The sequence below is a fragment of the Carassius auratus genome, chromosome 32, assembly GCF_003368295.1.
Source record: "Carassius auratus strain Wakin chromosome 32, ASM336829v1, whole genome shotgun sequence".
NCBI classification, from domain to species: domain Eukaryota; kingdom Metazoa; phylum Chordata; class Actinopteri; order Cypriniformes; family Cyprinidae; genus Carassius; species Carassius auratus.
Genome location: NC_039274.1, coordinates 25,792,602 through 25,920,061, shown reverse-complemented (window position 1 = coordinate 25,920,061; position 127,460 = coordinate 25,792,602). Strand labels below are relative to the sequence as shown.

Below are 127,460 nucleotides of genomic sequence, written 5' to 3'. Positions count from 1 at the left end.
ATTCTTTTTACATTTAATTTAATGTGCTACTTGCTGTTTCTTTGTATCAGTTATAAAATTATACCAGGAATTTCTAAATTTCTTTTTGAATGATATATCAACATTGCCTCATAACAGTTGCTTTATTTAATGCTTGTGGTGTCTGCTGAGGCACAAATGATGATTGCGTCCCAGTAGAATAACTGGAGAATTAATGATTGAACAGAGCGGGATTTAAAAGACAACATCTGCCAAATACATTTCAATCTCAAACAGTTTCCAGTTTTAATTCATGAACTGTGTCCAAGTAGGTGGTAATGTTAGTGTGGATGTGTCTGTACGGATGAGGCCCAGGAGAAATGGAAAGTCACTTAAGAGAAGGACAGAGGGACTCCAGCGCCTGTTGCCTGGTCTGCGGTCTGGTCTGACACATTTAATCGGATTTTGAGTGAGTGTGGGTACTTATGTCAGTCTGTGTTTTGTCAGAGCCGGTTGCAGAGCCGCAGAGTGCTGGCTGGTCACAGTGCCCTAATCTCCCCTGCTTTACCTTCCAGAGGGAAAAAACCCAGAAAGCCTCATTTAATTCAAATATAATTCTCACTGAGGTGCTCTGAGGCATTAGCATAACAGCAGGAAAGCATTGCCTTTTCAGTGCTTTTTGTGAATGTGTGCTTGACCATCCTTTCTAGTAATGCCAGGTGAATGTAAGTTTTACTTACTTAATAGTATAGAATTTTGCATGTACTGAGGAAAAAGTTAGTGGTTGTTGGGGTGTTGCTAGGGTGATCTGGGTGGTTGCTAAGTTGTTGCTTATTGACCCAAATCAAAAAGCCCACCTCTTAAAGACATTTTCATTTTAGGGTGGAGTATCCCTTTAAGTCATATATATATCTATCCTTGTCAGCTGAAACATGCAAGTATTTATCTAGATTTTAATTGTGGCTTTGTGTAGTGAAAGCCGCTCTATCTAAAAGCAGGTGATGGTGATTTACTACTAATCACGTGACTGGCTTTACCGACGAGATGCACATGACAATCAGGCCTTTCTGCCTGTATCCATCCATCCATCCATCCATATGTTTGTCTGCTGTCTCTCCGTCCGTTTGTTTGAATTCACTGAAAAATATTTGGTGTAGGATTTGCATCTTTTCACTCAGAAATATCTTGCAAATTTCACAAATAAGTTCAAAGAATCAGCAAGTAACATTTTTACATACAGTTTTTCTCAGTCACTGGTGCATTTCTCAAATCAGAAATTAAATTCTCAAAGTACTTGTACAACCTCCACATCATCTAGTTATTTATACACATCATAAATCCAGTTTCTCATTCTTTTGAAGATGTTGTGATGGCTAGTTGTCATAAATGGCATTTTTTTTTTTTGCACATTATTATTAGACTTTTTGTAAATTTGGCATGAATTGTGCAAGTGAATCTTGACCAATGAAGAGAATGCTGATCAACCAATGATAAACCATTTCTCTGAAATAGCTCAAAGGTTCATCTCACAAATCTTCAGTTTTAAAGCATGGATGTATTTTTTTATTTTCATCATTGATTTTTTTTTTTTTTTTTTTTTTTTTTTTTTTGGTCAGACCACCAGTAAAAGTGTAAGTGGGAATTCTATCCAGTCTCTTTCAATCAATATCCCACATACAGTAATGTTTAAATGTGTACTTTTGAAATGGATATATGGCATACATAAGCATATGGCATACTGTTCAATACAGTAACTGTCATCCAAAATGTTGCTATAGTTTACATCATAACATCCCTCCAGATTACACTGTTACATTGACAACATGACTAAGCCATTTGACTGTCTTATCCGTAAACTATGACACAAGGACTTGTCATTCTGATGGCACTGACATGTTCATTGACACAGATATTTATTTTTGAGAGATGAACTAAGGATTTGAGCAAGAGACAGGCTTTTTCAGGTAAATTATGGTGTTTTTCTATTTGTACGAGTTGTTTTGAGACATTTTTGCACTTATTATTTTGCAAATGTCAAGGATGATTCGAAAAATGTACCAAAGCAACTGAGAAAAACTGTAGACATGAACATTTGAAGTAGAAAGATTGATACAACATTTTCATGTTAAGTGTACTCCAATAATCCATCAGTAAATTTGGAAAACAGCATTATTTACAAGTAGCAAGCTTCAGATCTTCTTTTCTTATACGCCATCAATTTTAATCTAACCTGAACCACAAAGGAAGAAAAGTGCAACACACAAAATCTTCAAAAATGTTTTTTTCAAATGATCAATATCTATTTTTTGAATGGAAGATGATATGAACTTTTGAACCAGGATATGGACAATTTCAGGTTAAAAGCTATGAGCCGTAATGAACCCTGCGGTCACTGCACAGCATTAGATTAATGGGCGGCTACTTTAGTCAGGGAAACGGTACTAATGAGCTCTGACTGACTTTGCACTCGGGCACAGCAGTGGGCAGCCCCCTGATGGCAGGACCCCAGTGTGGCCAAAGCTCTGCCTGCTTTAGAGCACAACAGTCATTCATGTTCATGAAACTGGTCATGTGCACTGACACAAGTTTATATACTGACTGGTCTTGTTACGCATCGCTTTAGTCATTGGCCTCACTGATTCAAGGGTTACAAGATGTCACTGATAATTACCTCAGAATGATAGGCCTAATATGTTTCAAGTGTTAAAAAAGGATACATTTTTTTCTTTTTGTTGATCTTTAGTTTTTAAGTCCATTTCCACCACACAATAAAAAAAAAAGATTATTATGACTTATATCACAATTCAGACTTTAAAAACAAAGAGAGAGATAATCTCTGAATATTATATTTTAGGTTGTGCACATTGTGTGTGATGTTTCTTACATATACTGTTTATGTTACTCCACGTGACCTTGTGAACGATCCTTAGGGGACAAATAAGTTAAGCTTGCAATTATTATTATTATTTTTTTTTTGTGTGTGTGCATTTTTTTTTGCCACAAAATAATAATAATAATAATAATAATAATAATAATAATAATAATAATAATAATAATAATAATAATAATAATAAATTATTTATTTGTGAGTATTAATTAAATTAAAGTATTAATATGTATTATTATTATTATTATTATTATTATTATTTTAAAGTTATCTTTTACATATTTTGTACTAGGAATCTTTTATATATTGTAGTTATTTACTTTATTGTGACCCACTTCATAAATATTTTAATTGCTTTCCCTTTTTTTACATATCTGCTCTCATTATCAGTTCCAGTTTGCTTTTGTCAGGGCTGTTTTAATTCACTTTATCCCAATAGGTAAAATGTTTTCAAAATCAGTAGTTTCAAAAGGTCAATGGTGTTTTTTCCCCCGAAAATCAACATGTGTCCTGATCCTGGACCTCGGCTCACCCCAAATACTTTCCCATTGGCATCTCTAAACACACAGGGAAGGAGATTTCATGGAGCTTGAAATGCACAGAGGTTTGGAAGCGATCCTGATCTGAGACAGGCGAGCAGACTTTTGTGTCACAGTTCAGTCTTTGAGGAAAACTTAGTTAACTTTATGAGCTGTATCCAGTGTTCACATCACACAACATCACGCTGTAATCACCTGTCAGGAACATGACATTGTTTACCGAAGTCAATCAAACAATGTTACTTTATGTTAAACTATATGACTTCTGCCAAAATAACCAGAACAATCTGCATTTCCTTGAGAAAGTGTAAAAAAGTATAGTTCAAATGATAATTAAGGAATAAACATAAAACAATATAAATAAAAATAAATGCATAATAAATTATAAATGAACAGAAAAGAACAAATTTTCATTTACAACTAGAGTTTACCAGCTCAACACTGTTAGTTCGTTTTTTTCTTCTTCTAATTTTATTGTGCCATTTTATTTATTTCTTTAGAAAAATAATAGAACATCCGTTCTCCACATGCTACAGGATAGTCCATCAAAAAATTTAATAAATCTCTCATCATCTGTCAGATTTTATTTCAGGGTGAACTACCATTAAAGGTGTGATTTATGTGCTAAGTCTTCAACCTTAATTTGATTTTCTTATATTTCTAGAAGCAGATTCTTTCAGCGGAGTGTCTGTCTCCCTGTTCTTTGTCACTCGGCCTCATTGAACAGATTTTTATGGGCTGTGTGTGTGTGTGTGTGTGGCATGGGGGGATTGTGGGGTTGTATCAAAGTATCCAAACACTTCCCTGCTTTTGCATAAGAATGTGAGCCTGGTGCCTCCGATTTCCCTGAAGATGCCCGTGGCACTGACATCTCTAATCCCTGAAATATTGTCCGGCTTGCCTGAATGGCAGCGCATCAGAGCGCAAGTGTAATTATTCTCTAATACGTCAGAGGCTATTGGATGTTCTCACACATTTACTGAGAGGATCGACAGCCTCTCTGTAGAGATGAATTGTGCTACACAAGAACAACCTGCTACACTCGCACGCTACACACTTAGCCTTTGTAAACTTTGTAAACTTGCACGTCGAGCACTTTCAAGTTGCTGTTCTGATACCAAGAAAGCATCTTGAAAATGATTTTACTTAACACAGACTTGGATAAATATGCTTCAAAGCACAAGAAGTGAACAACTGCTTGATTTTATTTAGATTGTCCTTTCAGCAAGAAGTTTTGAAAGCTTTATCTCCCAGAGGATTTTTTTTTAAAAGTTAACAGAATTTTGTTATTCAAAAAATATAAAATATTTTAGAATAATTAATGCACCTAAAAATAAATCTGCCAGTTTATATATATATATATATATATATATATATATATATATATATATATATATATATATATACTACATGCATATTGTAGTATGAAATAGCTGAAGAAACATCCTTATATACAATGAAAAGATCTGAGTATAAATTGTTTATTGCTATAAACATAAGAGTATATTTATTTATAATTTACAATTCCAGAAAGAACGGAATTAAATATTTAAACTAAATATTTAATCATGAAATGATCAACAAAAATCCTATAAATGATCAATTCTATAATTTGTGCTCCATTATATTTATACAGAACTAAACAAGTACTTAATATTCCCCATAACAACAGTTAACAAATCAACCCTAAAAAAATGCAACGCTGAGCTATTTTTGTCCATTAGTAATAGTAGCAAGATTGTGTGGTTATCTTATATAAATTGGAGGGGTTTTCAGGGCAGTTTTTTTCCAACAATCCTTCTTCAAGAAGCACTCTCTTTTTTCCCTGGTCTCTGAACCCAATAATAAACCCAACACCACACAAAGAGCCTCAGTTCATTACACTGACATAGAGCCCTGAGGAGTCTACAGCTGACTCCGGCCATTCTTCCACACAGAGTGGAAACTAATGACAGTGAGCCTGTCCTGATTAGACAAAGAAGGCGACTTTAAAATTGGCTTCTGTCCCATTATAAAGCTCACCGTCATTGTATCTAATGGAATCCCTCCAATGACACCAGGAGTGTGAGTATAGAGGCTTTCCAACATGCAAGTCAATGGTGGCCCTCATCAGACTGAGGTTGTTGATTGGAATTGTTCAGGGGTTAATCTGCAGGAGAGGAGCATGCTGGGAAAGTGAGGTTTCTAATTAAGGCCCGTCATTACCTCTATGAACACTTTCACAGGCTTTATTGCGGCACAAGTGTGCTGAAGTGGATTTAAAGTTGGGTAATCTACGTTTTATTGAACACAGACACTACAAACGTTCTTCTTGGCTCTTCTTCTAATTAAAAATTCCAAGAACTTACATGTGAGCGCATTTGCAACACTAGGCTGATAACTTTTGCATCTTCTTGAAACGAGATAACTTATGAAAACCTTGTTTACCTGATATTTGAAATGTTCTTTTTATTCCTGGTGTCACAAAAAAATCAGTTTGTGACAGTTTCTTTATAACATAATACTGAGGTGCATAATTATTTATTTTTTTATTTAATAATGAAAACAACAATGTATAGTTGACATTTGAGGTTTAATGCTATGGAAAAGCAATAAAAGTTTTTCAGTAGTGTTATTATTTTATTTTCATATAAAAATTTGGCATGCAGGTATAAAGTTATTTAAAACATCATTCAACATAAATTGTGATAATCGTCATCAATATTCGCAATTACAATTTCAAGGGAACAATGGACAATTATGACTTTTGTCATAATCTCGCAGCCCTAACTTTGGTTACAATTATTCATGAGATCATACAATTGCATTACAAGGCATTACAAGGCATAATTAATGCATCAATGCATTAAAACAACTTTAATAATGCATTATATATATCGGCTAAGTAAGTCAACTGTAACCAACACTAATCCATATACATAATGATTTCAACACCCAGTTGGTTTCAGAAAGTCCTTTTGAACTTTGAATTATTCATTACTTTATTTTTTTTACCTTTACAGAAATATCTCCCACAATTTGTGTGCATGTCTGATTGCGATTGCATAAGTCAGATAGATATAATCCACAGAAGAACAAGGGGTCTCTAGGATATATTTGGCTCAGTGGTGCAGGTTGGGGGATTGGATTAGGGCGAGAGTGGCTGGGAGGCAGGCCGTCAGGAGTAAGTCTATTCAACAGTGTCTGAGGACTGCTATTGTGGACTTGAGAGTGAGTGTCAATAAGGGGGCAATCAAGCATGGGGGCAAGGGTTTTTTCAGAGGAGCCATCCCTATTCTGCTCTACCTGCGACAGGCCCTCATGTGCCTTCCTCAAGCCTTGAGGAGGACAAAGAGAGAGAATAACAATCCTGCTATGTGCCGCTCATCTTAAAGGATGTCCGTGGAGAATGTGACTTCCCTCACATTTATACAATAAACATATATGCTCATTACAAAATAAGCTGTTGCTCATGTGCAGCACAACAGTTTATTCTCTCTTTCCTACTGTTTTAGTTCATTTTAAATACAATAATCTAGATTTGTGTTTTTTTCTGAAGAAAATATGAGTGGCACTTGCTAGTATTAACATAGTAAACATTAGTTTTAAATTGTATTACTAATTTATTATGCTACTGTTTTCCTGTATTTTTGATCAAATAAATGCAGCCTTGGAGAACATAAGAGATTTCTTTTAAAAACATAAAAATATCTTACCGTCCCCAAACTTTTGAACGGTAGTATATGTCCTCTCTCAAAACTTGATTGATTGCTGAGCAGATAACAGCTCCTCAACAAGTTGCATTGATTTAAGTTAAAATTCATGTCTGTTACACGAATGGTACAAGTTTCAAACAAATCTCAGATTCTATAATAAACAAGTTTGACAAACTGCTTTTATACCTATTGTCCGATTTTTTGCATGTTAAATTACTCATTTGCACAGTTTTCACTGTTAATGCTGGTAGGTTTTGAGTATGATATAATATCTGAATGATATTGTTTCATAAATATGAGCTCTCCAAAAAAAGAGTGCTAAACTTACAACTGTGCATCTATTTCTTGATTATGTTTTCATACATGTGTGCAAACACGAGGCATTCCATGATATTCATCTTTGATAAATGTGCAATTATTTAGAGGACAGCGTGAGAGAAAGTTTTATACACCTGTGTATATGGCTTGAATCCTCTTAGTTGTGTTACATCTGGTGTTGAGACGGAACCAGTTTAACTGTGTCAAAGCAAGCGAATCATAACACACACACACACACACACAAGCATTTCTCTTTGCCCCATTACTCTCAAGCCAGCGTGACCAATCCTGCTTTGTCACCAGTGGTCAGGTCATTCAGTGCCAGGCTGTATTTCTCTTTCCCTCTCTTTCTCTTTTTTCCACACACTCACTCGCTCAGCTGTCGCATGAGAGGAACGTAAAGGGGGGAAAGACGTAGCTTCTCTCCCTTTGAGTCGGGTCACCAAAAAGAGTCACTGAGACAAGAGCGAAAGAAAGAAATGTGCGATTTAAAAGAGATTTAGAATTTAAAAGAAACTGTTGAAAAGTGTGTGTGTGTGTGTGTGTGCGTGAGTGTGTGTGTGTGAGGGAAGGGGAGGGGGCCTCATTTATATCGCCTCAAGAAGCAGATAGTTATAATCTTATCAAATATTTATAATCTCAAATTCATGGTTTGCGATCTGAAAATCTCTGAGTTCACAGTTCTGCTTCGTTGAACAAAACTTATTTATATGGATTTATGTGCACCCCCCCCCCCAACTGATATATAGATTTAATCATGCCAGAAGAATTAAGTAGATTGTAAAAAGTGTGTTTTTTCTACCTTTAACCTGAGCCTGAATTAATTTTGTTGATGTAAACGAATACATTGTTATTGATTAAGACATAATTGATTTTGAATAAAACCAGTTTAGATACAACATTTTTGTTAGCCGACCATCTTTATTTATATATTTATTGATTGACTGATTTACTTACTTATTCACTTGAATGAATGATCTCACTAACCTGTTTTATCAAAAACAACCTAAAATGTATTTAATGTGACAAAAGCTGTCAAAATTTGCATTTAATATGACTGAATCAATCTGAATCCATTGCATTGAACACAATTATTTTTAAGAGCCAGATCAGATAGAAACCTCTCTCAGCTCTCAGTATCTACAGTCTAGTCTCCTTATCTCTTCTCCATATGTCGTGTCCCCTGTTATTGGGACGAATGGACATCTTGCCACCAAGCTGGTTCTTAATTCTCCATGTCAAATACAATGGCAGCAATTATATGCTAATCAGCGCTGGCCTGCCGTAGCCCTCTCGCTGCAATGTGCCCCTCTGTGTGTCTGAGCTGGTACCCTTAGTCATGGCCTATTACAGCAGCATTACCACGGTCACGCTTTAAATCAGGCTTTCTCCACGCAGACGCTAGCGCTTTCAGCCTCTGTGTTCAAAATCATATTAATGATAATGATATGTAGTAATGATAGGTAATAGTCATTATTAGGACGATAGTGAATGTAATTGTATGTAATGAATATGATTTTTACAAAAACTGTTTTGGCTTTTTTGTCATCCTGTATCTGTTTTTTCATGTATTGTTGCATGCACACAGATTGATAGCTTAGCACATGTAAATAAAATTATGTGCATTGATGTTTCACATTTAGTTTCATACCATGAGTTTTCAATTCTAAAATATTCCATATTTTTGTAAAAAAAAAAACTAATTTGAATGGCTTTTAAGTTTTTAATATCCTTGTATTTGAAATGTGTTTAATCAAGCTCACATGACTGTGTTTTGGGATGTTAGGTAAATGCATATTTTTATTCTTTATCTAAATGGGCAACAATAGCACATTGTCACTGGGACACATATACTGTAAACTTTGTAGTAGTAGACTATTAAAATACTGAGGATTTAATTCAATTAGAGGAAAACCGATATACAATTGCAATAGAATTCAATTAATTACTTAATATGTTATTTAAAATAATGGACATTGATGTTTGAAATAACAATTCAATAGTGTATATTTATTTTATATTTCATGTACATAAAGGTTATTATATTTAACTAAACTAAAACTAAAAAAAAAAAAACTAAAAAAAAAAAACTAATTAAATGTCAGCTTCATACATGTACATACAATGCTTTTTTTTTCAGCTAATTGCCAAGGCAACATTTTTCATTTTCATTTTAGAAATAGAAAGACTGAAATAGTATTTTCTTTTTAAATTTACTCCAGTAATCTTTGTTTTATTCATTTAAAAAAATGTATTTTACAGTGTAGTAGTAGACCAACAAGTGACTGAATAGTATAATGCCTTTGAGGTCACATTTGGTTACCATGTGTCCATGATAATATAAATCCTTCCCAGAAAGAGCCCCATTTTTAGGCCAGCACGAGGGTTTTGCTGAAAACTGTCCGTTCTATCCGTTCTATCATTCTTTCTAATTTTGATGGTAATAAGGGGAGAAAATTGCTGTTCTCACAAAATGCAGGGAAACCAAAAGTTTGCCGATTAGCATGTGTGCTGCGTGCTGGCATCTTCTTCGCTCTCTTCAGTCATCGAAACAGCGCAGGCTGGCCCCGCTTTTAGCCCGACACACACCCACAAGCGTTTCAAATGCACAAAGCAGCCCGAGCTGAATGGCCACTTTGACAAATGAATTGTTTTAAAATGAAGCTCCCTGTCTGTCTGTTGACTGCACCTACGCCCCGATCTCCCCAGCACCCCCTGCAAAAAAACTTTAACACACCCCCAGTGGCCGCACCTCCCACCCCCTAAAAGCAAAGGCCCCTTTTGTTAACCTAATGTGCATTTACCAGTTGCTTTAGCTGGAGACATCTGCTGTGTGCAACCAGTCAATATTGTGAGGCCAGTTCAAAGCAGCCAGTTCATTATTCCTGTCAGCTTAACAGGCAAAAAGTGGCAGACTGCGGGAGTGCTGGAGCACAATGCCAGGCACAATGAAGGGCCCATTACGCCATGATTTATCAGGACAAGATGCCCGTTTTCACCTCGGGTCGGCACCGGTCTTTAGGTCTGCCCCTTTCCGCATCGCCACCCCTCGCAGTGAGATCTTCAGAGAGAGATGATATTGTAAAAGGTCACACTGACGTGGAGAGTGCAGTGGCTATGGTGAAGTGTGTCCGCCGAGGGTGGCAGCTCGGTTGGAGGCATTGTCACTCTTTAAGGCTTTTATATCGGGCCTGGGATTTTTAAAGTCTTTTTATGACATCTTTGTACACGAATGGCCTGCTGTTTCTAAGCATTAGCTGCACATGTTTGCCTTATGAACTTTTTACTTTTGTTTTGTAAAGTAGCCAACAAACTTTTCTCTTTGACAGGTCACTTAAATCATGTGGTAACTAAATCTAAATGAACTGGTTTGGGTTTAGTCAGAAATGATTTAATGTTAGTGATTCAACATTCTGAAGGCTCAGATTGGGCAAAAATAACTCCTTAGAGTAACATTATTGGAATTTTGTTTTGTGAAGATTTGTCTTTTGACAATAACGTTCAATTAAATAAAAATGTCTAAGGCCTTTAAATTTTCAGCATGATCAAAATAGCATTGAAATACAGGCTGAACGTCTTCTACATGCCTTTTTTTCATCTGATTGATAGTTCATACTTTTTAGAAAAGTATAATGCCTTAATTGTAAAAATTCTTATTGTTATGAAATCATTACACATTTTTTGTAAGTAAACCAAAGAGTAACTCTTATACTGTAAGTAATATTTCAACATGAACACTGAATCAAGTTTTTCTTGATTTTAAATTCATAATTTTCATATGTCAGGCTTTACAGGGTTAAATGTATAATCATTGTCAAGGCAGACAAATGTAAATATTTCAGTTAAAAAATTATTCATACAGAATTTTCATTTTTTTTTTTTTTTTTTTTTTTTTTTACGTAAGTGATATATTCTATTTATTATTTATAAACATCTGTTATGTAAAATAGGTTTAAGCAGTAGGAAAAAAATCTATTTTTTTTTAAGATAATCATATTTAAATGATGATTTTAAGAATGAATATGTCACTGGATTAAAGCAAGTCAATGTTTTTATCAGACAGGACCAAGTCAACTTCTACTTCACTATCATTTTGACTCTCAAACACATTATTTTTATTTTCATACACTGGGTGAACCATAGAAATGGGTATTTATGATCATGTGAGGTGCTGAGTATGGCTCATTCATGCATATGCAGTGAGATCATAGCTTCAGCACACTGCACACATACAGAGCCTAATTGCTATTTAATGTATGGAGGAGACTAAAAAGGGCAGAAGAGAGAAGATTCAGTCTCAGCTCATGTGGCGTTTTGTTAAGACCCCACGGCCACACCTCTCTCTGAAAGCATTTGCCTAAATCACAGCGTCTCCAGAGGCCCGCTGGATAACGTACCAGCCAAGCCTGGTAAACTGTTTTGTTAACAATGCATTATGAAGCCAAGAAAGGGAGGACTAAAAGAAAGGATAGAAGCAAAAAAAGGAGGTGGACACTTCTGAATGCCAAACAGTTGGGTGGGTGTGTTGGGCCTCTCTATTCGGAGGAGCAAGAGGTGACACCCCTGTCTCATCACAGACACACACACACACACACACACACATACGCACGGCCCATTTGCGCCAGGCTCTGCTTAGTCACACCACCTGCTCTACCCATTTTTCGAATACACACTCGTTCACAACCACGATGGCAGCGACAGACGGTGTCCCACTCGACCACAAACCCTCACCCCGTCTGCCGGGACCCCGGCTCTCTGTCCTGTTTTTACCCATCCGAGCACAGGGTTCAATAGGAGATGACAGCAAAGACTGAATGGCCGTCACAGAAAAAGCAAAACGACGTAATGAAACGATCAATAACTCTGAGATCAGAGGACTGTTTAAAGTCTGTGTGTGTATGTGTTTGAGTCCTTATGGGTCATCCGTCATGGTTAGTGTTTCCTTGTCATGACAGGTTATAATAAACACAATTTATTTGCAGCATCTCACCTCTGCTTCAAAGAGGGATTAAATGTATCCCAATTTGACACAGGGTCATATTAATTTTATGAGAGGTTTCTAATGACTGTGTTTTTGACTTTCATTTAAATTTAGTAATTTATCATTATGTATTATAATTTTTTTTCGTATTTAAAAAAATAAAAATAATATTAAGCAAGTAGACTTTTACATTGTAACAAAAATAGCATTTCAAAGAAATGTTGTTCTTTCGTTTACACAAAATTATATTTGAAAATGAAAAATAGAACATTGTAATTTTAAAATGTAAACATAATTTATTATATGTTATTTAATGTATTTATTATACATTGTCATTTTTTAAATAGTGTATTTGTGATCAAATAACTACCTTGGTGAGCATAAGAGAATTCTTAAAAAAACATAAACTTTTTTTTTTTTTTTTTTTTTGAATGGTAGTGTAAATTATACCCTGATTTTGCTTCAGGAACCAGAATTTTTATTGGCCATCATGTGGTGACACAGTACCAAATAAAATGTTCAAATTACATATATATTTATATATGATAAAAGTGACAAAATTGGACATCATCAACAAAATATACGGTAATTATTTTTTACTTAATTTATTTTGAAATGGCATACTGCATAATATATATATTTGTCCTGTCAAAACTCTGGCTGATCTCTCCCAATATCAGTCCAATTCAACAGCCACCATTTAGCATCTCACCATGTTCCACACTTGCACTCTCCCAGGACAGCTATCCCCAAAAGGACTCTCTTAAGTCTCTCTCTGATTAGCCATTAGCCCCTGCACCGGTAGGGTTTAGTGCCCCAGCAGTGCAGCTTCTGCCCCCATCACATGCCTGTCATTGTCATTCGTCCTTTCTCTTGACTAATTGGCACAGAGGGGTATCTGACAGGGTTGCAGCCTGTGGGAATAGCCATTGATATCTGATCTGTTGCTCACTTAAAATCAAAATTAGACTAAACCGCACTGTTGGGCCGTATGAGCTCCCGTGAGGATGGAGATCTTGAAGGTTTGGGACACTGAAGTTAACACTGCAGACAGCACATGACAGATGAAAGCATGAGGAAGGACCTTTTTTTCTCTCGCTTTTATTAGTTGGTCAAATATCAATGTCCAGATGATGACTGAGTGAAAAAGGAAACCTTGATCTTACTCTCACCTCTAGAACACGTGATTGCTATCATATCTTATGTAAAAGATCATGTTTTCTAAGCCTACACTTATATTACATTTCTAATATTACATTTCTTATTAGAGAATATGTAATACTGTTTTTTTTTAATGAAGATGTAATATGCTCACAATAACGCTGCATTTATTTGATAAAAATACAGTAAATTAAGCTTATTGTGAAAAATCACTACCATTTAAAATAACTTTTTTTCTATTTTCAGATATTTTAAAATGTAATTTATTCTTGTGATGGCAAAGATACATTTTCATCATCATTACTCCAGTCTTCAGTCTCACGTGATCCTTCAGAAATCAGTCTAATATACTGATTTTATGCTCAAGAAATATTTCCTCTTATTATCAATGTTGAAAACAGTTGCTTGATATTTTTTATGAAAAAAAAAAAAATCAGGATTTCAATATTCTATTCTTTGACAGACAGAAAGTTCAAAACAAAAGCTTTTTTTAAATACAATTTTTTTTTTAGATTATGAATGTCTTTACTGTCACTTTTCAATTTTATTAACAGTACAGCTTAAGTAGGTGAAGCTGTGTTTGTGTTCATTATTTATTTTTAAGGATTAAACCCTTGTATGTACCATCTGTCAAATTTAGTGATTGTTCTAAATTCAGATTTAAGCCTTATTTGTTTTAGATTGCTGAAATTTATTTCATCATTTATTCATGTTGTTCCAAGCATTTTTTATCTGTTTTATCTGAACATGAAAAATATATTTGAAAAAATGTCTTAGCATTTTTTTTGTCAATAAAATACAAGTCAGTGAATCCAATGTAATTTTAATGAATCAACAGTTAGTAAATACAGAACTATTTATATTCCACTTTTAGAACAAAAGGCACAAACGCTGTCACTGGGGCAGAACCTTTTCAAAATGTACACTTTTGTACTTTATTTACCCCTAAAAGGTGCATATGAATTCCTTAATAGTACATATTAGTACCTTTAGAAATGGTACTGCACCAATGACAACTTTTGTACCTTTATTTTCTAAAAGCGCAACATAATTCAACATAATGTCTTCTAATCAAACTTGAATAATTAAATTAAATAATTGAAATTTCTGAACTTTTCAGTAAATTTTTTTTTAACTATCATGTGGAATTTAGTGCAAATCTACAACTTTGATGACAGTTTTATGGTGCTTTTTGGTTTGACAGACCCAGTCCCAATTTATTTTGACCATATAGCAAAGAGCATGCTTAATACTTTGGCGATTCAGAATAAAAGCAATTTACATATTTGAAATGACTATTTATGATTAATTATTAGATTTTTATGACCGATGTGATATTGATCTAGGAACAATGTAAAGGTTGCAGAATCAGTCTCATTTAAGAGGTGAACCAGGTCTCATAGATTTCTGAAATCACAAAACTTTTTATGGCCATTGCACATTTCTAAAGTTTTATCACGTGCATGTATTTCTTCCAACTTTTGGTAGGCTTACACAGTAAATAATGTGGTCAAAGTGTATGCCCAATGAGCTCATTCACCCATTTTTGTCCATCATCCAAAGAGACCAAGTGGCCTCAATTTTTCCCTAGCAGCCCAACATCTTCCTCTTTTCATCTGAATCGTATCCATCCAAATAAAATTGGTAAAAAAGTTCCCATCCCATTCTTGCTGTGGCATCTCCCTTTCATCTGTTTTGAAAAGAAACGGAGAACAGTAACCATCGTGGGCCTGAACATCACAGCCAGTCGACTCCTAAGCAAACATCTCAGGCCCAATGGCTGAATCTTCTCCACCTCTCCAATTAGGTTCAGTCGCGGGGGTGAGAGAATGTTTTAAAGCCTGCTAATCTCTAACACACACACGGCCCTGACTCTCACTAACACGGGCTGGAGATAATCATCGAACCACCCAGGCAGCGAGAGTCAGAGTCTGGAGGACTGAAACGAGCCCAATCCCTGCAAACCTTCCTCATCAACCAATAAATGGAGAATATGCAAATGCTGATTTGGTAGGAGGAGTAATGTAGGGTTTATTGGGATTAGTGCTTGTTCAGCTCAGCTCCCTGCAGAGATTTCACACTAATACAGGTGTTGGGAAATTGTTGTTAGCCTCTAGCTAATTTGGCTCCTGTCACTGTGGCATTGTGCAAGCAGTCTGGCCATTTGTACTTGTGTTTGCTCTTTGGCAGGGAAATATCTCAGGGCTGTGGTGGGTCTGATATGATCCTCCATTTGGTTCAGAGTCCACACTCTCAATCTTAAAGCCAAAGTCTTGCTGAGAGGCCATTGCAAGACCTGTAAGATGCTGAAAAAACTGAGAAACCATTCTTACTCAGTCGTGACTGATGTGGGAAAGAGTGTGGAGGTTAGCGACTTAGCATGTTTCCAGACGAGAGGTTGAGTTGCACACAAAGCTGAACGTCAGAGAACATCAGCAGTTCAAAGAAGTCATTAGGATAGTCCAGACGTGCGACAAAAGGGAGATTTGAAGTCTACAAACAGGACTGATGGACAAAACCCAAATCAAACATAGATATCCTCTAAGAAGCTTTCTCTTATAGTATTTCAGAGAAAACAAAAGCCTCAGCGCTTATTTTTCACTTGGGAAAATCTCCCAGGCCCTAAAAATAAGAAAACATCATTCAGCTTCTCTGCTATCTATCTATCTATCTATCTATCTATCTATCTATCTATCTATCTATCTATCTATCTATCTATCTATCTATCTATCTATCTATCTATCTATCTATCTATCTATCTATCTATCTATCTATCTATCTATCTATCTATCTATCTATCTATGCAAATACATATAAATTGTAGGTTAAACTTCACCATGATTACAATAATACACCAGTGAGATCATACAATTTCATATGAATTTGCAGCTTTGTAATCATAAAATACAATATAGAAACTGATTCCATTGAAGAAAATGTTTTCATTTGTATAGTTAATTTTAAAAAAGCATATTTGGTGTTTCAAATAACCTACACACACACACACACACACACACACACACACACGCACACACACACACTGCCCCAGAGTCTAAGGGAGCTTAATTTTTTTCTCTAGTAACATAACCATAGTTCTTTTGTTACAACTTTTCTCCAAATAATCAGACCACCATAGATAGCTCTTGATAGAATACCACAGAATAACAGTGAAAAGTATCTAAAATGGTGAGTGTTTTCACAAATGGCTTATATTGGACACTGACCATGCATTCCTTCATTACTGATACAGCTGATGTCAGTGGCATATCAGATCGCTTGATTCCTATGTGATGCATTTGCATGGCATGCATATATATATCACTATGAGTCTTTTGTAGAATTAGGGTTTGCTTTAGTTATTTGTATGTATGTTTCAATGTGCTTTCAGAAAAAAAAAACTCCTCTCAATTCATTACCTCCCCCATAGCAGAAAATAACTTCATGTAAATTCAATTGATGAAGCCGCCCCTACAAGAAAACTTGGCCAGCCCTGTGCTGTAATACACTTCACCCCTCTCCTACGTATCTGTGCTTAACACAGCATGCCGGACAGATGTGCTAATGCATTTTCAAGTATTATCTGAACCTGCTGTGGCCTGGCAGGGCTTCATCTACGCTCCCATCTCCCTCTGTGTCGAGCTGCTCTAATCTGTTTGCTCATTTAATTACGCCATTGTTTTGGATAAATTGGCTGGAAGCCTGGTCAAAGCAGGTCTGAGACCAGCTTAGCTGATGGCATTTGGGCCACAAAGGCGAGCTGAGCTGCACTGATACTAAGCCTGAATCAGCCACTCTGCCAGCACAGAGACTCAGTCCAAGACGAAGCTGCCTGTTTAATGAGTAATGGTGAGGTTTCTGCAATTAACTTCACAAAAACTGTGCAAAGGAGCCCATTTTTTTATGTCCAATGATGTCCATATTAAAAAAATTGATGAATAAGGATAAATACGGTACATAGGACATTTTACCTATATATATATATATATATATATATATATATATATATATATATATATATATATATATATATAGGTAAAATGTCCTATGTACCGTATTTATCCTTATAAATAATCCTTATAAAATGTTTATAAATAAAAGTTTTTTAATAATACCGAAATTAGCATTATTAATAGAATAAGCATTATTACAAATTGTTTATTAGTACATACATTGTTTCATATGTATTATAATATAGTACAAGCAAATATACACTATTATAATACATTACAAGCAAAGAAATATATTCATTTATATGTATATATTTATTTATTCCTCTCGTAATAGGAATATATTTAATACAATATAAAAATGTATCATAATAATATAATTTATATAAATGAAAGTTTTTGAATAAATATGCATTTAAATGACATCAGAGTGCAAAATGAATAATACAGAACACAACTCACTACCTGTTCTGTCAAAATATGATGTAAAATAGCTTTCTGCTACATAAATACATACATCCATAAAAATTGACAAATATATAAAAATCCTTAGCAGATCTTGGTTTGAAATGGCTCATAGGGCTTTATTCCAGCCGCTGTTAAGATTATCTGACATGCAAATGAAAAATATAACAAGGCAAACGGTCAAGTCTAATGATGTCACTCCTGTTCAGCTCTGGGATTGTGAAGCCTGTGATTCCTGCACCTCTGGGACCACTGACGAATTAAGCCCACATTATTGGACAGTGCTTTTTGACAGTAACTGACAGTTGCTTTTGACTGTAAAGGGTATTGAGCTCTAATTAAGCTAATCCTCACCCGGGGATCAGATGGGATCGCCCTGCAATCCACAGTCCCTCTGTGGCAGCTCCCCGGCTCTGTTCTTGAAACCTCCCCGTCCCTGCGCAACCACTTGCCACTTGATTCGTCCTGACGTCCCCAGCCTCCCACCTCCTCTTTGGCCCCTTGCAAGCTGCAGATCCTGCAAAGGTGCTACAAAGAGGAGCAGATTGTGCTGTCAGGCTCCATTAATGGCCATCATTAGCATCACACTCAGGAGTCAGTGGCTCTGCTGGCTAAGCCCTCTGTGTCGGTGGGCAGGTTTCAATTGGCCAGGATATGGGGCATATTGCACTGCAGTGAGGCATTAGGCCTCCTGGTTCTGTGTATTCTGGACCTCCATTTTTTAACTTAAGGATCTTAGGGTTAAAACAACCTCAAAGTTATTTGGAAGCTTTAAATACTTTTTGTGTGAAAATGCTAATTTGGATAAGTTGAGATATTTCAAATCTAATTTAATCAAAGAAATAATAAAAACATTTAAAACAAATATGTTTGTATTAATAATGACATGAATATGAAATATCTAGGTCACAAATTTCCAAGTCACTATTCAAGTTTTCAATGCTGCTGTCAATAAAGTAAAAGAGGGAACAAATAATATATATATATATATATATATTTAAATAATTAATAAATGTTTGCATTTTTACTCATGATCATTAACTTTTAGAACCCACAGTATAACACATTCATTTACATTACAATTTATTTAAAAAGCAAAATATTTCTTTGACAACAAAGCATGCCAAAATTTACCTACAGGCCCACTTTTTCATTTTATTTATTTATTTATTAATTTTCTTACCCACTGTATAAAAGACATTCAAAATGTATGTTGTAATTTAAATACATTTTAGTTTAAATTGTAGTTTTTAAAAATTGAAATATAATTTTAATTTCATTTTAGTTTGTAAAATTTTAAAATAAATTAAAATTCTACCTTTAAAAAAAAGGTCAACATCAAAACATTTAAAATCAACAGTCTTGATCTTGGATTTATACTGGCACCTGCTGGTGAGAATAGAGCACTAGACAAAAGCGGGTTTGGTTACAGATGCGATAGTAGAAATAGCACATGAAACATTCACTTCACGAAAACAGCGAAAAAGTGATCGGAATATTGGCTGGACATGTGATTTAAAAATATTGGCTGACAAGCATCAGGCAACACTTCTTGTGGAACTAAACTAATTCGTTAATCTAGGTCAGTAATATGACAACTTTATATATATATATATATATATATATATATATTTTTTTTTTTTTTTTTTCGTAAAGGAGAAAATAAAGGAGGAGTTATGACATATCTGCGGGTGACTGGGAGTTTTCAGTAAGAGTGAACTAAACTGATGCAACAACCTGGAGGGTCTTTTGAAGCAAGATGATTCTGGACAAGGTGAGTGCAATCCCTGACAGGTACGTGATGAAAACAGAGTTTCATTAAACATGTCTGACGGATCTTGCTTTTTTAAACAGTACAAAAAGCATACAAAGAAATCTTCAGATTATGAGGACTCTAAAGAAAGAAGTGATCTGTTAGTCTGCAAACTCTTCAACTGAAATACAATTGCACTGATTTGAATGAACAACTTGAGGAAGAAGAGCAATGGCAACATCACCAAAACAGGAAACACTAGGAGACGGAGTCTGAATGAGCCTCCAAGTCAGTAATCCATAGAATGAATAAGTGAATTAACAAATGCTTACAGCGAGTAATAATAATTTTTGCTGTATAACTCAATCAAAACTAGATAGTGTTGTTTTACAATATTTTTTTATTACATTAACTACATATACAACATATTGGAAGTCATGTAGGTGACGACTGAACCATCAACGAGTCGAAAGGCCATCTAGCTCAAGTTTGTATAGAGAAACAATCAAAAAGCACAGAAATGTTCCACAACAAAATATAAACTATCATTGGTTTATACACTGACAAATGCCTGAAAAAAAAAGACAGCATTGCAGCTTCTTAGTGTGTAAAAATAAATACAGTAAAAGATCTGACAACACCAGCCAGCTTGTGCAAAATTTTGGCAAAGTTCTCTGTGATGTGTGTGAAGAAACAAAGCTGAAAGCTATGAAGTCCTGTCTGGTGTGTCAGACCTCTTACTGTGAAACTCATCTGGATCTTCATCAGAAACTGCATTTAAACAAACACAAACTGATGGACCCTGTGGAGAATATAAAGGACTATATATGCCAGAAACACGAGAGACCTCTGGAGTTGTTCTGTAGAGATGATCAGACATATGTGTGTGTGTTTTGCACTGATGGAGACCACAAGACTCACAACACTGTTCCTCTAGAGGTGGAGAAAGAGAAAAAGGCATGAGTTACTAACAACATTAAAAATACTTTAATAATCTGATTTTAAATATCTAGCAAGTAATTAAATGTGTCTGTGTTCCTGTTTTTTATAGAGTCATATGATGAAGACACAGAAAGACGTGCAGCAGATGATCCAGGACAGAATCAAGAAGATTCAAAACATCAAACACTCAGCAGAACTCAGAAAAGTGAGAGGATGTTGATAATATTTAATTGGCAATGTTAGGATTTGCTTTAAAAATAAATCGGATTATTTAAAATAAAACTATGTTTTGTAGAAAAACACTGAGCAGGAGAAAGCAGCCAGTTTTGAGCTCTTCGGCGATCTGATGCGCTCCATTGAGAGATGTCAGGCCGAGCTGCTGGAGATGATGGAGGAGAAGCAGAAAGCAGCAGAGACACATGATGAAGAGCTCATTCAAGAGCTGCAGCAGGAACTCGCTGAGCTCAAGATGAGAAACACTGAGCTGGATCGTCTCTTACACACTGAGGATCACCTCCAGCTCCTACAGGTCAGTGTCTCTCTGTCTGCTCACATCACAGGACTACACTCACACTCCTCAAGCTGAGGGATTTCTCCTCTCTCCTGCTGTAGATCGATCCATCCCTGTACAGTCCTCCACACACCAGGAGCTGGCCTGAGATCAGTATGAACACTGATGTGAGTGTGGAGACTCTGAGGAGAGCTCTGACTCAACTTCAGGAAACTCTAGACAAGAAACTCAATGAATCTGGTAGGTCAAAATAAATACAGCACACAAAATTTCTTTTGACAGTAGTCATGCTTTATCTAGGGAAATATTGTGGCCGTAAGAAGGTCACAAATGCTCACCAATGATGCAAGAACAAATCACCAATACAGTTAAGCATAATATTGTGGAGTGTTATTATAAATTAAAAACACTGCTTTCCTTTTTTGATATATTTAATTTATTCTTGTGACAAAGCTGAATTTTCAGCAGCCATTACTCCAATCTTAAGAGAAACACGATCTTTAATAATGCATTGTAATATAATATCTCATCATTCTTATATGATGTTTTGGTGCTCAATAAACATGTCAAATCATTATCAATGTTGAAAACAGTTTTGCTTCTTTTTTCCTCAGGATTTTAATTTTTTCCCTTGTTAAATAAAAGTATTAATGACTTAAACGACAACAAAATATCATCTTGGATGTTAGTTTGTCCACACCTGTTGATGTTTTATTATTTGCCTCCACAGTGTTGAGAGTGATGCAGCATTATACAGGTAACATTCAGAGATGAAAGCTGAACATATAATCACTTTTACCAACTATTTATTGTTAAACATTTAACACATCTAAATCTTTGTACTGTTAAGATTCACATGCTCTGATCTCTCTCTCAGTGGATGTGACTCTGGATCCTGATACAGCTCATCCATATCTCATCCTGTCTGATGATGGGAAACAAGTGAGACATAGAGACATTAAACATAAGCTCCCAAACAACCTGGAGAGGTTTGATCACTATCCTGGTGTCCTGGGAAAAGAGGGATTCTCCTCAGGGAGATTTTATGTGGAGGGAAAGACTGACTGGAATTTAGGAGTGGCCAGAGAATCTATTAACAGGAAGGGACTGATCACAATGTGTCCTCAGAATGGATTCTGGGCTGTGGCACTGAGGAATGGGAATGAATATTGGGCTTGTGCTGGCCCATCTGTCTGTCTGTATCTGAGAGTGAAGCCGCAGAAGGTGGGGGTGTTTGTGGATTATGAAGAGGGTCTGGTCTCCTTCTATGATGTGGAGTCCAGATCTCAGATCTGCTCTTTCACTGGTCAGTCTTTCACTGAGAATCTCTATCTATATTTTTGTCTCTTTAGTAAAGGTGATAAAGATCAACCCCCCCCCCCCCCCCGTAATCATCTCACCTGTTATCTACACTTAATGAACACTGCATTTTACATCACATGAAGAAGCCATTGTGTTGATGATATTATTGTGTCTAGAAATTATAAAGTTATGTATCACATGATTATGTACTGTTGTTGTCACACAAAGTCAATTTGAATGTATTTTTTTTTTTTTTTACAAATGTTTTTTTTAAGCAGCTTTACAGAAATTCATCATGTTAACATTTATAATATCTTAATATTTTTTATGCCTTATAGCTTTAATTAGCCGATTTGAGCTGGGCGGCAATGGTTTACATGGTCAGTTTTGTTGTAGGTGATGATGTGTTACGTTACATTCCTAAAAACCAAAACCTGTTTACAGAAGTAAAAGCATTAAAATAAATTATTTATGCAATTATTTGCATAACTTTACTGTGTATTCTCTTGCTGTTTTATTTAAAAAAAAAAATTATGTGGTTAAGAAATGTATTGATTCATCAATATGTGGTTCTTTTTTTCTGAATTTCAAAAGTTTAACATTTACTTAGATCAAATTTACCTGAGCACTATATCAAACCATGCCATTTAACTACAGATAGTGTAAGAGTTTTAGGTGAACCAGTGGTTAAATATAGCCACATATCTATGAAATTATGCATAGAGAAACTCAAAAGAATGAACTCAGAAACACAAACATGTGCCACCATCACATAAACAGCACTCTGGGCACTCTTGTTTTTGGGAGGTGTTCATTTGCTCTGCCACAATACTTTAGAATCTATATTTTAACGTTCTGAAGGCTTCAAGTGCCAGTAAAACCAAGTAGGAGTGCATATGCTTTTCCAAACAGCTGTAATTTTCGCTGTATTGCATGTAGGCGTTCTGCGCATGCGCAGACACAGGTCGCTATAACAGGAAGAAACTCCAGCGTATCAACTACCAAAGTCGTCTCTGTTTAGCGAGCTTGGCATGAATGTATTTGAGAGTAACTGGGGTAAAACCTTAAGCTTCTTCGCTGTTTTCGTCGCGGCGCTCTCCGCTGTTTTGTACTATCTTGAGAATTCAGAGGTAGACGAGATCCCAAGGTGAAGTATAGGCTACGCACCACTACTGTCACTTCTATTACTATCCTACTATGCAATATTGTTGCTTTGTCCTGCTTGTGCTGACAGTATTTGTATTTTTTTCTACAGTAACTTACGCGATTTTTTTTTAATTTTTGCTCATAGCATGAACGACCACACCTAAATGGTGTGCCAATCTTCCCCCTTGTTTGAATTAAGATAAATAACAATCAAATACTGAGAAGAAAAAAATAAATACAGAAAGCATTAACAGGTTAGACCATTTGAAATAAAGAACAAAATAAAAAAGAACCTAAAAATAGTGGGAAAAATGTATGCACGATGAAGCTGTCACGTGTAATTAATAATTCAATTTAGTAAAGTTGCTAATATTTCTTGCTAGAACCGACTTTATTGTCACGTGATACTTTTTTCAGCATTGCACAACATGGACAAATCCCTTAGGCTGTATAACGATGTTTAAAAAGAGTTTTCTGGGGCGGCTATACATTATGACATGTATCAAATATTGGCATCAACAATTAAAGACCTATATTTAGTGTGCAAATATTGCCAGTGAGATAAGAGTTTTGACTACTGTTCAGTGTGCTTTGAGCCGCCGAGCGCAGCTTTGAGGAACAACTTTTGAAGCAGTTATTACTAAAAATGCACCTGTGCAAATTTTGCACTGTCATGGTGCTGTTGCAAAATTCAACCAGTTGCGAACGCAACCATTTTTTTTCATTACAGAATGGATCTGAACGCAATGGAAGAGAATTACCGGCAGAAGAACAGAACGTGCTTCATTCTCGGCGCTTCAGGTGAAACCGGAAAGGCGCTACTGAAAGAAATAGTGGAGCGCAACATCTTCTCCAGCATCACTCTCATTGGACGAAGGCAGTTAACCTTTGAGGATAAAGCTTATGAAAATCTGGTAATGTGTTAACTTATGTCAATGCGCATGTGTTTTTACAATTATTCAGGTGCCTTTAATGGATAGTTCACCCAAATTTTTTTAATTCAGTCATCATTTTCTCATCCTGAAGCTTCTTAAACCTTTTATTTAAAGCATTTATTTTTTGTAATAAAAAAAAAAAAAGAAAAACACGAAAGAAGATACTTTCAAGAATTTTGGTAGACAAAGAGTTGACCCTATTGACTTCCATAGACAGCACAAGCAGTAACTGGCTCATATACAGGTACTACTAAAAAAAATTAGCATATTGTGATAACAGTTAATTATTTTCCATAATGTAATGATAAAAATTAAACTTTCATATATTTTAGATTCATTGCACACCAACTGAAATATTTAACGTCTTTTATTGTTTTAATACTGATGATTTTGGCATACAGCTCATGAAAACCCAAAATTCCTATCTCAAAAAAATTAGCATATCATGAAAGGGTTCTCTAAACGACCTATTAACCTAATCATCTGAATCAACTAATTAACTCTAAACACCTGCAAAAGATTCCTGAGGCTTTTAAAAACTCCCAGCCTGGTTCATTACTCAAAACCGCAATCATGGGTAAGACTGACCTGACTGCTGTCCAGAAGGCCATCATTGACACCCTCAAGCGAGAGGGTAAGACACAGAAAGACATTTCTGAAAGAATAGGCTGTTCCCAGAGTGCTGTATCAAGGCACCTCAGTGGGAAGTCTGTGGGAAGGAAAAAGTGTGGCAAAAACGCTGCACAACGAGAAGAGGTGACCGGACCCTGAGGAAGATTGTGGAGAAGGACCGATTCCAGACCTTGGGGGACCTGCGGAAGCAGTGGACTGAGTCGGGAGTAGAAACATCCAGAGCCACCGTGCACAGGCGTGTGCAGGAAATGGGCTACAGAGAAGCAGCACTGGACTGTTGCTCAGTGGTCCAAAGTACTGTTTTCGGATGAAAGCTAATTTTCAATGTCATTCGGAAATCAAGGTGCCAGAGTCTGGAGGAAGACTGGGGAGAAGGAAATGCCAAAATGCCTGAAGTCCAGTGTCAAGTACCCACAGTCAGTGATGGTCTGGGGTGCCATGTCAGCTGCTGGTGTTGGTCCACTGTGTTTTATCAAGGGCAGGGTCAATGCAGCTAGCTATCAGGAGATTTTGGAGCACTTCATGCTTCCATCTGCTGAAAAGCTTTATAGAGATGAAGATTTCGTTTTTCAGCACGAACTGGCACCTGCTCACAGTGCCAAAACCACTGGTAAATGGTTTACTGACCATGGTATTACTGTGCTCAATTGGCCTGCCAACTCTCCTGACCTGAACCCCACAGAGAATCTGTGGGATGTTGTGAAGAGAAAGTTGAGAGACGCAAGACCCAACACTCTGGATGAGCTTAAGGCCGCTATCGAAGCATCCTGGGCCTCCATAACACCTCAGCAGTGCCACAGGCTGATTGCCTCCATGCCACGCTGCACTGAAGCAGTCATTTCTGCAAAAGGATTCCCGACCAAGTATTGAGTGCATAACTGAACAGAATTATTTGAAGGTTGACTTTTCTTTTGTATTAAAAACACTTTTCTTTTATTGGTTCGATGAAATATGCAAATTTTTTGAGATAGGAATTTTGGGTTTTCATGAGCTATATGCCAAAATCATCAGTATTAAAACAATAAAAGACCTGAAATATTTCAGTTGGTTTGCAATGAATCTAAAATATATGAAAGTTTAATTTTTATCATTACATTATGGAAAATCATGAACTGTTATCACAATATGCTATTTTTTTTGAGAAGGACCTGTAAATCAAAATCTAGCATCATTTGTTTGCACATGCTAGGTTGTTTGATATTTTGTTGTTTAATGCAATTCAACTTGCACTTCTTTGAATGATATCAAGGATTTTATTTTTTTATTCTGACTGTTTATTGTCCCTCTTGTTCTCTTCAGGTGCAAAAGGTGGTTGATTTTGAGAAGCTTGATGAGTATGCTGAGGCTTTTCAGGGCCATGATGTTGGATACTGCTGTCTAGGAACAACCAAAGCCAAAGCAGGAGCTGTATGTTCAGATGCGATCATATTGTGAACTGTATTAATGCATGAGGGATTTTCTCCTGATCCTTAGTCAGGAGTTTAGGATATAGACAAATTCAATTATAGTCTGTATTCGTTTAATACATTTATAAATGTAAGAAAATATTTGTCTTATATTATTTGCAGAAAAAAAAAGAAATCATGATGAGACAAAATAAATGCTAACAAACTCTGATTGGCAATGAAAGTAGAGAACACTTTAGCAGCTGATGAACAAGATGATTTAAAAAGAAAATCACTTTATGATGCGCTTGTGGAGAACCCTTTGTGAAAGTTTACATTTCATGATTATTTCCTTTTAATTGCATACTAAAAGACAGCTTTCTGTGCATATATTTTTTATGGGCTACAGGAAGGGTTTGTGCGGGTGGATCATGACTACGTACTCAAGTCTGCAGAACTTGCCAAAGCAGGAGGTTGCTCACATTTTCATCTCGAATCCTCCAAAGGTGCAGACAAAACCAGCAGCTTTCTCTATCTGAAAACAAAGGTATTATATCACTTACTTGATTAACAGTGCATGGAAGGACAAGCTTGTATTTTGTTGTCATTCAAGCCAGTCCTTGTCCATTCCAACACTGCTGTATTAACAGGGACAGGTTGAAGCAGAAATTGAAGACCTAGGGTTTGAGCGTTTCTCCATTTATCGACCAGCGTGAGTCCCGCTGCTTTATTTTTCTTAAATAAAATCTGTTGCAAGTATTAGTCATACATCTTTTATGTATGTTGTGCATGTCTGTTATTTACAAATCATCATATGTTCTGTAGTTCATATGTGATTTTATATTTTTTTTCTAGGGTGCTCTTAGTGGATCGAGAGGAGAGCAGGCCGGCTGAGTGGGTGGCCCGAAAATTTCTTTGTGCAGTCTCCTCTGTTTTACCTTCAATGTCTATTCCCATCACAGCGGTGGCCAGAGCTATGGTTGTCAATACACTGACAGATGGAGAGCAGAAAGTGGAAATTCTCGAAAACAAGGCTATATACAATCTTGGGAAAATTGGAGACAAAGAATAAAAAAGACTTTTATTCTCACTTTTTTTAAATATATATAATTAAGTGCAATCCTGGCATGATTCTTCAGCAAGATAAGCCAAAATATTGTTTGCCTGCAGTTTAATTATTATCATATTAAGTATTTTAAAAGCATTCAGAATGTAGTACTGCGTTTAAGGGTGATATGTGTTGTTTCTATATGCTTCATTTTGAGCTCTGGTGCTTTTTTTTAATGTAATTTTATATTGGTCAGAAAAAAATACATTATATCCATACTTGAACACAACTATTGTATGTATATAATTATATTATTGTGTGTGTAATATCTGAAAAGTGGGTTAAACAGTCACCTATTTAGTCACATCTGAAAGACAAAAGCATTTATTTGCAGGTTTAAACAGTATGACATATCATGACACAGAAACTGTTCCGCATCTATACTGTTCATCTGCATTCAGAATATATATTTTTTTTTTACTTGGCAGCATATATATTATGTTAGGATCCAACTTTATGATTCCGTCATTATTTTAACCAGCGTTGAAAGAGTTCACATGTGTGCTTGTTTAACTTATCTATTAAAATTTCAATTCGAGAAATTCCACGCAAAAACTGACTAAATTAATTTACACACTAGCCATACAATATAAATGTCGTATTATTGTAAGCCTTACAATAACTATACAATGTGAAGTCAAATGAGTCCAAAGTTTTGATTGTAGGTAGTGTGTTATTATAAAACTAAAAAAAAGAAAAACAATGTGTTGTACCTGCATAAAGGACTTTTTGATGATTTGTTACTAACAAAGACACACAGATACAAATACAAAGCGGTACAGAAATATATTAAATATTTGAAAGACTAAGGCGTACGGTTACTGCGATTAATGAAGAAACAGCGACCTCACATGACGACAGAAGGGAAGTACACCAAATAAGAATGACCCGGATGAGAAAACTCCCAACTCAAGAGAATACAACATGGCAGCGTACACAGGTACACGTGAATGTATGAAATATAATGTACATATGTGTTTTAACTCGTTTAAACCGCGCGATGTAACGATTAAAATAGTGCATATTAATCTTAGAAGAAATTTACTGCAGTTCGGCATTTTAAAATGTTCAACTCCTGTACAGTTATCATGTCAGTAGTTCTCACCGGTTGTTTGGCTGTGTTTAATAGTTATGGCTTATGCAGCTGTATCTTGTAATGCAGGTGATGATGTGCCCGAGCTGTCCGACAGTGATGAAGAACAGTGGCAGTCAATGGAGGAGGGATCTGAACACATAACAGTCCCGTGTTTACTCTGTGACAGCAGGTAACTAACATTCACGATGATGCTTCCTAAAAGATAACTGTTTCAAACGATTTATTTTCAAAAACCTCCAAATATGACAGATGTATATTTACATGTAAGCCATTTATACTGTGTGTGAGAAAAAAAGTAGCATGTTATTTCCAGCTTTTACATGGCCCGAAGAAATGATTAAAATGTCTTAAAATATTTACTTAGTATCTTTTATCTACTCAGTGTAATGCTAGATGTATAATCCAAAACGGAGACATTTTAACAGTTCAATTCAAGTCAGATTAAATGTGACAATAGTGAGGAGAAACCAGAAGATCAAATACATCACAAAAACAAACTCTTTTTTGAACTCATGGATGTCAGGAGGATGGACATGTGAAACAATATTATTTCAGTTTTGTTTAAATCCTGTCATGTTTTGGATTAGCATGTATTTGTAGTTTTCAATATTTTATATATATATATAACATATTTAGTAATTTTGTTATGCTATTAGTGCTGTTTTCCTTCTTGAATATTTCTTTTACGTTGAATATATTTTGTTTCCTTTTTTCATTTTAATTCCCAGTTAGTAATTTCAGTGCTTTAACGTATTTCTCTAAATTGGCATGCAATATTTCTAATTGTAATTTTAGTTTGGTTATTTAAGTATTTGGTTAAGTATTTTATTTCAGTTTTATTACTATAGACATAAATGATTTAAGAATTTTATAAACTTGAACTATTATAAATGTTAAGTTTGCAATAATAACCTGAACACTTTGAATATTCATATTTTTAATATTTATTTAAAAGTAGCTAAACTGATCAAGGCTCTAATGTTTTGTGTGTGTGTGTGTTTAACAATTCAAGACATGCACTAGCAAAGATGAGCTGATGATTTGTTTTGAACTCAAGTATGTCTCCCTTTAAACAGGACTTTCACCTCCGTGTCTGAAACAGTTCAACACTGTAAGACAGATCATGGTGTGGATATTCCAGGTCTTGTCCACAAACACAGTAAGTTTTTCAACCCTAAGACTGCTCAGTGTGCCGAGTGATGCCTGATGTCTCTAAATATACATCTGGTTTCATTCCTCACTAGGGCTTGATGACTATGGCTACATAAAGATGATAAACTACATTAGAACTACAGTAAGTATCTTCTTAACACTCACACTTCAAGTGTATTTTTGTGATACGATGACTTGACGCCTGAAGAGAATAAGCCGTGTGTGTTTTGTAGAAATGTTCTGCAGAGAGTTTGGAGCTTGCTTCAAATGGTCCATTGCCATGGGACAGTGATCAATACATGAAACCAGCTTTACCAGATGACCCATTACTGTTGATAGGTAGGAGAATTACTATTGTATATTGTGACAAAATTCTGCTTTTGTCTATTTTAATATATTTTAAAATGTAATATATCGTTTTTATTAAATGATATAATATATATACAGCTTTGTATGTACTATAGAGCTGTATGATATTTCAGTTTATATTTTGCAATGATATAAAATTCACACTGCCAAGATTTGCTATATGGTATATATTGCTTTACATAAGCAGGTATAGTAGAATGTACTATATGACCATCTTTATATTACTGGGTGATAATATAGTTTTCTATATTAATATACCAGTGTCACATGATCCTTCAGAAATCATTCTGAAATGAATGATTTACTGCTTAAGAAACATTTCTTGTTATGATGCTGCTTAAGTGTTTTATGAAAACAGTGTTTTTCTTTCAGGATTCTTTGATGAAAAGAAAGTTCACGAAAACAGGATTTATTTGAAATCAGAATCTTTTGTTACATTATAAATGTCTTTAGCATCACTTATAATTAATTAAATGCATTCTTTGTGAGAAAAAACAAAACAAAAACAATTTAAAACAAAATAAAAATCTTATTACCTTAAGAACTTCTGAACTGTAGGGTATGGCAGCATACTGCATGTGTAAATGGGAATCTTTCATACGTGTTTGAAACACATTTGTGCTACTGGCTTACATTTTGTCAGATGTTGAAGAGTTGACTGAAGGCTCAGATGTGTCGTTGAGCCCCGCGGCTGGTGATCAGGAGCCTCTTCTGCTTCAGAGAGCCAGACAGGCTGAAGACAGAGCTCAGAGAGCTGAGGAAGCCCTTGCCCGAGCCATGGACGATCTGCACAAACTCAAGTCAGTATAACATCAGCCTCACTCTTCATATGCATTCGATTTCAGTGCTTTTTCTCAAAGTATGAGCACATAAGTGTTATTATTTATACTCTATGAGTGATTTATTTTCACAGTGTTGCTTATTCCGTCTTAAACATGTCCTACCTGTTAGTATGAAGTTGAAAAACACGTCATCCAGTGGAGTTTTGACCGTTCCAGGGCACTGGGGAAAACTTCAGATTGGATTTATGCATCTTTGTATCCCTGCTCACAGACAGTCAGATTGAATCCAGTGCATTATGGATGTTGAAGTTTTTTTCTGTTTTCTTTAGTCATAGGTTTAGTCATCATATGTTTAAAAGCATATCTTTTACCCCTTTAAAGGAATTTTAATTTAAGAAAAATTAAGGAAGAATGGGTTCATCCAAAAGAAGATAATCACTATTTTTTTTATTATTATTGTTTTTCATAAGATAATGGTATTCAGTGTTGTTTTGAACAAAATATTCTTCTGTGAACATTTTCCACTGTGACCTGGAAATGTGTCATACAGTATAACCAATGTGAATTTCACATTTCAGTTTTTTAAATGATACAATATACTTGTCCCACAGACTGCAGACACATTCTCCTTTGTTTTTCCAACCTAATATAATTAATTATTGTCAACTGTTGTTACGGTATGCCAAAAATTCTTCCTATAGAGCTGAAGATGTTTGTGAAAGGTCTCACAAAGATGCTTGAAAATCAGTTGAAAATTTAAAAGGTTAATGAAAAGAACAAAATCCAGAACCAATATCAGTGGCAGTTAACGTAGTAAATGCATTGCAAAACTTTTTTCCCCCTTCTTTAGGTCAGATCTTCATTCATGTTAGAACCAAAACCAAATTATCATTGTTTAAACTGACCTGACCAAGCAATAATGGCACTGGCCATAAGAATTTTTTTTAAAGTTAAAAATAAACAAATAAATAAACAAAAATTACCTTCAGTTCCCAATTAATTTGAAAGAATGGCTCACTCTGAGAGTAAGCTCTGCAACTCCAATAGATGTGTAATGTATAAGTGTGTCCAGCAGGGTGCAGCATAGAGTTCAGTTTAAAAGACTCAATGAAGTGGATAGAGGTGCAAAAAAAGAGGCGGGGCAATAGAAGTTAGTGATGGGGTAAAATTCCACTGCAGTGGTTAAGATTTTGAGCTAGCACTCACATGCACGTGCACGTGTGCTGGTGGACTGACCGAGCCTTCCACTGTCTTAATATATGTATATATATATGTGTGTGTGTGTGTGTGTGTGTGTTGTTTGCATTGCCCCAGATTATTGGCCCAAGGTTTAGTGCTGAATGCAGACACAAGCCGTGGCCCTTCACGCTCAGGGGCCATTGCTGAGTTGAGAGAAGAAGAAGACGAGGCCTACTTTAGCTCTTATGGGCATTACAGCATCCATGAGGAGATGCTGAAGGTACGTCTGTCCCCATCTTAACATATACCTGCAGCCTTATTTGCTTGGGAAGGAGGTCACAGGCAACTCATACTTTGTGCAAACTCCTTAAAAAAAGATGCAGTGGTTCGCTGTATGCATGCATGCAGCATATTTTCATTATTCACCATTATTTCTTTTCCCACATTGCAGTTTTCCAGATTTATTATTAGGATGTCATTGTTTGAGTGCTGTAACTGCAGTAAAGGAGCTTTTGGATCGTCAGCTCTCATACTGCAGTATGTCCTGGAGAGGGCCAGTGATTGGTGCCTCCTCCAACTTGCATTAAACAGCGGTTTGCGTCAGAGTTGAAACTCTGCAGAGTAGAGGCGAGCTGTATGGTGCAACGCAAGCGCTGACGCTTTTACTGTCCACCGTAAAATGATGCCATTTACCGTCACGACTCACGATCTTTAACCCTTTAAATAACGCAAAACTTTCCATGTAAGGAAAGTTAAGTGAACTTTTCCTTCAACATTTTTTTTAATCTGCATCAGAAGGTGATTTCAAATAAGTTTGATTTGAAATATTCACATATATTGAAATATTTCCCTTCAGAACATCAAATCCTATAGGAATGCTAATGGAATTTCTGCCATAATTTGAAAGTGTTTTTTAATGGATGAAAGAGTGGATAAAAATCAAATCGGATCCTACTGGAGAAACATAATTTTTTATTTCTTTCTTTCTTAATTTCTTCCTTCCCCTAACTTTTAAATGGTTTTGTATCATGGTTTTCACAAACAGCAAACACTGTATATTAGAATGGTTAATGAAAGAATAAGAGATGCTGAAAACTGAATAAATGGCTGCTGAAAATTCAGATTTGCCATTACAGGAATAAATTACCTTTGAAAATATATTAAAATAAAAAAATTTAAATGTTAAAATATTTCACAATATTATGTTTTTATTGTATTTTTGATGAAACAAATGCAGACTTTTTTTTTTTTTTAAGAAACATTAAAGAAAAAATTTAATAATTTGAGACTTTGGTAGCACTTTATTTTACAGTCCTGTTCCTCATGTACATACTATGTACTTATTATAGTAATTACAATAACTATGTAATAACTAGGTACTAACCCTGAACCTACCCCTAAACCTAACCCTACCCCATGTAGTTACCTTGTATTACCAGAACTTTCTTAGATAAATACACTGTAAGTTCACTATAAGTACATGTTAGTACACGTACTGTAAAATAAAGTGCAACCGAGACTTTTGACCAGTAGTTTAGAAAAATGTTCAGGAAAAAATACTTTAAAATGTTTAAGCTAAATGTTTAATCATAAAAAAAGAGGCCCTTATTTATTTTTAATTATTATTTTTACATGTTCTGGTTTAACCCAATATAAATGTAATGGCTCTCATTGGGATTGTAAATAGCTTCCAGCGTCATGTATGTTCGGTGGTACTAATTCTGATTGGCAGGTTAATTAGCCAATTCTGGCTGAAATTCTGCTAGCAAAGCAAGACGTGCCAGGACCAGTTTCATTAAATTTTTCATCTCCACTGCCAACAACAGCAACCTCCTTCCCTCAAAAAAAAAAACACACAAAAAAATTCATTACCAGTCACACATCCTTTGAATTGCTTTCTAATTCAATCTTGACTGTTAAAAATGAGATTTTTATTTCATGCTGCTTAACGATTGTTAATTTGATTTCCAGCATGCTCCTTGACTGTCAGCTTTAACTGTGGATAAAGCGTTAAAATTACATTTTTGCTCTGAATGATTGGATCCTGTTCAGCGGCTACTCCCTCGCTGGGATGAGAGCGCTCTGTCTTCTTAATAGAAAGTACGATGGTGACACTGTGTCATTGCTTAGGTCTTTGGTTGTCTCTTTTTTCAACAGGACAAGGTGCGCACTGAGAGCTATCGAGACTTCATGTACCACAACATGGACGTCTTCAAGGACAAGGTGAGTATGGGCTTCCTGAAGCCATTTTTAAGTGTTGTAGAAAAAGCTATGACAGAGTAATAATTGCGATGACAAAACCTTGCATTATACCAAGCTGCAGTATTTTTTTTAAAGGGGGGTTCTTATGTGTCAACTGCAGTGGGCTGATAACAGGATAATGGTGCTTCCGTGCACACACATAAAGTACACCACAGCTCATATACAAACCATTTATTTTGCGCTGACATTGGCTAGATCAGCTTGAGCCGGCCACAGCTGAACATGGATAGCGAGGTGACGCACTGAGCTGGAAAGAAAAAGGTGAAGTGGGGGTAGACGACGAGAGGCTTATCTCAGCCATCGTGGTCCAGCCCGTGGACTTTGGCAAATAAGGGTTAGACCCTGTCAGCATGATAAATGCCTCCGGTGCCATTATCATACATCTGCACGCTTAAGATGGCACAGACAAGCTGGCATAGTGCAGAAAGGTTACGCGCTGCTCCTTTAACCCGCAGGTGGTGCTTGATGTGGGATGTGGTACAGGAATCCTCTCCATGTTCGCCGCCAAAGCGGGAGCCAGGAAGGTCATTGCTGTCGACCAGTCTGAGATCATCTACCAGGCCATGGACATTGTCAGGTGAGTCAACATCGCACTGAAGAAATGAACAGGTTCTTGAGTAGATCAGAAAGGCCCTCTTGGCATACGTTTACTTGTTTTTTATTAAAAAGCGGTTGCTCCCATGGATGTTGTTTTGTTAATATAAAAAAGTTGGTCAAAAAAAAAAAAAAAAAGGTAAAAATAAAATCATCTTGTGTTCCCCTTTGGTGTTTCTTGAACATCTCCTCTGTAAATATTAAAGTGTTAGTTCAGCAAAGAACTTCTCATGGACCGATGCAGTCCAACACCTGCTAAGCTCCATCAAACATCTTAAAAGATCAAAGACAATATTTGTTAAAACTCCAACTGAATTCATCTGAAAGAAGAAGGTCATATACACCTAGGATGACTTCAGGGTTAGTAATTTATGCTTTCATTTTCATTTTTTTGCTGAACTAACCCTTTAAGTCCTTTTATTGCTTCCGAAGTGTTTTTTTTTTTTGGCTTTATTTTTTTCCCAACTTCATCCACTTTGAGACACTTCTTCCCGTTAAACAATCCAGCTTCCTCTCTGTAAGTTTCGCCAGTATTTGCTGGGAGTTTTTCTGTTTCTATCTAAAATTTTACTGTCCCGACTACAATAAAAATCTTTTAGAATTATAGTTTTATATTTGCGTGAATTTTTTATTTTTTTTTTACTTTTATTCATTAAATGTTAGTTTTTTCACAACATTTTATATGTATTGGTGATACATCAGTGGAATTTGCACAGAATACAAATAGAAAACAAAACATAAAGTCTGTAATAATAAAATCTCCATACTCATCGGGAAGGAGGAGGCGGGAACCGGCGCACAATCAAAACATTTTAATAATTCAAAAATAAACACAAAACAGTGCACCAGCCCCTCACGGACGACTGGTGCGCACAAAATAAAAAGCAAACATAAAAATATGGCCCAGGCCTGGTCCTCTCTCGTCCTTCACTATAGTCGCTCCAGTTTTATATCCTTCCATCTCCTACGTGGGACTCGAGACCGGCGGTGGGGTGCAGGTGTAGCTCATCTCCAATCACTACACCTGGCCTCACTCCTCGTTCCCACGCCTCTCGGCCCCGCCCCACTCGCCACAAAGTCATACAAATAAAAGTACTTTTTTGCCAATGCAGCATTCAACAACTAGGTTTTTTTTTTCTGCATTGTATGTAGTTTTCAAAACATTCTTAATAATGCTTCCAAGTCTATCAGAAGTCAATTTTATAGTTTAATATATGTTAGCCATCGATACAACATCTAGCCATCATGTTGACACATCAGCAGAATTTGCAAAAACAATATGGAATGCATCATTGAAAGCCAAACAAAATCCATAAAAGTGTCAATGTCAAATATTCATTGACAATGCGTAATTGGCCTAAAAGGGGAAGTGTCAGTTTTGTCAACTGGCCTGAGAAACACTCTTGCACCAATCCCAGGCCGGCAAGCTCTATCATTATCCTGCAATCTCATCAAAAACTAGTCCTCTTTCTATTTCTATTTGTCTCAGTGGTTGACTTCAATGTATTTACGGGCTTCAGTCACGTTCCTAAAGGCCTGCCATTTACATCCACCCAGTCGACTTCCAATCTCCCCTACTTCAATCCCGGCACAGGATCTCACACGCACACTAAACATACAAATGGTCTCCAGCCTGTCCTATCTGCTTCCTTTACGACCTATCTGCCCATAAAAATTACCTCATGTATCACATCCGAGGGCACTTCCATTTCATCCAGAAGCAGAGATATAGTTTTATGTGTTGGAGTTGAGATGTGTTCACTACAGGTGGTGTCTCTGGGAGATTTTTTTGATTATGGTTATTGTTAATACATAAGTGTGAGGAGTCGAAGCAGGCAGGAGGATGAAAGGAAAATGAAGTTTAATTTTACAGCTCGCTGGGCCGCTGTTGGGCCGAGGCCTACTTCATGCCGCCTGAGCGTGTATGGGTTTTACAGAGGTGGTTTTCTGACCTGCATGATGCTTGATTCAGTTTTATAGAGATGTGAATTAATTTTTTTTAATTGAATGTTAAATATATACATCAAAAAACAATATTAAAGGAATTAAATAAACACTTTGATAGCAATGCATGTACAATGGAGAGTTCTGCACAGACTTAAGTATTATTTACTTTTACATCGAATATTTAAACACTTTACAGTGACTAAAATGTGTAAAAATCACAAGCAGTTTGTCATGATAGAGACAACCCGACAGAGTTTAGAGAGTAAACCAGTGTTGTGCGCTGTGAAAAAAAAAAAAATATATATATATATATATATATATATATATATATTATGATTATTATATATATATATATATATATATATATATATATTATGATTATTATATATATATATATATATATATATATATATATATATATATATATATATATATATATATATATATAATATATATATATATATATTTTTTTTTTTTTCAAAGACACTTTCTCAGTTTTTCTACTTCAAAATTTCATATTTAATTTAATGTGTTACCTGCAGTTTTTTGTAATTGTTTGTAAAATTTAAGAGCAAATTCAAAGTGTAATTGCAAAAAAGTGTTTATTACTTATGGAAACACCTTTGTTAAAAAAAGGTTGTAAAAAAAAAAAAAATTGTAAATTACACTTTTTAAAAAAAAAATTTTTTATAAGAACTTGCTACTTTCAGTCTCGTCTAAAAACTGTCATGTTTAATCAGTATGTGTCTCATTTCGTCATTTCTTTGTGAAATTGACTAGCAATTTCTGAGTGCTAATTGTTTCAAAGTAAATCCTACGGCAAATTTTTTTTCTACATTCTGGAATATTTAATACAGACTATTTCTGTAATGCAGGTGCATTGCAAAAATTTCATCTTGGACTTGTGTGAAATGTTGCCCCAGCTTTTTGTTCCATGAGTGTATTAATTAATATCGTAAGAGCATTTATAGTAGAAAACCAGATAATCCTTGCACGGTCTCTACAATTTAGGTACTTATTCCCTAGATTACACCATTTAACACCAGTCATGGTAGTGATTTGGTGGATAATCCAGTCTGTCATCATCACTTCACACCTTAAATCCAATCATCAGTCCCAGAGGATCAATATACTTGGATCATATTCCCTAAACCAAGTACCATCCAGTGGAGGGAAGTATTAAAGTGTCCCAAATCCCCCTCCTCCTCCTCTTTCTCCCCCTTGTAGCTGACATTGTCCTCTAAATTAACCCAGTAATGAGATTAGTGTTCCCTAGCTCGGGACAGTCTGCTGAAGGAGGGGCAGATAGAGGGAGCGCTACAATGGGATTCTGGAAGAGTGTGATAGCGCGAAGGTGCAGAGATAAGGATCAGTTGGGCAGAAACGCACTCTGCAGGCTTGAGTAATGACTCTGTCCCTAGTAACATTAGCTGTCATGATAATGGAGTATTTAGAGAGATTGATGTTAAGGGTTACCGGTCAAAATGGGAGCGATCATTTAAATAAGGTGGGGGTGGGGGGTAGTTGTTCATGCACGTTTACACTCATACACACAAACACTCAGGTGAATGGTAGTTTGCTGACTCTTAGTGCAAAAGGTCTTGGGAGGAGGTGCTGTCAAATTGGAACGTTAGTGTTGTTGTCCTGGAAAATCTTCTGTGGTGTGTGTAATTTGGATTAATTAGCAGATGTCTTTCTGAGGAGATTGAATCCAGGCCTAATGAGCGTAATTATCATTCATAGTCACAGCCGAGTTGTTTAAAACTAGTAACATGCATTTTATAATTTACGTTTTCCTTGCATTTTTTTTTTTTATTCATTGGAACACTTGGAAATAAATAATGAATTTTGTATTCATTTAATTTCATTTAGTTAATATAATCAAAATCATCTACTATTGCTATTTAAATGTTAGATAAAAAGTTTATTTGAATGTTTTCTTTGCCTAGATCAAATAAACTTGAAGACACCATCACACTGATCAAGGGCAGAATAGAAGAAATTGACCTTCCTGTGGAAAAAGTGGACATCATCATTTCAGAGTGGATGGTGAGTGGATGCTTTTTGTGCATTTTTCAGTTTGTAAATATTAAAATGCTTTCCTGAGAGAATAAAAATGCATTATACAAGGAATGCACTGCTCATTGAAGCAAAATGGCTAGCTTTGCCTTTATAAATCTGCATTTACAACAATTATAGTTGGGGTTGACCCAAAATTAGACATTAAGGAGTTGGATGTGTCAGTGTTTTTTCTTTCTGCCCAGTCATTTATTTCCCTTTTTCAAAACCTGCCCTGGTGTTGGAAAATGAAAAAGAAGTAATGATTTATTGTTGATTGATAAATGATACATTGCAGGCATAATCCAGAATGGCATAGCTTTCATGCTCATTAAAGAAGCCAGGCATCACTCCTCATTTATTTAGATATGACTGACCATGAGTATGAGAAGCACAACTTTAAGAGACAAACATTAAAGGAACAGTTCACCCCAAAAATGAAAATTGACTCACCTTCAGGCCATCCTAGATGTAGATGAGTAGGTTTCTTCGTCATATCATATGTGGAGAAATGTGGCATTACATCACTTGCGTACCAATGGATCATCTGCAGTGAATGGGTGCCGTCAGAATGAGTCCAAACAGCGATAAAAGTTTCACAATAACCCACAAGTATTGTCATGAAGTGAAAAGCTGTGTGTTTTTAATAAACAAATCCATAATTATTTTTTTTTTCTTCAATCCGCTGCTTTTGGGTAAAATACCAAAGATTCCTCTTTCTAAAATATTGCTTTCTCCAGTGAAAAAGCCATTTCATCTGAATCGGGAGAGAAATATGCACAGGTCAAGTACTGTTTACAAGCAAAAACATTAAAAAAACAGGTTTCTCCACTTGTGTGAACAACCTAACAAGCGCTTTTGAAAATAAAATAAATAAATAAATGCTATCAATGTGAAATAATATTTAATTGTAAAACCGATAGTTCTGGCTCTTAAAGGGATAGTTCATCCAAACATGAAAAATCTGTCATCATTTACTCACCCTCATGTTGTTTCAAACCTGTATGACTTTACATACCATTGACTTCCATTGTACGAAAAAAAACTGAAATTGAAAGACTGAAATTTCTAAAATTATCTTCATTTATGCTCCACTGATTAAATAATTTTTTTTCAGGTTTGAATCAACCTGAGGGTGAGTAAATGATGATAGCATATTCATTTTTTGGTGGACTGTCCCTTTAAATCTGATATCAAACACTGCTCATCCATTGTAAAATAGCCAGTGTGTCAGCCAGTACATCAGTTAAATTCTACATTATTATTCAAATTCTTAGTTGGCTGAAGAATTGTTTATTGGGATTATTCTTAGTGATAAATATATTAAAACTGGTGCCTTATATCGTATTCCTATTGCTGCTGCTTGAAAATGAGGAGGTTTCGTGCTGTGCTTGATTCCCTTTATAATAGTGTTAAAATGACTGTAATGCATGGCGTATTGTGGATAATTGCTTTGATTTCTATCCTGGCAAGACAGAGAAATTGGTATTATGGATTTGACAGTGAGAAAGGCTATAAAAGCTTGTATTGCGCTGCACTCCTTGTTGAAGTTTCCTTAATTTGTAGTCCGGTAGGAAAGGGGAAAAGTAGGTCATAACTCGAGCCACCTAGCCACAGGCTGAAAAAAAGGACATTGGAGAATTATTCTCTAAATTTGGAAACTTCCAGTATGCCCCATGCGAATTCAACCTGCATGTGAATTTCTGCTGTCGCTGAGGTTTTTTTTATCGCTTGCAGGTTAATTGTGAAATAATAAATGTTTTTTATTTTGTCCCCTTTTATTTGCATGAATGGGCTATAATTCAACAAACTCAGTGCCTGAGGCATCGGTTAACGTGTAAATGATTGTACAGTATGTTTGCATGTGTGCCTGCTATGCTTCTGACAAAGTAGCTTGAGATTTGGGTCTCTGGAGCACATTATTTTACGATTACAACTCTGGCTTGCTAAATGGTGTAAAAATCCTGCCCTTCATCACCTGTGCAATGTCGTCCATTTCATTCTGAAAACGTCTGAAGTGTTTGTGCATTGCCACCGTTTCCTTGTGAAAGCAGGGGAGCATACAGCCAGCTTCTGAAAATCATTTCTCAAAATGTTATGGAACAATAGTTTTACAATTACCTTCTTGCACAGAGCTGTAGGAGACACATGTCCACAGAAAAGAGCAGTCACCCTGGTCCACCACCTCCGATATCTAACTTTGACGTGCTTGTCAATCCAAAGAGATTAGATGCTGATTCTGGTCAAATGGTTGTGAGTAAAGTATTGCTGTACATTGATCCATAAAAGCTTCCATAATAGACCATAAAAGTAAGGTACAAGATAAGCAATGAAAAATTAGGTGGAGGATTTACCTTGCAAAGGTTTTAACTCAGAAATTGTGAGTACATTTCGCAAATAATTACAAAGAAATACACATATATATATAGATGTATATTTTACATTACATTCGACAGATAACGACTGTTTAAAAGTGCACTGTGGATGATTTTTGGAGTAAACGTTAAAAACTATTTTTTACCCTGTCTTATTGACCATGTTAATCCTACAATATATTTTTTCAGAATCTTTTATATTTTAGTCATTTTTTGCATGAAATTGTATTTTTTATTTTTTTGATGAATTCAGCACCTAGCTTCTAGGGAAAGTTTTCACTTTTCTCTATTTTTTATTTTTTTATTTGTTATTTTAGATCTCATTTTATTGTAATTGAGATACTCTTACAATTTTTTATGAATATTTAGAATTAGTTTTTACTTTTCGATTTTTCAGTTTTCAATGTAATTTTAAACAAAGTTTTAGTTATTTTGTTCTGTTTTTTTTGTCTGTTATATATCTTTGTTTTTTGTAAATATTTTTATTAGTACATCATGCTAAACTACTGTAAATAATGAGAAATATTGTTTTGGCAATATCTATTACTGAAAACAAGTTAATGTTTTATTTCATGTAAAGAAAAGTTTTATTTTTTATCATTGTTTTTGTTATTGTCTTAGTTAACTATAATAAACCTGCAAAAGAGGAATAATTTGCTTCAGATATCTACCGAATATGAGTTTTATGGTGGCAGATTTTAAACATTCAGCAAATCAGCAAGATTTTATGTAGCTTCACCATAACCAGAAAGAAAAAGCAGACCATAAATATTGTGATCATAAAGATCCTGACGCCTTCAATAGTGCCTTTTGTAGCATCACTGAGAATGCAACCCTGTGTGCAATCACTTTTCCAGTTAAATGTTACAGTTAATGAACAGAATAGTGTGGGAATTGACTCTTGGAAACTGACATTTGTGCACCTGTTGTCCAAAATGTCTCATCCTCTTTATTTTCTGTCTTGAGTGTCAGAGAAAGTTTTTCCCAGGTGGTTGACTTTCCTACTTTTCGGCTGTCTTTTGGAGTTTGGATGTGTACGTGTAAGCACGAGAATGAGAGCGAGAACGAATCGATAAATCAGAGGGGGTAATTTTCAGAATGCCGAGATGTTTGTCTGGCAGGGAGAGACGGGTCTGAGCCGATGTAATGTCATTTCATAACTCACCAATTGATCTGTAATTTAACTCCCATCAAAACAAACAGACTGGATTAGATTAAGGGGCAAAAATAAAGAGTGGGATGGTTTCTGTCACTGGCTATGTGGAGGAGAGGAGAAGTGAATTAGAAGAAGGCCAAATAAAGGTTGTCACAGGATGATCCATCACATCATGCTATGGCTTTTCAGTCCTCGGTTACACCTAAGAGGCGAAACGATTGGGCAGTTGAGGGAAGCTTTAAGATGTTTTACAGTTCGTGAAATATTCATACAAAATAGCTAAAAAGATCTTCTTGATGACTGTTGCCTGATGTTAACAGGACCCCTTATTAAAGGGATAGTTCACCCAAAAATGTAAATCCTTTCACTAGTATTTGTCTATCCAACCCCATATAACTTTTTACTTGTAGAACATCGAAGGAGATGTTTTGAAGAATGTCTGAGCTGCTTTTTTCATACAATGAATGTTGATTGGGATTAGGACTGTACGACACAAAAAACATTTAAAATGAATAAAAAAATATTCCATAGTACTTCTGCCATATATTATAAACATTAAAAAAAAAGTTACATTCATTCAGTGTGTGTGTGTGTATGTGTGTGTGTATATATATATATATATATATATATATATATATATATATATATATATATATATATATATATATATATATATATATATATATATATGTATAATATGTCATTTAAAATTGAAATTAAAAAATAAAATTTTTAAAAATTAACTTGAAATAAAATGAATACAAATGTAAAATATGAAAAATAAACACCTAATAAAAGCACGAAAATTACTTTTTTGTTTTATGTACACACGCATAGAATATTAATGCTAATAGAATACACAAACATAATATGATAGAACATTATTGTTAACATTCTTTATTTGTGCAGCAAGTTGTAGTTTACTTCACTTTGGGCATATATTGTGTGTTTGCAGCAAGCCAGATATCATGCATATAAGCAGATAAAGGAAACGACTGATACGTGTCCTTCAGTGAAGGGGACAAAGGTCGTGTGTAGATGCCTTCTAAATTCTCGGGCATTAGTTAAAGATCAGGGCTGGAGGACGAAGGTGTGCAGACATTGAGCTATCACCACAGTGCCCTCGAGCAAGCCGCTTAACCCCAGGCTGCTCCAGGAGGATCGTTCCTGTAATAAGGTCATGATGGTGTACTGTAGAGCAGCTTTCGTGTGAAAGTCATGGAAATGAATAAAACAAGCCCTGCTCCAAAAAAGACAGTTCTGTCATTATTTACTCACACTCATGCCATCCAAACCTTACTTCTTTCCTTCCTCTGTGGAACATAAAATAAGATATTGGCCATTTTTGTCCATTTTTGTCCATACAATAAAAAAGTCAATGGGATACATTATTTCAATTGTTAGTAAGAGAGCTTATACAGTATTGTTCAAAATAATAGCAGTACAATGTGACTAACCAGAATAATCAAGGTTTTTAGTATATTTTGTATTGCTACGTGGCAAACAAGTTACCAGTAGGTTCAGTAGATTGTCAGAAAACAAACAAGACCCAGCATTCATGATATGCACGCTCTTAAGGCTGTGCAATTGGGCAATTAGTTGAAAGGGGTGTGTTCAAAAAAATAGCAGTGTCTACCTTTGACTGTACAAACTCAAAACTATTTTGTACAAAATTTTTTTTTTGGGGGATTTAGCATTCCTGTGAATCACTAAACTAATATTTAGTTGTATGGCCACAGTTTTTTAAAACTGCTTGACATCTGTGTGGCATGGAGTCAACCAACTTGTGGCACCTCTCAGCTGTTATTCCACTCCATGATTCTTTAACAACATTCCACAATTCATTCACATTTCTTGGTTTTGCTTCAGAAACAGCATTTTTGATATCACCCCACAAGTTCTCAATTGGATTAAGGTCTGGAGATTGGGCTGGCCACTCCATAACATTAATTTTGTTGGTTTGGAACCAAGACTTTGCCCGTTTACTAGTGTGTTTTGGGTCATTGTCTTGTTGAAACAACCATTTCAAGGGCATGTCCTCTTCAGCATAGGGCAACATGACCTCTTCAAGTATTTTAACATATGCAAACTGATCCATGATCCCTGGTATGCGATAAATAGGCCCAACACCATAGTAGGAGAAACATGCCCATATCATGATGCTTGCACCTCCATGCTTCACTGTCTTCACTGTGTACTGTGGCTTGAATTCAGAGTTTGGGGGTCGTCTCACAAACTGCCTGTGGCCCTTGGACCCAAAAAGAACAATTTTACTCTCATCAGTCCACAAAATGTTCCTCCATTTCTCTTTAGGCCAGTTGATGTGTTCTTTGGCAAATTGTAACCTCTTCTGCACATGCCTTTTTTTTTAACAGAGGGACTTTGCGGGGGATTCTTGAAAATAGATTAGCTTCACACAGACGTCTTCTAACTGTCACAGTACTTACAGGTAACTCCAGACTGTCTTTGATCATCCTGGAGGTGATCATTGGCTGAGCCTTTGCCATTCTGGTTATTCTTCTATCCATTTTGATGGTTGTCTTCCGTTTTCTTCCACGTCTCTCTGGTTTTGCTCTCCATTTTAAGGCATTGGAGATCATTTTAGCTGAACAGCCTATCATTTTTTGCACCTCTTTATAGGTTTTCCCCTCTCTAATCAACTTTTTAATCAAAGTACGCTGTTCTTCTGAACAATGTCTTGAACGACCCATTTTCCTCAGCTTTCAAATGCATGTTCAACAAGTGTTGGCTTCATCCTTGAAAAGGGGCCACCTGATTTACACCTGTTTCTTCACAAAATTGATGACCTCAGTGATTGAATGCCACACTGCTATTTTTTTGAACACACATCTTTCAACTAATTCAACTAAGTGCCCAATTGCACAGCCTTAAGAGCGTGCATATCATGAATGCTGGGTCTCATTTGTTTTCTGAGAATCTACTGAACCTACTGGTAACTTGTTTGCCACGTGGCAATAAAAAAATATACGAAAAACCTTGATTATTCTGGTTAGTCACATTGTACTGCTATTATTTTGAACAATACTGTAAGTGCTTATTAGTCAAAAGTTTTTGAAAATCTTGCGCGTACCTCTGGGAAATGTAGAAGCAAAGGAAGCAATGTTTCCTTACTTTAGCAAAGGAAAACCAGTCTCCTCTTGGCTTATGTCAAAATACTCCGATGTTTTTCTTTACAAACAGCTTTAGTGAAGGAAAGAACAGAACTACAATCCCATGAAACTGCAAATGATAATTAAATTAAAAATATGGTTAAATTTAAACATATGATCATATATATATATATATATATATATATATATATATATATATATATATATATATATATATATATATATATATATATATATATATATATATATATATATATATATATATATATATATAGCTGTCTGTCTGTCTATCTAAATAATGAAAAAAGATGGCTTCAACAAAAACCTACACCATTGACTGCCAGAAACTGACTGTTGCGCAGATTTGTAAATGCATGGAGGTGAATAAACATTACTCAACTCTGTGGTAGACTGCAGATTGTGTTGTACAAACTTTACCTTGCTCAACAGATGTTTAAATCTTCCCTGCATCCTAAATGATGTTTATATAGATAAACGTTTATGTCACTATTTATCTGCAGTTAAAGTTAACATAGCAGTTTGAACTTTCAACTTAAGGTTCATATGAACTGTTTTGATATTTATACCTTTGGGAAACTATGAGCTGCTGTGTGTGGTGATGGTCAAGTTGAATTAATGGCAGATCCCATCTTGGGCCTTATTATCTCTTGATAGCAGTCTTACTTGTCGCAGAAGAGGACAGCTGCAATCATTCACTCCGTCCACAGCCTACAGCTGCCTGCGTCACACACACACACACACACACACACACACACACACACACACACACACACACACACACACACACACACACACACACACACACACACCAACATACTTACTCATAGTCTGACTTACCCAGATGTGCTTGCTGTTTGAACAATATGTATTCAGTACAGAGAAATTAATGTTTTTATGAGAAAAATTGCAAAGAAAACCCGCTCTTTGAGAAATAGGATTCTTCATTTCCTGATGTTCCCAGATTTTGACTCCATCATAGTTTCCCTTTTCTTCTATGTTACATCATGAAACATTTAAATTGTGTATCCGACAGTGTTTTCCTGGATTTGTCACCGATCAACAAAGAAGCTCTCAAGCATCCATTGTCCTTCTAAAATTAATTGTGGAAACGTGGGGTTTGCGTCATTTGAATATGCATGTACAATATGGAACATTTACTACTCGTCTGTATTCATATGCAAATCAGGCTCTGACACACTCGATCCACACTGAGCAAACAGTTTTGCCCCTAGAGTTTTGATTTATTCCACAAACTATGCTTTATTAACAATAGCGTTTAGTGTATGTTATGGTCATTTATCTTAATGTCTTTTAATTGTTGCCTGCAAACAACACATCGTTAGATGGAGAAGTAGAAACTTTTTAATGAAGCACAGACTGTTAGGTTTATTCATCTTGTGCTGTCTGTACTCTTCAAGCTGCACCGAGCTGATATGATTTTTCAATAAGCATCAACAAGATTGCACATTTTGCTAATTTGGTATGCTCCAATATTATTATCATGTTATACATGATAACTGATAAATGAGCAATATTATGGTGATAAACTGATGATTTTCAGCTGAATGCGCACTGCTATGCTGTCATTAATCCGACATGATTTTTAAGGGACAGTGTTATTTATGAGAAAATGTCCTTCTCGGGTTAATCCTAAAAAAGTACTTATTTCTAATAAAATACTGTTCTTTTGAACTTTCTATTGATGAAAGATTCCTGAATTGATGAAAGTACGAAAGTTTCCTCAAAAATATTAAGGCAGCACAACAACAACAACGTTTCTAACATTGATGGTAAGGTTGATGTATATTTTTTTAAGCCAAATTTATATATTTTTTGTGTGATATGGTCTCATCATTTCCTGTAATGTCTCTCCAAGTCTGTCTCAGTGGAGAAAAGGTTAAACATAGCAGGGAAATTATTAAGACGTTAGTATTTATTTACTGTATATTGCATTAGTATGCAGACATTAAGTTCATTATACCGTGTAGTTTGAACCATTTATGTGTTTAGTGTTTCTGGCCTTGGATTTTTTTTGGGGGGGGGGGTTGAGTGAGTGAGTGAGTGAGGTTGATATTGTTGAACTGTAATTGAGAGGATTGTTTGCTGAAAGCTCATGACGTTAGCGGAGGTTAAAAACTGCTGATGCCAGGTGTTTATAGAGCAGAGATGACCAATCTGTGCCATACTAACACTATTCTACGATGTTCACAAAAAAAAAAAAAGACAATCAAATGTTCTTAAACAGAACCTAGACTTCATTAACATGTTTAAATTATGTTTTAGATGTTGTAAGAGAAGCAATTTTTTGCAGTCATCCTCACATTTAATCTATTGCAATGTGAACTGTAATTATATTACATTTAATGAATTCTCCGCTCCAAATCTAAATGGAAAAGAAGTAGTGTTCATTTATGTGTGTGTGTGTGTGTGTGTTTATGGGGTAATTCGTTTAATGTGCATGAATGCTGCTGTCCAATTTTCATTAGCATTTAATTAGTTGCATTCATGTAATTCTGCCCTAGCTCCACATGGCTTAATGAATCGATCTGCATTTTGGCCAGATTCGTTCATTAATGTTGCAGTGACTCTCTTTACCACCAGTGTGTGTTATTGGATCTTCTCTCTTTGGGATTTTACCTAGTTATGCACAGGTAATGTGCCTTTGAATACTTACATTTTGCTTGGACTAGAAGTTGTGGGATGTCAGCTTACAGAAGTATTCTAAAAAATAAAAAAATAAAACTTTAAGAAAGAAGTGTTTAGACTATATTTCAGGAAACAATGGATCCACACACCATGAAAGAGGCGAGCGATTGCTCTGATTAATTCTTTAGCTAATAATAAATGATTAAATGCTTGGTGGGAGAAATTATTTTTATATATAAGATTACATTACACACCAGTGTTTGGGTGCTACTAAGGGCAGAGATTTTTTTCACTACTTTTTTTTCAATATTTTAAAAGAAACTTCTTTCAAAACAGTGTAGCTTTTCAAGTTTTATTTAATGAGTAATTGTGTAGCACGTAAAAATGTTACAGTAATGTTTTTAATGTCACATTGCGTTCCCAGCAACATTTACTGCTGGTATACAAACTTATTTTACGGCTCTTATTATAGATTATACATGTATAGTTACATTATTCTAGTACAATAGCTTGATAGACAGACTGATGGATGATAGACAGATAGATAGACAGGCAGACAGATAGATGATAGATAGATAGTTTAAAAAGTATTTTTAGTCTCTAAAGCTCAAGGTTGCATTTATTTGATCAAAATAGAATATTATCATTTGATTATAATAATTTGATTTTCTAGTTTAAAATGTCAAAAAAATTATTCCTGAGATGCAGATTTTTATACCTTTTTTTTTATCGTTTTATAAATAGTTCAAAAGGCCTTACTGTCATTTTTGATCATTTAATGCATCCTTGCTGAATAAAGTAATAAATTCTTATACATATAAAAGAAAAAAAAAAACTTGCTGACCCCAATATTTTTAATGGTAGTGTGTATATATGTACATCTTTCTCTCTCCCCCTCTCTCTCTCTCTCTCTCTCTCTCTCTCTCTCTCTCCCCCTCTCTCTCTCTCTCTGTCTCTCTCTCTTTACTGCAGTGGAGGCAGCCGGCTGTGAAATTGGGTTCTAAATTACACCATGGACAAGCTTAGCCATCACTCTAATGCTAAGTCTGTTTAAAAACGACCCAGAGAGATCCAGTGCGAGTCACAGCTTGGCTTTTGAGGATGCTGGTCCAGTTGACCTAAGCCTATGAGCACAGAAGTGTCTATGTGACTTTTTACAACTTAATTAGAGGAAAACGTCTGTAAATCAGCAAATGCCTTTATAATTACAATTAGTGCTTTGTTAAATATCTAAATATTATTATATGGTTGTAACTTACCTTATTATTTGTAAATCTCTTTTTTTTTTCTTCAGTATGCTAGAACTAAATGTCTAAAGTAAAGTGTTTCATGCACCTATCTTTTCACACTTGATATGCCACACCTGTGAGGTGGATGGATTATCTTGGCAAAGAAGTGCTCACTTACAGATCTGTGAACTATATTTGAGAGAAATACACTTTTTGTGTGCATAGAAAAAGTCTTAGATCTTTGAGTTCAGCTCATGAAAAATGGAGGCCAAAACAAAAGTGTTGCGTTTAGAATTTTGTTCAGTGTATATACATACACACGGACACAAATATTAGGTTTGTAGATTTGATTCAAGTCAAGCATTACATTTTAAAATGCACTAAGATGTGCTTCAATGTCATCATATTATATGAACCTGAATGTGATATCTGGCATTCTGTATGTGTATCTTCACATATTAAAGAGTTTTACCCCAATTTTGTCATTTTCTAGGGCTACTTCCTGCTGTTTGAGTCGATGCTGGATTCTGTGCTGTACGCTAGGGATAAGTACCTCGCAGACGATGGTTTGGGTGAGTCATGTGCATGTTTCAGCTTTTTAAACTTCTTGTTATGAGATTAAGGGTATCTGAGAGCTCCTTGGCCAGACCTACCAATTGTTTTAGTTTTTTTTTACTGATGGGGCACAGTGAGCCCATCCCTCCCATCCGTAGTTTACAGAATAATGCTCTGCGTGTTTTCCAGGTGTTCTCTCTTATCTCACACCCTGCATGCTGCTTTGCCTTTTACTACATATTGATTTGCGTCAATAAAAAATAAATTAAACCAACTGCTGAATAACTAAACCGTCCTTGAGCACTCGCCTTCTAGATACCAGAAAACGAACATATCTTTCTTTCATTGTTCGGGAAACTAAAGTTTGCCGAAGGTCGTGGACACTGTGGAAGTGGATGTTAAACATTCTGCAAGTGTATTGTGGCTCTGTGTCATTTTCTTGTCCACTGTGGAGGTTTAAGTGAACAGATGCTGAGGATTTACATGGTACGCAGCACTGTGCACATGCTGACTGGATCAATTATAACTTCAATATAATCCTGACACAGGAGATGTTACACTCTCCTGATCTTTACGTAGGGTTGGGAATTTAACTGCTCTGGTTATGATAATGATTCCACGTGATGACTCCAGTCTCTGTTTTATTCAATTAACGGTTCTTTTGTACTTTTCAATGAACTCTAAATAATTAATAACTAGTGTGTATTTAAATATGTAGATAGGTTTTTATTTGATCAATTTATTTGATTAATGTTACAATGTAAAATAGCTGTTTTCTGTTTTAATGTATTTTAAAATATAATATAGTCCAGCGTCAAATAATCCTTCAGAAATCATTTTAATATGCTGATTTGCTGCTCAAGAAACATTTCATTTTATTGTTATGCAGCACAAATCTTTTCAGCATTTACATTTTTGTGGAAACCATGATACAAATTATTATTATTTTTTTTATCTGTAATATAAATCTTTAGTCATAGTATACATGGCTTTACTGTCACTTTTGATCAATTTAATGCATCCTTGCTGAATAAAAGTATACATTTCTTTAAAGAAAAGGAAACATTTTGAGGATTAAAAGCCATTTTGACATTTGTTCAAAAGTGACCTGTAGTAGTCACCCATTTGTGTATCAGACCACATTGATCTCACTGCATTGTATAATTGGGTGGATTTACATATCAACAAAAGTTTATTTCTATATAATTAAAGGTATTTTATGTAACTATTTTTAACTAATAACAATACTTACATAATATTTACTAAATATATTTATAGTGTAATTTGAAAATATATTTTTATTTAAAATTATAATATTCTTTACGTATTATAAATTTCATTTAAAGTATTTAAACTATTTCAAGTATTTCCAAAGTATTTTAAAACTAATGTCACTTATTAAAAAAAAAAAAAAAAAGGTCAGCTGCCACCACAAGAAATTGCATGTGAGAGCTTTCCATTCCTGAGTTAGCATATTTAAGAAGAAAAATAAATTATCCATTTGCTTTATTTACGTCACAGCAATGAACTATTTATACTTCATAGATGCATTTGGTATTAGGGGGAGGGATATCGTCATTCTAGTGGGTGTTTTATTGGTCAAAAATATGTTGCATGTAGGATAAGTCATCAACATTTTTCCAGAAAAAGAAATGCTGAATATTAAAAATCATTATATATATATATATATATATATATATATATATATATAAGCCAAAAACGGGAGAGGCCAGTGGTCCAGTGAGGCAGTGCGTTTCTATTTTTCAGCTCAGTCGGAAAGCCTGAAGCCATGTATAACTGGTGTGAAGCAGATTGATATAATCATGTGGCAGGTCTGCACTGTGTCAGATCAACATTACTTACCCCTGCCACTATAACCTCATTTCTCCCTCTCTCTTCTTTCATCTCTCCTTTATACCTCATATTATTAACCTTTCTCTTCATCCGAAACGTGGACTGCGCTTTCGCTCTCTCATCACTAGATGCTTTTTTTTTTTTTCACCCCCTGTTCCCACTGCCCTCTTCACGGCTGCCCTCAAGAGGAGCTGGAGGGGGGTGCTTGACAAACGGGCCATGAGCACCGAGTCGAGAAGGACGCAGATGTCAAAGCTATGAATCTTGGGACACTGCCTCCCCCTCGTCCCTCTTCTCTCTCTCTCTCTCTCTCCCTAGTCTCCGCTCCCCGCTCAGGTGTGGGACGGTCCCGTGTAGCACCCAATCAGCGCTCACCTGCGTCTCCCAAGACGATCACTCAAAGCTCTACTAATCAGAGAAAATGAGGTGACAAATCCACTCCAGGTGTGTACGTGTGTGGTTTTTCACCCTATGTGACACTCACGGGGTCATAGCGAAGGTTTTAAGGAACAGGCTGGAGGCTATAACTCACCAGTCAAGATCCTGTCACATAGGAGACGAGATTTTGATAGCACACACTTTATTATGGTCTGTGAGCTTGAATGTGCACCCTTAACCCTTGATTAAAGGTCAGACGAAGTTGGTGAGATATAGTCCAACATGGATTTCTCTCTCTTGGAGCTCGTCTAGAACAGAGTTAATGGTACTGATGGTCTGATCTGAACAGCAGCTCAGCAGCTTCGAGTTTGTGTCTCAAACGAAACAGACATTAAGAACTGATGAATGCAGAGTTTTTACGATTATGACCATCAGCTGAATTTAGAGTTTTTTGCCAGAAGCATGTGGCTGGTAACCATTAACATCATCACACAGGGACATTTGCGAGTACTGGAAACGACTGAAACATTGCTGAAAGAGACAGTCGAGGCTGTGGTTTACCATTTGATGATAGATGTGCTCATTATAGCACATTTGTGTAAAGGATGAGGTCTAATATGCCCACACAGTGACCAGCGTCTCTTATGCTGTAGCTATCAATTACATTAAACCACACTTTTTGTAAAAAACTAGTCATATTTTTTTATCCTTGTTGTTCTGCTTTGGCTTTTCTTGAAATGGTCTTTGCTTTGGTTGGCTTTTTATCTGTGTGTTTAGAACACATTTACAGTTAAATTGTACTTAAAGTGGTTTGATCAGTGCATTAATCTTCCTTTTGCCTTGTCATAATTGTGGTGCATTCAAACTGCTGTTTCCAAATAGTTTTGGATGCCTCCTTTTGCCATCTTGATTCATTCCAGTGAGTTTGTTTAAGCATTCAGAGCTTGTATATTTAATGACAACAAGTTAATATGCAGTCAAAGTTTACAAATGTAGGACATTTAATTGGAGTCATTTCGAGTTTAATGGACTCGAACCAGCATCCCTGGGAGCAGAATGGCCCAGATATGTCTGGATCATATGAGCCAACCACTGCACCAGAGATCTGAAAAGCTGCACATAAATCTTATAATGGATGTGACATGGCTTAGTGGTTGAAGTTGTGGACCGGTAAGCCAAAGGTTGTGGGTTCAAAGCCCAGAAGGTGCGACTCAGGAGCTCAATTCAGGATGGCTGTGGTAAAATATGTACTGCGAGTCACTTTGGATGTGAAAGTGTCTGTAAAATGAAAAATTTTCTTGTCATGTGATGTATTGACTGGTGAGGGCTTCGTTTGACTGTACATATATCAGATGTTAGCCCTGTCTTTTGCTTACTTTCATGTATCATCTTTCTTCTCAGTCTATCCAGACCGCTGCAACATCAGCCTGGCGGCAGTGGGGGACACTCAGAAACACAGTGACCGCATTGCATTCTGGGACGATGTGTATGGCTTCGAGATGAGGTGTATGAAGAAGGCTGTGATACCAGAGGCGGTCGTGGAGGTGTTGAAGCCTGAGACGGTCATTTCAGAGCCTGCAGTGATTAAGGTAAGGGGGGAAACTGTATTGGGGTCTTTCTAGAAAAGTGTGAAAGGAATTATCAGCGAAATGATTGGTTAAGTCTGAATGTCCCCTTGGGGATCAATGAAGTGTGTCATCTATCAAGATTTAAAAGTGTGTCTTCAGGTAAAACATACTGTCTTTTGTGTTTCTGAGGTTCCTCAAGTTGAATTGGATAAAACTGTGGTAAATCAATATGTAAATTTGTATCTTCATTTTAAATAATACCACAGTATAGTAGTCTAGATGGATTGGGCTCCATACACTCTCCTTTAAAAAAAAAGAAATGAATGCTTTAATGTCACAAATTAATCATTGTGAATTAAAGACATTTATTTAGATTTTAAATAAATACTATTCTTTTGAACTTTCTATTCATTGAAGAATCTGGAATACAGATTTTTCACAGTTTCCATAAAAATATTAAGCCAGATCATTTTTTTTCAACATTGATAATAATTAAATGTTTCCTGAGTACCAAATCAGGGTGTCCGCGGGGTTTTAAAAAGTATTAAAAAGTGATAAATCAAAATAGTCAAATTTAAGGCCATTAAAAGTGTTAAATGTGGTCTCAGAGGTATTATTTTTTTCCAAATTAGGTATTATTTTTTCAGACTATCAGGTGTCCTATTCTGATTGAAATTCTATCTGCGTTCGCGTTAGTTCGTTTAAATATGGGCTTTAGCATATCTGGGCAGATAATCAAAGATCTTTCGTCTCCGTCTCAACGTATGTTTGATGCTGACGTCATATTCAGTGGTCGTTCGGCATCATCTCAGAACACTGCGCGCTCAACAGAAGTGGCTGGCTTCCGTTTTATTTTAGACTTGCTTCAAGGCATATCTTCAAAGACTGGACAACCATCGTCGTCTTCATGGGCAAATGCAAGTTTTCTAACAGATTTACTGATAGCGCTGTTTCTCACACATGCAAAGAGAGAGAGCGAGTCTTACCACGCTGAATCAACACGCTATATGTAAACTATTCTTTGTTGTCTTCTCCTGTCAAAATAACGGAGTTCATTTAGAATTATTCATATTCATTTTCAAACAAGCAGAAGACACACCGGTTTCTCCGGTAGTGGGCGGAGCTAATGGCAATTTCATTGGCTGGCGCTGATTTAGTACCGTCCCTGTTTTGATTTCAGCAAATCAGTTTGACCGAACGCAGACAACGTGATTAATATTCATGAACCCAGCAGCTCATCAATTCATAGTGCATTGTATATACATTAGTATGATAGTAGAATTAGTAGTAGTATTATCTTTTAATAATAATTAATTTGATCTATTACTATTTTGTTACAGAAACCCTCAATGACCAAAAATATCTTAAGCATCACCACCAGTCTTAAGTTCAGTTAAAATGACAAATATGCATTCATTAGGCCTAAAAGTAAATTTTTACATAAGGGCATTGTGCTAGAAATATTACTATTATTTAGTAAAATGTATGTGATACTGCTACTACTGTTGAAAAAAATTAAAAAACTTTATTTTTTGAATAAAGAAATCACAATATTTCTTCCATGTTTTAATTTTAATAGCAAATCTCCTTTATTTACCAAAAATAAAATGTTTAAATTTCATAAATTAAAAGACAAATTAAATTTGGGGGAAACTTGTTTACTGTTTTTCATAATTATATAACTTGTAGAAAAACTTTAAACACAATAAGTATAAAGAATGGCATTGGTTTTATTTTTATTGTAAAAAGTAAAAAATCTGTGTAAATTATAGAAAGGTCGCTGATTAACACTTGCAATTCAGTGTCGTGATGGTTTTAAAAAATATTCTGAAGGTAGTAAAAAAGGTATTAAAAAGTAGTAAATTTAACTTAAGGATTGCTGTATATACCCTGCAAATGCATGCTAAAATGATTTCTGAAGGGACATGTGACAATGAAGAATGAAGTAAATTCAGCTTTGCCATCAAAGGAATAAATTACATTTTAAAATATATTCAAATAGTAAACAGATTTTTTTAATCGTTATTATATTCCCCAATGTAACTGTTTTTAGTTATTTCTTTATCAAATAAATGCAGCCTTGGTGAGCAACCAGACATTTTTCAAAAGTTTTTTTTAAAAAAGTGGTGATTTGTGATTTATACTCTGGTGCTTTCATTTTTGGGTGAAATATCCTTACACACTTAACTCATCTTTTACTAATCCCCTCATTTTAACTATATAATGGCTTCTGTCTTATTGGATTTGGTACAAATCATTAGATCACCTGAATCCCTAATTAATTGAGTCTGGGCTGGACAGAAAGCCAATTTCCTGTGTTGTTGCCTTGTTTTGAGACTGCGGGAGGAAGGGAAAGAACGAAAGGTAGGATCAAGGCAGAAGATGAAGAGAAGGGAGTGACAGATCATGAGAGAGTGAGAGAGACGTGAGAGAACAAGTAAAGCTTCATGGAGACTGTCTGTGACAGAATGGCTAATTTATTCTAATCCTTGTTTAACGTCCTCTTTAGTAAACTTCATTACTTACCACTGCCATGGCCTTGGGTCCACTTACAAACTTTTTTTAATGCTTTTAAAGGAGTTTTTACTTAAACCTGCTAGTGTCATCTTACAAAAGTTTTGTTAAAAAATATTTAAGTGAAAGATGTCACGAATGATTCAGAATACTGTGAAATGCACACTTATAAAGAGAGCTTCTGTATACTAGCATTATGAAGTGTGATAAAATAGTAGATCCATATTGACTACATTGAACACAGTGTAATTTTTTTTAGTTTTATTTTATTTCCATTATACCTTTTCTTATCAGAAAAACTTAAGCCATAATGAAAATTCAATGCCCAAATCAATGTTTTCCTGTCTGTGCAGAAACATTGCACATCTTTCTTCAATTATCTCACTGATCCACCCCAATAACAGCATTTAATGGTGGTCAGAGTTCTATTAAAATAACACACTCTAGCATGGAATTCTATTAGAACCTTTAATGACATCTCTTCCACTTAAACTGGTCACATTCACTGCTTTATAATATTTAATGTTTTTATTTTTTAATCACATTATCATGCAGATATATGTTATTATTTTAAATGACATTATTTAATAATACTTTTTTCATATTAATTAAACAAAAGTTAATGTCTGAACATGTCTTGAATGTCTTGAACAGATCTTGACATACATGTTTAACTCTCTTTTGCAACGCACTGTCTTTTCCTTGTTTGTTGTGCTCACATTCATTCGCTTTAAGGAGTAGCTCTCCCAAAAATGAAAATTTGCGCGTCCTCAGGCCAGCCAAGATGTAAATGAGCTTGTTTCTTCATTAGAACAGATTTGGAGAAATTTTGCATTACATCACTTGCTCAACAGTGGGTCCTCTGCAGTGAATGGGTGCCGTCAGAATGAAAGTCAAAACAGCTGATAAATCCACACGACTCCAGTCCATGTTTGTAAAGACAAATCCATCAAGATGTTTCATGCTTTGAAAAAGTCATATTGTATAAATCAAGAGAGAAATATGCCCAGATCAAGCACTGTTTACAAGCAAAAACAGTCCAAACCAGTTCTAAACAAGCACTGTATGTTGTTGGATTTTAATGTAAGAGGACAAAGGGGATAGACATTTTTACTGGAGGAATTATTATTATTCATTTTAGATTGAATTTTTACAAACATGCAGCTTTTCACTGCACAGTGTTAATTGATGGACTAGAGTCGTGATCTGTTTGGACTCTCATTCTGACGGCACCTATTCACTGCAAAGGATCCGTTAGTGAGCAAGTGCTGTACTGTAATGCTGCAAATCGTTCCAATGGAGAAACAAAATCTTAGGATGGCCTGAGGGTGGGTACATTTTCAGCAAATCTTCATTTTTGGGTAAATTGTTTCTAGAAGTTGAAACACTATAATACAAAAAGTTATTAACACCTTAAGACAAAGTTGACATTATGGTTTCTTTGTTATATAAAATGGAATGGCATGGCCGTAATATTTTTATGTGACAGGTATATTTTTTGTGACCCCCTCTCTAGACTGTTGACTGTGGCACTGTGAGGGTGTCTGAGCTAGAGTTCACTGTGGACTTCAGCCTGAAGATAACGGCCTGCACCTTCTGTACAGTGAGTAGATCCAACTTCCAACACACACACACACAAAACCCATTTACCAACAAACTCACAAACAAACCGTGATTATTGCCTGTCTTACACACACTTCAATCTTCAGAGCTAATCAAGGTTGTCAGGTGTGAAGATTAATTAGGAGTGGGAAGATGGATTGGCCCTTTGATTGTCTGGTATGGGTGAGGGAGCTCAGACACCAGTCTGGTTTGATGGACAGACAGGTGAAGGTAACGGCAGACAGTGAAAAGTTTCCTTTAATTACTTCATGGCATAAGTTCAACCAAAGATCTCCAAGTGTAAGATCAAATAGAGTTAAAGAGCATTGCAGGAATATTCTACTCAATCTTATGTCATTCTAGTCCTGTTAAAAAAATAAAGGTACATTTTGAAAAATAGTCATGCAGTTCTTGTCTCAATGAATAGCTACCATTGTGGCCATGTTTGTCAAGCTCCAGAAAGGACATAAAGCTTTCATAAAAGTAGATTGTATGACTTCTGACAAATGACAAAAGTTTGCATTAAACTGTTCAAAAGTATGGAGCCCCACAAATGACATGCAAGAAAAAATAGTAGGCTAAAGCGTGTGCATGATTTATCTGACAATGAACATGAATTTATCCTGCCATTGCTTCCTGTTTCACAGAAATATAAATAGGGGGGAAAACAAAGCCCAAATGCCCTTAATCATCCATCACAATTAGAAAAACCAAAGAATATATTTCTGGTGTGTAGCAACAGATAATTGAGCTTCACAAATTAGGGAAGTGGCTTTAGGAAAAGAGCTAGAGCAGTGACAATTCCCATTTCCACCATCAGGGCAATAATTAAGAATTTCAAATTAACAGAAAATGTTATGAAACTGCGTGGAAGAGGACGTTTGTCTAGGTCAGTTTGAGTGGATAAAGACTCTCCAAGGACCACAGCTGGAGAATAGCAGAAAATAGTTGAGGCTCGGGGTCAGAAAACCTTAAAAAAAAAAAATTGTCAAACATCACCTACATCACCAAATGTTGCTTGGAAGGTTTTCAAGAAAAGATCTCCTACCTAATCCAAAAACAAACTCCAGCATATTATTTTTTCAGACACGACTGGAACTTCTAATGGGACTTGCTTCTATGATCAGATGAAACTAAAAAAAAAAGAGCGCTTTAGCAGCAAACACTCAAGATAGGTTTGGTGAACACAGGGTTAAAAAGTACCCCATGTGTACAATGAAATATTCTCCTGTATTTTTTATGTTGTGGGCCTATATTTCTGCTGGAGGTCCTGGACATCTTGTTTAGACACATGGCATCTTTGATTTTATGAAATACCAACAGATAAAAAATCTAAAAGTGACTGACTCTGTTAGAAATCTTATAATGGGCCGTGTTTGGATAATCCGAACACAAACCTCAAAAACAACACAAAAATGGGTCACTGGGCACAAAACCAAGCTTCTGCTATAGCCATTCCAGTCCTCTGACCTGAACCCTACAGAAAATGAGAGGAGTGAACTGAAGAGGAGAAGCTGGTAATCTAAAGGGTCTGGAGTGATTCTGGATGAAGGAATGGTCTCTGATCTCTTGTCAGGTGTTCTCTAACCTGATCAGGCATTATAGGAGAACATTTAGAGCTGTTAAACCGGCAAATGGAGGTTTAAAAAAGAATTCAATAAAAGGGTGTCCTTAATTGTGGCCAATGTGTATTAGAGAAAAACATTTATTTCATAATGATATTTCCCCCCATTTTAAATTCTTATTATCCAATGAAAGGTTAGATTTTTGTGTATTTTTTAAAAATAAAAGATCAAAAGGATTAACAAAAGGGTCATTTGTACTATTTCTGTGGTGCTTTTTGGCTTTAGTGGATTTAGTGCATTCTTGAGAGTTTCTTCTTTTTTGTGCTTTATTAAAAAGTAACATCATACAGGTTTAGAACAACATGAGTAAATTCATTTCTGCGTGAACAATTCATTTCAAGACAATACGATCCTTTATTCTAGCTTTATTGTTTGCAAGGTCACCATTCTTGTCAGGTGTATTTTCTATCGAGAGAAGGTACGTGTGTGTATTTGTCAGTAAAAGAGTGAGACTTGGTGAGAGACGGAACAAAAAAACAACTGAAATTTCAAATGCAATTTTTCTGTCTCCCAGTTTTGTCCAAGCATTATTGTTCCTGCTTCTTTGTTATGACTTTTATAGATTAATCAATACTTTATTATTATCTCCCATCCCCTCTCTCATTTACTCTGGATTTAATGGAATTTGTAAACATCATCTCATTTTTCTGCTGCTCTCCAGTAATGGAAAACCATATCCCGATTTCCTCCCCTTTTAAAAACTTCTATTTTTAGATATTAGGCAGGTACAAGCAATTTGCAGATTTTTAATATCCTTGAAATTTTATGAGGAAAATTCCATTTATAGTCATAGATGGGATTCAGTACCCTACTTTGCACTGCTTTGTCATGTAATTATGGAAGCACCCCAAAAATGAAGGGAAAATGCTGTCGTCCCCATGATTGAGTGCATGGACTTATTCTCCTGCTGACAGTCCATTCATCACATCAGGCTGCCTAACCTTGCATTAAATGAACAGCGCTACCCTGCGCTCTCGTGCTCGGCCGGTGGAAGACAAATAACGCTCGCTCTTACAGTTGCACTGGTCCTCGGCTCCCGTTGTCCACAGAGACTGAAGTCTCTCCTTTCTCTCTCTCTCTCTCTCTCTCTCTCTCTCTTGCTTTCTCTTTCACTTCCTTCTTGAAAAAAAAGTGTCACTCCTAAATGTGTCAGATTCTAGATAAATTACTAACTGTTGGATATTTCACAATAACTGTTTTTACTGTAAACTCTTTTACCATTTACTGTAAATGCAGACTTAGTGAGCATAAGAGAATTCATTCAAAAACATTAAAAAAATTTACCGACCCCAAACTTTTGAACTGGTGGTATATATTCTAAGTCCTTTGAAACCACATGACAGCGTTGTGTCGATAGTCACTGAAATTCATCTTCATTGTAGAACACAATTGTCAATTCTGCTTAATTGAGCTGGTGCAATGCAGTCATTTGACATAAGCCAAACCCAGTGCCTTTAGCCTTTAAAATGGTAATTTGGACTGTTTCTGTGGTGCTTTTTGGCTTTGTTAGATCTCGAACAGCCTTTGTTGTGGGAAGCAGAGCAGCATGAACATTCTTGAGAGTTTTTTCTATAATTCTTTGGAAAACATGTTTGCTAGAAAAGCGCAGCTAACATTGAGGGCCTAGAGGTTGTATATTAGTTATAAAATGTTCATGGCACGTCTAGTGCACTGCAGTTGAAGCACATCTGAAGATGGTTTTGCGTAATGTTTGCGTCAGTGGTGATTTGCCCTAAGGGCACTCTGTTACATCAAGCTGTGACAAGAACAATACTGATAATGATCATACAGTGTGTGGGGAAAATAAAGAGGGATACTGCTTGTTTTCTACTTATTTGTAAAATGTCAGCGCAGACAAAGCGAGAAGTTAGTTATAAGGACTCGAAGTACTAGTAGTAATTAGCAAGTCCGAATTACTTTTAAAAATGTGTTTAACTTATAATTGGAAGTTATGATAGGATGTTTAGATGGTGCAAGAGTACTTTTCAGATTAATCCTCTTTTGATGTACTTTTGAACTTTCTATTCAAGAAGTATCACATTTTACACAAAATCATAAGCAGCACAACTGATTTTAATATGGATAAAAGTTTCTCGAGCACAAAATCAGCATATTAGAATGATTTCTGAAGGATTATGTGACACTGAAGACTGAAGTAATGACTGCTGAAAGTTCATCTTTGCCAAAACAGGAATAAATTACATTTGACAAATATATTAGAGTAGAAATAATTTAAATCATTTATAAAATAATTTAGCAAATGCTTTCATTTTAAGTAACTATTAAGCTCTGAATCTAATCAAGATTATTTTTTACTTTCTTGTAATAAAAAATGCCCTAAGGTAATCAAAAATTGGTTACTGTGTATGCATGGTAATTTATCAGCAGGGAAGTAAAGTTTTCACTGCAAGCTATTCTTACTGTATTTGTCTACTGGCATGATAAAACATCCAAGCCAACTTATTTTCACTGATCTGTATGTAGAGTGCTTAAAATTTTTATGAGAGAAATGTGTGAGAAAGATTTTGGGAGAAAGATTCTGATACGTTTTGGAAAACTTTTCTACAGTGGCTATAAAATCAAGTTAACCGTGTCATTGCCATACCAAGTGACACATGTTTTGCATTGTAATGTGCTCATGGGCAGTCGTGGCCTTATGGTTAGGGAGTTTGTGGGTTTAAGTCTCATTGTCTGAGGTGAGACCTTTGAGCAAGGCACTGAATCCCCAACTGCTCACTCAATTATTCTGTTAAATGAATGAATGTTTTTCTGTGTGAGGGAGACTAATAATTACTTTAATGTGAGGCTTTTTTTAATAATCCTAGTCCCAGCAGAGTCAAACTAGAGCTGTGATTTCAGTCGTGTACAAACCCAAGCTGTTCTTGGTGTCACATCATTGTTGATTTGACCAGGCTGGAGGAAGGAATTGCATGTGCCCAAATGCCCATATGGCTAATCCAGTCCTGGATTTTACAGTAGGTCTACATTTCACCTCTGTTTTAGTTCAAATGTTTTTATTATACATTTTTAGATCAGAAATTGTAAATGTGGGTCATATAGCACCATATAACCAGTGGTTCTTCCATTGTTCATTAACACCGTTGAATATAATGGCAGGCTTTTTGTACAAATTACCTGAAATAGCACAATGTTATTTTTAGTTGTTTTTTTAAGAAGTGTCCTAGAAGAGGATCAAGAAAGGCTATATTTGTTCTGTTTTAACTAATGATAGGGTACCACTGTTCTTCAGCATTTCTGCATCACTCTGTACTCCAGTTCACTTTGAGTGTTCCTGCAGTAATGTCCTTCCCCTCTAATTAAACCCTGTGTATTTGCTTCCAGTGCGGCGGAACGTCAAACTCTGAGGGAAAAGCAGAATAACAGGAACGGGAGTTTCGTTGGCACTGGTGTGTGATGTGCACAGAATAAGGGGAGACGCCGGGTGGAGAAGGAGGGGGTTAGAGAGCTCGAGGTGGTCGAGTGTGACGCCTCGCACGCGTGAATAAACCCCATCAAAAGCACATTAGCTCTCCCTCCTCCGCAGCTCGCCGCATAATTGTATCTGGCTGCACCACGCTCTGCTCCGACATGATAGCGCTGGAAAGGGCTTGATGATGAATTGCTCCCCGTTGGTGTTAGCGATGATGATAATTATTAATTTTCCCCCGACCTGTTCTCCAGGTAGACTCGTGCGCCGCCTCCTGGGCCGGGTAACAGCTCGCGCGCATCACTTACCCCCGACATTTCCCGGGTGTGAAGGCTGAACACTTTGATGAGAATAAAAAGCCTCCGTTTTCAACATTTGTCCCCTTGCCCCCCATGCAACTCAGGCTTTTGTGTCTGCTCTTTCACTGCACCCTGGAAGGCTACGTCAACGGGGTGCTTTATTTCTGGCAGGGAGTTACTTGGCTCTGACCCCCGTGTTTTCAGTGCACGTCCTCTTTTGTCGGGTCCATGATTCTGTTGACATTTTTGGGCAGTTTGTACTAACAAAAATGATGAACCCATTTAAAGGAAAACGTTTGGAGATTTTTGTTTTAGATAACTGACTCTTAGATTTATGAGAAATATAAGGCAACAATTATACATCACTTGCTATTTTATAACAATTATGATTAATTATATAAAATTATGAGAAGATTATAAATTATTTATAGTTTTTTAATAGAGCAGTAGTGAATTAAAATATATATTGGTTATATTAAAATATAACCATATAGTAATAATTGATTATAATCCTTAATCCTTAAATTAATCATTTGTATACATTTTTTTAAAAGGACAAACAGCTACTAAAAAGTAAATAACATACTGTATATATAAAATATAAAAAAATTACAATTACTGTATTTATAAACTATGTATAAAATATACAATATATATATATATATATATATATATATATATATATATATATATATATATATATATATATAGAAAATAATAATGTTAACTTCCACTGTTTTGCATTTCTAATTTTTAATACTGTTTTGTCAAATTGCTTATTGTAAACCAAGCCCATATGAAGGAATCACGCCGAAGAGAAGTTGTTTGTGGACGTGGTGCTAAACCCTTGATTATGTTGCTGTGGCTTTGTCCTCTTAAAGCTATTTTAACAGAAGAAGAGGAGGATTAATAGTTAGGTGCTCTGCTTCTGTTTGTAGGGGAGGGAGAGAGAGACACGGGCATTAAGCCAGAGCTATATATCTCCCCACAAGGTCCCGGGGATACTTCAGGCAGAATGGCTCACATTATCACTGCAGTGTCCCCTGGGAGTTCACAGGGTGACTGCGCTCTGTTTTCTCTCTCTCTCTCTGTGTGTGTGTGTGTGTGTTTGTGTGTGTGTGTATCCATCTGTGAGAAAGTGTGCACAGCTCAGCCATTCATTCCGGGATATCCTCCTCAATTCACATCTTTCATGACTAAATAAATACTTAAAAAATATTAATTACTTATTTCAAGTGAATTGATGTGATTTGCTATTTGTTATTGCGAACAGTTGCATATGAGAAATATTGTACTTGGAAGCAATGTGAGTCATCAAAAGAGAACGTTTTCTTCAATGTTTGTCTACAATCCATCATATTTATGAGCTTTTGTCATCAGTTACAACAAAGTTCATCTCTGGTGTGCCAAATGACTCGCAAATCCACTCTTCCTAATGAATCCAATAAGCAATTAGACCTGATTTGGTAATTATTGCTCCACATAATGTCTGATAACGTTCATTACAAACTGTAATTACACTGACCTGACTTTTTTATTTTATTTCTGTCACATCTTCAGTGACGTTTCTTGATCTCAACTGTCATTTCCAATACAAAGTGATCTGCTTGGATTTGAGAATTGTGTTAGATTTGTATAATACAATGCAGATTCTGCATTTATTTACCAAAGCAGCCAGAGACAGAAAATCGATTTATAATTAAACCTAATGGAGCAACTTTAAAATAATGCATGGTTTCATAAGTTCTTTTAAGAGCTTTTTATTTTATATTATTTATTTAGTTTTATTTTATTTAATGCAAAGGGATGCTTTATAAACAATCTTTAAATTGGAAGGTGTCAAGTAAATGGCTGATTTATTTTATTTTTATTTATTTTTATTTTTTATATATATATTTTAAAAAATCTAAATGTATAAATGTAATTTTATTTTTTTATAATTTTTTCGATTTTTATTAAAACATTTTCAGAAGAGTGAAAGCTAATAATACTCCCAGTTTGGTTTAAAGAAAAGAGAAACTCCAGTAAACATCTTACTTAAAAGAAAAGCAAAGGGGGTGACTAAATTTTTTTCTATTGTTGTCTTGCTTACCTCTCTCTTCATGCCCCGTTTTCTCTTTATCGGTGTCTTCTCTCTCTCTCTTTCTCTTCTCATTGATTGCACTCTTTGTGTGAGCGAGCAGACCCTCGTGTTGTCAGCTACGTCAGGATTAAAAGCTATTAGTTCTGCATCATTGCCACTACAAGTATGCTCCTGAGATTGATAGAGTTGCTCTACTGTCATCGGGGGCAGGTTGGGACAAAAAAGGGGAGTTTTCATTTCCATAATATTGTGCATTTTATACTTTGTGTGTATTTACACAGAAAACAAACAAAGGATTATTATTATTCATCACTAGACTATTAATATATATATATTTTATCTTTATTTATATGGAGCATTTCCACAACACTGTGCTTTTTTTAAAATCACTTGTCAACTTGTCTCTCTTTACCCTGTTTTGCTAATTATTTCCTGCTGGCTAGAACACGTGTGAGCGTTTACCAGAATGTCATGTTCTAACCTCTCTCTCATATTTCATTCCAGGCCATCGTGGGCTATTTTGACATTTTCTTCGACAAGAGCTGCGGAAACAAGGTAAGCAATAGTGCTGTGCTGTTTAACAGCGAACAATTGCGGTCACGCCTTGCCGTCTTTTAGGCCCGAGGCAATCGCAATGCAATCGTCAGCCTCTCAAACCTAAATGCTGAAATAAGCATTTGCCTTCCTCCAGTGACCAACTGGAACAGGCAATGAAATAAGATAAAACCCTTCAGCCACTGAGAGAGCAATCGTGCGCTGGGTTCTGATAATGGGAATTTAAGCAGGAGAATGTGGAGGGGTCTTGTGTCTTTTGTCCCGTTTTGGATGTTTGAACACAGCATCAGAGTTTGTGTTAATGATGTGGTGGATAACCACATCAGTTATGTTTGCTTTGAACTTGATTTGGTTTAAAGGAGAAGTTGGTTTGTTTTCTGACCTGGGAAATTTATTTTTGCATTTTATTTTAGCTCATTTTCTGTCTCTGTCATCTTCATTCCAGTTTACCATTAGTGGTAATCACAGATAATTTTGTTATCGTCAGGCCTTGAAGATTATAGATAAGGTCACAGTATGTTTTCCCATTTCTCTCAAGTTTCCCTAAATTTCCCTCTGTTGTCACCTTGAATTTTCTTTTTTTTTTTTTTTTACATTTGCATTATTTTTTAAATTGAAATTTATACTGCCTTCTATAGGCCTGTATGTATGGAAGCTTATTTTTGTTATTCCGGAATAAAAAATAAAAAAGGTAATTCTTTCTTTTTTTTTTCACAATTGCGTGTTTTTGCATAATCGCGAGTTATAAAATCATACCTGCAAATTTACATCACACATGCAGATGTTTTTTTCTCTGAATTCTAACTTTACATCTTGTAATTCTTTTTTCTTTTTTTTTTTTATAATCTAACAATTCCGACATTTTCTTGCAGTTGCGAGTTTATATTTTACTAAACTGACTTATTTCAGAACTCTGAGTTTGACTCACAATTTAGATTTTTTTCTAACACATCATTTCTGACACAGAATAAAAAGTTTAAAAGGTAATAGTTACTTTGTAACTCACAATTCTGACTTTTATATATACGTTAATATCCCACAATTTTGAGTTTATGTATCTTGCAATTGCGAGAGGAACAAATCTTGATTGTGAGGAAAAAGTCGCAATTAGCTTTTTTCTTTTTTATTCCATGGCAGAAACAAGGTTCCATATAGATGCAACATCACACAAAAGCAAGCGGTTTTAGTTAGTGGTGACTTTCAAAAGGGCAGACAAGTTTATCACCAGTAATCGATTTATTCTGCAACCAAAGGTGTCCGATAATTAGGGGCTTACTGGGATGAAGTGAGTATTAATTGGTCATGTGATCTCATCTTGGCGGTCACCCTCCTTATGTGTTTGATTTTTACGTGTAAATCTTTTGAAATGTAAAAAAAGAACTAACCAAATATTATTTGTAAACATTTATTTGCATTAATCCTCTTTAGTCATGAAGTTTTCCACTTACTTACAGAAGCAATCTCTATTCTTTCAGTCACTTTTCAAAATAAGTCAAGCAGGGCAACAGCATTTTCCTGTTTATCTGAACATAAACAGGTTTTTAATGCAGTTATGTTTTAATTTTAGGTCATGTTCTCCACTGCTCCAGACTGCACTAAGACTCACTGGAAACAGACGGTGTTCTTACTAGAAAACCCCATCCCTGTCAAAACCGGTTTGTACCCTGTTCACACATGCTTGCTACAGTACTTGTTTTAACTGTCTCCACACTAGTGTTTGCATGTACTTGTGTCTGTCTTAAAACTGTGATGTGTGAGTTCTGGCGAGTACATATGCAGCCATTAGCTTTCTTTAAAACACTAAAAAGAAGTGTGCCACAGGTAGGTGTGTCTTATCTTTCTTCACCCTGACAGTTGATTCTTAGACGTTGACACAGGTTATCCGTCAGTCATTGAGAGATAGACACATGATGGAGCGGTTCTAGAGCTCGTCCACATAAACCATGCAGTTTGTTCTTTCTGTTGATAAATATATATGATGATATATATTGTGTCTTGAGAATCATTCCCACACAACACATCAAGTCTGTAGACAGATTTATTTAGGGGCATTGTTTTTGTGTTCCCTATGTTTTATGTTGTTCTAACACAGAATATCAGGATGATCAGCACACAACAAAAATAGTCTTTTTGGGTTATATTTTACATTCATCACCAGTTGAGTTTGTGTGCAATCTGATTACATGGTATTTTCAAATAGAACCAATAATCAATGATTTCTTTTATATTATTCAACTTTGTCATTGCATGTTACAGTACGGTTTAGCTTCCAACCAGAAGTGCATTGGTAGCAGTTATTTACATATATACAGAATGCTGGTAATTTGAATGGGTAATAAAATATGAATAATCTTAATGACAAAAGCAGTGGATATGAAAGGAGGGGGTGTATACAGTGAGTACAGTAGTTAGGAATAGTGCAATGGAGAAACATTTTGTGTACATCAGTTATGATATAAGGCTATGTAAATTATTAACAGTGAGCCCAAAGGATTATTTCGAAAAATTATTTATTGTGAGCCCAAAAGATTGTTTACGATTTAACACATTTTTATTATGCTTACAAAGCATTTAAGAGCACAAACTGATTTTTCTGTTAGATAACGATTAGCTTAAATATAAAAAAATTAAACCATAAAAGTATTTTTTCTGTTTTTAATTAATTAAAAACTGTTTAAGTTTAATTATGTAAATAAGCTCAATAATACAAAAAATACATTGTGTGTGTTGTGTATAATTAAACACTTTTCATGAATATTTATTTGTTTAATCCATTGCCTATTATGTATATATGTAAAAACAATTTTATTATGATATATTTGTAAATATGATATATTATTATACATTATTTAAAGCTTTTATATTCATTATATATATATATATATATATATATATATATATATATATATATATATATATATATATATATACATACATTCATTCAATATAATATATAATCTACAATTATATTAATTGTAAAAAATACTGTATAAAACAAATATAATAATTGTTGTAGTGCTTTTTTTGTCCATATGAAGAGGTTTGGTTCTTGTAAAGAGGACTCGAGTGTGAAAACACCATAAAACAGCGTCATTGATCTCAGCCAGACACTGATTCATTTATATGTCCATTTCTGTGTCATTTTATTTTAATATTGCTATATCTTCATATTATTTGTTTATAACTGCCTATTGCAGAATTGCATGAATATCCTTTGTTGTTTAATCAAATTATGGTGAAAAACCAAATAAACAACGAGAGGGAAGTGGATCAGAACCTGAAAGTTATTAAAAATCATATTGCCTCATGTTTAGGTATAAGAGCTACCCTGACACTTAGATCAAGGCTCTGTATGTCTGTAGATGGCTAGACAGTGTCCCGGCCGTGCTAACAGATGAAGTGTGTCTTATCATAATGGGAATCGGAGAAATGTCATCTGATGCGCAGATGGATGAAGGTGCTCTAGCCAGTTTCTCTGATACAGCACACTATTATAAATGACTGTGTCCTAACTGTAGCTGTCCACGGGGCATTACCATGGACAGTCCCTGCAGAAGCCGTTCAATGATAAGAGTGCCGTTCACTTGAAGGTCCGCTAACACTACTTATGCGTTGCTGATACCAGTGTCAGATTATAATCAGAAGGCACAGTCGTGTGATTATATTGTTTGGCGTATTTGACCATTTTGCAGTAGCTCCAGAAAATGCCTAATCTATAAACAGCGTCCCTCACACTGGAGATTTGGAGAACCTTGAATAGGTTATTTGTAGTTTATATTTTACTCAGATGCACACTAGCCTAGCTCTGCGAATGACCTATTGCGAGTGTGAATGAAAAGACATGGGGAAAATAGGTCTAAGAGAAAAATGTTTGGGGGAAACAAGTGTTTTATCTGTTTTGGGACATGTACCATGATAATACTGTAGTATAATTTGGAGTACCATGTATTTGTTTAACATTGTATATGAAACTACCCTTACTGTGAGCTGAAAGCACAGGATGATTAAGATGATGCAAAACACCAAACACACATCTAAAAGTTATTTTTAACTTGATTTGGCACTTGATATGTCATGATTTCGTTTTATTGATTAAAATGAAGCACCGTGCTTTCCTGTAATGTATCCTACGAAAATAGGAAATTAAGAATTACATTTTACATTATTCTCACGTACTACATGATTTGTAACTTGTGAATTTAAATTGGATTTCTTTTCTAAACAATAACAGTAATGTGTTTTGTGTGTCAAGCTGTCATTTGTGTAAAATAAATGCTGTTGTTAGAAGAGAAATGCATTCCTCTCAGCTTCTTCTCTTGTTTGTGTTAGTTTAGTAATTACTTTTCAGAAGTGTGATGAGAGGGGAGGTAGAGTATCCAACGGAAATGCGAAACACCCTCAGAAACGCCTTCAGATGCTGTTGTTGCATCAATTAAAGCAGGCTTCATTTGTCATGATTTAGTTGGTTTTGCAGATCATTAAAGGAAAAGATGAGTAAAAGCTTTATTTTTCATGCATATAGCCAACATTTGAGCTCGTATATAAAAGAGGTCACCCTGTGTTGAATGGTCTCGGGACATTTTGAGGGTAGAAAGTGCATTGCACATCACGTCTGTTTTTCCAAATAAGGTATTGTACAGCCGATAGATTGGTAATAACCTTTAAGAATAAGGCTGCTTATTGAATCAACCATGCAATGCTTTTTGTAGTGCTTTAAAGTAGTTTAAACTCACAGGAAGTGCAGTGCGTCTGCCGTGTGAAAAGGTCCTTGAGGTGTCAGAGCAAGGTTCCTTTAGGGGGAGGTGTGATTATTTGATAGAAGGGAGCACCGTGGTGAGCTGCTGATTCCGAAGGACTGTTTTTATTCATCTGCTTTACAGGGGCCACAGATTTATGAGGTTATGCACTGCAGGGCGAGAGAGAAGTTTTATAATGCAGCTTTTGTATCTTGTGATGGAGTGTTTGGGAGGGCTTTTTCTGAAAACTGCTGTGATTGGACATTAGATACATTGATATTTGATTATAAGTCCATGCTGCAAAAATAATCTAAATAGTCTTTAAGTGGATAGTTCAGTCAAAAGTGAAAATTCTGTCAACGTTTAACTCCAAATCTGTTCGTAATCTGTACAACTTTTTTTTCCCTTTTTTTCATGCAATTGCATCATTAAACATATTAGACAAAAACAGTTCTACAAAATTTGTCATACAGGTTTAGAGACATTAGCAACAATACAGAAGTTTCATTTTCAAGTGACCTTTCCCTTTAAATTAAAGGAAACCCTCACCCAAGTAATGAATATTTACTCAAAATAAACTCACCAGCAGGCCACCCAAGATGTAGATGAATTTGTTTCTTCATTGAAACAAATTTGAGATTAATTTCAATTTGAGAGATCATTTCATCACTTGTTCACCAATGGATTCTCTACAGTGAATGGGTGCCGTCAGAATGAGAGTCCAAACTGCTGATAAAAAAATCACAGTAATCCACACGATTCCAGTCCATCAGTTAATGTCATGTGAGGTAAAAACTGCATGTTTGTAATAAATAAATCCATCAATAAGGACATTTCTTTTTGATTCAGATGAGATGGCTTTATCCTTGGAGAAAGCCATATTATGGATAGCGGACTTCTAATGGTGAAAGTTAAAAATGTTATTACAACATGCAGCTTTTTGCTTCACAAGACATTAACTGATAGATTGGAGTCATGTGGATTACTTGTGGATTATTGTGAGGTTTTTATCAGCTGTTTGGACTCTGACGGCACCCATTGGCTGCAGAGGATCCTTAGGTGAGCAAGTGATGCTAATAAATTTCTCCAAATCTGTTCAGATGAAGAAACAAACTCATGTCTTGGATGGCCTGAGGGTGAGTAAATGTTTAGCCAAATTTTATATTTGGTTGAATTATTCCTTTAAATAACTGTTTGTGTAGACTATGATGCTTGTTCTGTACATTTGTGCACCAGCGTGTTTATGAGCAGTCACGTTTCTTCAAGGAATTCATCAAGATGTTTCACGTGGTCTCATCCATTTCTCGTTTCAGCCTCCGTCAGTCACCCTTGGTTGCATTGGCATGTTGAATGCAAATGGCAGTGTGATGTATGACGGCTCTAGAGGCAGCCTTGTCTCCTCTATTTAATTAACGTGCACCAACAGCTTCTTTCTCATAGATCGCCAATCTTTTTCTCGCCTCTACTGTCAGAATAAAATCTTGCAGTAACTACATCCCAAACTGCTTTACTCTGAGATTTAACCAGGAATTGTAGGGTCAAGTAATTCCACTCTCTGTGTCTCTTGGCTCTCTCCACAGACCTCTGTGTATTAAAGCCCATTGGCAGTAACTGGGAAAGTTGTGTGATGCACATAGCCATTTTCTGCCGGGCGCTTCAGAGTTTAATAGATCTTTCTATCACTTGTGCTCATACTGGTCACGTAAACCTACTCTGTGTTCTTTTTACTTTTGGGAGGCAATATGTGATCTGTCAAATCTTTCACTGCACAGCTGATTTTAATTAAAGTATTTCTTGCTGGATCAATTGTTTTACAAAAGAAAAAAAATCAGGTCAGCTTTTTATTTGTTCTATTTTGCACTATTGAACAAACATTTTGATGATTTCTATTTCTGACATAGTGCATGACTTGTTTGCCAAGCACTTTCTAAAAGCCCGTTCTGTGTATTATAAGCATGTATGGTTAGGAATCGTTAGAAATTGTCCAGTTATAGTTCTGCTTTCTAGTTCTGTCAACAGTTTTGAACTTGCATTTAAAAATAACTTTTTGGGGGGGAAGTGGTTTAAGGGGATCATCTGCCAGTAAAAGGTAGAAGAAAACCAATGTGACAGCTGCACTGCGCTCTGACGGTCACATCTGAATTCTCCTCATCTCCTCGTGTCAAAATGCTGCAGTCAGCATATTTTTATCTCATGCAACCTGCAGCAAAGAAAGAAATGGCAGGGGGCGGAGGGCTTGTTTGCCAAATGGGTAAATATTAATTTACATCTGGCAGTGAAACGTGAAGTTAATCAAAGTGATTATCTGGAGTAATCATCGTCATTGTCTTCAGGCCTTCCTGATCAAATGTGCCGCCTGTATTTCTACTGTATCGCGCTGTAGCAAGCAGCAGCTTTTCTTCCATCTGGAGCTAAGCGGCATGTAATCCTCCCCTGATTCACTCTTAGCTTTTTAATCGCATCCTTCTCTTCTCACCTGGTTTCAGTTTTGTTCAGTGAGAGCATTTCCACTTTTGTTATTACGCAGCTGTGAGTTTTGACAGAAAAGTGTCAGTTGTGACTGAGCTGTATGGTAGTAAAAAGTGAATATTTATTTTTGTATGTAAAAACATGCCAGGAAAGCTCAAATATGTTTTTCAAGCTGGTGTGAAGGCATGTCACCATGAAGACCGATTTGTGTCAAATCCTGTTTTTCACTCTCTATTTCTCCTTCTGCAGGAGAGGAACTTCCAGGTCAAATCGCAGTGCATAAGAACAGAAAGGACCCCAGAGCTCTGCTGATCACACTCAGTGTCGCTGGCCAGAAGCAAACCTACAGCCTCCAGTGAAGAAGTTGTTTTACTGGGAGGAAACACATACTTGGAGCAATCCAGTATTTAATTACTGAAACCTCATATTAAAAAGTTTTTCTACCAAACGTCATTCATTCATGGGTTGCACATGAACATTCTGTCAATGTTTTTTTTTTTACACAAGTTGTTCTCTCTGTGACTATTAACAGAGAGAAGTCAACAACTTGGGCAACTAATGAATGCCAGACTTTGTTTTAAACCTCTTAATGTTCATATATTAGGCCCTGGAAGAACCCTAATTTCCTGTTTGTTTGAATAATGACTAAGTGAATAAAGTTAAAGCTTTCCTTACATTTTATAAGAATGGTTTTATTTTTTACATGAATTCCCCAAAGTCATTTTTGTTTTACAAAAGTTAGAGATGCAAGATGATGGCAGTCAGTTATGGAAACTGACTTTTTTTTTCCCACAAACCGATTTAAAAGAAAAAGAAAAAAACATTCCGCGTTTCTTTTACTCCATCTTTCAATTACGTCATTTGCATACGTATGTCTAGCAACTTAGCCTTGATACATTAAAGACCGATTCACATAGTGATAGCAGACAAATGAAGCACGCCGATATTGTAGATCTTGCCTTTATAGCACCGTTACATTGAGCTGTCATGAAGAAATGTATCACCTCTGATTGCCACGATTAACCAATCAGAATAAAGTTTTCAGCGAGCCGCGTAACACCAGGACCTGTCCACTAGGGGGAGCCTCAAATATTAGCTTAGTTGGCTTAAAATGTGTGGGATCCAGGAAGATAAACAAAAGCTTGTTGTTTGAATGGCAATCTGTGATGCTTCATGCTTTAATAAACTGCTTTTGTGCTGAAAAAATCATAATATAGGCCTTTACAAATCCACTGCCTATCTGCTAATGGAAATGTTTGAGTGCTATATTTGGGGTCTGAGATAAAAGAAGTCACGAACAATTTTGCCTCAAGTATGATTTAGTTTAAGGCACTAAGTACCAGCTCACTTCCGTGTGTAGAATTTCCCAATATCCACACTTGTGGTCTTGTCCCTTTAAATGCGCGTTCACGCTGCAGCGAGGTGTGCAATGCCCCAATCCTTAATAAGTAATAATAATAATCCATCATGCTATGAAACCATCTTTTATTAATGCTATCGTGTTAAATAATAATATTAATAAAAAATGTCCGTAGCATGGAGCGAAACTGCCATTCTTGAGACTTTTTGTTTAAGGCCCTTTAATATTCAAGTTTTATGTTCTTTTAACAACAAATACTAACAAGACAAATGACCATCGGCTGATGCATTATCTTATCTTAAGCAATTAATTATAGGGTGAAAGAAAGTAGAGAGAACTGCTTTGTTTTAACGTAATTCATTCCTTATCAGACCCAATATGTGCACTGTCATTTTTATGGCAAAGCAAAACAATTTCGGAAAATACCCGAATACAACACATTTATTCAACACAAGTAGACAGTTCCTAATTTGAAACTGAAATTAATATCTTGATAAATTGAATTATTCGTTCATACATTAAGTGTTAAACTCGTAGGTCACTGAAAGAATTTCTGCTGTTGGTTCTTTCTAACTTAAAGCGTACAGTGTTTCTCTTCAACATGCTTAAAAGAGAACAAATAAAGGTGACACGGAAAGAGAAGCAGAAATCAATTACAATTATTCTCTGTTGACAAAGCAATTAAACCCAGAGCGAAGAGCTAATGCACCCGTATAGAGGCTTATCACAGGCGGCCGCAGATTTATGATGGTCACTGCAGCAGGGTGCATGCATAGAGTGATATCGAGACTGAGGAACTTTCCGACGTTATTACATTTCTTGATTAACTGGTTGGGCACTTGATATTAACTTTAATTAGATGTTATTACATAATCTTTAACAACTCCGTATTCAAGTGCATGCTGCATGATATGTTATTTGGTCTATATAATGTGTGCCCAAGTTACTGGGCTACGTATTCTGACTACTAATAATTATTATTTCATAAAGATGCTATGTTCAGCTCAGTACTTCTCTGTAATAAAAAAAGTAAAAAAATAAATAAATAAATGCTGCTCCGGAGGTATGATGCTTGGATTCTCAATGCACTGTGGTTACATGGCTAAAAATAGAAAATTACTCCTTTGTCTTGCGTAAAAGTTTAACAAATGAGTGCCTCCACTCCTCTGAAAACCTCGCCCACTTTTCACACTTAAACAACGTGGGTGCCGGTGACGCATAAGGATACGTGCGCGTTTGTTTGACGTGTGAACTATGAACCATGAGATATGCAATTACTCAAATAGCGTACTATAGAAAATATGCTACACAAGCTTTTATAATGGAGTTTTATATAGTTCCAAAGTCAACTGCTTGGTTGTAGACAGTCGTTCATGTAAAATATAAGCAACTTTCATTCAGAAATCATATTTCCATGACCTTATCTAAATAAAAACATGTCCAGACGCTGATCTGTGTATTGCGTGTAAATAACCTAAGTGTGATAAGATATAATTAAAAACATAAAAAAGGGCCTGTTATCTATTTTTAATAAAATGGTATGATGAAAAGACATTAGATTGATCTATAGGTGCTGGTCAACTATGCAGTCCGCACGACGCCTGCGTCTGCAGAATCTTCTGCGTGCGTCAGATGAACATCCTTACATAGTCCTGAGGGACAAGTTTATTAATCAGTCACGAGCCAGTCCGTACCCCAAACGTAGTCTCGCGCTGACTCGTGTGTCGCGAGCTCACGTCTTCGCTTGTTGCCCCTTTAAAAATCCGAATTGGAGGCCAATGATTTATCAAAGCCCTATTATTAAGAAAATGTCACGCGAAGGGTACCTTGCCATGCACTGAAGCAAACCCGGTTTTCCCACGGAGATATAGAAAGCTTTGCACTTTGCAGGCAAACTCAATCTGCCTGCCGTCTTTCCAGCTGTTTTCTGCTATTAACCCACATTTGTTGACTCTGCACAAATGGTAAGTACAGCACATGCATTACTTTACACTTTGCAAGTTTTTGCTGTGAACAGTTAAATTATTTAGAACAGTCTAGGGAACTAAACAGTATTATTTGTAAGTTCACTAATGAACGCAATGTCGCTATCCACGGTGCTGAAACTTTCTGGCAGGCGTTTTTACGCCTTTTCAATGGCAATATTAATTAGCCAGTACAGTAGGTAAAAAAAAAAAAATCTAACTATCACTTGTAAAAAAAAATACTAATGTATAACCATACTAGTAGTAATATTAAAAGAATGACAGTCGATTTTTCTTTTTAGTATTTTTCTTTTCTTTCGGTATGCAGATAGCAGAGTATTTCAACATGTTTTTAAAAGGGTTTTAGGACATTGGTCTCCTTCAGTGCATTGTAATTGTTGGTGCAGTGTTCCTGGTTTGCACTAACGTTACATACATACACCGGGACTGGTGCCTGCCGCAGGGGGGAAAGCCTTGGCCGAGCCCGGCAGCTTGTCTATTGCCCATAAAACCAGGGGATGTGCCGGGGTTGAATGACAGGAGGTAAATGAGGCGTAAAATTAAAGAATCTTTCTCTAATGGTAAAAGCAAGAAGCAAACCGCTACCGTCCGTGAGCTGAAAATCAAAGAAGTGGGGCAGACATGTCCAGAAACGCTTTAGCATAAAATACACTGCAGAAGTTATAGCTATGAAAGCGTGAACATTTTTGCCTAGGGGTAACGTTAGGTTTCTGTAAAAATGTTGGCTCACTGTAGGCGTGAAATAGCATTTAATTATTACGTTAATTATACTGATCCTGACTAATGTGTATTTAACGTTGCAGGATTTTTCTGAGCACGGGGAAATGTTGAGACAACCATCAAACAGTATCCCGCCCCAGCCGTCTGGGGGAGCGGCTGGAGCTACAACTACAAACAAACCGCAGAACGGGAACCCGGTGCCCCAACCGCCGCCTGTAAACGAACGGAAAACTTTTTGTCCTTCGGAAAATAAACCGTGCGAAATGGAAGCCAATAAAGCATACGGGACGTTTAAGAACGCTGCACCTGGACCCACGTTTACTCCCGTTAATTCTGCCGTACGCAAGGATTCCGTCGGTAAAATGGATGGTTCGACCGGTAAAGCCACGTCGGACTTCATGTCTAACAATCAAAGTGCTGTAAGGACCGCGGCGGAGCATAACAACGCCACCGGTGACTGGACCTCCATGAGCCAGACCACCATCATCCTGGGTACAGATGGCACTACATCTGTTCTGCCTGGCACGGTGACCGGGGTAAGTGGTTGAGGAGCGTTTCTTTCCGGTTCAGCCAATCAACCCCAAGCGTAAAGCTTTCAAACGGGGAGAGTCTTGAGAAAAACTCGGCTACTGCATTGTAAAACCAACCGCAGCTTTGTCCATTACGACCGTTACAGTTTAAATTTTGCTCGTGAGACCTTCGGCTATTTAACCTACTTGCGCTTGTAAAAAAAAAAAAATAAAATAATAATAATAATAATAATAAAAATAAAATGTGAAAAATTATGATCACGGTTGGAGTTTCTAGAGGTTCTCGCCTGAAATTGTAATTTGGCGACCCAAAATAATATATATTATTTTATTGTGATATTTAAATGTGCACTTAGTGATAAGTAGTATGGTTATTTGGAGCGGCGTTCTGTTGCTATGGTTACCTCCTAGCCGAAATCTATTAGCTGGCGTCTTTTGCGACAGGTAAACATGCGCTGCGACTAACTTGTAGTTTTTTGTGGGATTTTACCATTACTGACACGTTTGAAACATATTTGCACTTATATGAAACCTCCGAGCCTTTTGCATGGACTTCCCCATAATTTGCGCCGTTTTTACGGTGTAAAATAACGGTTTTGGATCGGCTATATATTCTATTCAATGTTCTACAGAAGTAAAAACCAAAGACGGCTAACGTTATTGTCATTTGTAATATAGCCTAAGTTAAAGAAATGTTTTGGACAGAAGGACATTGTTCAGTCTCTCAACAGTGAGCAGCGAAACAAAATATGTTTCCAATCAGTTATAATCAGTTATAGTGATTCATTCTGACAGCACAATAATTACAGTTGTTTTCACGAGCAAGTCGAATAAGAGGATATGTGAAGGAACCTGAATAAGTATGAGGATACTGCATTTTTAATTAAACAAACCCGTCAGATCATTTGCTTTATTTGAAATGAATCTGCTGAGCTGTGCATGCATGCCTGTGTCTTATATGGTTTATTGTCCTCAGAGATTGGTTTCTGATGGCTGGTTGTGTTGCAGGATAATATGTTATAATGTGTTACATAAGAATCATAAGAATGGTACAATTCCCTTTGGGGTGTTTCATCTGTCAAGAGCGACCCCTTTAATCCTTGGTCACGGTTGTTGGAGGAGAATTTTGATTTTTATTTTTTTGTGAGGAAATATTGATACCTCTATAATTTTAATGACCCATACTTTGATGACTGTCATAATAGTAAAAAAATATATAATATCTGAAAATGCAGCCCGCGTCCGATTATCCTAAACTCTTATAGTGGACTGTTCTTCCAGGATGATGATGATGATGATGATGGAGGAGATGAGAATAAGGCCCGGGGGAACTGGTCCAACAAACTGGATTTCATTCTGTCCATGGTGGGATATGCCGTGGGTTTGGGAAACGTCTGGAGATTCCCATATCTTGCTTTTCAGAATGGTGGAGGTGAGAAATAATTGAGGGACAGCATACTAGAAAATATTAGGGAACATTTTTGTTCTACTACAGATAGATTTTTTTTTAATCGAAAACGAGTAGTTTAGAAATCGAATTTAATTTAAAAATACACACATAAAAACTTTCGTTAGAGGCTGTTTTATTTTCTCCTATAAAATAAAAAAAAATCGTTTTATGATTAGACGTAATTTATTTTAATGTAGCCTACAAATTATAAGGGCAACGAAAAATTATTATTTGGTAGGCTATAGACCTAATATTTATAGGACTACTTAACAGTAGTGTATATAGCCTATGTTATTTTATTTTATCATTATATTTAAGTTAGCTATATGTTATCAAATTGTAATATTATAAAATAATATTATGTATCATATTGTTAATTAAAATTCTAATTTAATAGGCTTGTTCATTTTATAAAAAGACGCACTACTTATTAGTAAAAGGCTTCTCTCTCTCTCTCTCTCTCTCTCTCTTTCTCTCTCTCTCTCTCTCTCTTTATCTTTTATTTATTTTATTTTTTTTATATAGGTGCATTTTTGATACCATACCTAATCATGTTATGCCTCGCCGGAATACCTATATTTTTGTTGGAGGTGTCTTTGGGTCAGTTCGCCAGCCAAGGCCCTGTGTCAGTATGGAAAGCGATCCCAGCTCTACAAGGTAAACCGACGTTACTTTATTAATTTACCTTCCGTCGTAATGAGCAATGTTTGTGTTACATTAGTGTTTCCAGTGAAATGGTAATAGACTTTCCGACTGCTTTAAGTGTAATTTCTATTATCTGGTTTCATTTTGTTATTATAGGTTGCGGGATTGCCATGTTGATAATATCTGTCTTGATAGCCATATACTATAATATTATTATGTGCTGGACATTGTACTACCTGTTCGCTTCGTTGAAGGGGACACTGCCTTGGGCCACCTGTAAAAATGAATGGAACACAGTCGAGTGCAAAGACAAAGACATGCTGCTTTTGGGTAAGGATGAGCCTCTCTCTCTCTCTCTCTCTCTCTCTCTCTCTGTCAGTCCACCCCCCAACACCCCTTCTTTTTTCTAACTAAAATGCGCAATGCGCAACCTGTATTTCAGGAATTAAGTAGCCTACCGCTCAATTTAGGTTATTCAGTGTCATCCTGCTCTCTTTGTATCCAAACGCAACTGTTTCTTCTCATTATGCGAAAAGTTCTTATTTGATGACTTGACAGATTTGTATATATTTTTTTGGTCACCTACAGAAATTGTAAAACCAAGTTATTTTTTTATTTTATTGTAGTGCTGTGCCATCATGCAGTATGACTAGCTTTTGTGTTTTCTTTATTGTATTTATTTTTATTGTGTCACACTGAAACGTGCCACTGGTGAAGTAAATTATGTTTACTAGTTATGTTTATTATGTTTATCAGAATGAGTTTTGCCTAAAATTTAATATGAATAAAATCTCTGGTGTATGTATGGTGTATGATCCATTTGATTTAATTCTCAGAAATGTTTATGTTTGAATTAGTTTTAAAACGCGTTTCTCAATGTCGTTCTTTTGGTGAATTCAGCAGAAAATCTGCTTGCTTGACAAATTTACTGTAAGAGTTGGTGCAGTGCCGCAGTGAGATGCACTGCCACCTGGTGGCTGGTTTGAGTAGCGCTACTACCGACTGAATCATAATTGTGTACAGTATTGCAGTTAATTTGTCTTTAAATTGTTTAGGCTTATTTGAACGACGTGTGATTGATTTCGAGAACTTGTTTAAATAATGTTTTTCAACTAGGCAGTGAATGACGATGGAAAACAGGAACTTTTTTTTTCACGTTCATCCCAAGTTCTTTCATTGTTTCTTCTGGCCAGACACCTGTATACTAAGGGACAGGAACATCCCATCAATCAAGAATACTACATTCTGTTTATCTGCAAATGCTGTTGGGAATTTAAGTAAACTCTTAAATATCACAGCGGACAATAAAACCTATGTCAGCCCTAGTGAGGAATATTTCAAGTAAGTATGCTTTTCCAGTAATATGTATTTTTAGGTGGTGCATGTGAAGTTTTGAGATTAAATGGATGCTAATCACTCTGCTTTCTTGACAGGTATAATGTGTTGCATATTTCGAAGGGTATTGAATACCCAGGTGACATCCGTTGGCCCCTGGCTGCTTGTCTTTTTCTGGCCTGGCTTATTGTTTATGCCTCTTTGGCTAAAGGGATCAAGTCCTCAGGGAAGGTAAGAATACAGGTTGAATTTGTTCTCTCCTTACTTTCTCCTCTCTGTACAGTATCTGGTAAAAGAGAAATGTACAGCAGGCCTCTCTCTGGTCTGGTGCAAAGCTGACTTCTAGAAGATTCCTCTATTTTGAATGATCTTTTAAGAGTGTAGACAGTAACTTTAACTGTAAGTGATCATTGAAGTGGAAATATTGCTGATATCACAAAGTAAGTGTGTGTTTACTGATTAGGCACAGTAAATATTAGATGTGTTAATAATGCTTTCTAAGGCTGTAAGATAAGCAGAAGATTGGTAAATGATTAGATTTTTTTTTCTTAGATAAATTACTGAAGATTAGTCTTCTCTTTGAGTGATAACTGTTTTTCATTGTATATTGTATATGTGTTTTTTTTTTTCAGGTGGTGTATTTCACTGCCACCTTCCCCTATGTGGTGTTGGTCATCCTGTTGATCCGAGGGGTCACTCTACCTGGAGCCGGTTCTGGGATCCTTTACTTCATAACACCCAAATGGGAAAAACTCAATGATGCCAAGGTAATAAAGAGAATGGTGTATTTTTATCTATTATATTTGATGATACAATATTTAATATTTTGTCCTCCATCTTATTTCTCTTTCTCCATCAATCTATCTTTTTTTTCTCTTTCACTTTCACTTTAGGTGTGGAAGGATGCTGCTACACAGATTTTCTTCTCTTTGTCTGCAGCATGGGGTGGTCTTATAACTCTGTCGTCCTACAATAAGTTTCATAACAACTGTTACAGGTAACCAGGGCTGTCACTTTAGAATACACTGCTGTTCAAATGTTAGGGGCAGTACAATTCTTTTTTATATTTGAAAGAAATTCTTATTCATAAAGGATGCATTACATCGGTCAAATGTGAAAGCAAAGACGTTTATAAGGTTACAAAGATTTTTTATGTCAAGTAAATGCTATTATTTTGAACTTCCTATTCATCAAAAAAAAGAAAGAAAATGTGCAAATGTATCAAATGTGCACATTTTCCACGAAAATATTAAGCAGTTTTTTAAAAACTGAGATTAATAAATGTTTCTTGAGCAGCAAAAAGGCATATAAAAATGATTTCTGAAAGATCATGTGACACGGAAGACTGAAGGAATGGCTGCTAAGAATTCAGTTTTGCCATCAAGAATACAAATCTTTAAAATCTACTAAAATATATATATATATATTTTTTTGGAATTGCAAAAATAATTCACAATATTACTATTTTTATTGTATTTTTGATCAAATAAATGCAGTATAATATTTGAGTTAGCAAATGTGTACAAATGAGTCTCTTTAATCAAGAGGATAAATACTGTTTTTCAGAACTAAAACTGCAAAATGATCTGTGCTATGCATTGTGCACATTCAATAGACACCTCTGCTCAAAATAACATCTGTGTCTCATGATAATGACTTATGATGTGATATTACATGATGTTTTGTGTCTCTGTTGTTTTTCAGGGATACTCTCATTGTGACGTGTACTAACAGTGCCACAAGTATTTTTGCTGGTTTTGTCATTTTTTCAGTTATTGGCTTCATGGCTCATGAGCTCAAAGTCCCGATTGAGCGTGTGGCCGATGAAGGTACGTTGTACGAATGCATGTGTTTTTCTGGCTGCTTAACTATGATTAACTATGATCAGATTGCTGTTTGGTTTTGTTTAGTTTTTAGTAACGACACACACAACTCATTGCTTTCACTATCATTAGTCCTAAAATACATTTCATCAGTCTGGGTCTGTTAATGTGCTCTGTATAGGTCCAGGGATTGCTTTTGTGGTCTACCCAGAGGCTCTGACTAGGTTGCCCTTGTCACCGTTCTGGGCCATCATCTTCTTCCTCATGCTGCTTACACTTGGTCTGGATACCATGGTAATGGAAATCATAAATTGCATGATTTACAGTGTTTTCTTTGATTACAGGATAAGATACAATAGATACCTGAATCACTCTCATTCGCACTTTCATTGCTCTCTAGTTTGCCACCATAGAAACTATAGTGACGTCTGTTTCTGATGAGTTCCCCAAGTACCTGCGCAAACACAAGCCTCAGTTCACTTTGGTTTGCTGTCTGTCCTTTTTTGTGCTAGGTTTCCCCATGATCAATGAGGTAGGACGTTTACTCTTATTCCTAACGTCTAAAACTTTACATTCATAGGACACTTTAATTAAAGCAGCTCTCTGGTAAAAACAAAACAATAAAAAAAATCTAATAAGCAGGAAAGTAAATAGACTGCAGTGGAATTCCCGGAAGCAGATGATTGGAAATGTCTAGAATGATTGTTAGTTAGTTTGTTTTTTAATTAAGGTGATTAACTGGCCGAGGTTTAGATTAGGTCTCATTTATTTGAATTTTAAATGTGCATATGTGTGTGTGCTTGCCCTCACAGAGTGGAATGTACATGCTTCAGCTGGTGGACACATTTGCAGCCTCTTACTCTCTGGTCATCATTGCCATATTCGAACTGATTGGAATCTCATACATTTATGGTGAGTTTACGAAATTATGATCATTTGTTGACTAAGGACTCCAGTAATTTATTTAAGTGCACAGCAGGAAACAAATTTTTAGGTAATAAAAAAGCAAATTACAAATAATTAAATAAACCAGCAATGGATAGGTTCAAGATAAAAGGCAATTTAAGCATGTTAGTCCTTTTTTAAAGTTATTAGTTCATATAGGTTTTGATTAGTTTAGCAACACTAATTTATAAGACATACAGTTAGCAAATAGTAATGAATATTTAGTTGTTGAATTCATTTAAATGAACAACTATATGTAGCTGGTAATGGTGTATTTTAGTTAGCATCACTCTGGTTCTTTCAGTAAAAATCCAATAGGAATCTTTTGGATTATTGTAGAAAATAAGTTTGTGACCCAAAAAGCTTAAGACTCTTATATGTTTTGTTCATCATGATGATCTTGAAAAAAAATGATCAAACCAAATGAAAACTTTTGAATTCTAATTACAATCACCAGAAATAATTAGCTAAATGAATGCTAAACTACCGTATTTTCCGGACTGTAAGTCACACTTTTTTTTCATAGTTTGGCTGGTCCTGCGACTTATAGTCAGGTGCGACTTATTTATCAAAATTAATTTGACATGAACCAAGAGAAAACATTACCGTCTCCAGCCGCCAGAGGGCGCACTATGCTGCTCAGTTCTCCTGTAGTCTACACTGAAGACATAGCGCCCTCTCGTGGCTGGAGACGGTAATGTTTTCTCTTGGTTCATGGTTCTAAATAAATACGACTTATAGTCCAGTGCGACTTATATGTTTTTTTCCTCATCATGACGTATTTTTGGACTGATGTGACTTATACTCAGGTGCGACTTATAGTCCACCAACGCCATCTCTTTCTTTCTTTCTTTCTTTCTTTCTTTGCTTCTTTCCTGTATCTGTGGAGCAGGTCTACAGCGGTTCTGTGAGGACATTGAGATGATGATTGGCTTTCAGCCAAACAAGTTTTGGAGAATCTGCTGGGCCTTTGTCACACCAACCATTCTCACAGTATGCCCACATTATTCCTTTGACGACCATTCCTGCAGATAGCCGTGACTCACTTTGCATGCACACATTCATCCGTACTATTACTGTCCTAGTACTGCCACTGACCTTCTCTCTCCCTCTTTCTTTCTCTCTAGTTTATTTTGGCACTCAGTCTGTACCAGTGGAAGGTGATGACATATGAGGATTACACTTATCCGACCTGGTCTATGGTTCTCGGCTGGCTTATGGTCATCTGTTCTGTCATATGGATTCCCATCATGTTTGCTATTAAGATGCACCTTGCCCCTGGATCGTTAACCGAGGTAAGGGAGAGATGTTTGGGTTGTTTTCTATTTGAAGGTTATTTAAAATGTATCAGTACTGCTATTTATTAAATAAATGGGCTCTAAACATTATTAAGTTCATGTTTATTAAAATTCCAGTAAAAGTGTTTTGAAAAACATTTCTCTCTCACTCAAACCCCCAGCATTTTTTTGCATTTTTGCATCACTGTATGCCATCATTAGTTCTTTGTTTGTCCTGTGGAATGAAAGACAGCATTATTTTAGTATTACTAAAATAGTATTATAGTTTTTACTAATATTTTGATTGAGTTCTTATTTTTTATTTAATATTTTAATCTTAATTGCCTCTATAGTTTATTAATTTTTATTTCAGTTTCAGGTTTATCTTTTTGTTTTAAAGTTCACCAAGCTTAACTGACTAAAAATGAGAAATGTTGCTGGAATAAAATATGTGTAAGGATTTAAACAATTATTTTGGGTTAATATTTATTTAAATTAATAAACATTTTTTTTACAGTGTTACTATAATCATTAAGAACTCAATTTTTGCATGCATAATAATTATAAAACAATTATCAAAATCCCCATGGATGTAAAACAACATGTTTCATGCACATGTACAGTGTTAACAACAAAATAATCAATCAAAGTGATACTTTTCAGTAATTTTAATTTTTAATTGATTTTTTTTTTTAAAAGATCAAACAAACGTAACAAATTAATCAATATCTAGGATGCAAGTCAAGCACCCGGCATGCAATTCAACAACCATTCCCTTTCTCTACAGCGTTTGAAGTTGGTGTGCTCTCCTCAGCCCGATTGGGGTCCGTTCCTGATGAAACACCGCGGGGAACGCTACAAGAACATGACTGACCCTCTGGGCACCAACTCTCTTGGCCTCAAACTTCCCCCCAAAGATTTCCAGCTATCAACCCAATATCAATAATTCAATTCCCTGTGAGTGTTAAACTCCCTGAGGCCTCTGAGGGTGAGACCAGCACTCACGTCAAACTCTTTCCCCATTCAACCTCCCCTTTTTACCACAATGTTCTCTTTCAGCCATATCCCCCCTCTTCTGGCACTGTTAGAGAGGGGTCTTTCAGGTGGAAAGCACAGACAACTCCCTATGATTTTGTTGTTTTCTAAATAATTATTCATAGTCAGTCTGAGAGTGGAGGTCTTTCACACACATTCTGAAACACCGATCCCTGAACTTTTTTCTCAGAGGCAATATAGTGATGCAGTTGCAACTGTTGAGGCAATATTTGAATGATTGTTCATCATGCAGCGGTTCTTTTTAATTATGTTTTCATTCTGAAGTGACTGCTGATGTTAAAAAGAAAAGAAATTAGGAGAATAGCATTTATATTTCTTGTCTATTTGCTTGTCATCTCTTAAATGTAGCAGACATAATGAGAAAAACTGCTGAGTAGTGCACAGTGAACTAAAACTATCGCTCTCCACTTGTGTCCACTCCTAGCTATACCTTGTGCCTCAGACTTCCTCTATTTATGAAATACTGCTTAGTATAGTGTTAATTAAACCAATCGTACTACATTATGGAGGGAAGTGAGCACATTTCAGTCTCTGTGAAGTATAAGCTCTCCTACTCTTTTACTAACCTGTCGAAATATCTACAGTGTTATACAATCAAAACTCAAGGTGTAAGCTCCAGTAGTATAGATCCATCCCTATCTTCAAAGAAAACATAGCCATGCAAAACTGTAATATTACCTTTCAGTGTTGTTTAGAGTAGTACTCAACGGCCAGCTAGCAGTTATATATGTATGCTAATATTTAGAGTATGCTTTCGAGTTTGTGTCGTGATCTGTTTATAGACTATGTGAATCCTATTCTTATGCAGTACACAGTTATAGTGGAGTACACAAAAGAAAAGTAGAGAAAAAAACAAGGAGTGTGGTATGTGTGGCAAACCAGTCGTCTGATAAGAAGTATATATTTTAGAAATGTATTTTTAACCACTGCTTGCCGAGGATATGTAGAGTAGAAGAAAACAAAACAAATGTTTTTCAGTTTGAAATCCTGTGCTTGGGGGACCACACTCCTTTTTTTTATGTTTTGCACCTGTTTGTCTCTTCATCTTCATGAAACAGGGTCTCAGGTATTACTTGGTTCCATCAACCTCATTAGATGTTTGATGCTTGTGGAAACTTGATGTGATTCGCATATAACTAGGGCTGCACGCTGAAGCGTATTTTAATTGTGGTTGCGATTTCTGCTTCTCTCAAATTTTATTAAGCATTATCGCCTGTGATATTTTCCCTGCTGGTTATTATCCTTTGTTAAATTTAGCATTTCCATTATCTTGCACTGGTGACATGATCCTGTTCATGGCTGCTGTTGCCAGACTTTAAGAGTTTAAATGCCCCAGTCAGATAATTTTTTCATAAATCAATACATGGTTTACTTAGTCTTTCCAATTATGTGTACATGCTCTCTCTACATTAAAGAAAAAGTACAGATGAGCTGAAAACACCTGCGAACATTTAGGTTGGAGTTTAGAGATCTTAACTGAGATAATCTGCTAAAAAAAAGTGCAACACAACCAGTCTGGTTTCCTTCAAGCAGCCGTTTGTGCTGTTTGTTTCAAGCAAACTGTGTGAGTTGACTTTCTCTTGATTTGTGTTTATGTGAAAGTGCCATTTTCTGGTAAAACGAAAAATATATATTTTGAGCAAAGAAACCATTATCGTGCAGCCCTACATTTAACCAATTCTTTATAAGATTTGTTAAAATGCACACTTTCAGAATATTATGCCATAAGGACACCTTGAATCCATATATATCTTATAATTAGTGTTCCATTTCTAATGGACTGTAAATATGGTTACAGATTATATGCTTTTGTAGCATTGCTTTAGGCAGTTATTTTTATCTGGTTAATTGTGCTGATCCGTCAAAGCCCTACATAAAGCACTTTGATTAAATATCACATAAAATAAGTGGGTGTTCACCACCATAAAGAAAAAAAGGCCATAATAATAATAATAATAAAAAAAAAAAAAAAATATATATATATATATATATATATATATATATATATATATATATATATATATAGTAGTTCAACATGAATACTTAAATGACTAATACTATGGAAATGGTTTAGTTAGTATTATTTGAAAAGAGCCACACTGCCCACGCAATGCAAGTAATAACACTGAGACTTTGCCTGGGAGTTATGTGTTTCAAAAGCCATGTAATATGCAGATACTACACTAACCACCTTAAATATAAAGCATTTATAAAACGGAAAAAGAAAAAAAAGATATTTCTCAGTATATTAATGTCACAAAAGAGATGCTTTTTCTGATACATGTTTAATCTATGTAGTATATGTGTGTATGTGTGAATGCGTGAAATAATATGCAGCACTTAATGTTTAGAGTTATACTTATCCAACCATCCAGAAGTGGTCAAATGCAGCCTGGCAGTCAGTTTTAGGTTTTCACAGAGCTTGGTTCCTGTACATTGCAATTGTTTCTTCTGTATGCACAAGAGCTGATTTGTACTTAAATAGAAGCTCTGGGTTACGTAGCACAACAAACAGTATACAAAGCACATGAATAGTAGACGGCTGCTGTGATCGTTCTAAAATTTGAGGTTCTGGATGGAGTTTCTGTTAGTCCTTGTGTTGCTGTCATCTGTCCCAGAGCTATTGTTACAAGCCATTCACTTAACAAAAATTCTGTGGGGAAAAAATAATAGGTAACAGTCTTGCATGTGCTGTTTGTGTTGATGTGGATTATTTGTCCATGTATGCTTCCCCTTTACACTCCTTTTTCCCAAATGTGTCCCTCACTTAGCAGCTGCAGCTGAGTTTACCACCTCTTCCTACCTACAGGGTGACACTGGGCAGTAGGCAACCAAAGAAGGAGAACTTCTTAAAGGGTTCTGAAAAAAAAAGTTTAAAAAAGAATATATATTCTAAAAGAAAAGACATATATGTATACATATAGCCTATATGAAGAAATGAAATATATTATTCTATGTATTTAGGAGACTGAGATACTGCCACTCATCCTTCATTTAGTGGTCATTATTGATGTTCGTCAATATGTTATATGACATCTTCAGGTAACCTTTGGCCTTATAGATGTCCTCTGGTAATAAACTATTATGTGTATTTCAGAATAATGATACCGAGTAGCTTCCAATCAGTCATTATGTGGTCAGTCTATGTTGTAATGTATGTCGTGTCATTTGGCACTTTACTGTGGACCTATCGGAGCATAGGTAAAATTTCTTATTACTTGGGTAATGTCATATATTTCTGTGTGTTTTACATGAGGGAAATCTGCCTATGGATACAGATATGTACCTCCAACGGATCATGGCATCATTTGAGTTGAACTGTAGAGTATAAATATGAAAAATATCTAGATTTTAAATCCTGTGCCAGAAAAAAAAGCAAAATGTATAAAAAGAGGAAAATAAACATATATGTAAAAGGCATAATTTATTTTAAATGTCATTAATCCTTGAGGCCCTACCTCAGATTTTGTATTTATGTATAGAAATGCAATTTGAATCATAGTATCTTTGCCAATAATACAATAAAAGACCATATTTATCATGAAATGTATAACCACTTAATCAATAAATAAATGTTAATGTTTTCAACTCCAGTTGTGTTCTTATATGCCTGAGGTGTTTTGAGTAATAATTCGTTCATGTGCACACATGCAGTACAAACGTACAAATGCTTCACACTGGGTGATGTGAGACAGACAAAATTGTTGCAGTTTTAAAGAAAGATCAAAAGAAAAAGATTATCCATATCTGAGTAAGTTCCATATAAAGTTCCATATCAAGAAGAAATGTGAACAGAAGTATCTTTGAGAGTTTGTCAAATAAGTACACTGAAAGAAAAGAAAGAAGACTTTTCAAAGTTGTAAATAGAACAAATATTATTGGAGTATGTTTCACAAAGAAATACTATTTCAGTCATTCTAATTAAATATTTCACATTTAATTCATTGTTACTTGCTGTTCCTTTTTAATATATTTTTTTTCAGTGTACTTAAACAATATCTACATATTCCAGAAAGATAGTTCAGTTTGTAGGCCTAATTATTATTTTTATTTTTTTTCAGTTTAGCCCTTAATTCTAACTATATTAGCCATCTTGTGGTGACAGAGCTCTACAGTTTTATGTATTAGTGTTACAGTTCAATGTTGAATTTACTGTTACTGTAGTTCTTCTCTTTAACACTAGGGGGCAATGTTCTCGGTATGAGGTTGAGGACTCCAATATAAGCAGAGCGCAAGTGAAGTTGAGGGGGTTGGTATAAAAAAATCAGGAGGCGTTTCTCAATGTCAAGGATGCTTCCTTGGTAGGACTGATCCTTCCAAGTCACTTCCTTCAGAGGCTAGGTGAGACTCCTCTTTAGCATACGGAGAACACGTAATTGGAATAGGCTAGCAAGTGCACGTAATTGCGTCATTACGTCAGTGAAAAGGTCCGTTTGAATAACGCTACTTGGACAACTTAACTAGTTATTTATAAAAGAAATGCCGTTGACGCAACCAATTGTTAAATGACAGGTCCGGTTCAGTTAACCATTTGTATTTGTATAATTTACAATATCAATACGGTAGTAATTTATACTGGCATTTAAACGTCAAACCTTACTTATATTTACTACAGTTATAACAAATGTTTGGTAACGTAAATAAAAACCGTTAATGCTCCGACTACGTTAACGTTCAACACTTTTGAATTTTTGAACTAACGTTAGATAGCAAAGCTGCGCGCATAGGATTGTGGGTGATTTGAGAGCGCGAAGGATACACATATGCATCCTTTCCTGTTTATGGGATATTCTTCGAACGAAGGACTCAGTCCTTGGTTGAAATTCCGAGGATCCTCGACATTGGAACAGTCCTTCAACGGATGTCGATGACGTAGCATCCTCAAAATACTGGCTTCCGAGGATCCTTCCTTGACATTAAGAAACACCTAGGATGTTTGAGTTATAGCTCACTGTTTCCCTCATTTATTAGACCAGTGATGGGGAAATGAAGAGAGAGTTTGGAGGCAAGGAATGCAAGCAACATCACGATGAAATTGCCCGATAGCCATGACATTGGTGTATACAGAAGTTTATGGCAAGGTCATGCTGAAGTTGATTTCACAGGTTAACATGGTTAATTACAAGGTAAAAAATAATCCTGATGGCATTGACACATATCATGTTAAAAAATTAAAACCCTTCTTTGTGGCTGTCCAGCCTTTTCCTAAAGGGGAGGTGTATAGTCAGAATCAGTAGAGCTTTATTACCAAGTATGTTTACACACACAAGGAATTTGACTTGATGACAGGATCTTCCGGTGTAGAAGAAAGTACAAACATAGTGCAGACAGACATACATAGGAATAACACAATAAGGATGTATCATGTAATATAAAACTGATTTGCTTCCCATTAAAGTCTCTTTTACACTCCAGTTCAGATGCATACTTTTTTTTTTGTGAACTAGTTTACAAAAGCACCAACACATGCCTTTCCTTCGCCAATGGAGTTCCAAACGTTTATACTGGACAGTAATGCCCTGCGCCCTTCTAAAAACACATACTCCAGGGGCTCTGCCGTTCGAACGGAGAAGGGCATAGTGATGCTCGCTTCAGAGGAGACTATTTCGGCACATGATAGCGGATATTGCATGTAAATTCTACACATAACAGATGATAGAATGTATAATTTATAATTTGCACATTCTTTTAAATCTTTCCAGAACACCCGAGAAGAGATGATGCCAACCCCTCAGAGGACCTCAGATAATGCTAACCTGGAATAACATAATTGCTGTTAATAGTGTTCATTGTCTGGTTGACTACATCTTATATTAATTTTTCTGAAAATTTCTGCCATATGCACATAAACTGAAAGTCACCAGTGATAAGCTACTACTAAATATTTTAAAAGCTGAATTTTCTAAATGCTCCCCAAGGATGCATTTATTTAATAAACAAACAATAATATTGTAGAATATGATTACATTTAAAAATAACTTCATATATAAAATGTACTCCTGTGATGCAAAGCTGAATTTCCAACAATCATTACCTCAGTCTTTAGTGTCACATCATCTTGCTACATCAGTTGTACACTACTACAATAGTTGCTGTGCATTATGGGATTGCATGAGTGCACTCGACAATGTCCACTCTGGTTTCGGACACCACTACAAATGCCTTTCCCTCAATAAGTGGCCAATTTAAGGGTATAAGAGCAATTTCAGGCACAGCCAAGGTCTTCAGACTCACAGGCTGTGTTCGAAAGCTTAGGCTGTAGACTTGTTGCTGACTTGTTAAATTCAAATGACCACAAACCACAACTGTGTCACCAACCAGAGCCATGTTTATTATTTTTTTTTTTAGCTCGACGGTCACAGAATGGAACTCACAGAATTGTGCGATATCAAAGGCAGCAAAGGATACATCTGTGCTGCCTTCAAAAATCAAATGAAGGCATCTCAGGATACAGGGAGTGAAGCTAACATTGGATTTGGGCATGCATTGATGCCTTCATACCTTGGAATGCATTCTCCGAAGGCAACAACTTTCTGCTTTTGGATCCAGCAACTACAAACTTTCAGGCAAGTTTAAAGCTGGTCAGATCTAATGTCTGTAGGATACTGTACTTGCCCTCGAGAAGCAGGATTGGACATCCCTGCTGTAGGTCATGTGATTTTGGTTTTAAAAGAAGCATTAGTTGAAAGCAAATAGTTATTAACATTTGATATTACAAATGGGCTTTAACAAGAATGTTGCTTTAAGAAATATTAAATATTTCGGAATTCTATTATCGACATGATACATTTTAACTGGCCCACAAATAGTTAAACTTCTTTTAACTTGCACCTTCAGGTAAAGAACATCTAATTAAATGATGTGTTGGCATGTTAAAGTACCATATCCTATTTGCATGTAGCACATTTTGAACCACTGCAATAAATAAATGAATGAATAAATAAATAAAAAATATAAAAAAATCACTTGAATAATCACTGTTTATGGAGGGTTTCCATATCACAGCTGTGTGCACTTCACTTTGATGCTTGGGTTTCACTGCAATAAGATTATGTATGGAAACACGGTAACACTTTATTTTAGGGTCTTTTAACTAGTTGCTTATTAGTAAGCATATTAGTAGAATATTAGCCATTTATTAGAACTAATTAAGCACATATTAATGCCTTACCTTCCCTTACTATTAATAAGCAGCAAATAGTAATTTTATTGAGGGAAAAGTCATTGTAAATAGTGGATAAGTGTTCCCTATTCTAAAGTGTTACCAGAATTAGCTTTTCCAACAGAGACCTAAGCGCGCTTAAGGCTGATTATATGCCATTATAAATAATGGCAATTAGAACCAAAGGTGTCAAGTTGCATTTGAGTACAGTGGTAGACAGTTCTTTTTAAGATACATATTTTTTCTCTTCCTCAGGCTAAGAAAAGTGTGTAAAAATGTTGCCCAATGCACTGTATTCATATTATAGAATTTTCAGTATCGTTTTTTTCGTAGCTGTTTTACCCATGTTTTGAATTATATATTTTATCGTGTTGTGTTGTAGGGTTAAATTAATTTCAATTTTTTTTTTTTTTAATTTTCAGTATTTTTACAGTGTTTATCCTGCCAGGAGCCTGTAAAATGTTTTGAACTGCAGAAAAGTGACAGATCGCATTAAACATGAGTATAGATTTTGATTTTATTAACGAGTCTGGCCTGGAAATGCTACATTTTTTAGTAGTTGTTGTTTTGAATAAAAAGACTCATTTATGATAATACAGCTGCTGCACAGAACAAATAACCAGCATGGCAGGTTATTAATACACAATAATAATAATATAAACAATCTGAAGGACATCTGTTTTAATTTGACCTTTTGACACTACACCAAATTCATGTTTAGTTTGCAATCATAATCTGTCTTTAACATTGCATGCAATGCATCATTGTAGTATTTAAAAGCCCTACAACAGCAACACACACACACACACACACACACACACACACACACACATATATATATAAAACGCATTAAACATTTTCATCTGTGACTTGTCACCTCACTTAAAAACAAGGGTTATTTTATTTTTATGGAAAGTAGTGTGAAAGGCATGTAGTGTGGTGTTTGTGTGGTTGAGCTGCAGTGAGGACTGTGAGTGATGAGCTGGGGGCAGACTGGTTGGTGGAAAACAGTCAAACTAACAGGTGCACACACTGGCACACACACATTTAAGAAAGCCTTTAACATAGTTTACACACATTTAATCAGAATTAAACATTGTTTTATAAACATTGTCTTTAAATTGTCTTAAGTTATATCAATTTTCATAATGATCAGGCTAAACTGCTGCTGCTCAGTACTAAATTGTTGTCAAATGTGTGTACTGTTAATAATAATTTTAATAATTTGTACATCTGTGTTTCAGTGTGTATATTTGCAGCTTTGTAATCTGGACTGCTGAAGTTCCCTTCAGCACGTCTCATTCTACACTGAACAGCTTCTTCCTTTCAGGGAAATGATATCATTCACAACCCCCTCCTCTTGAGAAAGGGCCTGCTTTTATCTTAATGACAGGAAATATACACAGATCTAAATTAAACTTCTTAGAACTTTCAAATACATTTGATCTTCTCAAATTCTATTGCATCGAAAATACTAAACATTGCAGAGCTCACATACACTTTAAATGTATTGCATTAGTAATAGTGTTTCAATATTAGAGTCTTTATGAACATATGGCTTTTAAACATTACAGTAGGCTACAATATTTGACCTTGTGCCATTGTTGGACTATCTAGTAGCAGAATACACAACATATGTTTCCTCTGTATTTCTGGCTGTTCTCTTGGATTCGTGTTTTGAGAACTGTAGAGCAGAAGAAAACCAGATTAGCGAAACAATGAAGAAACAATAATTTTGTGTATATATTGGTCTTAGCATTCAGATACATTCTCTGGTGTTAAAATATTAAATTCATTGCTAATGTGTTGGGACAGCTGGGAAATAGTCAGGACATTTGGATTTATTTATTTTAATTTTATTCAATTTAATTAAATTTTTCTTGCTGTACCCTACGTGCAAGATACTGTATACCCAAGGAAACTTCATTATATATAATATATTATTATTATTATTATTATTATTATTGGTGTGCCTTGTTTTTACTTCTATTAATTAACCATATTAAATTTCCCTACAACAGAGCTTTGTTCTGCTCAAGAGTTGTATTCTCAAAAAATTATTTCAACCCTGTTGTCTTTTTTAAAGACATGGTTAGAGCTAAACAGATAAAGCCCCCTCAGGCTGTATGCAAAACAATCTTACTATATTTAACATACTATACTTGAAGAAGGTTTTAGATGTAAAAGTAATATTTAAAAACTGATATTAGAAAAAAAATATTTATGGTTTATAACTATTCTCATCTAAACTCGTTTGAATAGCAGAGATTTGCATATTAAAATATTTTTGTACACTGGTCAGCCTTGTCTTTAATTTCAATTTTACAATATTTTTTTATTTTTCCCAATACATACTATACATGTTGCAGATTTTAGAGGACTACTAAGTAAAAGTAAAAAATAACACTTTTTGTTTATGGATTCGAATTTACTTTTTACACATTGAGAGAATGGCTATTTTTATTTTAATGATATGTTACCTCATAAAGTTGTATTTCATGGTGATCAGCACCTGCGGCAACAGAAACAGACACACACACATAAAATAGGTTTAGCTTTTTTTATTTCCAATTATATCACTGCAAAGTTATTTATACAAATGATATCCATACAGCGATGTAAGTAAATCTTCTGAATGAATAGATGCCCTGTTACCTTTTTTCTGCATGTTTCTGTTTTGTATCTTAATAATGAGCGTTGTGAGCGGAATGATGATGAGTATAACAATAATACCACCAAAAATAAAGGTCAGGTTATAAAAGATGTTTTCAGAACAGTCTCTTGTAGAAATCGGGCTCCTCTTGAGATCTGTTAAATTTAGATCGCATTTCACTTTAACAAACCAACATTCAGAAAATAATTTAAATAACTTTTGTGTAGTTCCTCAGAAGCATTATTTTATTTGAATGTTATGAGTGTTAAAGAGAGTCAGATAATAAACACCTTTATTTGTTATTTCTGTTTCATTTTGCAGTGGTGTAACACTCCTCTCTGCACAATAAAAGTCAAGAGTCATTTAGCATATTAAAACTTATCCACATGTATTTTGTATCATATTTTTTTATATATATTTTGTTGCTAGAAATTCTAAAAATTCCTCTAAAAGAGTGTTACTGATAAGAGCAGATTACCTTTGATGTCTAGATTTGTTCCATCACCAAATGTCATCACCCAGTTCTCCCAACCACAGAAGTACAGACCAGAATCAGAGAAATCCACATTCAAAATGATCAGGGAGGTGTTTTTGATGTTAAGAGTCATCAGAATATGATCTTGTTGAAAATCATTGAAATAAACTTTGTGTATTTCCTTAAGCTGGTAGGTTATAAACATGTATACAATGGCAATAGGTACAGAACTGTTTGTTTGCTTGAACCAGTGCATGTTCTTTCCCGTTCCTGAGGTGTGCTGACACCAAATAGTGACGTTCTCTCCTGGTTGAGCTGACAAATTGACTATCTGAGATGATTTAACAGCTGTAAAAGAGCCTAAAACCAACAGAGGAATAAAAATGTTTTAATATTTAGATTTTGACTCTGATAACATACAATAAAATGCTCCCCCAAATAGTAAAGCATATAGAACTGTCGCACACCTAATATTTACTAGATTTTTTAATTAATTATTCATTAATCTTGTATAATTGGAGTAATTATAGTGAAATAATGCTTACCCATGCCACAGATCATCAGCACTGAAATTATTAAACCAACCATTGCTGCACTGAATCAGACTAGAAACAAAGAGGAAATTGTGAGGGGGTGTGGCTTACACTTACATCAGAGTATGACAAACCTGTCAATAAGCAGACGAGTCCATGGCTACTATTTCCAGTTCAAAATAAGAAGTATAATTGTTGATCAGATATTAATAAGGATGTGATGATTTTTTACTGCTTTAGCACCCCATCATTTCTCCATAGTACTTTATAAAATAAATTGATCCAAAGCAGGTTTACAAAAAACTTAAATGCATGTTTGACTTTATTGTATCTTTGAACATGTCTTTTATTGTTGACTTCTGAATTCTATTTTTGATAGACATTTTACCTGGCCCACAAATTATTAAACTTGATTTTACCCTGATTTTAATTTTCTGAAGGCCCAAGCACTAAGCAGATCTACTATTGGTTATGATCAAAGAAAACTTTAAATGCTATTATTTAACACTTCAGTCTGTGACTGATCAAAACTGTTATATTTGGGACCATGAAATAATTTTATAAAGGCCAGTGTTAAGCTGCATCCGAATTGAGATTCAATATAAAACAAAGATGTTTATTTGGAATATAAATTCAAGGACTTTGTGATCTTTGATCTTGTGATTTTTGTGGTCTTTAATAATTTCTTTAATAGTGTTCCCTGATAATCCCCAAAATAAGGGAAATGATGCATGTAAAAGAAATGATTCCACCAAATAGAAGGGTCAGTTTGAAATAGATGTCTCTAGAACACTCCTCAGACACGGGTGATTTCTCATCATCTGTAAAGGAGTGGATATAAATTTTATGAAACCTTTTATGCTATCACATTTTATATATTTATTTTTCTCCATTATTTGTTTAGAGATCAATTTCATATCATAATCTGTAGCTCCACAAAAGTTGAAGTTTTTTTTTTTTTTTTTTGCTGAACTGCTCCATGACCAGGTGATCTTTTGTAAAATTTTTGAAATAATTTGGCTCAGTCTTCTGGAGACTTTCGGTGTATAACATGTGCACAATAGTAATGGGTAAAGCACTGTCTGATTGTTTGAACCAGTACAGATTTACATTTACATTTATTAATTTAGCTGATGCTTCTATCCAAAGTGACTTACAATTGCTATATATGTCAGAGGTTGCACACCTCTGGAGCAACTAGGGGTTAAGTGTCTTGCTCAGGGACACATTGGTGTCTCACAGTGGATTTAAACCCAGGTTTCTCACACCAAAGGCATGTGTCTTATCCACTGCACCAACACCACCCAGATATCCAGAAACATTGATATTGTGTGGACACCACATAATGACTGTCTGTCCTGGGATAGGTCTGTGTACTTGCTGATAAAAACATAACTCTGAGAAGACCTGAAACCCATTAAACAAAAACTAAAACAATAGGACACCAAAAACAATATCATTAAATTTCTCCACTGTGTCTCCACATTTCACTAACACCTCATTTTAAATTTTAAAAATATTTCTTATAATAGGTACTAATTATGATAATGATGGTACTTATTAAATGTGTTCAGTAGTAGACTGCTGTTTTACATTTTGAAGGGCACAAGGAGTTTTTTTTTTTTTCGTTTTTTTTTTTTGGGGGGGGGGGGGGGGGTAATATTTATGTAGACATAGAGTGGACATCTACAATACGTGCTTGGCCATCTGTTGTATTTTCAGCTCATTATTGTAATCTTTTTTTTTTTTTTAAATCTAAATTACATTTTTACATATTTGTTTTAGATAAACCTATGGTGTATTTTCTAAAATAGGTTTCACATCTGCTGGACTATATATTTGATGTTATACATAGTGATTTGCACTGGATATATCGAAAGTCTCTACATAGGCTTTTTAATGCACTTCAAATAAGTCAACTAAGTATGAAGTACATGTTTATTTTTTTTTTACACTTTATAAAATCCTTCTCATACGCAGTTTAGAGTTAAAATACATAATCAGCAAATTTGAGTAATTACTGTCCCTCACTACAGCCCTCTAGTGGTTTGCAAAATCATATCCAGCACCCTTCTTTTGTCTACAAAAACACTTGGCTGGATGGTTAGTGGGCATGGATTAGGAAGTGACGACATGAAGTCTTTAAATCAGAAATGCTATAATGCTTCTGTTTTGCATGCAGAAGTTTGTGCTTGCTGTTTAATAATCGTTTGAATCATAGTAATGAAAATATTTATATTGAATTTTGTCATGAAAACTATAGCATAAACATTAATTAAGCTATTTAAAAATCAATAAATAAATTTATACCTGTATGATATTATGCTGTGCCCACATTGGACAAGCCATTTGAATAATGATTGAATGGTTGACCCATCTGCATGCACCATCTTCTTTTGAGAAAGGAATTCAATCACAGTGTATCATGGATATTATCGAGCAACTAAGTTTACATCCGCTGTACATTTGTTAACATGGTGCATTATGGGATTGAATGAATATTAACATTTTAAATTACAAATGAGCTTTAGCAAGAATTTTGCTTTGAGAAATATGAAATAAGTAGTGATTTTTAAACTCACGCCTGCTGTTAATGTGTGAAAATACATATCCTATTTGCATGAGGCACATTCTGCCACATGCAAAAAACAAAACAAAAAAAAACAAAGAAAAGAAAAACACGTTATGCATGGTGATTCATTATATTAAAAAAGGTTCTTGAATATCCACTATTTCTAAACGGTTGCTTGGTAAAGCTGGAGGAGAACCTCTAAATATAGCCAGATATATAGTTTGCACTTCAATTTGACACTTGTGTTTAACTGCAATAGGACAGCGTATGGAAACTTTTACCCACAGAGACCCCAAGCAAGCTTAAGGCTGCTAGTTTATTATGTTACTTTCGGAAACAAAAGGTTAACCGCAATCTAAGCGCTGTGCATCATCTCTTCATCATCAATTCATCGTCTTATATGTATTTAGTGACATTAAGTCTGTTTCTGAAAACATTAGTCAATGTGTGAAAGGAACTAATGTGGTATTCATGCAGTTGCACACTTTAACAGTGCATTGTGATAAAATTGCATTGACAGAGAGACTTCGAAACACCATACTAGAGAAAAGACATATTACTATATTAGATCACCATATGACTATTAAGTCAAGTCACCTTTATTTATATAGCACTTTAAACAAAACAGATTGTGTCAAAGCAACTGAATAACTTTAATTAGGAACAGTTGTGTCAATAATGAAAAATTACGGTTAAAGGCAAAGATGTCAAATTTTAGTCGGGCACAGTTGTGAATTTATTAATGAGCCTGGCCTGGAAAATGCTACTCTTGAAAATGTTATTGTATTTTTTCACACACTCACACATTAAGCATGAACAATATGGGACTTTGGGTATTGTAATTGCTGACATTTTTTTTTTTTTTTCACTGTATGTGATTAAATTTATTTTATATATATTTGCAAGTGAGGATAGTGTGCAGGAGTTTATTAATTAATTAATTTTTCTCCCTGTGCACCTACTGGTTACCTTCAGGTGTGCAAGTGTAGGCATAATTGTTGATTGTTTAAGGATACATATTTAACATGTATTTTGTTTTATTATTATTAATATTGTTATTCAAGTTATTGTCATCTGTGACTTGTCACCTCACTTAAAAACAAGGGGTATTTTGTCTGTGGTTATGGAAAGTAGTGTGAAATGCATGTAGTGTGGTGTTTGTGTGGTTGAGCTGCAGTGAGGACTGTGAGTGATGAGCTGGGGGCAGACTGTGGGTGTAAAACAGTCAAACTAACAGGTCACACACTGGCACACACACATTTAAGTAAGCCCTTAGATGATTTTTGAAACATAGTTCACACACATTTTATCAATTTTAAACATTGTTTTATTAACATTTTCTTTAAATTCTCTTGAGTAATATCAATATTCATAATGATCAGGCTTCTGCTCAGTACTAAATTATTGTCAAATGTGTGTACCGTTTAAAAAAATTGTAATAATTTGCACAACTATGTTTCATTGTGTATATTTTCAGCTTTGTAATCTGGACCGCTGAAGTTTCCTTCAGCACGTCTCATTCTACACTGAACAGCTTCTTCCTGTCAGGGCCTGTATAGGAAATGATATCATTCACAACCCCCTTCTCTTGGGAAAGGGCCTGCTTTTGTCTTCATGACAGGAAATATACACAGATCTAAATTAAACTTCTTAAAACTTTCAAATACATTTGATCGTCACAAATTCTATTGCACCGTGATTCAATATTAGAGTCTTTATGAACATATGGCTTTTAAACATTACAGTAGGCTACAATATTTGACCTCGTGCCATTGTTGGACTATCTAGTAGCAGAATACACAACATATGTTTCCTCTGTATTTCTGGCTGCTGGATTGTTTTTTTTCTGGTGTTTTGAGAACTGTACACTGATGAATGAGGCTCCTGCCACAGATTGAAAAATGACTGTAATGACATTTAGGCTGCTTTCAGGCTTGTTTTGATAGTCTGGTCCGAACCAGAGTTAGATTTGTCAAATAATACGTCATTATTAGCAGTTAACTTCTGTGATTTGGTATGTTGTGTTAATATGAGCAGCAAACTGTACTGTAATTAATTTGAGCCATACCCCAGACCACCCCTTGGTGCACCCGAGTTCGGAAGACAGCATTGACATCATTCAAACATACTGAACTCTGATGTCAATCGACCTGGGTGCACACCATAAGTGCTAGTGTGGAAGCACCCTAAATTTAATTTAAGTATATACAGAAGAAAACCATTAAAAAAAACAAGGGCTGTATACAAATGCATATCGACTTATCAGCATCCAAATACATTCTCTGATGTTAGAATTTACAATTCATTGCTAATTCTGATGTTGGGGACAGCTGAGAAATAGTCTGGGCATGTGGAATATTTTTTTTTTTCTGGCTGATGCTCTTGCTGGTTTGTACCCCACACATACAGCATGCAACATACTTTATACCCAAGCTTTATTTTTACTTTTAATAAATAACCATATTTTATTTTCCTAAGACAGAGCTATATTTTGCTCTACAGTTGTATTTTCACAAAACAATTTCAACCAAGCAGCCCTTTTTAAAGACATGGTGAGCTAAACAGAAAAGAGAAGCAAGCCCATAGACCATATGCAAAACAATCTCAAAACACATTATATTTCACTTAAGAATGTTATGTATATTATCGTAATATTGAAAAATAGAATAGAAATAGAATAATTAATAGAAAAGTTATTTTTTATAGTTTATAAAATCTGTTCTCATTATAACTTTAAACAGCAGAGATTAGTGTATTCAAATCTATTTGCACACCAGTCAGCCTAGTCTTTAATTTCAGTATTTTTGCCATTTTACATACTCTTCCTTTACATGTTGCAGACCTTAGATGACATCTAAAAAAGTTTTTTTTTTTATTTGGTAATTGATTTAAATGAAAGTTTTCCATATTTGGGGTTTGTACATTTTTATTTTAATGAAAAGTTTACCTCATGATGTTGTGTTACATGACGCTCAGCATCTGCGGCACCAGAAAGAGAGGCAAAAAGCTTTTCTTTTTATTTATTTATTACAATTATTAAAGTCATTTGCCAAAGTAAATCTTTTGAATTAAATAGAATGTTACCTTTTTCCTGCGTGTTTCTCTCCTGTATCTTAATAATGAGCGTGATGAGCGGAATGATAAAGGTCAATTTATAAAAGATGTTTTCAGAACAGGCTCTTGTAGAAATCAGGCTCCTCTTGAGATCTGTTCAAATTAAATCACATTTTACTTGTCTTTAACCAACCACAGATTAGAAAAATGCATTAATGCAAATGAATGTTAAAGAAAGTCAGATAATAAACACCTTTATTTGTTATTTCTGTTTCATTTTGCAGTGGTGTAACACTCCTCTCTGCACAATAAAAGTCAAGAGTCATTTAGCATATTAAAACTTATCCACATGTATTTGTATTATGTATTTTTTAATATTTTGCTGCTAGACATGAAGCAAAAAATTCATCTAAAATAGTAGTACTGATAAGGACAGACTACCTTTGATGTCCAGATTTGTTCCATTACCAAATGTCATCACCCAGTTGTCCCAACCACAGAAGTACAGACCAGAATCAGAAACATCCACATTCAAAATGATCAGGGAGGTGTTTTTGATATCCAGAGTCATCAGAATATGATCTTGTTGAAAATCATTTCAATAATTAGCATGTATTTCCTTAAGCTTTGTAGGTTATCATCATGTATACAATGGCAATAGGTACAGAACTGTTTGTTTGCTTGTTTGGTGGAGATTTTATTTGTGTGTGGCAGTCGACCGTGAGGGGCTGTCGCACTGTTTTATGTTTATTTTGATTATTAAAGCTTTCATTTTGATTGTCCACCTGTTCCCACTTCCTTCCCGATGATTGTGGAGTTTTTATTGTTACAAGATTCAATAAAAAATTTTTTGCAATATAAATTCAAGGTTTTTGTAATCTAGAGTCAGATTAAATTAATATCAGGAGTCGAAGTAAACTGCAATCCAATTTTAATAAACTTCACCATTATGTACAACAATGCAAAGAAAAGACAGATCTCTGATCGCCTCAATAATTACATTTCTTTAAACAGGTTTACTATTTTGCTGTTAAAAATAATTAATGTTTAAAAAATTAATAATATGTCTGAGTTTGTTTTATTTTTCAAGTAGTATCATTGTACACAGCAATTGGGTCCTCTGTATGTCGTCCTGCTCTTTTGGGTCTTTGGTTTGAGAAATACACAGCAGTATATACTGAATCATTTTCCTGCAAAGAATTACAAACATGTATATGTCAAGATTCGAAACCAGGTGTTCATATAACGACATTTTATTTTTATTCTGGAGGCTTTGATGCCGTTTCCATATTTAAGAAAAGATAAGTCTGTGTAATTTACCTTGTCATCCTGCTGTTGTGCTTGACATTCAGCGACTGACACAAAACAGAGAAAAAGAAAAGCAGTTGCCCCAAAGATAATGCAAAATTTTAAAAATTATGTTCAAAGCCACTTTTTTGATAATGTTCATTCCACATTTGTGATTTAACTTGATCTTTTTAACCATGTGAAAAGTGTTCACCTTTTTTATGCTTCTGTCTTCTGTGTTCCCTGATAATCCCCAAAATAAGGGAAACGATGCATGTAAAAGAAATGATTCCACCAAATAGAAGGGTCAGTTTGAAATAGATGTCTCTAGAACACTCCTCAGACACGGCTGATTGCTCATGATCTGTAAAGGAGTGGATATAAATGTAATGATGCATTTTAAGTGATGCTACAAAGATCACATTTTATCCATAATTTGATTAGAGATTAAACAAGAACATTCATATATTAAAAACCTGCAGTTTTAACTTTATTACTGAAAGTAAAATAACATACCCTTTTTTGAGGTTCCTGTGTAATTTTTCTCTGTTATGAAAACAGCTGGCAAGTCATTTATCATTGTGGGATTTACAATTGTATTTAAATTGTGGTGTTCTTCAACATTTGCTATTAATGACAAAGTGAGAAATAAAGATTATAAACAGTAAATAAAAACTAGTGTATAGTGAGAGAGATTTTCAAAAACATTACCTTTTACTTCAAGTCTGGTTCCATTGCCGAATTTCATATCATAACCTGTAGCTCCACAAAAGTAGAATCCAGAATCAGACATTTTCACTTGCGTGATTGTTAGGGTGGTGACTTTGTTGAACAGATCCATGACCAAGTGATCTTTTGTGAAATTATTGAAATATGTTGGCTCAACCTTCCGAAGACTTTCGGTGTATAACATGCGCACAATAGTAACGGGTACAGCACCATCTGATTGTTTGAACCAGTACAGATATCCAGAAACATGGATATTGTGTGAACACCACATAGTGACTCTCTGTCCTGAATGAGTCTGTATACTTGCTGTTGAAAACATAACTCTGAGAAGACCTGAAAATCATTAAACAAGAAAATCAAAACAATAGGACACCAATACAAAATATAATTACATCTAAATAAGGCTCTCCCCATTTCAGTAACACTTTATTTTTAATTTATAAAGTATTTTTTTATAATAATATTGTAGTTCACAGTGTAAAATAATTCATACCTGTCTCAAAGAGCAATAAAGCTGCAGCTAAAATATGTAACATTACTGCACTTCTGAGTCGAAACAGAGCTTAAGAGGAAATTAAGTGGGCGATATAGATGTTTTTTATATAAGGAGGAGGGGCTTTTGGCACAGTCAAACTATGGTAGATCTTTCATTGAAAAGGCCAGTCATCGTCAGACCCATAAGTGATATACAGGACCTGCACGATTTGTGTGTTTGTACTCATGTACAGTGTTTATAAATGGACAAGTGAAATTGAGATACTTATTAAATGTGATGTGTAGTAGGCTGTTGTTGTATATTTGGAAGGGCACTAGGAGTTTTTATTTTTGGAGGGTAGGTTTATGTAGACATCTACAATATGTGCGTGGCCATCTGTTGTATTTTCAGTTCATTACTGTATTTATTTATTTATTTTTAATCTAAATTAGATTTTTACATATTTGTTTAGATAAACCTACGGTGTATTTTCTAAAATAGGTTTCACATCTGCTGGACTATATATTTGATGTGACACATAGTGAGGGGCACTGGAACTATCGAAAGCCTCCACATAGGCTTGTTAATGCACTTTGCAAGTCAAATTAAGTATGAAGTACATGTTTATTTATTTTTTTATTCTGTATTAAATACTTCCCATATGCAGTTTCAAGTTAAAATATATAATTAGCACATTTTAGTAATTACCGTCCCTCACTACAGCCCTCTAATGGTTTGCAAAATCATAGCCAGCACCCTTCTTTCGTCTAGAAAAACATTTGGCTGGATGGTGGGTGGACCTAGATCAGGGAGTGATGACACCGAAGTCTTTAAATAACAAATGCTATAATGCTTCTAAAATATGTGCAGAATATTTGCACCACTAAAAGACCAACATTTACCATAACAGACACACTGTTGATAGCTAACAGATGTGTGGCTGATTGTTAAAAATGGGCGGTCTAAAGCTATTTAATGCATTAGGAGTTATTTACACTGTTAAAGAGTTGGATTTTCATGCTAAACATGGCCAGAGTTCCAAAAAACTTCCAGGTTTGAATAAGTTTTGGAAAGTTTTTTTAAACTGAATTACTTCTGGAAGAGCACACAGCAAACAGAGCGCAAGCAAGAGCAAGAGCAAGCTCATCAACGTGCTTCATTAAGCAGCGCTGCACAGAGCGTGCTCGAGAAGAATGTCTCTAAAGATGTGTGTTTTTGGTTGTGAGAGATAGACAATCTTGTTGAGCTTCCGAAAGAACCCAGCTTTACGTGAACAGTGGATGCAGTTTGTTTCCCCAGACAGCAACTGAGTTTCGTATTGGGTGTTTGTTTGTTCTCATCATTTTGGTGATGAATGTTTTATAAACTATGCCCAGTTCGATTTTGAAAGATGGAGTGGTCCCAACTATAAAATATCCTGGCCATGAAGCAGAAGTTCTCTTTTTTAGTTGGTAAGCGCAAGATTAACATGATTTTGGCCAAAATATGTTTTTATTTTTTTTTATTTTATAATAATTTGAATTTACATATTGCAAGACATATAATAAATATCACTGATCTGTACCTACATATGTCGTTTGCCCATTGTTGAATTGGAGCCACTTTTTAAAAAGTGCAGAGAAAAAGACCTACAGTGCAGAATACCTTCTCTCATGCCATTGGATTCTGTCATCGGACCAGTGAATGGTCAATCTGAAAAACACTTCAAACATCAGTCTGGTTTCATTTGCAAGAAACAAACAAAAAACTATAATCGTCCAACCGTAGTGCTCAGCGATGTCTGTTTGCTCAGTGTTCAGTACTGAGAGATTAAAGCTGAGCTGGTTCAAAGTTAATCTAAACTTTGAAAGATCCTGAAATTGTTCTCCAATCATAATGCCAGTTTTGTCTGATTCATTCAAAGCCACAAAGACTTTAGCAGAACTGTTTTGAAATTTTAGCCAGAGCTCTTTAAAGTGCCCATCGTCTGGTGTGAAGCACTGAAGAGCTGTGGAGTGTCCAGGTCAAACTCTTACTGCTGACATGCAAATAATGCCAAACAGCATACCTAAACATTAAAAATGGAAAATTAAATGATAACAACCGAGGTACGCTGCTGATTGTTTTTATGAATTGTGTCAGAAATTACTTCATTTACCAAAGAATTAAAAAAAATCTTAAATTCATACTCACATGTTAAGTATAATGCATGGAATGCACAGTATGATGATTTAGTCATCTAAACTGAGAAGACTGCAACAGGCCTTTCTTACTTAGCCTATGTTTTGTTAGTTATTTGTAACACAAAATCTCCAAAACAAGGCACAAAAAAGGATCAACAAGAAAAAGAGGTTAAAAAATATAAAAAGTAAAGTACATATTTATTGCATGCATTAATTCAGGTTACTGTGGAATTGATCAGTTTAGCTACAGTCTACCTGGCCATACTACAAAATCTAAAACCTTTCTCAGAAAGTGACATGACATATAGCCAAGTATGGTGAACCATACTCAGAATTCATGCTCTGCATTTAACCCATCCAAAGTGCACACACACAGTAGTGAACACACACACAGCAGTGAACACACACACAGCAGTGGGGAGCCATTTATGCTGCAGCTCCCTGGGAGCAGTTGGAGTTCGGTGTCTTGCTCAAGGGCATCTCAGTCATGGTATTGCCAGCCCGAGACTCAAACCAACAACTTTAGGATTAGGAGTCAAACTCTCTAACCATTAGGCAAGAAAATGTTTATTGCTGTTTTTATACTTTCTTACACAGAAAGATAGTGATGATCATCAACCACAAGATATTTGTTGCTACCACTGGGACCTTTATGTCAGTCCAGGTGGTCTCAGAAACTGGTATTTAAAAAAAAAACAACTAAATATTTAAAACTGCAATTAACATTTCTTTTGAAAAATGATTTGATCTATCATACTGTATGTATTTTTCTCACCCCCGATTTCAAGCCTACTTTCATTCCCAAACAGTATCTACCCACACATGGCCACAGCACAGTAGTAAATCCCAGCATTGGTTAAACCGAGGTTCTTCTTGGGGAGATTTTAGATATGGGACTGTAAATTAATCTCTCACAGCTATTCTCTTATTGATCATTTATGTTTCCAAGCTTATAAACGATTCCTGGATGTGTATCTCCTGATATATGTCTGACCCAGTAGACAATGACTTCCTACACATTTGTCAGTGAGAAACTGTCATAATACTTGTCAAAACACTTGTCTCTTTTGCCTTGGAGAGGAAGGTCAATGCTCAGAGAATCGCACGAGAACTAAGGGGATATCGGGGCTCGTAGGGAATTTCAGATCACAGATATTGTCACAGGAGTTCTGGAGACGGGAGAACAAAGACACACTGGTTAGCTTCTCAAAAGGTAAGTATACGTTATTCTGGCGATCTTCCGAAGTCGAGGTGAGCTGGAGAAAAGATCGTGAGGTTGATTCCTGTTGGAGGCTGGACGGTGAACTGGTGCATGGGTGAGTGTTTTATAGTGCCACGATGGTGGCAGGTGTGGGTGATTAGTACTCTGAGGAGTGTGAGCGTTGTGGATTGGCTGGGACAGGATCTGCCTGGTCCCTGACAATATCAAGCACTCTAAAGTTATAGTTTTGCCTGCAGTGAAGGTCTCCAGGACTTTTTTTTTTTTTAATACAGCAGCAGATATGATGAAACCTGAGAGGGAAAGAGTACAAACAGTATCATCAGGTCCTCTTGAGGTCCTTTGTGCATTTGGCAACATCTTATGGAGTGTTTGTAAGGTTTGTGTGTGTGTGTGTGTGTGTGCGTGTGTGTGTGTGTGTGTGTGTGTGTGTGTGTGTGTGTGTGTGTGTGTGTGTGTGTGAAACGTTTGGGTTTAGGGGAGTCAAGACTTGTCTTTCTAATTTAGATGACGTGTGATTGGCTGTTGTCAATTTTCAGGCCTTCTGACCCAAGACGTATAGCATGTGATGAGGCTTATCTTTTGTTCTTGTGCTCATGTGAATCTGGTTCTGGTGTCTCCTAATATCAACTGGCAATTTCTAATTCTTGTGAACTCTCATTTTCAGTTGTATTTCAACTTTTAAACTTTTAATTGCATGTACAGTTCTCTCTCCACCTTCAATACCACGACTTAGGTGCCCTTGAGCAAGGCACCGAACCCCCAACTGCTCCCCGGGAGCCCACTGCTGTGTGTGTGTGTTCACTGCTCTGTGTGTGTGCACTCTTGATGGGTTAAATGCAGAGCACAAATTCTGAGTATGGGTCACCATACTTGGCTGAATGTCACTTCACTTTCACTCTACTAAAACATGTCAACTTATGAACTGGTGCCCCCTATGTGCAGTCATTGGAGAAACATAAGCTTAAAACACCTCCCTTCTGTCAAGCCACTACAGAGCATCTGTCATCCAGTGCTTTGATCTGTATGATATAATGCTCTGCCCACATTGGACAAGCCATTTGAATAATGGATGAATGGTTGACCCATCTGTGAAAAAGGAATTCAATCACAATCACAGTCACTCGAATATTCTCGAGCAACTAAGTGTACATCAGCTGTACATTTGTTAATGCGGTGCATTATGGGATTGAATAAATATTAACATTTGATATTACAAATGGGCTTTAGCAATAATTTTGCTTTGAGAAATATGAAATAAGGAGTGACTTTTAAACTCACGCCTGCTGTTAATGTGTGAAAATACATTTCCTATTTGCATGAGGCACATTCTGCCACATGCAAAAAAAGAAAAAAAAGAAAGAAAAGAAAACCACGTCATGCATGGTGATTCATTATATTAAAAAAGGTTCTTGAATATCCACTATTTCTAAACGGTTGCTTGGTAAAGCTGGAGGAGAACCTCTAAATATAGCCAGATATATAGTTTGCACTTCAATTTGACACTTGTGTTTAACTGCAATAGGACAGCGTATGGAAACTTTTACCCACAGAGACCCCAAGCAAGCTTAAGGCTGCTTGTTTATTCTGTTACTTTCGGAAACAAAAGGTTAACCGCAATCTAAGCACTGTGCATCATCTCTTCATCATCAATTCATCGTCTTATATGTATTTAGTGACATTAAGTCTGTTTCTGAAAACATTAGTCAATGTGTGAAAGGAACTAATGTGGTATTCATGCAGTTGCACACTTTAACAGTGCATTGTGATAAAATTGCATTGACAGAGAGACTTCGAAACACCGTACTAGAGAAAAGACATATTACTATATTAGATCACCATGCGACTATTAAGTCGTCAAGTAAAGTCACCTTTATTTATATAGCACTTTAAAAAAAACAGATTGTGTCAAAGCAACTGAACAACATTAATTAGGAAAACAATTAGAATCAAAAATGTCTAGTTTCTGTGGAGCACAGTGGTGGTTTTATTAATGAGTCAGGCCTAGAAAATGCTACTCTTTAAAGTTGCATTTATTTATTTTTTACACGCACACACACACACACACACACATTAAGCATGACAAATATGGGAATCTCTGAATTGTAATTTCTGATATTTCTGTTTCGTTCGTTTCGTTGTATATGATTCAATTTAATTTTTATTATATATTTGCAAGTGAGGATAGTGTGCAGGATTTATTTTTCTTCTTTTAGTTGTAAATTTGAATTAATTTATTTTTCTCCCTGTGCACCTATCCGTTACCTTCAGGTGTGCAAGTGTAGGCATAATTGTTGATTGTTTAAGGATAAATATTTAACATGTACTTTGTTTTATTATTATTATTATTATTATTTTATTCAAGTTATTGTCATCTGTGACTTGTCACCTCACTTAAAAACAAGGGGTTTATTGTCTGTGGTTATGGAAAGTAGTGTGAAATGCATGTAGTGTGGTGTTTGTGTGGTTGAGCTGCACTGAGGACTGTGAGTGATGAGCTGGGGGCAGACTGGTTGGTGGAAAACTGTCAAAGTGTGATGCTCTGGTGCTAACAGGTCACACACTGGCACACAGACATTTATGAAAGCCCTTATGTGATTTTTTTTAAACATAGTTCACACACATTTAATCAATTTTAAACATTGTTTTATTAACATTTTCTTTAAATTGTCATGAGCAATATCAATATTCATAATGATCAGGCTACTTCTCAGTACTAAATTGTTGACTAATCATTTTAATAATTTGCGCATCTGTGTTTCAGTGTGTATATTTGTAATCTGGACCGCTGAAGTTCCCTTCAGCACGTCTCATTCTATACTGAACAGCTTCTTCCTGTCAGGGCCTGTATAGGAAATGATATCATTCACAACCGCCTTCTCTTGGGAAAGGGCCTGCTTTTATCTTAATGACAGGAAATATACACAGATCTAAATTAAACTTCTTAGAACTTTCAAATACATTTGATCTTCACAAAATCTTTTGCATCGAAAATACTAAACATTGCAGCGCTTACATACACTTTAAATGTATGGCATTAGTAATAGTGTTTCAATATTAGAGTCTGTATGAACATATGGCTTTTAAACATTACAGTAGGCTACAATATTTGACCTTGTGCGATTGTTGGACTATCTAGTAGCAGAATACACAACATCTGTATCCTCTGTATTTCTGGCTGCTCTTCTGGTTTTTTTCTGGTGTTTTGAGAACTGTAGAGCAGCATAGACTGGTGAATGAGGCTCCTGCAACAGATTGAAAAATTACTGTAATTACATTTAGGCTGCTTTCAATAGGCTGGTCCGAACCCGAGTTAGATTTGTCAAATAATACGTCATTATTAATGGTTATCTTCTGCGATTTGGTATGATTGCATTCAAATCAGCAGCAAACCATACTGGAATTCACTTGAACCACCCCTTTGTGCACCCGAGTTCGGTATACAGCGTTCACATTATTCAAACATACCGAACTCAACTCTGATGTCAGCTGAACCCGGTGCACACAAAATAATATGCTAGTGTGAAAGCACCCTAAATTTAATTCAAATATGTACAAGTAATTCATAAAAAGAAACTATAAACTTATACTCATGAATATGGACTTATTAGCATCCAAATACTTTTCTGGTGTAAGAATTTACAAATCATTGGTAATTCTGATGTTGGGGACAGCTGAGAAATAGTCTGGTCATGTGGATTTTTTTTTTTTTTTTCTAGCTGACGTTGTTGCTGGTTTGTACTCAACACATACAGAATGCAACATACTTTATACCCAAGCTTTACTTTATTACTTTTTTGCTTTATTTTTACTTATACGAATTAACCATATTTAATTTTCCTAAGACAGAGCTATATTTTGCTCAACGGTTGTATTTTCACAAAACAATTTCAAGCAAACAGCCCTTTTTAAAGACATGGTGAGCTAAACAGAAAAGAGAAGCAGGCCCATAGACCATACGCAAAACAATCTCAAAACACATTATATTTCACTTAAGAATGTTATGTATATTACAGTAATATTGAAAAACACTGTTAATAGAAAAAATATTTTTTATAGTTTATAAAATCTGTTCTCATTATAACTTTAAATAGCAGAGATTTGTGTATTCAAATCTATTTGCACACCAGTCAGCCTAGTCTTTAATTTCAGCTGTTCAAGTATTTTTTGCCATTTTACATACTCTTCCTTTACATGTTGCAGACCTTAGATGACATCTAAAAAAGGTTTTTTTTTTTGGGGTAATATATTTGAATGAACATTTTTCATATTTAAAGAATGTAGATTTTTATTTTAATGAAAAAATAAGTTTACCTCATGATGTTGTGTTACATGACGCTCAGCATCTGCGGCACCAGAAACAGAGACAAAAAAAGTTTTTCATTTTTATTTATTTATTACAATTATTTCACAGTCATTTGCCGAAGTAAATCTTTTGAATTTAATAGATTGTTACCTTTTTCCTGCGTGTTTCTGTTTTGTATCTTAATAATGAGCGTGGTGAGTGGAATGATGATGAGTATTAAAATAATACCCCCAAAAATAAAGGTCAGGTTATAAAAGATGTTTTCAGAACAGTCTCTTGTAGTAATCGGGCTCCTCTTGAGATCTGTTCAAATTAAATCACATTTAACTTCAACCAACCACAGATTACAAAAATGCATTAATGCAAATTAATGTTAAAGAAAGACAAATAAAGACCTTTATTTGTTATTTCTGTTTCATTTTGCAGTGGTGTAACTCTCCTCTCTGTCAAGAGTCAAGAGTCAAAGTCAAGAGTCATTAAGCATATTAAAACTTATCCACGTGTATGTGTATTATGTATTTTTTACATTTTGCTGCTAGACATGCAGCAAAAAATACCTCTACAATAGTAGTACTGATAAGGGTAGATTACCTTTAAAGGGTTAGTTCACCCAGTAATCAAAATTATGTCATTAATAACTCACCCTCATGTTGTTCCAAACCCGTGAGACCTCCATTTATCTTTGGAACACAGTTTAAGATATTTTAGATTTAGTCCGAGAGCTCTCAGTCCCTCCATTGAAACTGTGTGTACGGTATACTGTCCATGTCCAGAAAGGTAAGAAAAACATCATCAAAGTATTCCATGTGACATCAGAGGGTCAGTTAGAATTTTTTGAAGCGTCGGAAATACATTTTGGTCCAAAAATAGCAAAAACTACGACTTTATTCAGCAATGTCTTCTCTTCCATTTCTGTTGTGAGAGAGAGTTCAAGACAAAGCAGTTTGTCATATCCGGTTTGCGAACGAATCATTCGATGTAACCGGATCTTTTTGAACCAGTTCACCAAATCGAACTAAACTGTTTTAAACGGTTCGCATTTACAATACGCATTGATCCACAAATGACTTAAGCTGTTAACTTTTTTAATGTGGCTGACACTCCCTCTTAAAATAAAACAAGCCAATATCCTGGAGTAATTCATTTACTCAAACAGTACACTGACTGAACTGCTGTGAAGAGAGAACTGAAGATGAACACCGAGCCGAGCCAGATAATGAACAAAAGATTGACTCGTTCACGAGTCAAGAACCAGTTGCATCGTTTTTCGGATCACCAGTACTTCTTTCGGACAGTTCGATTCAATAAACCAGTTGAAGAAAACGGTTCACTGGTTCTTTTGCGCTCGACGTAATGACGTCATTGGCGTTGACTGCAAGCCTTCGGTTTACCCGCACCCATAACATTAGCACAGAATCAGTTCAGAATCAATCACCAAAAGAATCAGTTCAGTTCAGACGCTCTGTGTGTCGGTCTGCTTCACGCTGAATCACACATGCGCAGTATCATCAGCTCCTCGGTTGTCGAATCGGATGCGGGTGACAGAAACGGTTCTTGACTCGTGAACGAGTCATTATCTGGCTCGGCTCGGTGTTCATCTTCAGTTCTCTCTTCACAGCAGTTCAGTCAGTGTACTGTTTGAGTACATTAATTACTCCGGGATATTGATTTGTTTGAACTCAGAGGGAGTGTCAGCCACATTAAAAAAGTTTAAACAAGTAAAAAAGTAAAACAGCTTAAGTCATTTGTGGATTAATGTGTATTGGAGACGCGAACCGTTTAAAACTATTCAGTTCGATTTGGTGAACTGGTTCAAAAAGATCTGGTTACATCGAATGATTCGTTCGCAAACCGGATATCACAAACTGCTTTGTTTTGAACTCTCTCTCACAACAGACACGGAAGAGAAGACAATGCTGAATAAAGTCGTAGTTTTTGCTATTTTTGGACCAAAATGTATTTTCGATGCTTCAAAAAATTCTAACTGACCCCTGTTTTTCTTACCTTTCTGGACATGGACAGTATACCGTACACACAGTTTCAATGGAGGGACTGAGAGCTCTCGAACTAAATCTAAAATATCTTAAACTGTGTTCCAAAGATAAACTGAGGTTTCATGGGTTTGGAACGACATGAGGGTGAGTTAGTAATGACATAATTTTGATTATTGTGTGAACTAACCCTTTAATGTCTAGATTTGTTCCATCACCATATTAGAAAAATGTGTTAATGCAAATGAATGTTAAAGAAAATCAGATAATAAACACCTTTATTTGTTATTTCTGTTTCATTTTGCAGTGGTGTAACACTCCTCTCTGCACAATATAAGTAAAGAGTCATTAAGCATATAAAACTTATCCACATGTATTTGTATTATGTATTTTTTTACATTTTGCTGCTAGACATGAAGCAAAAATTTCCTCTACAAGAGTGTTACTGATAAGAGCAGATTACCTTTGATGTCTAGATTTGTTCCATCACCAAATGTCATCATCCAGTTGTCCCAACCACAGAAGTACAGACCAGAATGAGAAAAATCCACATTCAAAATGATCAGGGAGGTGTTTTTGATATCCAGAGTCATCAGAATATGATCTTGTTGAAAATCATTTAAATAAGTAGCATGTAGTTCCTTAAGCTGGTAGGTTATCATCATGTTTACAATGGCAATAGGTACAGAACTGTTTGTTTGCTTGAACCAGTGCATGTACTTTCCCGTTTCTGAGGTGTGCTGACACCAAATAGTGACGTTCTCTCCTTGTTGAGCTGACAAATTGACTATCTGAGATGATTTAACAGCTGTAAACGAGCCTAAAACCAACAGAGGAATAACAATGTTTTAATATTTATATTTTAAACTCTTATAATAAATGCTCCCCCAAATAGTACCTAAACACTTTTAAAGCACATAGAACTATCTTACACCTAACATTTACTAGATTTTTAACTAATTATTCATTAATCTTGTATAATTGGAGTAATTATAGTGAAGTAATGCTTACCCATGCCACAGATCATCAGCACTGAAATTATTAAACCAACCATTGCTGCACTGAATCAGACTAGAAACAGAGAGGAAATTAAAATGAGGAAATCAATGTGCTTTTTTATGTGAGGGGGTGTGGCTTATACTTACATCAGAGTATGACAAACCTGTCAATCAGCAGGCGAGTCAAGGGATAGTATTTTCAGTTCAAAATACGAAGTATAATAATGGATCTGATATTGATAATGATGGAAATTGTTTTTTTTATTTTTTATTTTTTACTGCTTTATCACCCCATTGTTTCTCCATAGTACTTTTATAAAAAAAAAAAAAACTGGTCCAAAGCAGCTTTACAAAGACCTAAAATGCATGTTTGACTTAATTGTATCTTTGATCATGTCTTTTATTGATAATTTCTGAATTCTATTATTGACAGACATTTTACCTGGCCCACAAATTATTTGACAACTTGATTTTACCCTGATTTTAGTTCTCTGAAGATCCAGGGTTTAATGAAGCATGTGACAATCAGTCGGGACTGTAGCCTTCAACGTAACCATTTGACTGAAGTGTATGGTATGTTTGGGACCATGAAATTATTTTACAAATTATTTGCAGTGTTGAGCTGCATCCGAATTGAGATTCAATATAAAAAAATCACTGATGTTTATTTGCAATATAAATTCAAGGACTTTGTGATCTAGAGTCAGATTAAATTAATATCAGGAGTCGAAGCAAACTGCAATGCAATTTTAATGAACTTCACCATTATGTACAACAATGCAAAGAAAAGACAGATCTCTGATCGCCTCAATTACATTTCTTTAAACAGGTAAAAATAAACCATAGGTAATAAATTAATAATATGTTTGAGTTTGTTTTATTTTTCAAGTAGTATCAGTGTACACAGAAATTGGGTCCTCTGTATGTCGTCCTGCTCTTTTGGGTCTTTGGTTTGAGAAATAAACGGCAGCATATTCTACTGAATCATTTTCCTGCAAAGAATTACAAACATGTATACCGGTATGTCAAGATTCGAATCCAGGTGGTCATATAACAACTTTTATTTTGTATTCTGGAGACTTTGATGCTGTTTTCCTTTTCCTTAGACTCCAAATTAAATTCTACTTTAAAAGTAGAAAAATGCAACTATTTATGTCCTTAGTACCCAACGGAATTAGAAATAATATTGTTCAATCAGAATCAAAAGATAACAGTTGATACCACACACACACACACACACACACACACACACACACACACACACACACACACACACGCACACACACACACGCACACACGCACACACACACACACACACACACACACACACACAAACTACACAAAAAGCCTTATATAGCAGTGATTAATAGTAATTAATTTAATTTAATTAAAGTAATTAAATATTTTATCCATGATAAAAAAAGAAAGTGTGATCTGGTATAAAACAAAACTTTGCTTGTTTTCATGTCTATAGTGAAACTGGGATTGTTTTTAAAATAGTTTTTCTCAGTCCTGAGTGTAAAATAATCTGTGTAATTTACCTTGTCATCCTGCTGTTGTGATTGACATTCAGCGACTGACACAATGCAGAGAAAAAGACAATCAGTTGCTCCGAAGATAATGCGAGATTTAAAAAGTAGGTCCAAAGCCATGTTTTATAGAGTTTACCTTTTTTATGCTTGTGTTTTTTGTGTTCCCTGATAATCCCCAAAATAAGGGAAACTATGCATGTAAAAGAAATGATTCCACCAAATAGAAGGGTCAGTTTGAAATAGATGTCTCTAGAACACTCCTCAGACACGGCTGATTGCTCATCATCTGTAAAGGAGTGGATATCATTATAATGAAACCTTTCAAGTGATGCTACAAAGATCATATTTTATGTATTTATTTTCCTCCATAATCTGATTAGAGATTAAACAAGAACATTCATATATTAAACACCTGCCTATTTAACTTTATTATTGAAAGTAAAATAACATACCCTTTTTTGAGGTTCCTGTGTAAATTTTCTCTGATGTGAAAACAGCTGGCAAGTCATTTATCATTGTGGCATTTACAATTGCATTTAAATGATGGTGTTTTTCAATATTTGCTATTAATGACAAAGTGAGAATAAAAATGTGATATATCAGTAAATAAAAACTAGAGTAGAGTATAGGGAGAGAGGTTCAAAAACATTACCTTTTACTTCAAGTCTGGTTCCATTGCCGAATTTCACATCATGACCTGTAGCTCCACAAAAGTAGAATCCAGAATCAGACATTTTCACTTGCGTAATTGTTAGGGTGGTGACTTTGTTGAACAGATCCATGACCAGGTGATCTTTTGTGAAATTGTTGAAATAATTTGGCTCAACCTTCTGAAGACTTTCGGTGTATAACATGTACACAATAGTAACGGGTGCAGCATCGTCTGATTGTTTGAACCAGTACAGATATCCAGAAACATGGATATTGTGTGAACACCACATAGTGACTCTCTGTCCTGGATGAGTCTGTGTACTTGCTGTTGAAAACATAACTCTGAGAAGACCTGAAAATCATTAAACAAAAAAAATAAAACAATAGCACACCAAAAAACAATATCATTAATTTAAAATAAGTGTCTCCACATTTCAATGACACCTGAAAATATTCTGAAATATTTATTTCTTTATATTATAGTGTCGTAGTCCACAATGGAAAATAACTCTTACCCATCTCAAAGAGCAATAAAGACGCAGCTGAAATATGTAACATTTTTGCACTTCTGAGTTGAAACAGAGCTGAAGAGGAAATTAAGTGGGCGATATAGATGTTTTTTATATATAAGGAGGAGTGGCTTTTGGCACAGTCAAACTATGGTACCCGTATGTGATATAACTGCAAACAAAAAACTGTATGCTCTGATGAAGGCCTATACTGTTAAGTTAGTGTCTTTTATTTTTTTCTTCAGTGCTCTGAAAATGTTTGCTACTTTCAATATGAATTAGTTTTGCAAATGGAAGCATTGACTAATTTATTTTTCAAAGCGTGGCACCAGGTATCTTCAATATTGAACCTTTTCACAATATTCTAATTTTCTGAGATACTGAATTTGTGATTTTACTTAGTTGTCAGTTAAAATCATATATGATGTGACACTTAATGATGGGCATTGGACCTATTGATAATCTGTACAGTAGACCAGTAGACTTGAAAATCAAATAAGGTATGCAGAACCTATGAGTACCAGTTATTTCCGTCCCTCACTACAGCCCTCTAGTGGTTTTGAAAATCATAGCTAGCACTCTTCTTTTGTCTACAGAAATACTTGGCTGGATGGTGGGTGGACCTGGATTAGGGAGTGATGACATGAAGTCTTTAAAACACAAATGCTATAATGTTTCTAAAACATGTGCAGAATGCTTTGCCCCACTAAAGGACCAACATTTACAATTTCAGTTTTGCTGTACTATTGCAAGAAGTAAAAAGAAATAGGGGTATTTCACCAACAGGTTTCTTAATTTTTTTTTTTACTTTTCTTAAGGAGCTTTGTGGGACTGTGCACAGATGATGTGTTCATTGAAAAGTTATTTACCTTTCATCATTCGACTGAAGTTCAGTCAGTGTACTGTTTGAGTAAATGAATTACTCTATATTGGTTTGTTTTAACTCAGAGGAAGTGTCATCCACATTAAAAAAGTTAACAGCTTAAGTCATTTGTGGATTAATTCGCATTGGAGACACAAACTGTTTTAAACGATTCAGTTTGATTTGATGTACTGGTTCAAAAAGATCCGGTTATATTGAAAAATTTGTTCGCAAACCGGATATGACAAACTGCTTTGTTTTGAACTCTCTTTCACAACAGACACGGAAGAGAAGACAATGCTGAATAAAGTCGTAGTTTTTGCTATTTTTGGACCAAAATGTATTTTCGATGCTTCAAAAAATAGATTTAAAAAAAGATTTAGTATTCATCAAAATTTATTAAAACAGTGAAATGCAAACTCAGAATATGACACAATACTTAAATGCAATAGGTAAATAACACAAATGTATCTAATCCCATTTTATTAAATAATGTCTTTGCTGCTGACCTTTGATGATACAGTTACAACTATAGTAATAAGCTAAAATGACTTTAGATAAACTAACAATTGTGCTTCATTGCTTGTTTGTTTTTATTGCTGAAGAGTGTTGGACCTTCTTCTCCTGTGTTCTACTGTACAGATGTGTATTTACTTTTCCTTCAGCCTAAGGTTTATTCATTAAACTTTTTGGTCTGAAAGGGCTTTTATATTTGCTATAAATAGAACTTCTTATATTAAAAACAGTCAAGCCCTGCTCATATTTAAAAAGTAACACAAAAGAAACATGCCCTACGTGTAATAACCAGCACAGACAATCAACATACAGCCAATGCTCTCTTCCCGATCTTTCAATGTTTTATATATTGTTTACATTTTATTTTGATGGACCCTTTAATCAATCGACTATAAGCAATTTTCTAACTACATGCCAACTAACTCTCATTAGAGTATCAGTGTGCTCAAGAATGGTAGAATCTGTTAGAATAAGCTGATGTACTTGCAAAAAAATAAAAAATAATGTGTTAGCATATATTTACAGTAGCAGACAAACTTATACTCTAATGAACACTAGTTGATATAGCTGACGGGTACCATCAAAATAATCACACTGATATTACAATAAAAATAGTTCAAAGCAAATGTGTCATATTACACATTCAACTGATCTGATATCTGTTCTTATTGCTGTTTCAGATAGAGCGACATTTTTTTTTTATTATTACTACTACTACTACTACTACTTATAAGTGGTCTTTGACCACTTTACTTAAAGTACAGTAGCATCAGAAAAATGGCAAGATATGAGACTTATAATACATTAGAACTATGAGAAATATAATTGATTGTAAAAGTGGATGCAACATGTTCATTGTGTTGTAAATCATCATACTCTTAAAAGCTATAACCACAAATAAGTAAATATTATAATATATTAAAATTGTTCTTTTCAATATTCAAGAGATGATACAACATATTATAAGGTTTTTTATAATTCATTATGCATTCATTATAATGCCTTAAGAATACCTTTATAATGTATTATAAAATACGGGCTTTACAGAAAGTGTTACCAAACAGTTCTTTTTTTTTCATCATGGTTAGAAAACAAAAAATGAATGGACTCAAAAGTACACAGACCCTGTTGTCACACTGTTTACGATTTTCTTGTTGCACAGGTTTTGATTGGTTAGAGTAACGGTGCATGGTGCCTTCTCGGCTTCCCCTGTGGTCTGTGTTGTCCTGTCAAGTTCGGTAGCTCCTGGTCTGGCCAATCGGCGCTGATCGTGGCGGGGGTGCGCACATCACGAACTGATTCTCCCCCACCTGTCGCTCGTTCCCCCACTCCCTTATATGTCTCCGCCTTTCTGTCTGTCGTCATGTTTTGTCCTTGCCCGTGATTTGTGTGGTGTCCAAGCTTCAGTCTTACCCTCTGTTCTCCTGTTCATCTGAGTCCTTTGTCTATCCCGCACCCTGACAAATAGCTTGGACTGTAAAGCAAACTGAATTAAAAAAATACATTAAAAAAGTCATGAATTAAAAATCTATGCTTTAAAAATATTTTTGACAAGATGAACAATGTTTGCCAACAAAAAAGCAAGGATAATTGCACTGACAGCATGCATCTTTTCTAAGCATTAGCTCATTGTGAAGAATGAGAGACACAGGCCATCAAAAGGAAAATGTTGTTTGAACTGATTGGTAGATGTTGTCAGATGGCAGAGTTGCCTTTGATTGGTTAACCAACCCTTTTTTAGGACAGATTTTGACATCATACTTTAAACCCACTGGTGTAAAGTTTGCTATCACAAATTTATAACAATAAAAATGTTAAAACCTTATGAATGCATTTCCCTTTTTTTTTTTTTTTTGACTGCATTTGTATTGTAGGCTTGTGTTCAGGCTATCTGGATTTTGTGAGGGGAGATAAATGGAAGGCATTTGCTCAGTGAATGCACAGCAACTTTCAGCACAGCAACTTTATCTGCTGTGTTCCTGTAGCTTAATCAGTTGATCATAGCAGTAGTAGCACCAAGGTCATGGGTTAAATTCTGAATGCATGAACTGAAAAACAAAAAACCTTATATACAGTGTCATGAAATGTTAAGAGATTCTGACTTACAAGAGAAAAATTGACATCAGATGCTGTTGTTTTTGGTCGAGACGGGTCAGAAACTCCTGAAACATATTAAAACAAAAGAAAGTAAAACAATGAAGTAGAAAATAAATTATAGGAATGAAAACAAGAAATATTACCCAAAACTGAGCCCTTCCAAAATGTCAACATTTAAAAGCCATTTATTGATTGAAATGTACCTGTCTTCTCAGTCTTTTACATAGCAGTTTGTTGATTATTCCACTCAAGAGCAATATGAGAGTATTGAAGAAAAACACCACATGGTAAGGCCAGTTGAGAATTTGAACCTGATTTTCTAAAACATATCTGAAACATTATGGTTATGGAAATATTTAAAGAATAAGCTAGCACATCAGTAATGTACAAGAAAAAAATAACTGCAATTAAAAAAAAAAAATGTTTATGTTGAATCTCAAAATGATAATTCACAAATCAACGAATAGTTTAGGGACCAATTCACTATTAACAAGTTGCTTAGTAGCATGCATATTACTAGCATATTGACTGTTTATGTACTGTTTATGTTAATGCCTTGCCCCGCATGACCATATTTTAGATCCCCTAATCCTACCCCATACCTGAACTTAACAACAGCCTAACTAACTATTAATAAGCAGCAAATTAGGAGGTTATTGATGCAAAAGTCATAGATAATAGTTAATAGTGATAATTGGTCCCCATGTGACCGTATATGATATATTATACACTGTATAATATATTATAGATAAGAACTAATATAAAATACCTTTTAATTTAGAAGCATTAGCATCCTACTTTGTATGATAGGTGTACATTAGGTGCTTTTCTTTTGCTAAATTCTTCTAATACAGAAACTTTAACAAAACTTTTCTGTTTGGTAGTAATCAGTGAAGTAGTTCTTACCTATAAAAAGAAGACACAAGCATCTACAAATGGTTAGGTTACTCTGCATGCATTGATAATGTAGTAGTCCCATTGAACTTTAAATATTAAAATTTAAGTCATTATGTTTCATATATATTACATGTTTTACAAACATTCAGATCTATTTTTTCACCTACAGAGGAAACCACAAAATAGGCCTGTTGTAATAAACATATCTGCAGAACTTAAGTACAGACAGTGTAATATGATTAAAGAGGAAATTAGCTTCTGTTGAGTATAAGAGTGCCAACAAGACCACTTCTCACATGATCAGCGTTCTCAGAGATCTAAGGGGGACAGGCTTTGAACTGTGCCTTATATAGACCACATATACATATAGATAAATTCACCTTTCACCTAAAGACGAGCTGTCATTAGTGTGTGAAAGTCTGTTTGGTTTTAGCATTGGTGGTGAGGCTATGGTCTAGAAAGTTCCTGGTGCAGTCCTCTCATATTAGTGAATAAAATTACCTTAAAAAATGCCATAATTTATAATTCAGTAATATGTATTTAAAGGAAATACACAAATTAAAGAACCCTACTGTGGCTTGTTAGATAACTCAGAGCCTAATTAACTGAATTACTGAAGTCAATTACAATGTTCATTTTGCTTTTTGTTAATGTGTTAAAGTTTTGCACCAGTACTTGCATCTTTCTCCATTGATGGCCATTGATATTTATTGTGTAGTAAAACTGTTTTTAAACTTTGTTTTTAAGTTTGTTCTTTTGAAGTCAGTCTATGAATTTGAATAAAAAATTAAATGTAAATCCTCGGCTGGTGAAAGGTCTTTGCAGGTAAGAGTTCAGTCAATTTCACTGTACACACACACACACACACACACACACACAATGTAATATATGTAATATATATATATCAATGTTATTTTGAACCTGTATGGTAAATTATTTACAAGTGGTCAATTCCATTTAGTAGGGTTCATTTTAACATGAAATGGACTTACATTTTCACTATGTGCTTTCTTTCGCAGCTCTAGACAAGTTTGTTTTTGTTTTGTTGTGTTTTTCTGGCATATTGTATTATTCTGAGCATGTGCATATATTGGTTGGGCCCTGGTCTCTCAGACAAAACTCAGCAATGTTCAGAAAACATTCTCAAAAAATTCACAGTTATTTTAATTGTCTTTTCACGTAAACTGTAGGGAAATAGTAAAAAAAAGAAAAAAAAGAAAAGAAAAGGCCAACAGGAACAATAGGCCTCACTTTTAGGGGTCATCAAAGATTGTACATCAACATTATTTATTTATTTATTTATTTAGCTGTCTATTTTTGTGGTGCGCAAGAAACAAAGACAATGGTACATTATGTGTGTGGTGTTATTATTCATATTGTTATTGTTATTAGTAGTGGTATATTTTCATTTGGCTAGATTATTTTCTTCAGGTTTAGTATAAGTTGTGTGAGCTTTAACTGTCCAGGCTAAGTAGTATTTCAGTGACAGCTCATATCAAAGAAAATAATATGACATAAATAATAAAATGCAATAGCAAACACATATCTAAAAATAAAAAAGTGAATTTAATATTCAAAGATCTATGTAAACAGAAAATATCAGGCTATATAAGAAGATTTTATTTATTTTTTTGTTCTTCAAAACAGGAGTCAAGCAAGAGAAGATATGTCAAAGGCAAAAATTTAATAGCTATGAATTTTTTATTTGTTCCAACATAAATGCAGACTCAATGAATGACATCTTCAGACAACAGCCATCGTAACTGCAGTGCTGAATTAGATTATATCTTGTTTTATTAGTTAATCATGCATTTGCACATTTGGATCACTGACAGAAAGTTCAGAAAACATGTTGAGGTTTTTCAGTGTTTCTTCTGTTCAGACATGATCTGTGAAAAGACATCGTTATGGTGGGAAATGTTGTGTTGTTTAGCATCTCTAGAAGGCCGTGATTTACTGATGAAACTCACAGATGCGTAAGTCAATACATCTGTACCTCCAACCTGATAAAGAAAGATTCTTGATCATTTCAAACATTTCTGTTGGTAAAGCACCTGTTCATAAACTGATACATATTTTAACCAAAGTGAACTCAAGTGCACTGTAAAAAAAAAAAAAAGTTCAAAAAATGGACAAGAAACAAATATAATATACAGTTTTTCAAGAAACTTCTGAAATATAGTAGCATCAAAATTACATCAACTTTGTTATAAAATAAAAAAGCATTACCTGAATACCTTCAGCTGTCTCTTGATAATGTGATCTGTTGACTAACACAAAGTAAATGATTCAAAAGAATTTTTCAAATAAAACTAGGAATAGGATTTAAAGTAAAACATGATACCTGATGAGCTGCCTTGGTCTTCACATTGCACAGTCACATGTAAGATCATTATTATCATAGAAATGATGTTTGATGACACCAATAGGAGAAACAAAGGATTTGTCAACCTGCTATCTGTGAGAGAGAGAGAAAAAAAATAAAAAGTTTGACACTTTTAAATCTTATTGGATGTCAGTCTTGCTAAAAAATTTTTGCTAAATAATGTTGAGACAATGTATTAGAAATATATTGGTATTGCGTTTTTTTTTTTTAATATAAATTATTATTTATTAAAAATTATTCTGAAATAATGAAATTGATATTTTTACCATATCAACTTAATATGATAACATTACCAAGCAATGAATTGAAAATATTACAAGTATCAATAAACAAATTGTAATTCTCTTAAACGGGTTTAAGGCTTTACCGGGTGTTGAGTTGAATTCCAGATTAGTTCCATTTCCAAACATGATCTTTCTGCACATGAGAACAGCACAGTAATAAGTACCAGCATCAGAAAGGCTGAGGTTCCTCTTTGTAAGGGTGTGAACGCAGGATTGTTTAGCAGAATCATCTTTACAGATCTCTCCATGTTTCCTCACATCTCCATCAGTGTAAATGATACCAGGACTGGATTCTTCTGCAGCCTCTCTGAACCAGTAAGCATGGTGTCCTCCTTCACATTTCTCATCTACCGTTTGGACTATACATGTGAGCGTAACGTTGTCTCCAATGTGAACTTTATCTGAAATAGGCTTCTGAAGAACCATTGTTGAGTTGTGCTCTTCTTTAAAGCAAAACAAAAAGCCATTTAAAATGTCTTTTATAAGATTTTATAAGAAGTAACTTTTATAGTCTCTTCATTAGAGTCAATATTTATTATTTTTAGCATAAATATAACATGTAATGAAGGTTCAAACATACCGTGAAGCATTAAAAATGTTCCAGGTCCGAAAGACAGTTCTCCTAAAGTTATCAATCCACAAAAGTATGTTGCTATATCTTCCTTTTTTGTAAAGGAAATATGTAAATGATAAATGCCTCTGCCTATAGTTACATTAAAACGACCATCATCATATCCATCAGTAAATTCAACCTTTATCATGTAAATGTAACTTTTTGAAATGAGTTGAAGCTTCATTCCTATCTCCTGCTTGTACCACATCATATTGTTAAAATCTCTATTGGGTAAGTAGCACTCAATAGTGACATTATCACCCAGTTTAGAGGCTTGCAAACGTCTTGGCTGCTCAATGCCTTGTGCCGCAACGCAACCTGAATCAAAAGAGCAGTAAATGTGTTACACAAACCTTTTATGTAAAATTCATTTTATAATCAATTAAAAAAAAATATATAATTTCAAATAAATAAATTCACTATTAGATGGATATTTTTACTACATGCAGTCAATTTAATCTATGAATACTTACACACAAAGGAGAGGAATAAAACTGCGCTCATGTTGATTAGATTTGCTAGAAAAGAATAAAGGGTGGCAAGGTGCACAATCTAAATAACAAAATCAAATGGGACCTGATCCAGGATGTGATTGGTTATTCTCAAATATTCTCGTATGACAAATTTCATTGGCTGTAGGTTTTGGGTGTAAGGTGACACTCTCAGAAGCAAACGAAATGTGTCTTCTTATGAACTCCAAAATGAAAACATAAAAATTTAAAATAAAATCTATATTATATAAAAAGTTACTAACAGTGAAATAAGAATAAAGAAAAATACCACTTTAAATAATGAATAAAGTTTAGATTATTTCATACTAGCTATGAATTACTTGATGCTATTTATTTTTAAATTGTAGCTAAATTTAAGTAACTTTGTGGAAAAACTAATTAATTAAACGTGTGTCTTAACTTGTGGTTAAAACCGGAGGAATTCTATGTGAGGGGTTGTTGCTTGGCCTATGTAGATGAGGTTACTAGGCTGCGTAGAGCTTAATCAGGCTTGTTTTTACATTAATTTGTATATTTTCTATTTATATTTTC

The 127,460-nt window shown here is 35.2% G+C and overlaps 7 protein-coding genes and 1 gene segment (V, D, J or C); 4 read left to right on the top strand and 4 right to left on the bottom strand.

Annotated features, from left to right (window-relative positions):
- The first annotated feature begins 20,191 nt into the window (after positions 1-20,191).
- On the top strand, positions 20,192-23,433 carry LOC113052423 (zinc finger protein RFP-like). The gene is made up of 7 exons (XM_026216866.1): positions 20,192-20,661; positions 20,756-20,851; positions 20,942-21,175; positions 21,259-21,397; positions 21,888-21,914; positions 22,035-22,514; positions 23,399-23,433. Exons 1-7 carry the CDS (start codon positions 20,272-20,274, stop codon positions 23,431-23,433), a joined length of 1,401 nt encoding a protein of 466 aa, XP_026072651.1. The 5' UTR covers positions 20,192-20,271.
- An 88-nt stretch (positions 23,434-23,521) lies between these two features.
- Positions 23,522-28,213, top strand: LOC113051937 (oxidoreductase HTATIP2-like). Its single transcript, XM_026216129.1, has 6 exons — positions 23,522-23,606; positions 24,336-24,519; positions 26,473-26,580; positions 26,968-27,105; positions 27,209-27,270; positions 27,414-28,213. Exons 2-6 carry the CDS (start codon positions 24,337-24,339, stop codon positions 27,628-27,630), a joined length of 708 nt encoding a protein of 235 aa, XP_026071914.1. The 5' UTR covers positions 23,522-23,606; position 24,336; the 3' UTR covers positions 27,631-28,213.
- A 245-nt stretch (positions 28,214-28,458) lies between these two features.
- Positions 28,459-74,002, top strand: LOC113051936 (protein arginine N-methyltransferase 3-like). 2 transcript variants are annotated; one of them, XM_026216128.1, is made up of 16 exons: positions 28,459-28,606; positions 28,829-28,931; positions 29,839-29,921; positions 30,007-30,056; positions 30,148-30,253; positions 30,927-31,083; positions 32,380-32,524; positions 34,402-34,467; positions 34,962-35,083; positions 38,997-39,096; positions 50,157-50,235; positions 53,852-54,039; positions 58,049-58,135; positions 66,073-66,123; positions 67,691-67,778; positions 73,578-74,002. In XM_026216128.1, the coding sequence occupies exons 1-16, from the start codon at positions 28,591-28,593 to the stop codon at positions 73,685-73,687; spliced, it is 1,551 nt and encodes a 516-aa protein (XP_026071913.1). In that variant the 5' UTR covers positions 28,459-28,590; the 3' UTR covers positions 73,688-74,002. The 2 variants fall into 2 exon arrangements, with proteins under 2 accessions (XP_026071913.1, XP_026071911.1); XM_026216126.1 differs by having other exon boundaries at positions 28,576-28,618.
- A 2,053-nt stretch (positions 74,003-76,055) lies between these two features.
- Positions 76,056-88,389, top strand: LOC113051935 (sodium- and chloride-dependent glycine transporter 2-like). The gene is made up of 16 exons (XM_026216125.1): positions 76,056-76,652; positions 77,477-77,929; positions 79,205-79,355; positions 79,899-80,030; positions 80,175-80,348; positions 81,212-81,359; positions 81,452-81,584; positions 81,986-82,120; positions 82,247-82,350; positions 83,058-83,182; positions 83,358-83,470; positions 83,577-83,708; positions 83,989-84,088; positions 85,014-85,114; positions 85,249-85,416; positions 86,186-88,389. The coding sequence occupies exons 1-16, from the start codon at positions 76,650-76,652 to the stop codon at positions 86,342-86,344; spliced, it is 2,331 nt and encodes a 776-aa protein (XP_026071910.1). The 5' UTR covers positions 76,056-76,649; the 3' UTR covers positions 86,345-88,389.
- Positions 88,390-95,140: 6,751 nt separating this feature from the next.
- On the bottom strand, positions 95,141-97,293 carry LOC113052422 (uncharacterized). The gene is made up of 5 exons (XM_026216865.1): positions 97,290-97,293; positions 96,748-97,104; positions 96,560-96,607; positions 96,224-96,448; positions 95,141-95,311 (listed from the first exon to the last, which is right to left on the bottom strand). The coding sequence occupies exons 1-5, from the start codon at positions 97,291-97,293 to the stop codon at positions 95,226-95,228; spliced, it is 720 nt and encodes a 239-aa protein (XP_026072650.1). The 3' UTR covers positions 95,141-95,225.
- Positions 97,294-103,891: 6,598 nt separating this feature from the next.
- Positions 103,892-105,246, bottom strand: LOC113052528 (uncharacterized). 3 transcript variants are annotated; one of them, XM_026216937.1, is made up of 5 exons: positions 104,902-105,246; positions 104,707-104,817; positions 104,405-104,554; positions 104,224-104,258; positions 103,892-104,093 (listed from the first exon to the last, which is right to left on the bottom strand). In XM_026216937.1, the coding sequence occupies exons 1-5, from the start codon at positions 105,236-105,238 to the stop codon at positions 103,989-103,991; spliced, it is 738 nt and encodes a 245-aa protein (XP_026072722.1). In that variant the 5' UTR covers positions 105,239-105,246; the 3' UTR covers positions 103,892-103,988. The 3 variants fall into 3 exon arrangements, with proteins under 3 accessions (XP_026072722.1, XP_026072724.1, XP_026072723.1); XM_026216939.1 differs by having other exon boundaries at positions 104,405-104,433; XM_026216938.1 differs by having other exon boundaries at positions 104,707-104,736.
- Positions 105,247-116,906: 11,660 nt separating this feature from the next.
- LOC113052527 (Ig kappa chain V-VI region XRPC 24-like) lies at positions 116,907-118,811 on the bottom strand. The segment is given in 4 exon segments: positions 116,907-117,062; positions 117,612-117,646; positions 118,255-118,605; positions 118,769-118,811. Coding segments are annotated over 4 exon segments (537 nt in total).
- Positions 118,812-124,996: 6,185 nt separating this feature from the next.
- Positions 124,997-126,924, bottom strand: LOC113052420 (uncharacterized). The gene is made up of 6 exons (XM_026216864.1): positions 126,891-126,924; positions 126,385-126,735; positions 125,888-126,247; positions 125,503-125,592; positions 125,364-125,404; positions 124,997-125,137 (listed from the first exon to the last, which is right to left on the bottom strand). Exons 1-6 carry the CDS (start codon positions 126,919-126,921, stop codon positions 124,997-124,999), a joined length of 1,014 nt encoding a protein of 337 aa, XP_026072649.1. The 5' UTR covers positions 126,922-126,924.
- Positions 126,925-127,460: the final 536 nt, after the last annotated feature.

Coding starts and splice junctions, on each gene's coding strand:
- LOC113052423 (XM_026216866.1), top strand. CDS start 20,272: ATGCCTGAAAAAAAAAGACAGCATTGCAGCTTCTTAGTGTGTAAAAAT. Junction 20,852..20,941: donor ACTCAGCAGAACTCAGAAAA/GTGAGAGGATGT, acceptor TATGTTTTGTAG/AAAAACACTGAGCAGGAGAA. Junction 21,915..22,034: donor AGTGATGCAGCATTATACAG/GTAACATTCAGA, acceptor TCTCTCTCTCAG/TGGATGTGACTCTGGATCCT.
- LOC113051937 (XM_026216129.1), top strand. CDS start 24,337: ATGGATCTGAACGCAATGGAAGAGAATTACCGGCAGAAGAACAGAACG. Junction 24,520..26,472: donor ATAAAGCTTATGAAAATCTG/GTAATGTGTTAA, acceptor TGTTCTCTTCAG/GTGCAAAAGGTGGTTGATTT. Junction 27,271..27,413: donor TTCTCCATTTATCGACCAGC/GTGAGTCCCGCT, acceptor TTTTTTTTCTAG/GGTGCTCTTAGTGGATCGAG.
- LOC113051936 (XM_026216126.1), top strand. CDS start 28,591: ATGGCAGCGTACACAGGTACACGTGAAT. Junction 35,084..38,996: donor CAGGCCATGGACATTGTCAG/GTGAGTCAACAT, acceptor TTCTTTGCCTAG/ATCAAATAAACTTGAAGACA. Junction 54,040..58,048: donor CAGAGCCTGCAGTGATTAAG/GTAAGGGGGGAA, acceptor CCCCCTCTCTAG/ACTGTTGACTGTGGCACTGT.
- LOC113051935 (XM_026216125.1), top strand. Junction 80,031..80,174: donor AGCGATCCCAGCTCTACAAG/GTAAACCGACGT, acceptor TTGTTATTATAG/GTTGCGGGATTGCCATGTTG. Junction 80,349..81,211: donor CAAAGACATGCTGCTTTTGG/GTAAGGATGAGC, acceptor TCTTCTGGCCAG/ACACCTGTATACTAAGGGAC.
- LOC113052422 (XM_026216865.1), bottom strand. Junction 96,608..96,747: donor AACAAATCTAGACATCAAAG/GTAATCTGCTCT, acceptor TTTATTGTGCAG/AGAGGAGTGTTACACCACTG. Junction 96,449..96,559: donor AACAGAAATAACAAATAAAG/GTGTTTATTATC, acceptor GGTTTGTTAAAG/TGAAATGCGATCTAAATTTA.
- LOC113052528 (XM_026216937.1), bottom strand. CDS start 105,238: ATGTTTTCAACAGCAAGTATACAGACTCATTCAGGACAGAGAGTCACT. Junction 104,555..104,706: donor CACAGGAACCTCAAAAAAGG/GTATGTTATTTT, acceptor ACTCCTTTACAG/ATCATGAGCAATCAGCCGTG. Junction 104,094..104,223: donor CACAACAGCAGGATGACAAG/GTAAATTACACA, acceptor AATTCTTTGCAG/GAAAATGATTCAGTATATAC.
- LOC113052420 (XM_026216864.1), bottom strand. CDS start 126,921: ATGAGCGCAGTTTTATTCCTCTCCTTTGTGT. Junction 126,248..126,384: donor AACATTTTTAATGCTTCACG/GTATGTTTGAAC, acceptor TTTGCTTTAAAG/AAGAGCACAACTCAACAATG. Junction 125,405..125,502: donor CTTACATGTGACTGTGCAAT/GTGAAGACCAAG, acceptor ACTTTGTGTTAG/TCAACAGATCACATTATCAA.